Source organism: Medicago sativa, chromosome 4, assembly GCF_051527215.1.
Source record: "Medicago sativa cultivar Bolivia chromosome 4, Bolivia_mono, whole genome shotgun sequence".
Classification (NCBI taxonomy): Eukaryota; Viridiplantae; Streptophyta; class Magnoliopsida; order Fabales; family Fabaceae; genus Medicago; species Medicago sativa.
This window is the reverse complement of record NC_140752.1, coordinates 51346780-51452296: the sequence shown is the minus strand read 5'-3', so window position 1 is coordinate 51452296 and position 105517 is coordinate 51346780. Positions and strand designations below refer to the sequence as shown.

Sequence of the window (105517 nt, the reverse complement as noted above, 5' to 3'; positions counted from 1 at the left end):
TTACCATCACTTGTGACCTTTGGGCATTAGTCCCATCCTATTGGATGTGTTTAGGACTTTCTTTTTAGTAATTCCTTTCGTCAAAGGATTAACTAATTCTTTATCAGTACGTACATGATCTACTTTAACCGTTCCTCTTGAGAGTAGATAGCTCTCTATTTCTCTATGTGTTCGTGCCTTAATAATCGCCTCTTACCATTGTGGTAACGATTCTCAATTTTGTAATAGCTGCAGACTATCACAATAAATTAACACTTCTGGAAACGGTTTTATCCACTAAGGGATTTCAACTAGCAAGTATCTTATCAACTTGCTTCTTCACTAGTTTTCTCTAGTGTTCTCATCTCAGATTCATTCCATAGTGGACTGAGTCAATATCATTTGTTTCAACAAATAACTCCTCTAGTGATGCTCAATATGCAAACACTAGTCGCTTTAATACTCATCTGAAGATGTTCTTTACAGTGATGCTCAATGTGCACTCACTGGTCGCTTTAATACTCATCTGAAGATGTTCTTATATCTTGTACCATTTAAGTACAATAGGTTACTCCTCATGAAGTAATCCTAGAGTCATAGTCTTCTTAAGGCACCTCATGACTCTTTCTATAGCATGGCAATGATTCTCATCCGTCTACTAGTAAACTTGCACAAGAGTTTTACGACATCGGTAATACATTCAGTGGCTTACCTAAGGACTGCCAATGATGCTCGCATGTTTTATTTGTTTAACTCCATCTCAAGTGTCCTTACACTTGGATCATAATATATGATTGCAAGTTTACGGTGAAATAATAATATTTCCTTAAGAACTTCTCAACTTTGTGAGATTTATCAAAAAAGTTCTTTTTTTCGATCTAGTAATCTTGAAACCAAAAATTACTTCAACTTTGTCTAGGTCTTTCTTGTCAATGTTATTGATAAACAATGATTTCACATAATTCATAACATGAATCTTTAAATCAAAATATGAGCAAGTCGTCTTTGTAGAGACATATGATCATGCAAATATTATTTGTCACTTTCATTCACTTTATACTCATTCGATAGCATTAGAATGTCAAATTTTTCATGTCATTCCTTAAGAGTTTATTTTAGACCATACAAATAATTATCTAACTTACAGACCTTGTTTTCTTGTCCATGAATCGCAAAACTTTCAGGTTGTTTCATATAGATTTCTTCTTCTAGTTCACCAAAAAAAGAGGCAACTTTCACATCCATTTGGAGTACTATCGAGTTATGAACGGCGGCTAAAGGGACTAGTACTCTTATGGATATGATTTTCGTGACTGGTGAATGAATGTCGAAGAAGTCTATATTTTTCTCTGTCTAAAACCTTTGACTACAAGGAGAACCTTGTATTCATCAACCGTCCCGTGAGGTTTTAGTTTCCTTTTCCAAATCCAAATACAACCGATTGGTTTTGCAACTATGAGACAAGTCAACCAAGTGTCATGTTTTGTTAGACTCTAGATAATCCATTTCATCGTTTATTGCTTCTTGCCATAATTCAGCTTCCAATGAGGATATAGCTTCTTTAAGGCTTAATGAATCTTCTTCCAATGTATAAACCAAGTTCATACTCTTAAGCACTTTTAGCTTTCTTACCTCCTTGAGGTTCTATAACATCTCGTATGATGTTTTCATAACTATTTCTAATTACATGAATGTGATTAGATATAGTGCCCCCACTAGTTCTTAATTTTTAGAAGGGAATTTAGTTTACCCCCACTAGTGCCCCCACTATTCTTTAATTTACAGGGGTACTTACTTCATAGAAATAAGCATCTTTTAATTCTATGATCACTTTAACATTTAGGTCCTAAAACCTATATGCTTCGTTATTTATAACATACCTAATGAATACACATTCATAGGCTCTACTAGTGAGTTTAACTCTCTTGGGGTCCTGAAGCCAAATATAGTCCGGACAATCCCAAGTTCAAAAAATAAGACAAGTTGGATTGTCTTTTCTTCAAAAATTTCTTAATTAGAATTTTTGTTCTTAGACTTGGGTACTCTATAAATTTCAATTTTCGTTATAAAAATTGAACATTCAAGCACATCAATTTTATTTTCCAAAATTCACAGTCATCAATAAATATGATAAAAATATCATTTTATCATTTCTAATTTATGTGTCATCAAATTAACACATATCATAATTTACTAATTTATGTGTCATCAAATTAACACATATCATAATTTATTATGTTTAGAGATTCAATTCTCTAAATTCTGATTTATATGAACTTTTGGTTCATATATCTTGACTGCAATAAATAAAATTGTCTAATTATATAACGTTGGAATTAAGTCCAAGTTACTCAAGTTTAAAATTAAACACTTGTTCATGATCAATTTTGATATGTCAAATATTAAAATCACACAACTAATGAAATAGAAGGAGAATTTAATTTTTAACATATCATCAAAGTGCAATCTTTTTCCACAAGAGTGCATGGTACACAAGTCTCTCTTTAAGTCTGAGTCAACTCAGTCTTATTCAGTAGAAATCTGAAATTTAGATTCTTTCTAATATTTGTTTCAAACATTTTGGACAAATTTCTCATATAAATTCTTATGCATCAAAAAACCTTTTCAATTTGATTTTTCAATGTTCATATTTAGTACATGGTACAGGTACCATTTAGATGGTAAAATTGTCCTGTTTGTTCCACGACACATTCCAATTGTTCAATAGCTTTTAGACAATTTGTTTCTTATCATGAGAATTATATGAAAAAACTAAGCATAAGCATTTCATATGGTGATGATTTGAAAGGCATCAAATACACGCAATTTAAGTTTCATCCAAAAAGCCTTAGTTCATCAAATAATAACCTCTCATGATTTCTTTTCCGATCCAAACCCCTTTTTGTTTTATAACAAACTTGTCAATTTTTTTTTATCATTATTAATGATAATCACGTACAATTGGAGTTTTTATTCACAACAAGTTTAAAACATATTTAGACCTGTGTATGTGAATTTCTTTCTTAGTGTTGTTTGTTATAACAACAAACACTTCTTAGTTTCAGTCGAAAGATGTATTTCTTATAGCTTGATTTATCCTTATTGTATTTAGGGACAATTGAACCTCAATAAGTAACTTCTTCGGTAGACATAGCATATCGAAACGTCTTAAAATTGTTGTTTTTGGATTTCCAAACTGTTGTAATTGGATTTCCAAATTCTATTATCTACCGAAGTTGTTACTAGGTTGAGTCACGACCAGGTCGCTCTCTTTAAGACGTTTCGTGGCACTACCCAAAGTTGTGCAAGGTAGACTATCAACCACGCCGCCTCCAGGATAAAACAAGCCCAGCTACAACTGTGCGGTTAACTACTGCACTGTAGAAAACCGTTCGAGAATTACACCTTCAAATATGGTACTAAGACCACTCTTTAATACTGAAACCACTTTAATATGGTATTATTACCATTCTATTATGGTGCTAAGACCACTCAAATATGGTGTTTCCACCATTCTAACCCTTAAGTTCTCCAAACTATCAATATGGTACTATGACCACTCAAATATGGTGTTACCACCATTTCTCCTCAAATAGAAAAATATTGTTATAATATTTATATACCGTTAAGATCATTCTTGATTCCGACGGGACATTATTATTCCAAATAGGGACTATGATCTTAAAAGTACTCTTTATTCCGAAGGGACATATATTACCGAAAGGGACTATGAACTTAAGACCATTCTTAATTCCGAAGGGACATTAAACCGAAAAGGGACTATGGTCTTAAGAACACTCTTAATTCCGAAGGGACAGAAAGGAGTAGAAAAAGGAGAAGGACTTGTCAAACAAGTCGAAGGAGGGAGAAGAGATGAAAGACTCGTCAACACAAGTCAAAAAAGGGAGAAGAGAGAAAGAGTTCCCGACAACTCAATGAAACTCTTTGGTGTGTAGAATGTACTGTGTGAGCTCTCTATTTATAGAAAAAATTCACAACTAATAAGTGAGAAACTTTGGGAACAAGTAATACATTACTTTGTCATTAAGTAATTCACATATTAGATCTAGTACAAAAATATCTCAATTGAGTACCAAAATATATTATATTTAGTACAAAAATATTTTAGCAAAACTTGGGGATTAAGAAAGCACTTTCTAATAATGATTAAATTAATTATTTAATTTATCATTTCCAAATAATAAAATATATATCAATATATATTTTCTCTAGTGCTTATGTACCTCCATTAATTAGAGGTACACCCCCACTATATAAACACTACTAATGTGTGTGTTCCATCCGATGTGGGACTTCCACTTTTTTCAATTCACACAACACTAGTTCTACCCAACATGGGAATTTGTGTTTATAGTCTTTTTACTCAATTTCCACACATGTTCCAACAATACATCTAAAACATTTGCAGCTCCTACCGACTGAAATGATGTTAGTTGTTACTTTAACTGCGCCTTCAGAACTTAATGCGGTTAGGCGTCCAGAAGATATTGTGGAGAAGATCGCAGAACCAAACATTGTTTTGAGAACAATCCCGGAGCCTTCCTCACAGTTGGTAAAGCCACTACAGTTCAGTACCGTGTGTTAAGATAAACCACAAAATCCTTATTAAGTTGATTTTTTAATGACAAGAAACTTATTTGAGCTAAAGAGGTCAATATGATTATGATTCATGTTAAATTCTAACAAGTTTCAAAATGAGATCAGAAGCATCTCATGGACACTACATAATTGAAAAACAAGATTAACCAAGAAATATGAGATAAGAAGTTAATCCTTGTCAATCATATAAACAAAATTCTCCAATAAAAAAGAACTTCGTAGGTATAAGTGAGTCAAAGAAAGTTGATGTATTTAGACCAAATTTTGAGCCAAATACATCAATTTTGTTCGACTCACTTTTACTTATATTTTGTGATAGAAGGAGTAGTTCACTCGAGCGAAGTAGAATTTTTCATAATTTTATATAAAATAATGAATTCCTTAGTTTTTGTTTTTGCTTTTTAAACGTTGAAATTGTTAAGAAGGAAATGAAATCGACGAACTGATCAACCGCAACTCGACCCTCCACTGCTCAAGAGTCACGCCCTGCGATTCAAGTTCTCCAAGATCGTTCGATTCTGGTCTTGAAACCAGTGGCTCAAGAAGGAAATGTAAATGACGAACCAATCAACGAGCATCCTTCGATATTCATCATTCAAATCGATATCATTCAGCATCACTGAAACGTAAAGGATGAATAGCTTACAACGATAAAATGTCTGCAAATAATATGATAAAATCAAAGTGATCGAAAACCCATGCCACTAAATTTGCAACAGTGACGCTCAAATCATTGATCAAATAGTTGATCTTTCAATATGAACAAAATGAACACCCAACAAGGCACGAAATCAAAAAACCTCACACAAGATGGCAAACAATATAGCGCCGCACTTTTTTTTTGAACAAATCAAAATGAAATATATTGCTCAAACGGAAGAATAATTCATCCTGCACAAGGTGTGCTAAAATGATGAATCATCCAAATCTGTTACAAACCAGAGCACCTATGAATAGGTTGCCACCATAAAAACAAGAAAGAATTACACAACACCCATACAACAAAGTGGGTGTCTCCACCAGTCATGAAAACCAAAAGCAATAGAAACAAAGTGCGAAGACAACCAAAGAAATGAGTTCATCTTCACATTTTCAAGAATACAGTGTATATTGATTACCGCATTTTTGAAGACACGGTTGTTTCTATCTTTCCAAATTGCCCAACCACACGCATGCCAAATAATTTTAAGGTAGGAATGAGTAACTCTCGGAAGCACCGCTAATTGAGTAAACTACAAATAGTGCTCCTTGATACTTCCTGGAAAAACCAAATAGATGCCAAGCCATTGAGAAACTAAATTCCAGACATTCCCAAATAATGCACAACCAATAAAAAGATGATCTGTAGTCTCAGTGAAACCACATCCTCCAACACATATATTATCATTAGGTTGCAAGATATGTCTTCTCACTAAATTTGATTTTGTCGGAATTCTATCTTGAAGAAGACGCCAAGCAAAGAGAGAGATTTTAGAAGGAATCAATCTATGCCAAACAGTAGATATTACGTTTTCAGTTGCCGGTTCAGCTTGAGAAGTTAAAAATTGATAAGTCCCACGCACCGAATATCCATGAATGGGATCAAGTATCCACCTCCAATAGTCCTGAATATTATCCTGCAAAACAACGTTATTTACCATAACAATACACTCCCTCATACTATCCTCCTCCCAAGCCCACAAACGTCTCCTCCAACTCCACGCATTCCCTCCTTCCTCCCAACCCAATCTAGCCATCTCCTCCACCGTACACTCCTTATGAACTGATAACTCATAAAGACGAATGAATTGGAGTTTTAGTGGAACTCCATCCAACCATTTATCAGTCCAAAATAAAGTGTTCTTCCCATCACCTACCACCCTCTCGACATTGTCCTCAAACCAGTTTCCTACTCCCGACCCTAACCCCTCCCTCACGCCTCCCATCATCCTCCACCAAGCTGAGGCATTTTGGTCCCCTTCCTGAATACGACCACCAACCTCCCCATACCTGGCCTTCAACACACGGTACCACAAACTATCTTTCTCAACTAACAACCTCCAACACCACTTTCCTAACAAAGATAAATTAAATTCCCTAAACCTCCTGACCCCCAAACCACCATTATCAATAGATAAACAAATAGAGTCCCAATTTATCCAAGAAATTTTTTTAGAGACCTCACGACCCCCCCCCCCCCCCCCCCCCCCCCCCAAAAAAAAAAAAATTTTAAAAAGAGATTCAATAGAGGAAATTATACCTGTAGGGGCCTTGAAAAAAGAAAGAAAATAAACCGGTAGAGAGGACAGGACAGACTTCAGAAGAACCAAGCGACCACCAAAAGATAAAAACTTGTTGTTCCAGGACGATAACCGGGAAGTAATACGCTCAACCACAGGTTTCCAAAAACTGAGTTTCCTACTATCACCCCCAATAGGCAATCCCAAATACAAAAACAGAATTGTGCCAGTTCTACAATTTAACACTGAAGCAGCTTCTACTAACCAAGTTGAAGAAATGTTAACCCCTGTAAGCATGCTTTTATTAAAGTTGACCTTCAGACCCGATATCTCCTGAAGTAATAGCAACACCGCGCGGATGGAACGCACATTCAATCAACATTTTGTGCCAAGAATAAGAGTGTCGTCAGCGAATTGAAGATGTGATAGCTTGACACCCCCTTGTCTTCCAATCCCATATGCCTGAAACAAATTATTAGATGCCAAAGCCTTCATCAACACATCAAAGCCTTCAGCCGCCAATAAGAATAAAAAAGGAGAAAGAGGATCCCCTTGTCTGAGACCCCTCTCTAAAGAAAACTCTTCCGTCAGACTCCCATTCACAAGAACTGAAGCCGTAGCGGTTCCAACACATTCCATTATCCACTTTCGCCATAAAGTTGGGAAATTCATGCTTTTCATAACCGAGTTCAAATAATTTAAATCCACCGAATCGTAAGCCTTCTCAAAATTTACCTTAAATAACAACAGCTCCTTTTTCATGCGTCGAGCTTCGTCAACGACCTCATTAGCAACAAGGATACCATCAAGAATCTGTTTACCACGGATAAAAGCTGACTGAGAATCCGACACAACAAACTCCATAACAGACCTTAACCTATTCGCGAGGACTTTTGGCAACACCTTATACAAGCAACCAACCAGCGCAATAGGTCGGAAGTCAGCCAAACATTGAGGGCTATCCACCTTTGGAATCAAAGCAATAAACGTCGAATTTACACCCTTTGTCAGCTTCCCGTTCCGGTGAAATTCCATTAAAAATCTCATGAAATTATCCTTCAATTCATGCCAAAAAATTTTAATAAAGCCAAAATTAATTCCATCTGGGCCCGGACTTTTAAAGCTCTCACAGTCCCAAACAGCCTGTTTTACCTCTTCCAAAGTAAACGGACGCACCAAACTACCTGCTTGTGGATTTGACAATTTTCGGAAATTCATCCCTTCCACCCCTGGCCGAACCATCTCCGAGGCACTATAATGACTAGAAAAATGATTACGAACAGGCATTCGAATATTTTGAACTCCTTCAACAGGTACTCCATCCACATGAATTAAGTGAATAGAATTTCTTCTCCGTCTGTTTGACATTATATTATGAAAGAATTTTGAATTAGCATCACCTTCCTTAACCCAATTCATTCTCGCCTTTTGCCAATTCATACTAGTATGTACCCGAGATAAAGAATTCAAATTAGCCGACAAATCACGCAGTTCTTGAATTTCCTCCTCATGAAGTTCGGTTTCTTCTGCTTTAGAATCAAGGGAAGAAAGTCGATCCTTCACATCCGAAATCTTGCTATCGATATTCTTGGTGTGTTGTTGATGCCATTCCTTCAAGCTGAGTTTAATCATTTTTAACTTCATTTTCAAGACGTGTCCGCCCCACCCATCCTGTTTAAACGAAAGTAATTTATCACGAACAAATTTTGCATAACCATTGTAGTCCGCCCAACACTTCATCAAACGCAACGGTCGGGGACCCCAATTAACATCTTCAATAAACAACACCAAAGGAACATGATCAGATAAGCCCCGCTGGTGTGCCACCTGAATACAATTTGGCCAAGCCTCACACCATTTTACGGACACCAAGAAACGATCCAACCTACTCATAGACACACCGTCACCACGATACCAACTAAAGAGCCTCCCACAAATTGGAAAATCTACCAAGGAGCTGCCATCGATGAAGTTATTAAAGTTGTCCGCATCTAATTGTCTGAAAACCGTGCTGCTACCTCTTCTCTCTTCCTCTGATCTAACAGAATTGAAGTCTCCACATATACAGATATTCTCATCCCCATTATTAAGAATAAAATGAGTCAAGCGGTCCCAAAGAATCTGTTTCGCCGCCGTATCACAGGGAGCATAAACATTTGCAATAGTAAAGTCTTGTCCTGTCAGAATCACTCTTCCCTTAATAATTAAAACATGTCTGAAATTCATAGTGCACCATACCTCCACCACCGAGGAATCCCAAAGAGTTATCAACCCTCCGGACGCCCCAACTGAAGCTTGATAAGAATACCCACATTGAGAATTCCCCCATAAAGATTTAACTAAAAAATCATCAATCACATGTAACTTTGACTCTTGCAAGCATACCACAAAAGGACTTTTGTCTTGAATAAAACGCCGGACCTCAGCTCTTTTCTCAAACCCCCAAGACCTCTAACATTATAGGAAACCACCTTCATCTCCACTCCCCTCCACCCTCACACCCACCACCAACACCAGCCCCTAGTTCCCGTCACCACCAACCCCACCATCCGCCCTACCCCCTTCTTCCACTACACTCCCTCTCCCTGCCCTCAATTCCCTTCTCCTCTCCCTAGACATCACTTAGACGACGAAATCACGAATAAAAACTAAGCTAGATCTATGTGATCACTTATTTAGATTTAAATGGAGATAAAAAAAATGAAGATGAGTTATTTCAAGTCAAAAATTGACCCAAAGCCACCCATTCAATGAAGAAAATGGAAGAGTGAACTAGAGAGAAAAATAAGGTCCGCTTGTTGAAGAGGAAGGAGCTTTTTTTAAAATAACCATTTCTTTTTTGGAGGGGTTGAATAGTTTTTTTTTTTTTTTTTTAAAATAGGAGGGGTTGAATAGATATTAGGCGTATTAATGTTTGATTAAAAAATTTAGCGGATAATTATTGACTATTGGATTAGTGTACTAGTGATTTGCTACAAAATAAACGCAAATCAAAAAAGATAAAACCAAAATGATTTGCCAATGGAGATAAATGTTAATATTCATTAGCTTAACTTAGTTGGTATGGACAATACTATGCAAGATCCGGGGTTTGGTATGGACAATACTATACAAGGTCCGGGTTCAAGCCCCGGCCACAAAAAAAAAAATGTTAATATTCATTCATGAGCAATAATATTCTCAATTAAATAACAAATTAGTCTATGGCAGAAAAATTTATTTTCCTAAGTCGAATAACTTAACAACTTCTAACCAAACCTAAACTGGACGGAACAAATTGCTACTTAAAAACATAATCAATAAATTGAATTTATGGTGAAATTGCAATCAAGATAATTGCAATTTTTTTATGTGATTGAGCAAAACAGTTAAGTCAAAATTGTTAAGAATTTTTTTTTTTGTTATAGATCAATAACATTAACAATTTCTACGATTAAACCTATGCATAATCATCATGTGTTGGATTTGAACCTTTAAGAAAATTGTCCAATCATATCTCTTCAATACTAAGATGCTCCTTCAAATTTCGTCGGATTTGAACCTTTAAGAAAATTCTCCCAAATCCTTGAATTAAAAATTTCCTTACAATATCCTATTGTATCATCCCTCTAAACAACATTCAATTCTAAGAAAAGAGTTTTTAAAAAAGTGTTTTCAAAAGATAATTTGAGATAGAATTAAAAATTTCCTTACAATATCCTATTGTATCATCCCTCTAAACAACATTCAATTCTAAGAAAAGAGTTTTTAAAAAAGTGTTTTCAAAAGATAATTTGAGATAGAATTGAGAGATAAAATGAAATCTAATTTTAATGAATGAAAAAATAATGACTGGGTTGCGTTTGCAGTTAAAGTGGTTCAGAACAAATAAAAGATGAAAAACAATATAAAAAACATCCATGAATCGATTCAATATAAGTCATGAATCAATTAATAAGTTCAAAAATTAATGATGGGTTCACATGAAGATTGAATCTATTTATTATTAGGAATATATGATCCTTATGAAAAATGAATCGATTCATAATTCAATTTAGCGTGTGTTTGGAATCACGGCAAAAGCACCAATTGCGTGTTCCGAGACAATTCCCACCGTGAATCCAAGAAGCTTGCTTTCCTAGCTTTTGCTTTAACGTGGTTTTCCACCGGCGTTTTGGAAAAAGTAAAGCCATACCAAACACACACTTAGAGATTTTATGATTCAATTAGTACAAAACAGAGGGTAAGGTTTTTAAAATAATATGATTTTAATCGATTCATGGTATATGATTCGATTCATTTGTTCAAAAACTTCATAAAATGTGAAAAAGTCTATTTAATTCATATTTTCATAGAAATGTCTTTTCAACAAAGAGTTGTTCATAATCATTTTTGAAACTAGATTTTATGTAAAATTAAGTTTTAAACCTTTATGCAAAAGAGATTGAACCATAGGTAGAGGAACACATAGAAAAACCAAATTAGAACCCAAGACATCACTTAAAACTAACCTAAGACATAGTTCTAGACAAGAACACAAGTACAACACTGTGAGTGAAAGGACCCTCTTCGTGTGGACTGAATAGAGGTGTTGACTTTTGTGTGAAGCTCATGATCAACCATCCTGATTCTTACTACAACAGTATTGCTCTGTAATTTGATCGCAGATCCATGATTATACATAATTATCCATCCATGATTATACAAAATTTTCCACAAGCAAATTTGAAAATGCCTTATACTATTTCTACTTCTTTAGTTTTTATCATATGAAAGTCGAAAGTCAGATTGGTTTATGCTCGTTGAGTGGTCAACCAAATTGGAGTTTATTCTGAAGGTGAGAAAAACACAAGAAGGGGGGTTGAATTGTGTTTTGAAAAATTCTTCAATTCTCCTAAAAACTGAACACACTGATCAGAAGCTAAGTGAGACAGCTTCTGAAGTGATGATCAAAATCTAAATGCAGCGGAATAAAAACAGAGAGAGAGAAGAAGAACGACACAAAGCAATTATACTGGTTCCTTCCACAATCCGGAAGTAGTCCAGTCCCCCTTGCACTTCCAAGGAGATTTCACTAAGAGTAATATCTGATTACAATTGCTCAAGCACACAAGCAAGAGACTTCCTTTGCTCAAGCACACAAGCTAGCGACTTCCTTTGCTCAAGAACACAATCAAGAGACTTCCTGCTCAAGCACAATTGCAAGAGACTTCCTAACTAAACAAAATTACACAGAAAATTGTTTAAGGTTGAACACTTGATATACAATCAGAGGTGCTCACAATATAAATCAGATACAGACTCAATGGACTTAAGAATTTCTAAGATATGACTTTGAGACACAGAAATTCTAAGTGAATGCAGAACAATTTCAGCAGAGGTTTGGCACTTGTAAAAAGTTGTGAGTCTTTCGTTCAGCGTTCTTGCATTGCCAAAACTCTAAGTCTTCACTCCTTTATATAGAGGTGTGAAAGAGACGTTGTGAAATTGCCAGCACTCCAAAGAGTCGTTGTTGAAGCCTGATCTTTCACCAATGATATTTTGCCTGATTTGGTTGTTGTCCTATGAAGAACAAATTTGAAATCCATTCCTTATCCAAAGGAACATATATGCAGGCGAAGCCGTATTCTGGTGCTGTTTTCTTGTCTTGTAGCGTGGACACAAAACAGAGTAGTGGAGAAGGTGGTTGTACAGTTCGTACAATAGTACAATGTCAACGCTTTCGTCCAAATTGCAAGCACATGCCTTAAAACACCTTTGAAATGACCGTTGCAATGTTCCACTAATTTTCTGCTGTGTTTTCGAATCCAATAGACAGCTTTTGCAATGTAGATTCTTCAATCTTTAAATCTTCTGCAAATCCAGTTGATCTTCAGCTTCTGGTGAAATGACTTCTGATGAGGCAGCTTCTGATGATGCAGCTTCTGATGAAGCAGCTTCTGCAGCTTCTGATGATGCAGCTTCTGATAATGTGGCTTCTGGACCTCTTGTCTTCAGGAGCACTATTTCTTCAGGAGCGCGTTTACTATCTTCAGGAGCAGCTTGACTTCAGGAGCGCTTTCCACTTTCAGGAGCGTATTGCCTTCAGAATCGTCTAAGCTTCATTTTCTTTTGCTCTTTATTTGCTCATTCAGAACCAATTAATGATGTAACTTTTTAACTGTGGTCCTGTACACTTGAACAAATATTAGCTAGTCCAATTTACAATTTTTATTACCTTGTTATCATCAAAACTCTTTGAGGTTCATTGTTAAACACATTTTGTTCCAACAATCTCCCCCTTTTTGATGATGACAAACAATAGTATTTAAAATTGGTCAATTGTTGTTAATCTAATTAATGAGTTGACTTTGGGGTTTCTGAGGTTTGTAAGCTCAGAGTCTGAGGTTTGTAAGCTCTAACTCCCCCTGAGTCTGATAGTCTTTAAGGTGAGGTTTGTAAGCTCCCCCTAAGTTCTATCCAGGTTAATTAAATTCATTTTTCGCACAATAATATCTGAGCTTAAAAAAAAAATTGAGAGAATTGACTTATAGATAAGAAGAATGGTTCAATTAATTTTTATTTGAAATTTGATACTCCCCCTTTTTGATACACCGTTTTAAGGTAAAACAAAAAGATAGAAATTTTTCAAAATTATCAAATATTATTAATGGGGCTCAGAGCCTTTAAATACTATCACATATACTCCCCCTTTTGTCATTAGCAAAAAGACATAAACAAAAAGAAGAGATGAGAAAAACATAAGATTAAAGGTTCAGAGCATAATTCAAATTATTTTAAAGCATATTAACCATCTTCAAAGATTAAATAAACAAGCATAGCAAGCATTATTATCAAAGCAAATAATAACACACAAGGTATAAACAGTTAAAGATTTTCAGAAGCAGGAAGAATTCAGAAGCTTATAATATCAGAAGCGAAAAGAACTAAATCAGAAGCAGAGATGATCAAAGAATATTAAAAGCCTAAAGAGATAAAAAAAAATAAGCTAAAAGTGTGCAACTATGGGTTTGGCTTATTTCTCTAAAATCTTCTTCAGAAGCTCTTGAACATCAGCATACTTCTTGTCCATATCTTTTCTGTAGTTGTATTCTCTGATCTTGGCTTCTTGCATATCAGCTTCCAACTTTGATATCTTCAGCTTCTGCTCTAGTAGCTCTGTTTCAAGCCTATCATTTTCTTCTTTGAGCACCTTGTTCTCCTGAGCTAGAGCCAGGTTAGGTGCATCAATCTTCTCCAGGATCTCAGAAGGAATAATCAGATGCAGCTCCTTAGGCAGGAATTCATCAGGTTCTTTGCCTCTGATACTGAGTGGATTCTTCACCCAAGTACCAAGAACTTCAACATCTCCAGTATTCTCTTCTATTCCATTCAACCAATCTTCCAGCTTCTGCTTGGCTTGCTCTTGAGCCTCAATGCAGGAATCATGCAAAGCTGAAATCAGGTTGATGACCCTTTCTTTTATCCTTCTCCATTGCTTCTGATAGCTTATCGTATGACCCAAGTCATTTCTACCTGCTATCAGTCTGAGAACTTCAGAAGCAATATCTTCCCACACATCTTTTAGTACTTGAGAATCCAGGTAAATGGTGAGAGGTGAAGGTTGTTTAGAGGGTTTTGGAGGGGCTAAGTGTATAATGGGTAGGTTTGATGATGATTGGTCATTGCTAGTTGAGGATTGGCTAGTTGATGGTTGGTCAGGAGTGGGGTCAACTACCATATCAGAGGCATGATCATTTTGATCATCCTCAGAGTCTGTGTCCATATCACATACACCAGTATGATGGGTGATCTTGATAACTTGTACTGGTGAAGGAGTTATGGAAGCATGGGTTGCCTCAGGAACAATGTGTTCAGGAGCGGTAGTTTCAGGTTCAGGTTCAGGAATGGGTTTAGCAACTGGTTGTTCAGGAACAATATGTTCAGGAACGGTCTTTTGAGGAGTGACTTGTTCAGGAACAGATGGTTCAGGAACAGTTGGGGGTGATGAAGTTGTAGGGGGTGAAAAGGCTTTTTCTGGTGAAGGTTTTTGTTGAGGGGGGTCTTCTGAAACAACTTTATCAGAAGTAGCTGCTTCTGGAGTTGTCTCAGAGGCTTTTTCTGAGGTTGAGTCAACATATTCTGGTACAATCATGTTGAGAGGTTGAATGTTAAGAGGTTGAGGGTTAAGACGAAAGATATTATTAATGACTCTATCTCTCTGCACAGCCAATTCAGTCAACTTCTCATTGATTATATGACCAACTGGTTCATAAATGCTTGACTGAGATGGCTTTGTGTTGGTATTGGTTGATGTTGACTGGCGTTTTACTGGTTTTCGAAAAAGTTGAGCTATGGGTATATCATCATCAGAATCTGAAGATGATGATGAGGATTTTGAAGAAGGTGGAGGAGAGTCACTGGATATCTCATGTACTACTGGTTCTGATTGTGTGAAGATATTACCTGTTGTAGAAGGTTCTGAACAATCAGCTGACTTTAATTGAACATCTTCAGCAATGCCAGAAGTTTTAAGAAGTTGTGATGCTTCTGTCATTACCCTCTCTTGAAGTTCAGAAGCAATCTCCATAGCTTTTCCAATAGCTTCTGACACATTAGTAGCAGCTTCAGCCTTCTTGGACACATGAGGAAAGTCCTTGGTCCTCCTTACTGCTGGCTTCCTCTTCTTCTTTGGTACTACAGGTTGATTACCAGTAATGCCAACATCCATGATCAACCTCGAATCCATGTCTTCAATAGCTTCTTCAATTGTTGGTACAGATGAACCACCAATCTTGAGCTTGTCAGCAGCAACTCTTGCCTTCTTAACGGTCTTTTCAACCTCCAGATAATCTTCTGCAGTCATTTTCCTTTTTGACTTTCTGCCTCTGGCTCGTGGCAGAGCACCACCATACATTTCCTCTGGTACATCTTCCAATCTGATTCTCTCATTGGTTGCCTCAAAGTGTTCCTTGATATAGTACATCTGCACTTCAAGGGGATCCTTCTTGCAGATGGGTGGAAAGTCCTTCATAAGATCCGACTTAACAAGTGATTCACTCAAATCTGTTTGGAGCTTGGTGACAACAGTGATCAACTTCATATTCTTGAGGGTTTGAGCATTTATGAACTTTCCAGTTTTAGTATCAAGCAGCTCATCTGTGAAGGCTTCAGCACTGCTTAGCTTGTCCAAGACTCCTCCTTGATAGAATATTTCTGACAAGAGTCTTCCATAAGGTACCCAGGTTCTATTCTGCAGCTGACTCTGTTTTAGACACTCTATCAAGTACTTGAACATATATTTTGGCACGTTCACTTTCTCCTTCTTAATGAAGTGTTGGAGAAAGACCTTCTGTGCCAAATTGGGTTTCTCACTTCCACCACATGGAAGTAAGTCCTCATTCTGAATCTTCAGAAGCAGCTTCTTATCCATGCTCAGATCAGCATACTTTCCTGCTTGCATGGAGTTGTACAGAGCCAAGTTTACTTTCTCTTTCCAGAAGCGTTCTTCAGCTGTGCTTGAGAGATCAATTCCAGAGTATTTTCCAGAGGCCTCTCTACGGAGTACAGCTTCTATCTGCCATTCTGCAATTCTTACTGGAATACCACAAATACTTGACCTGATTTCAACACCTGTAAATGGCTCAAGTCCCATTACTTCTCTGGTCTTCCCTTCCAGTTCGGGATAAATCAACACCATTTGATTTTCTTCAGCTATAGACGCAGCTTTGTCATAAACCTTAGCTCTCACCCAGAAGTGTCTGACCAATGCTTCGTATGTTGGTCCATTTAACATCTTGAAGTAATGCATAAGTTCCTGCTTTTCATAGTAGCTTCTGATCCAACACTCATGGAAGGCGAGTGATTGAAAATCCACCGGATTTTCTATTTGAACCTGTAGTTCCCATTCTTCTAGTTTCATACTTCTTCCTTTGTAGTCATATTCAGGAACCATTCGTGCAGAAGAGTCTAAAACTTCCTGTTGCGAACTTGATGATGCCATTTGACGATGATTGAAGAAGATTTAGAGAATTTAGGGTTCAAAGGTTTTTGCGCTTACTTCGCAAGAGGTTTGAGAGCAAAAGTGTTTGTTGTGAGTGAGTAGTGTGTGAATTGACAAAGTGTTAAAAGTAAAAACGATTGCAATTCAAAAGAGACAAACAAACATAACATTAATGACAAAATTGGGGGCGCGTGAAAAGTACTTTCAAAGCTATTAAATCATCATTGCCCTTTTAGTTATACACCAACACATACAGGCCACGTAAGAAGTTCACAGAGTAACTACCAAGTTAGTGGGCCAGAAGTTACTTTTAAAAAGTAACTCTCAACGTTTCCACTAATTCAACTATTCGAAAGCAATAAATCCAGCTTCTGGACTTCAGATGCTGACGTCATCATTATCAGAAGCGAGTTTTCCTCAGAACCTCAATAAAGAGCTTCTGATGGACTACTGCTTCTGAACTAACTTCAGAACCTAAAATCCTATTCAGGAGCAAGCAAGCATTTAATCAGATACAAAGTGCATGTTCAAATTTTTCTTTATAAAATCAAATCTTTCAACAGTTAAAGGCTTAGTAAATATATCAGCCCATTGATTTTCAGTATCAATGAATTGTATATCTAAAATTCCTTTTTGAACATAATCTCTGATAAAATGGTGTTTGATTTCAATGTGCTTAGCTCTTGAATGCAAAATTGGATTTTTAGACAAACAAATAGTAGCAGTATTATCACAATAAATTGGAATACTGTTAGCAATTATCTGATAGTCTTCCAACTGATGTTTCATCCAAAGTAGTTGTGTACAACAACTTGCAGCTGAAATGTATTCTGCTTCTGCTGTAGACATAGCAATAGTTGTTTGTCTTTTCCTAGCCCAGGATATAAGATTATCACCTAGAAATTGACAATTGCCACTGGTTGACTTTCTTTCAATCCTATCACCAACATAATCAGCATCACAAAATCCAATTAGCTTATAATCTAAGGATTTCCTATAAAGGAGTCCAAGATTAGTTGTTCCTTTCAAATACCTGAAGATTCTCTTGACAGCAGTCATATGAGATTCTCTAGGATCTGATTGGAATCTTGCACACAAGAATACACTGAATAAAATATCTGGCCTAGATGCAGTGAGGTATAACAAAGAACCAATCATACCTCTATACAGCTTCTGATCTACTTTAGCTCCTTCATCTTCTTTGCTTAAGGTGCACGTAGGGTGCATTGGAGTGTTCATCACTTTACAATCTTCAAGTTTGAACTTCTTCAGAAGCTCCTTTGTGTACTTTGATTGATGAACATAGACTCCATCTTTGCATTGATTGATTTGAATGCCAAGGAAGAACTTCAGCTCTCCCATCATGCTCATTTTAAATTCATCCTGCATCAACTTAGAGAATTCCTTGCAAAGAGATGCATTAGTAGAACCAAATATTATATCATCAACATATATTTGCACAACAAGAATATCTTTCCCAAGGGTCCTTCTGAAGAGTGTTGTATCAACCTGTCCTCTTTTAAAATCATTCTTGATTAAGAAATTACTTAGTCTATCATACCAAGCTCTGGGAGCTTGTTTCAAGCCATATAGTGATTTCTTCAGTTTAAAAACATGGTCAGGACATTTAATATCCTCAAATCCAGGAGGTTGCTTGACATACACTTCTTCTTCTATGACACCATTTAGAAATGCACTCTTGACATCCATCTGATATAATATTATGCCATGATTAACTGCATAGGAAAGAAGTAACCTGATTGCTTCCAATCTTGCAACTGGAGCAAATGTTTCAGTGTAATCAATGCCTTCTTGTTGACTAAACCCTTGTGCAACAAGCCTGGCTTTGTTTCTTGTTACTTCACCTTGCTCATTCAGCTTGTTTCTGAATACCCATTTTGTTCCAATAATGTTCTTGTGCTGAGGTTTGGGTACCAGATCCCACACATCATTTCTTTGAAATTGATTCAACTCTTCTTGCATAGCTAGGATCCATCCATCATCTGAAAGTGCTTCATCAACTGTTGTAGGTTCAATCATTGAGATTAGTCCAATCATTGACTCAACTTGTCTGAAATGTGATCTTGTTCTTCTTGGACTGTCTTTGTTTCCAATGATTAGCTCCTCAGGATGTGAAGACTTGTGTTTGAATGTGTTTCTGGGAGGATCTGCTTGATGTGAGCCATCTTGTGCTTCATCAGAAGCAGTTTCATCTTGCGCTTCTGATGTGGGTTCAGCTTCTGGACTATCTTCAGATTCAGCTATCTGATCAGGTTCTGGAGTAACTTCAGGAACCTGTATCTCTGCAAAACTTTCATCTTGCTTTGAAGTTTTATCTTCAAGCTCTTTGTCATCAAATCTGACGTGCATAGATTCTTCAACACAGAGTGTCTCTGAATTATACACTCTGTATGCCTTTGACCTTTCAGAGTAACCTAAAAAGATTCCTCTTTGGGCCTTGGCATCAAATTTCTTTAGGTAGAACTTGTTGTTCAGAATGTAACATGTACATCCAAATTGATGAAAGTAAGAGATATTTGGTTTTCTTCCTTTAAAGATTTCATATGCAGTTTTCTCCAAAATAGGTCTAATATAGATCCTGTTTTGAACATAACATGCTGTATTCACTGCTTCTGCCCAAAAATGTTTAGCCAAATTGTTTTCATGGATCATGGTTCTGGCCATTTCTTGTAACGTTCTATTCTTTCTCTCTACAACCCCATTTTGTTGTGGAGTTCTAGGAGAAGAGAATTCATGGATGATTCCATGTTTTTCACAAAAAGCTTCAAATGGCTCATTTTCAAATTCTCCACCATGATCACTTTTGATTTTCAAAATTTTTGACTCTTTTTCAGTTTGAATTTGTGTGCAGAAGTTACTGAATACCTCATATGCATAATCCTTACTTTTCAGGAATTTCACCCAAGTCCATCTGCTGTAATCATCAACAATGACTAATCCATATTTACTTCCATATAAGGATGCAGTACTCACTGGTCCAAATAAATCAATATGGAGTAATTCTAAAGGTCTTGAGGTTGAAACAATGTCTTTGGTTTTAAAAGATGATTTCACAATTTTCCCTCTCTGACATGCACCACAGAGTGCATCTGAATGATAGTCAATGTCTGGTAGCCCTTTCACAAGTTGTAACTTACTAAGCTTAGAGATTAACCTCCAGTTAGCATGTCCCAACCTTCTGTGCCACATCCATTTCTTATCATTCACTGATAGTAGGCAAATCACCTTCTGATCAGCCAGTTCAGAAAAATTGATTTTATAGACATTGTCAACTCTCTTTCCCTTGAACACAATGGATTTGTCTTCCTTGTTGATTACTGTACAGTTGGGTTTTTCAAAAAGCACATCATAACCATTATCACAAAATTGACTAATGGTCAAAAGGTTATGTTCAAGACCATCTACCAACCATACATTATTAATTGAGGTAGAGGAATTACCAATAGTTCCTGTACCTATGATCTTGCCTGTCTGGTTTCCTCCAAACTTCACATTTCCTCCCTCTTTCATTGTTAGGCTGAGGAACATGGACTTGTCTCCTGTCATGTGTCTTGAGCAACCGCTGTCTAGGTACCATGATCTTTGCTTTGGCACTGCTCTTAGACATACCTGCATCATTGACATTTTTAGATTTAGGTACCCATTGTCCTATGGGTCCTGGAAGGTTAGTACTTAAGGCTTTACTCTTCACTTCTTGTACCTTGTGCTGTGAGTTGGGTTGCTTCTGATTAACCATCACTTTAGGTTTTGGTACTTTAGAAGCAGTAACTGTCTTCTTCTGAAACTTAGACTTCAGAACCCCAGATTTTGGTTTCACCAGACTCTGAGGAATAGGTTCTGATCTTTTCAGGATCCTAACCTTTGAAGTCTTGGAATCAGATTTGATCATAGCCTTTGACTTAGAGTTCTTTGGCTTTGAAGTAATCTTAGCCTTAGAACTAGAAGCTTCAGGTTCTGATTGAACAACAGTTTCCAACTCAACCCCTTCTGGTACAAAGAAGGTTTTCAGACCTTCCTTGATGCATTCACAACAAGATTTTAGATTGGTTTTCTCAAGTTTCACTTCTGGAAAACCAATTCCTCTGCCATTGTTCTTGTAAATGCTATAAATCATAGAAGCTACTTTGCTTCTGTCAATGCCAGATATAATAAAATCTTCAAGAGCAATTTCATGGTTACTTAAAGGTTTTTCATTACACTTTTCTTGTAGCTTCTGACATAAGAACCTGAGTTGATCTTCATATGTTTTACACATGAAGTCAAAGCCCCTAAGTCCTTGTTCAGAAGCTTTCAGATCCAATAGAGTTGATTTTTGCTGTTGTACCAAATCAGCATATTTTTCTTTTAAATCCTTCAACTCATTGGTTCTTACTTCAAAATGTGTAAGAAGTTCTTTAAGTGACTCAACAAGTTCATCTCTGGGAATTTTGGAATATACCTCGTTTTCTTCTTCTGAGTCTGAATCTGATCCAGCTTCTGAAGTTGCTGTTGCTACCAACCCAACAGCTACCTTTGCATCTTCATTAGCTTCCTCTTTATCAGATCCAGATTCACTACCCAAATCATCCCAGGTTGCCATTAAACTCTGCTTAATCTGCTTCTTGAATTTGCTTGGTTTGAATGTAGACCTCTTTGACTTGTCCTTTGACTTTTCTCTTTGAAGATCAGGGCATTCAGCAATGAAGTGTCCCGGCTTCTTACAGTTGAAGCATCCCTTCTGATCTTCTTTCCTTGAGCTTCTGGAGTTACCCCTTCTGGCGAGAAACTTTCTGTTCTTCTTGGCCAGATATTGAAGTTTGTTTGAGAGCATGGCCATTTCAGCAGCATCTGGTTCAGAATCTGAACTTGACTGTTCTTCCTCTTCAGATTCAACCACTTTGAGAGCTTTTGATGACTTGCCTTTGGATGGAAGAGCTATTGATTTACTCTTCTTAGTAGACTCATGTTCATTAAGACTTAACTCATGAACTTTGAGAGAACTAACAAGATCTTCGACACTTAAAGTGTTTAAATCTTTAGCTTCCTCAATGGCAGTCACCTTTGGTCTCCATCTGGCAGGTAAGCTTCTGAGTATCTTGCTTACATGATCAGAAGCAACATAGCTCTTCTTTAGAATCTGTAGCCCAGAAACTAAGGTTTGAAACCTTGAGTACATCTCCTCAATAGTTTCATCATCCTTCATCTTGAATAACTCATACTGATGTACAAGCAGGAGAGCCTTTGCTTCTTTGACCTTCTCGCTCCCTTCATAATTTGAACAGAGAGAAGCAAACGTAGCTTTAGCAGTGGATTTGTCACTCATCTTCATGTATTCTGCTTTGGGTATGGCAGTGACAAGGGCTCCTCTGATAATATGATGCTTCTTGTAAAGTTTCCTCAGTTCTGGAGTATGTTTCTTTCTATCCACAGCAGCTCCTTCTTCATCAAGGACTAAATCACCAACACCATCTTCCAGAATATCCCATAATTCTTCATCTAGGCTCATGATGTAACTGTAAAAGTTGGTCTTCCACCAAGAGAATTCTTCAGCATCTCCATTGAATTTTGGAATCTTTCCAACACTGGATTTCTTACTATCACTATAATCATGTGAGACATTTTTATAGCTAGTATCACCAGAACTAGTAGGAGGAGGAGTAGACATGTTTTTCTCAGATCTTTCACCAATGATATTTTGCCTGATTTGGTTGTTGTCCTATGAAGAACAAATTTGAAATCCATTCCTTATCCAAAGGAACATCTATGCAGGCGAAGCCGTATTCTGGTGCTGTTTTCTTGTCTTGTAGCGTGGACACAAAACAGAGTAGTGGAGAAGGTGGTTGTACAGTTCGTACAATAGTACAATGTCAACGCTTTCGTCCAAATTGCAAGCACATGCCTTAAAACACCTTTGAAATGACCGTTGCAATGTTCCACTAATTTTCTGCTGTGTTTTCGAATCCAATAGACAGCTTTTGCAATGTAGATTCTTCAATCTTTGAATCTTCTGCAAATCCAGTTGATCTTCAGCTTCTGGTGAAATGACTTCTGATGAGGCAGCTTCTGATGATGCAGCTTCTGATGAAGCAGCTTCTGCAGCTTCTGATAATGTGGCTTCTGGACCTCTTGTCTTCAGGAGCACTATTTCTTCAGGAGCGCGTTTACTATCTTCAGGAGCAGCTTGACTTCAGGAGCGCTTTCCACTTTCAGGAGCGTATTGCCTTCAGAATCGTCTAAGCTTCATTTTCTTTTGCTCTTTATTTGCTCATTCAGAACCAATTAATGATGTAACTTTTTAACTGTGGTCCTGTACACTTGAACAAATATTAGCTAGTCCAATTTACAATTTTTAATACCTTGTTATCATCAAAACTCTTTGAGGTTCATTGTTAAACACATTTTGTTCCAACATATTCAACTTGTTTGACTCCAATGTTCCTCCGATTTTTAAGAACCATTTCTTCAAGATGGGTTGCGTCCATGGCGAGCTTTTCTTGTTGTATACTTCTTTTGGTGAGCTCAAATTTCCTTTCTACTTAGTCCCGAACTATGTATACATAGGGTAATGAGGAGGGATTGATGCTTGCAACAACCCAATGCATCATTGTGTTTTTCGCCTCGGTGTATATTATGTATCCGAGCTACTATCGATTTTTTATGTGTGCATGTATTCTTGTAGATAAAATGGATCCCAAGTTGAAGAGAGCGAAGGGACTTTGATAATGATTCATATCGTTCATCTTTCTTGAAGAAAATTCATATTCTTATACATATAGGATTTTTTTTTTTGGTTGAATACTTTGGATCGGCTCAATTTCTTTAAGATCCATTGCGAAAGTGAGATATTGAACGAGAATGAAAATCATTTTTCATAGACGGCGCCAATGTTCTGATCACGAACATAAATTTATTGGATAAGATAGAAAACTCACAATGAAGATAGATCGATTGAAGAAATGCTCTGTTGATTGAGGTTTTGATGGAAATCCTTCCGGTAAAAAAGGGTCTTGTTAACTTGTGCCCTCACAAGATAAGAAACTAAATGTAGAAATTTAATCTTGAAAATTGTGCATTTATAACCTTAAAAACTTCAAAACTTATATTTTCAATGCAATATTTATTTTTAATTTCTATTTTAAGATCCTTATCTTGTGCCCTAAGGGCACAAGTTAACATTTTCCTAAATTCAAATATTATCTTTGCAATGCTTATATACAAACCGTGTAAGTAGAGTAAATGTATTTTAATTTATTTTGATATATGGCGTAAAAAACAGTGAACTTACATAAATTTATTTTAATTTTGCTTTGTTGTAACATGTTTTGTGTTCTGCGAGTTTTGTTGGCTTTAAACTTTTGCCTCAATTAAGCTTCGATTTTAGCTATCACATAAGGTATACGGTTCTTTATGAGAATGAACCCGACTTTCAATATACTGTATTTGGCTTTTATCAACTGGTTATTGTCCAGTGCGACAAAGTGAACAAATGCAATGTTAAGAGTCCCACATCGGTTAAGAGTTGGCCTGACAATTTGTTTATAAGTGGGGGCAATCCTCACCTCACAAGTCGGTTTTGTGGGGTTGTGTTAGGCCCAACCACGATTTCTAATATGCAAGACTAATTATAGTCATAAGCAGTCATAATGCATGCAAGACTTAATTATAGTCATAAGCAGTCATAATGCATGCAAGACTAATTATAGTCATAATGCGCATGATGAAACCAAAATAATGATTTGTAACCGGATAGAAACAAAACACCTATGGATTCTCAAATTTTCGGATAGAAACAAAACACCTTTTTCTGTCATATTATTAGGAGAAATGATATTTTGACAATTTCTGTCATATTATTAGGAGAAATGATATTTTGACAACCATTTTTTGATAACTTTTGAACAACTTTCTCTCTCATACTCACATGATTTTGTTATCTTCTCTTTTCCTTTTTCTCTCTCCATTGTTTTTGACCAATAAAAAGTGAGAAAAACAAGGTTGTCAATAAAGTTGTCATCAAATGGATGTCAAAATATCATTACTAGTGGATGGAGAATGTTGATGGATGGATTGTTAGGTGATGTAATTTGGTTTAATTTCTCATTTCTATATGCGTAGTTTATGTGCATAGACATTTCTCTAGTATTGTCTATTCAAAATGGTTGGGAATGCCCCTTCAATATCAACACTAGCTCTTTGTAATATTCTCAACTTTAAGAAATGTTAAGCTATTGTTTATTGTAAAGAAAAAAAGTTTCAAGGCATAATAATCGTCTAGCTCTCTGCTAGGTATCATTTGATTTTAAAGAAAAATGCATTTATGAAAGAGTATTAACATACTTCCTCCTGTCACTATTATAAACAAGGAAAATGTTAACGAGTGCCCTCGGGGCACTGGTTAAGGAAGCTAAAAGAAGAAAATGAAAATAAAAAAAAAGACACTTTTTAATATTTTAATGCATTGATTATACAGCTTTCAAGGCAAATATTACTATATTTGCTTCCTTAACCGGTGCCCCGGGGGCACTGGTTAACAAGACTCTATAAACAAAAATCAATTTCCTAGGTTCATTCATTAAATGATGTATTTAGTCTATATTATTGACCAAATACATCATTTAATGAATGAACCTAAAAAGTTGATTTTTGCTTATAATAGTGACCAGAGGGAGTATAAAACTATTGATACATTGCACTCAAACTTTGACGACAAAATTATTGATCAAACAGATAAACATAAATTATGAAATTAGGTTAAATAACTTTTGTAATTTACTAACGGTATAACTCAGTTGACAGGAATATACATTGTTATATAAAGAGGTCGGGATTCGAACCCTAGACAGACACCCCACTTATTCACCTTTAAAAAGGTGAATTCGTGACTATTTCACAAACAAATAAATAAATAAATAAATGCAATTATATCGACTTCTTTATCCATCAACGGACGGATAGTTAAAATATGTGTCTATTTTATCCCCAAATACCTATTAAGCTATCATCTCGTGTCCGTAACGAATTTTATCAACGGGATATATACAATTTTTTTGTCATCCCTAATCAAGTTTCACAGATTATTTCTTCTAATTTCATGAACAACAGCCACCATGATTCTACCATATGTACATTAAATTAAATGATCCCATGAAGCGTCTATGTGTCATTTGAATTTTTTTTTTGAAGTCAATCCAATAAATAACATGGTTCAGCTCTCCATTAACCATATTCGTATGAACTTGTCAGACTTTAACGTATTTAAGCAAGTTATGTTGGTCGTGCCACATTATTGATCACTCCGTAACACTAGCCATAATTCTCTCTCTTTTTGTAGTTTTGACTTTTAATTTTAAAATGCTATTTTAATTATAATGCTGTCTTAAGATTTCAGCAATGCATAAATAAAATCTACACCCTCCGGTCACTATTATAAGCAAAAATCTACATTTTAGATTCATTCATTTAATGATGCACATAGTCTTTATTATAGACTACATACATCATCAAATGAATATACCTAAAATGTAGATTTTTTCTTATATTAATGACCGGAGGGTGTATACTATATATAAAAAATGAGGGATTTTAAATTGGTTTTTTTCATTATTTTAATTATTTTCTTGAACAAATTTTTCTATAACAATATTATATTGATGGTGTCACTAAAAAATATAAGAATTTATATTATATTTGTTATATCGTTGATGTCATTGAGAATCATAAACATCGTTTGTTGAGTTTGTTATACTTCGAAATTCTTAAACATTTTTAATCAAAATCAAAATTTCATCAAAAACATCCTTCATAATTACAAAGGTTAACACAACAAACACATAAAAGACAGACGATGAGTGTCCGTCTTTCTACTAATATATAATACTTTTTCCAGTCATTTTTCTACACCGAAGAGCAAAAGTAAACCAATTTTCATTAGTATTAATTCACTCTAATTGTATTTACAAAATAATACTTTTTCCAGTCATTTTTCTACACCGAAGAGCAAAAGTAAACCAATTTTCATTAGTATTAATTCACTCTAATTGTATTTACAAAATTACTTCCCGGGCAAATTTGTCTTTGCCTCTGTCATCAACGACTAATTTAAGTGTTAATTATCATAATGATTAAGATCATACAACTGTTCCTCACCTACTCAATAATTCATGTACCATGATCCCTTTTTTTTTTTCTTTTCCTTATAAACAATTTGTACATAGTTTGTAATTTAATTTGAACAAGAGGTGACGGCTCATGTGTGTGACAGAAAGATTAAAGCCATCAAACCTCATCGAAACAGTTAAGTCAACTTTTAATTCTTAAATTTATCTTTAAAACTAGTTTCTTAAAAAAATCAATTTGCTGTTAAGAGATACACATCAATTTCTTGTACATATATTTTCATATATGTTGACTACTACCGCAAGAAATGCATGCTAAATCGTTAAAATTAATTTTATAAAATCTTAGAATAATTCGAAGCTCAAGTCCAAAGTGGATGAGACATAAGATAACACTTGGCCTGTAAAGGTATCATGAAGCAATCATAAACTGTGTATTGTTTGGAAACTACCAACAATTAACATATAATTACAAACCTAACTAACCAATACCCAGTAGAACTGTGAGATAGTTCAGATCTCTTTCAACTTAGAGGTTTTGACTTCAATTTTTAGAATGCAACAATGTTTATATTTTTAGGATGTAATTTGCCAATTGTACCAATTTTACCTGACTCGAGGGATTAATTTTAGTAGTTCGTTAGAGGATACTCGGTTAAAATAACGCACATAACTAACCAATTTAAATACGCTTGGATTTCACTCCCAAAAGAATGTTCATACCAATAAGGTGCCCAACAACGTATATAAATTCAACAATTCAGGATCCTTGACAATATGAAACTTCAATCAACTTTAATGTCTACCATCACGTCTAGTGTACGTCCTTGGTCTAATTCCCACATTGTCACCCGTAACCATGCTTTGATACCATGTTAAATGGATTTGGATCTTATTAATAAAAGCTAGCTCGAACAGTAAGTTGCCCAAACAAATATATATCCAACAACATAAAAATCATGCCAATATGAGACTCTTATACACTTAAATCAGGGAAAACGATAATTTTAATCACTGAATGTGTGAGACGTTTTCACTATTATCTCTAAATGTATTGAAATTGTAAACATATCACAGGTGTGTCTTTCATTAGTAATTTATGAACTAAATTGATTAAAAAAACAGATTTGAAAACTAAACTAACAACTTAAAAATATATTCGTGGAAAGAAATTTATGAAGATAAAAAATGTCTCTTTCAAAGAACAAAATGATGGTTTGCCATTAGTAAAAAAATATTATGATGGTTTGCCCAACTTAAATCACCCTCACTCCTAGCGTAACAAATATTTTATAGACAATTGACATTATTACGCAAAAAGTATATGATAAAAAAATTCACAAGAACTATTGCGAGTACCTTACACCACGTGTTAGTGTGCTGCATGGACCATCTCTATAATTTTCCCCCTTCATTGTAACACAAACTTAGGACTATAAATAACAGGTCCTTGTTTGTTAGGGAAACAGCAAAGTAAATGAAATAGCTTCTTACAAAGAAGTGTCTAAGCTTTTTCATATCCATTATAATTTTGGCAATTAATATTTAAGATCTCTTCCAATTACATGAAAATGGGAAGCCAGAGTTACTTCAAGGTTTTAATTATTTGTCTTATAGCAATAATTGGATCAACTCATGCTCAATTGCAGCAAGGTTTCTATGCTAAAAGCTGCCCCAAAGCTGAACAAATTGTTTTGAAGTATGTTCATGAACACATTCCCAGTGTACCATCACTAGCAGCTGCACTCATCAGACTACATTTCCATGATTGCTTTGTCAAGGTATACTTTTTTTTTTCATACTTGATTTTATCTATTCAAGCACTAACACGAATATCAGACACGACACCCACATCAATATGTCGATGCTAGCAAAACTTTAAAAAATAAATTAATTGAGTGGAATCACGTGTGTTGGTGACGTGTTCCATGTCATACAGCAGACACGTCTTTCATCAGAAGTGTCGGTGCTACAAAGTTCAAACATATGAAATTATTATTTTGTTGTGAATGTGGAACTCACATCTCGCATTTCAGGGATGTGATGCATCGGTACTTCTTAACTCAACACAAACCAATCAAGCTGAAAAGGATGCTATTCCAAATCTTACACTTCGAGGCTATGAATTCATTGACACAATAAAGAGCCTTGTTGAAAAAGAATGCCCTGGTGTTGTCTCTTGTGCTGATATTTTGACTTTGACTGCTAGAGATTCTATTCATGCTATTGTAAGTATTCATTTGTTTCATTCTTTTAGTATCTCATTTCTATAGACGATTAAACTTTTGACTCCTTTTCTCACCCTATAAAAACCTCCAAAACACTTTAAAATATTTTGGATTTTTGAATCTGGGTTGGGCGTGCGAGAAATTCATAGGGTGAGAAAAGTAATAGTCTAAATTTTTTCTGATATGCTATATATATTTGGGTTGTCTACTACTTTTTTTATTTTTGAACTTTTGAATCAATTAGATAAATAATGTTATTTGGTTATGCATGGCAACTCATTTATGTATTATGTTCTATTTGTTTTATGTCTTGTAACTTTTAAAAACATGTTGTGTAGTATTCATGACTAGTTTAGTATGTATAATTATTTGGTTTTATAGGAGAATTATAAATGACCATTTGTTTGTTCTGCCATGATTGACATGGATTTGCAGGGTGGGCCTTATTGGAAGGTTCCAACAGGTAGAAGGGATGGAGTCATATCTAAAGCAGCAGATACTTTTACTAGCCTTCCTGCTCCATTTCACAACCTCACTGTCCTCCTAACACTCTTTGGCAATGTTGGACTTGATGCAAATGACCTAGTCTTGCTTTCCGGTATGCCAAATTCTACACACAAACTAAATTCCATTATCATTACTAGCGTACATACAAACACTTGTGCCCATCTGACTGCTTTTTTTATTGCGCTAACATATGTATTTCGGCTTTAAAAAAAAGCACCGTCACGGTCATCAAATACAACATTAACATTCACATGTAGATGCCAATATTAATTTAAGAAAATAAAAGTAGGTTAATGTAACTACATGTGTTACCGAGTTTTTAAAAAAAAAGTAACTTCATATGTCAATGTGTCAATATTTAAAACTGACGTGGTACGTTCTACATGTCTTCTATCTGAAGTGTCGGTGATACAATTGTTTCTAATCACCAAAACTATCATTATTTCAGGTGCACACACAATTGGTGTTTCCCATTGCTCATCAATTTCAACAAGGCTATATAATTTTACTGGCAAGGGTGATCAAGACCCAGATCTAGACGGTGAATATGCTAAAAATTTGAAAACATTTAAATGTAAGAATATCAATGATCAAACCACACTTATTGAAATGGACCCTGGAAGTCGTAATACATTTGATCTTGGCTATTTCAAGCAAGTAGTTAAGAGAAGGGGTTTGTTCCAATCAGATGCTGCATTGCTTAAAAGCTCTACGACAAGATCTATTCTTGCACAACATCTTCAATCAAATGAAAAATTCTTTAATGAATTTGGCAAGTCCATGGAAAAAATGGGGAGAATTAATGTCAAGATTGGGACTGAGGGAGAGATCAGAAAGCATTGTGCATTTATAAATTAATAATTGAATATCTTTGTCAATTTTTTATAATTTTTTTTGGTGGGTTTGTTATTTATTTCATGTCAATGTTGTGGTGTCTTAATATTGGAGGTGTGCTATGATTTGTTTGTTTTTTAAATGATATGGGAATAATTGGTTAAGTGATTCCAAAGTTTGATGGGAAATCATGTTTTTTTTTTCTTTCATTCTGGTGACAATAAGCAGAATTGAGTGGGGGAGAAAATTTCTTGTGAGACACACAACACAATAAAATAAGGGGAAAAGGTTGTCTTCCCTTCATAGGTTCAAAATGTATTATTCTTATGATTAAAATAAATGATTATTTATTTATTATTGGATATAAGTTTTTTAGCACCCTATGTTTCTTTCTACGAAATTGAAGGATGAAAATTGTTCCCAACTACTTCCTCCATTTCTAAATATAAGCAAAATTCATTTTTTAAATTCATTCATTTAATGATGTACGGACCACATACATCCTTAAATAAATAAACCTAAAAAATCAATTTTACTTATATTTAGAAACGGAGGGTGTATGTCAAAGCTCAATCATAGACTCAACGGTCCAATCCCGAAGTAAAAGGTCCAACGAGACACATAGGTCTAAATACAAACCACCTATGCCAGCAAAGAGTTGCACCACACGAAATAAGCTGCTTAGACCTAATCAAGGATTGAACGGTCGCCTGGTCTACATGGCATGCACAACAATCTATAAATAGATCAACTTACTGCAAAAACCGATACACATTCTTATTTGGAAAAAATACCTCAAAACTTCTTGAACTCATTGACTTGCGTGTATGCATGTATTTGCAGGTACATCATCCTGTTTCGATCAAGATGAACTGCACCTCAGCAAAGATCAACTGCATTTTGTTGTGTCGCACCTACTTGGTTCATCACTTCTGTTTGCATGCAGATAAAAAATTAATTGAAACTATAAGTCAGGCATTTGTATAAATGCACTAAAAAGGCAAAAGAAAAAAAAATACAACTAATCTATCTAATTAATTTAAAATATCGACAATTTTGCATTAACGTATTCTCGTCTAAAATCTGACCCCAATTTTTTAGTGAGAGAAACTCCACCTTCTCTAAGTTCGTTTTCTCTTTCACGCATCGATGATGGGTGGTTTTAGGTCATTTTTGACTTAGAATCACCCATCTGCATCTTTTTTCCACTTTCTTTCAATCTAAATAAGTGATTTCCACACACACACACACATAAGTTTTTCTTGTATTTTTCGTGATTTCGTCATCTGAGTGTGACATTGTGTTGTTCATTGTCATGTGCAGCGTTGTTTGATTTCGCATCTTGTTGTGTGGTGTTCGTTTGGTTCTTATTGAAAGATCAACTTCAGACAATCACATATTCAATTATTGATTTGGGCGTCAACGTTCCTGATCCAGAAGCATGAGTATTATGGTGATTTAGATTTTATCATATTATCTGTAGGCAGTGGCGGAGCCAGACAAAAAAGTTTGGGGACCGCCATCAAAATAAACTAAAATATATAAATCATATTGCATGCAACAAATTTAAGTTGTAATAAATTTCGACCTTCCTCTTGAAAAACGAATCGATTTTTCGACTCTTTATCTTAACTTTTATGTTGCAAAGAAACAAATTTATCAATTTCAATCGGTTTCACTTTCAATTTAACAATGTGTAATGGACAAGAATGGTTAAAATTGGCAAAAGAAGCAATATAGTAATTTCCAAGGTATTAAAAAAAATTATTTATTTTTAAATGGGGTTGCCAAGGCTCCCTCTTGCACCCCTTGTCTCCACCACTGTCTGCAGGGATTTTGTCGTCCTATGCTATTAACTTGGATGTTGTGAGTTTGTTCGCAGATTCACCCTTTACGTTTTTAGCGATATTGATCATGTTATTATCTCTTATATGTTCTATTAATTTGAATGAATGAATATCGTTTTGCTTTTATGAAAGATTTTTTTTTTGCATTAACTGTGTAAAAAAGTTAAACATGTTTAATCATATTACATTGTGGTCACTACATAAAAACACTGACAATTTTATTGGTTATTATTGCTTTGCATTTTATATAAATACATGTTTATGTTTCATCAACAATTTACCTTACCTTTTATTTTATTCTGATTATTTTCTATTCCAACTACTTCTATCCAGTGAAAGATGTCTGAAGATAAGAAAATTGAAGCTCATGTCTGATACTCCGCTTTCAAGAGGATCATTAAGATTTTTTTAATCCCCCACCAACAAGTTGAAGAGTTGAAGACACAACTTAACAAATACTTTGTCCATACTGTGTGTGTGGAAATCACTTATTTAGATTGAAAGAAAGTGGAAAAAAGATGCAGATGAGTGATTCTAAGTCAAAAATGACCTAAAACCACCCATCATCGATGCGTGAAAGAGAAAGCGAACTTAGAGAAGGTGGAGTTTCTCTCACTAAAAAATTGGGGTCAGATTTTAGACGAGAATACGTTAATGCAAAATTGTCGATATTTTAAATTAATTAGATAGATTAGTTGTATTTTTTTTTCTTTTGCCTTTTTAGTGCATTTATACAAATGCCTGACTTATAGTTTCAATTAATTTTTTATCTGCATGCAAACAGAAGTGATGATCCAAGTAGGTGCGACACAACAAAATGCAGTTGATCTTTGCTGAGGTGCAGTTCATCTTGATCTTCGGGGTTTTGGTTCGAGCCACGTTTATTTATGGCAACCGATTTCCCCTTGTATATATTTTTTTCCCACCCGAGCTTATTAGTGCATCTTGCACGGGCTCGTTGGTTAATAATATTTGCCATTTCAAAAAAAAAAAAAAACACTACATCTTATGCATTTGTACGGGTATCATGTGTAGATCTAGGGGAGGATAAAGATGAAGACATGTGGAAAATCGTTTGTTTTCGTTGATGATTGAAAATAAAAAGTTATATCTTTGTGTTTGTTTCAACTACGGCTACCCATATTGTCAGTAGAGATTTGGTGTCGTTTTATTGACTCTTAGGTTCTTTTATGTAAATATTATGTAATATATGTTGTCAAAAACTCGTAATGTTGCACTTTGAGTTTAGTTGCCGTTGAGGGTAAAACCATATTTTTGTAATGTGGAAGAGCAACCATATTTTTGTAATGTGGAAGAGCAATTTTTAAAGTGGAAAGAGCAATTTTTTAGAAGTAGTGATATGGGCCTGCAATTTGAGGCTTAAGATCCAAGCCCACATTAAACTACCAAAACCCAGCGGTTCCGCCCACTCATTAGAAAACCCTAATTTGAGCGTTGCCCTTCACTCCACTGCCTATATATTCTAACCTCCTGCCTCTACACCAAAACAATGACTTCTCCTTCATCCCGTTCATCGTTTCTCTTTCTCACATGTTCTGTTTTGTATTTTTTTTTTGTTCTGATTATAAAATTCTGAATGTTAATTTCAAATTAGTTTTTTTATTACTTATGATTTTTATGATGAATATTGTTGTGCGGTGATGATACTTATGTGGACTAGAGTTTCTGATCTGGGAATCTTCACCCAGAATCTGATTACAACCCCTTGGCTGTCTGAGCACATATCATGAAAATTAGATCTTGATTCTTCTCTGTTAATTTTTTATTCTTAGATTTCAATAGTTTTACTTGGTTATTTTGTCTATTAGTTAGTTTTGAAAGCTTATATGGCTTATGATGATAATATACCTTATCTTAGCGGATTTCAGTGAGATTTTATATCAATGATCTGAATGTTACACACGCTGAAGCCATTCTTTTTACATAATTTTTGTTTCATAGTTTGTCTCCTATAATTTTATTGCTTTGATTAATTGGTTTTTTGTTCTGATTTAATTTATATGTTGTTAATTGGTGCTATGATGAGATTAAAACACCAAGGAAGTGTTTATGGGCAGTGGACAAAATCGTAAAGGTTTTGCCGTGAGCTTATTTTTAAAACGACTTCTCCTTCCACTGAGCACTCTAGAAATTGTAATATTTGTTGGTTCATCAGCATTGTAGATTGTTTAATATGATTTAATAGGATGCAAATTATTCAGGATAACAATGCTACTAAATTAAAATTAGTTATGAATGATTTTTTATTTTATTTTTATGATTAGTATGTATTACACGTTCTGGATTGAATATCTCATCTAATTTTAACATGGATTTTTTTATGCAAAATTCATTCTTTGCACTAAAGAGTCCATGCTTATAATCTATGTTGTTTTGAAACCAGATTGTATAATACACTCATCATAAAATTATCATTAAAAAAAATCATATGGGTAAAACCTTCAATAATTTAAATTACTGGTCCAGTTCTTAGAGAACAATTTGCACAGATTTACCAATGATGTAACAAAAATCATTTTATTTTGGAATAATAATCGTAACTTTTCCTTAGTACAATCTTGTTGTATGTAATGTATTGCGTCCATTTACCAATTCTGAAGGATAAATTGTTCCTTTTAGTGTAATGGCTCGGACGCCAAATTGATTGTGTGGTGATCCTGATTGATGGGTTTTATTCAATACCATTTGGTCTTGGAAACGCCTCATACATTCTTTCTTGCATCTTAACTATATCATTTTAATATGTTATTATTTTTGGAAAAGTTTAGAAATGATTCCAGAAAAGAGAATTTCAGTACCTGCTGAGTAATATTAGGAAAGGGATTAATACATTAATATTAGGAAAGGGATACATTATAAGGGATTAATATTTTGTACAAGATCATCTCAAATGGTGAATTCCATTTGAGACCTGATTCACATTTTGAATTAAGTGTGTACTAATATTGTATTTGTTCGTAACTCTCTTCTTAAATGGAGTTTCTGTTTCCCAAAGGAATATACAGGGAGATTCTATAATATTGTGATGAAGTCTAAATCAGTTTCCATTCGGTTTCATGTACCTCACTCTTCATTCGTTCAAAAAAAAAAAAATGTACCTCACTCTTATGCTATGATATATCTTGTCTTTGTAACTCTTTGTTACTCTTCTGAGGATATGTTTTTTGAAAGTTAATTGATTTTTGTAATTTAATGTAGATTAAAGTTTATTTATAAGCACTTTTCTTATTGATAAATATTATTGATCATTGCTATGATATATCTTGTCTTTGTAACTCTTTGTTACTCTTCTGAGGATATATTTTTTGAAAGTTAATTGATTTTTGTAATTTAATGTAGATTAAAGTTTATTTATAAGCACTTTTCTTATTGATAAATATTATTGATCACGAGTGAACAATCACAAGATGTGCTAAGTGGCTCCAAATCATATTTACACCTACGATGATACAATTACCCAACCAAAAGAACAAGAAATAAACTAACATACTCAGTGCACTCCTTAAACCAATAGATAAACATTTGAAGAACAAATTAATCTCATAATCATGAAAATATCATAATGTAAATATCAACATAATTCCGAGACTCCACATCAACAGAGTTGAACTTAATTGTTCTCTCATCATGCCCTACACCATAGAATGCGCAAGAATTCTGCTCTTTACCTAAAAATTCTCAAGTGAAATGATCAAAATGCCCCTGCGTGAGTTAACCCGTCACGTTAATGTAAATCACTCACGCAAATTTAACACAAGTGTGAGTTAACATGTGTAGGGGCATTTTGGTCATTTCACTTGGGAATGAGCCTAATGGGTAAAGAGCAGAATTCAATGCATAATTGATACTGGGGTTAATTATGTTTTTGGTCCTTACAAAATTGCGACCTTGTAAGTTTAGTCCTTACTTAATTTTAATAGCATTTTTAATCCCTACAAAAAAATTTTGCACTCAATATTAGTCCTTACTCAATCCAAATTTGTTTAATTTATGCTTAAACTCTTAAGTTTTTCAACAATTTTTTACAGGCGTGTTAAGAACGTTATTAAAAGGTCCTCCAAAAAAAATATCGCAAATATTTGATTTCTACGTCCATATTTTTGTTACTTATATCTTAAACTTTTGTCGTTTTCAAAAATTCATATTTAATTTATTTCATGTTAAAAAATTATAGATTTTAGTAAATGAACCTTTCATAGTGTTCTAAACTTGTATAAAAAGAATCGTTAAAAAATTTAAGAGTTTAAGGATAATTAAACAAAATTTATTTTAGCAAGGACTAAAATTATAAGTAAATTTTTTTTTGTAGGGATTAAAAATGCTATTAAAATTAAGTAAGGACTAAACTTACAAGGTCGCAATTTTGTAGGGACCAAAAACATAATTAACCCTTGATACTTTCGAATCACGAAGTGCATTCTCAATAATACTTGGCTAAGAAAGTTATTTTTTTGTAAAAACATTTCTCAATCAACAATGACACAGTAGACGGTGCACACAATGATTTTGCAGCAGGCTCATGAATGAATGTGAAGAGCACCTTGATATGGTCGTTAATAAAGATCTAGGATTTGAATCTGTATTATTGATCAGCTTTGGTCAAGCTTCTGTTACATTATGAAGATCTATCCTCTCCTGTTTCCTTTTGTACATTTGGTTACTATTGGAATTGGAGTTGTTTTTATATGATTTCCCTCATTTGAATTTTGTGTGATTTTTTCAAGAGTTGTTTTTATTTGATTTCCTTATGAGAATTTTGTGTGATTTTTCCAACCTTTTCCCTGATGAGAAATTTGGGTGATTCTTCCTACTATAAGGGTTATTCTAACTTCACTTGTTGTTTAGTTAACCTCTCATAATGATGTTTAACTTGCATTCCATTAATAAATGTTAACTATTTCTTCCACTAAACATACTTTCTTCAAGTTTCTCTTTAGAATACTTCCACTAGAAGTATCAATACTACTTCTGATATATTTTGTCATGACGAGGAAACTTTGATCATGTCCTAGAATCCCTCTGAGGGCTCATATCACAACTCTTGTTCAAGCAGAGTAAAGTTGGCGATCCTAGCTCGAAGTTTGGAAGACTTGGATAGAGGAAATTGCTTTTATAGAACCTTTTGGTTCCAAGTAGTAATGGATCCAACATGTAGGGATGATAATCAAGTAGCAAACTTGTCAGTCGAAGATCACAGAAAAAGACTCAATTTTAGGGCTAAAGTAGAAACATGTAATACTTTAATGTGTATATCATCCTCATGAACGTTGGGGGTCCTTGGTTCGTAGCCTCTTGAATAGTGCATAAGTTTGAATCATAAATCTTAAGCTATATCCACCGTGGGGGTGAAACAGTCCTTCATCGGCCTCATCACTTTCACTAATGGCTCTTCTATTGCCTTTTTTCTTGCAAGATGTTCTTTCAATTTTTGAATCCAAAAGTGATCCTCGTCGGACTTGAGATTTGTGGTTTGAGTGGTGAAAAACCTTCGAGTATGAGGGCCTTCGATTAATAGATGCCTTCTTCGAAGGAGGATAGTGTATCTGCTAACACTCTGACATCAAGTTAGTAAGTATCGTAGATGAGGTATCTAGGGTAAAGAGTGAGTGTATATGGATGAATGCAATGAATTAACATTTAGAGTGAAAGTTTAGGGTTTTTGGCACTTGAGTTGTTAATCGGGCAGTTGTCCCTTGAGGACACTTGTGAGCAGATTATTTGTCATTAAATCCGGACGGAACGGTCCAGATCCCTCTACACAACCTTGATTTAGTGCTTTTTAGGGAAAATCCATGGTGTAGTCCGTTCATACGCTTGCTGTGAGGAGACCATGACCCGTGTAGGGAACAAAAAGCAAAACATACTCCTTTGGAGCGTGAGAGCACACACAAGCAAAATAAATTTAAATAAAAATTCAAATTAAGGAGAATATTCTTCACTAAATTATTGTTTAATAAATCTTACAAATTATGTCAAATGAATTAAGTAGTGTCAATGAAGCGTGCGCTTGCACCAAGCAAAAATAGCAAAGCATTCTCTTTTTTGTTTGGTGTAACAATCCTACCCACGAACCAAAATGAACTCCTTTTTTGATCAAGTAAAATGAACTCTAATTATACTAGTTGGAATGCATTCACGTAAAGCTTGTATTAAACTAAAATCCTCTTGTGATGCTTATTGTTTGTTGCGTTCAAAGTGAGAACTTTATATTAAACTTCCAGAGAAATCATTACAAAGATTCTGCAAAGTTCTCGTATCTCCCAAAGGACACATTATTGTGTTTATTTGGAGGATTGCAAGAGCATTTCAGATTGATCAGGAGGCTCTTGCAAGAGTTGTTGTAATGGTGGGCAAGATAGACTATGGGATTCTTACATTTGGTCATTACTCTCATCTTCGCGTATGGATAGCCACGATTATGATTGTTGCACTTATATTTCGGCCGCCATGGCATCTGGCATTGGAGACCATTCTGATTCTGCACCTTGGTCTTTCCCTCGCAACCAGAAAATATGAAGCATAAACTAAACAATTTTTTTTATAGTATTGTAAATCCATCAATTTGCTGACATGGTTTACATTAAGGGGGATGTATTGGATTAGGATTCTATGGGATTTTAAAAGACTTTTTAATTATGAAAAAGTCTTGTGGTATTCAATCAAGACTTTTTGCAACTTAAAAAAAGTCTTGTGGTATTCAATCAAGACTCTTTGTCATTTTAAAAAAGTCTTGAGGTATTCAATCAAGACTTTTCATCACTTAAAAAAAGTCTCATGGTATTCAAAATCATTCAAATTTCGAAGGATTGTTTAATAAATTGGATTTTGATGGATTTTGTGGGATTTTGTAGTGTAATTTTAACAAGAAAAAGTCTTTCATGAAAAGATGAGATTTCTTGGGATTGTTTTTCATTTAAAAGTTACTATCTCTTTCTTCTCCCTTCTCTCTCTCTCTCCCCTCCCCCCTCCCCCCTCTCTCCTTTCTCTCTTCATCTCTCTATCTCTCCATTCTCTCTCTCTCTCTCTCTCTCTCTCTCTCTCTCTCTCTCTCCCTCCCTCCCTCCCTCTCTCCTCTCTTCTCTCTCTCTCTCTCTCTCTCTCTCTCTCTCACCTCTCTTAGAAAAACTCGAACGACTTCTCTAATTTCAAACACAAAATGAGGGCTGACACAATATTTTTTTTTGAAAGATTTGTAAGGGCTGTCATAATTTTAAATATGTACAATTGAATTTTGTGGGAATAACATTTTTAACAAATAAAAAATGTGTATGGAGAATAATGTGTTAAGAGTGTTTTTTAGTCCCTTAAAATCTTATAAAATCCATAAAATCCTTAAAATTTTAAAATCAATAGTAAAAGAATTTTTTATTGGTTTTATTTTTCTTTATTCAAACGCTAGAATTTATTTGTTCATTATTTTTATCATTCACACTTGTAAGTTTGTTCTTTGTTCCCCTAAAATTCATTGAATCCTTTAAAATTTTAAAATCCCATAAAATCCTTTGAAATCCTTAAAAGTCAGTGTGATAAATCCATTAAAATCTTGAGTGTATAAAGTCTTTTACATAAAAAGTGTTTTAAAATCTCACAGAATCAATACAATCTCACACAGTCTTTTAAAATCTTAAAGACTTAAAATAGTCTTTTAAAATCCTAATCCAATACACCCCCCTAAGATTCAGATGAACAATATTTAACTACTTTTCCAGATATAAAATCAACTCATCTGAACAAAGGTTATTCAAATTATCTTCCACTTAGCAGTACAAATTAATATTTGCAAAATTCTCTATCCCCATCTAACTCCTCCACAAACTGTGTCAGTATAGAAAATGAAACCAATGTTCTACTTGATTCCAGTTTATACTTTTTTTTTGTGGAGTTAAAAATCACTTTTGTTACCACGTCTTATTCTATTTTGTTTTCAATATGCAATACATATTGCATACTACCAAATATTATGTTCAATCCGATTTTAATATGTAAATGTAAACGCTACCAATGTGATTGTGTATGATTTGACAGGGGTTAGGGGGTGAGAGATGACAATGCTTGATCCAAAAAAAAAAAAAAAACATTAAATTAAATGGCTTATGCACCAACTTTGTTGATGATGGTATAACTTGACTCAACATGTATACATTTCAATTCATATACCAAACGTTCCTGAAGATGACAATTATGACGTCTCTACCTAAAGAAGTTATTTCTTGCATGAAAGATAGATGCCAGATATTATGGCAACCCCAGCCACGCCGACACCTACAGATGTAAAGACTCTCATTGCAGAGATAGCTGGTTTGGGAGATGGAACTGTCATAAGATCCTTCATCTGTTAACAATAAGGTACATCGCAGTAAGAAAATCTGTCAATGACTAATATAATAAGAATGATACTACAATTTTGAAAGACAGAAACAACAAAGCATGTGTGTGTTAGAATGAGTAAAAAGTATTTGCTTTGAAGTGCACCCATGATAGACTAGCATTTATTATGATTATATAACAGAATAACTGAATGTTCACATACCATGACAGATTGCTTCCAATTCTTCTTTATTCCTTGTAGATGTCCCTTTCCAACAACAGCCACAACTGATCTGCTCTCACTTGCCACTTTTAATAATGTGGCGGACATGTACCTGGATAGACGCAACATAAGATAAGTCATACATAATATAAGACACAACATAAACACATAATTTTCTTTGTACACATTCCAGACAAAACAGAGATCTGTTGTACTAATCTAGTCACCTTCACTGACATACTATTAATTGCACCTACAAAGAAACTGCTTCGTCTAAACTCCAGGAGGCTAGTGCACTAATTAAAAGGCATGACCGCCAAAATAACTCTACAGTATGGTCAATTCAAAAGTATTTATGTATCCTATGCTCTGAAACAAAAGAGGCACTTGGTAAAAAGTCCAAGCCTCCAAGGTATTTGAATTCAGACTTTCGGGTTTTGCTAGGATATGCTGAAGATGCCAATACCAAAACCATGTCTAGGATGCTCTCCAAGGAACTCGTACTAAAGAAGAAAGGAAGCAGGTGACACGAGACAGACACCATAAATGAAACTTTTAACTAAGTGCAATAGAACTTACTGATCTCGTTCATGGACAAGGGTCTCCATTAAAGTTGGAAACTCTTTACTCATTTCTTGAATAACAAGAGTCAGCATGTCACTGTCATCCATCTCCTTCATCTGAAGAAGCAAAGCAATTCCATGTTAGGGTATATACACAAGAACTTTGCACAAAAATGATAAATTCACGCTTATCACTAAAGATCATGACATATACCATGTTATTAAGATCATCAGAGCTGGGTAAAAAAACTGCTTGGAAAAGTAAAGTGTACACCAATTTTGTCTTGTACCAAAGTGGCATCTTACTCCATGTTCTCTTCAATGTAATCTGTCTCAATCCAAATCAAAACCGATTAATACAATAATAAGAAACTTCTAAACCATAATCATACAATTAAACCAAGTTGAAAGCACTTTGATAAAACTGCAAATATTGAAAAGAAATAAATGAATAAAACTTCTACGATAAAACACAAATATTTTGTTTTCAGTTTTCTCCTTTCATTCACTATGCACTACCAAAGTACATATCAATATTTCTCCAATAGCTATAGAAATATTTTCTGATAAACATTTTATTTAGATTCATAAGTTGAGGAAAAAGACAGATTTATGTTGTAGGGTTCAAGTGTTACAGAGTAGGTCTTTTTATGCAATAGTGAGAAAACTAACAAAACAGTAGGCTATGTGACATGGCGGTCATGAGTTCTAGTCACTATAACAGCCTTTTTGCTTACAGCAGTGATGAGACACCATACACAGTGGATCTACTGTCTCCAAATCCCATAATGGTGTGAGCATAATACATTATGCTACTTATTTAATATGAAGTGTATACTACTACAGAAATAGCACAAAGGAGACATGGGAAATTCTTACAGCAGAGAGCAAACAAAAATAAGTGATGCATGTATACTACTGCTACTAGTAGCCTAACTAATGATTCAAGAAAACATCAAAAACTGAAAACATGCTAAGAATGGATAATACACGACATTATGCATATGTAATCAGTGGCTTTTTCTAAATAAAAAAATGTATCCAACCTGTACAGGGCGGTCACCGAGTATCACCCTGCCACCATACTTGATTGCTTCTTCATATGCCACACGAAACTCAGACCCAGGAAAGACCTCAAGCTTACTGGCAATCTGTCAGGTATTCAAGGGAAGAAAAAAGCATCGTACATGAGAAATACACTACATCATTCTTGAATAAGAAGGAGTGAACGATTAATAGTTGAAAATGTAATAGGGATGATAAATATGAGTGTCAAACATAGAAACATGCCTTGGCAAGGAACCAGCCATAAAGTACTTCAAACATGTTACGGTTTTTCTTCAACAATTCAATCATTTCTCTCATAGTAGGTACCTGAATGAAAATAAATAAAACTGAATGAGAACCAACATAGTGATGAATTTATAGTTGAACAATATTTTATAGACCGCTAAAACGATTACAATTATAATTTTATTACTAAAAGAAAAGATGATTTTTGGCCTTCTTTATTATACAGAAAGAAGAATAAAATACAATTTAAGAAAAGAAAAAAGAATAAAATACTCATAAGTTGCAAGCTTAAAAGTTTAAAAAATAAAGGTAAATGAGTAAATGCATATTATAAAAAATCAAATATGTAAAATAATATGACGATGAAGATCATCTTTTAGTGAGTACAACACCAGTAAGCAATAGAGATATTCAGCAATCATATACTTAACCCTTCAACCCTGCACTCATCTACTGAAGCATGTTGATATTCAACATCAGTGACATATATTGAATTGTTTTTACTTCCAAAACTGATATTATTGGGATTTGATGATGCTTTTTACTTCAAACGTAATTTTAGCCTTAAATTTAATGTTAAACTCATTTTTACGTGAACGTATGAAACAAAAATTACTTGTTTGGTTAGAGGGGAGGGGAGCAAAATCCCTGCAGAGCCAATTTTATACCCTCCAAATGTGAGGAGTTTGGAGGGAAGAAATATTGATTTACAATTTAGTCTCAAATATCTTTTTATTTAACATGACCTTAAATATTACATAGGTGGAAAATGTAATTTTACACTTCCCCTCCCCACGTCGAACCGAACAGACCCTCTCCTGCCCCTCCATAAACCTTTCCCCCTGTTGATCCAATTAGACCCTTAACGTTCAATTAGGTATTAACCAAAATCAATATCCGTCGTCAAAGAACCAAACACAGGTCCTGTTTTTTAGTGGGACCCACGAAAATTTGCGCTATAAATAGTGTACCAAATAGTGCATAGCCAACCTTGCTCATTGTAAAATACTAAGTTTAAAAGTAGAGACCTTAAGATTTTGAAGGGTAAGCACTTGCACACGACTTGAGCACAATTCAAGGAAGACAGCCTGCAGCAAACAAAAGCCAACCATACGCTTTCATCATTAAAAATGTACAAGGATAAGAAAGGGAAACAGCATGAAATCAAAATCAGGAAGCTCAGCCTGGAGTTGAAAGGGAAAAACACCTCTGGTTTCAGTAAATTGACAATAGCTTGAACTTCTTTGCTTGATTCCTGCAACATAGTTCAACAAAAATAGTAAAATTTAACTTTATCAGTTCACCACCATTTCAACGGTAGTGAATTCAATTGGGACCACAACCACAGCGACAAAAGTAAATGCCTACATTTTGCAGTAGTATCAAGGTTTACAACCGCAATTTAGAACCATGCATTTTACATAACAAAACAAAAGGCAATTCCAATTGAAATGAATAAAAACACAAGAATATAATTAAAAGAAGTCAGCCATTTATTTTTGCAAAGAAATAACACAATAGAATTCCAATTGTTATCGGCAGCGAGAAGTGATCATGGAGACATTTAATCAGAGTGATGCTAATCAAATCCTATCCATGCCAATTTATAGTGAAGTACTCGAGGATGAATGTGTTTGGAAATTCACTCAATACGGCGAATAGTGTCAAATAGGCTTACTAGCTTGTGGATAACGGAGATCTCCAAGTGAATGTAATTGGACGAAATTGTGGGGACTAAGAATACCACAGATATCCATGCCAATTTATAGTGAAGTACTTGAGGATGAATGTGTTTGGAAATTCACTCAATACGGCGAATATAGTGTCAAATCGGCTTACTATTTCATAACAGAGCAGCTTGTGGATAACAGAGATCTCCAAGTGAATGGTAATTGGGCGAAATCGTGGGGACTAAGAATACCACAGAAGGTGAAAGTGTTTCTATGGTGTGCGGTTAGGGGCTGTCTTCCTACGCGACAACAACTACAATCACGGGGAGTAAACTGCTTGGGTAGCTCACTGTGAGAGTTACTAAGAAAACAATTGGCATGTTTTTTTCGGTTGTAACAAGGTACAGGAAGTGTGGGCTGAACCAGGTTTACGATCTTTTATTCAATGATGGCTAGACATTCCGGATGGTTTCGTATCGTTATTTTTTCACCTGCTGGCCGTGTTGCGTCAGCACCACATGCAGCAGTTTGTGATGGCCTTGTGGTGCTATATGGAAACAAAGGAACAAGAAATTGTGGAACAATGTGGAGTTATGCCCGTCTGTGTCATACAGATCGCACGTGACAGTCCGCGGCAGTGGCAGCAGGTTCGGGAATATGCAGGGAGGGGGCTGGTCCCATCAGTGGTAATTCAGGACTGAAATGGGAAAAACCAGCAATATGACAAGTCCAGTGTCACATAGATGCGGAAATCTTACCAACGATGATTTGGAGCAGGAATGTGTTTAAGTGGCGATAAGTGTGAATTTATATAAGCGAAAATATCTTGGTTCCACGAGTTGTCACCTCCACATAAAGCGGAAGCTTGGGGTCTAAAGGAAGCTATACATTGCCCTAGTGCACTGGGTATTACAACGGTGTCAATTGAAATAGGTATTACATCCAATCCCTCTGTCCCTAACTGTAAGCTCCGTCCTTAATTATAAGCACCCATTAAGAGATAATATTTGTCGCTAAATATAATCTCTTTCTCAAGTTTATTTTACTCCCTCCATTTCAAAATGAGTGTCGTTTTAGCCAATTGCACACAAATTAAGGAATGGAATGAAATAATCATTAGACATAACACTTTTACTAAAATGCCCAAGAAAAAGATAAACTTAAAGTTGCATTGAAAATTGTGCGAGAGAAAAGTTGGAGTATTTATTGAGGGTAAAGTTGGGAGAAAAAAATTAAAGTTGACATTCATTTTGAAACAAATTTTTTTGGTTAAAGTGACACTCATTATGAAACGGAGGGAGTATTTTTTTTGAAACATAACCCTAGTTAATACTACTACTTTGCTTTGGAATATGAAAAGTCAACAGTAAATACATTTATTCACACAAAGGGTAATTTAGTAACAGCCATTCCCAAAATGTACACATTAACTACACTACCAACCTCCTGGAGCTACAATAAGAATAGAAAATTACACATAAATGAAAGGCAAGCGGATAACAAGTTGCGCGGCAAACCCTTTACAGACGGCAAAACCAATCCTCTTAAGTACATGATACATCCCTAGGGAGTCAACAGTTGCTCATACAAAAGGACCGAGGGAGTAGTTCCCAAGTTTTTAATTATATTCCATCTTTTATTAAAACAATCATTATAAATGAAATCAGTTGAGTTGGTTTTTGTATTGCAAGTAAAACCCTAATTCATTGTTATGAATGTAGACAATGAAAACACACAATGCAACTAACACCGTGGATACTCACATGTCAACGCTGATAATAACTTGAGAAAATGACATAAATAGTAATTATATGTGTCGGTGGTGTCGGTGTCAGATACTGCACCAGGACACACCTAATCGAACCTAATCCGATAAGTATCCGTGCTTCATAAAACTAAAAAAAAAAAAAAAACAGCAAAATCAGAATCAGAATCAAAACGAATAAAAAAAATTACCTCAGAAACATGAGCAGTTCCAACCAAATAAACATCACAAACACCACCTTCAGCAGAAGATTCACAAGACAACACAATAACATTCCTCGATAACTCCTCAGGAAGCGTAACTTTCTGTCGATCTGAATCCACCGCTGCGACGACGGCGTCGTCTGCTCCTGCATCAGGAGGAGCAGACGAAGCTGCTGCATCGACGGAATCCGAAGAATGATCATCGATCCGAACCATGCTATCTGATAAGCTCTCCATTTTGAGATCGTGGATGTGAATGAAGTCTTCGGCGGCGGCGGCGGGGGTGGTGGAGGAGGAATCTGGTGGATGCGCGTCCATTGGAGGTAAGGTGTGGGTGCGGCGGAGGGTGGTTGAGAAGAATTGGGGGATGATGACAGTTTTTTTGCGATGGTGATGAATGAAAGGCGCGAGTTGGGGGAGTTGAGTGCGAGTGAGGTGGTGAGTCATAAGCTAAATGAAATGAAAATTCATGAATATTATCATCATTTCTTGCTTTCTCACTCAATGTGGTCAAATAAAATATAAGTGTGTTATAATTGGAGTTATTCTTTCTTTTTGCTCTTTTTTTTTTTTTTATACCAAATTCTTTGCTTTTTTGTTGGTAAATACTTGGAGTGATTCTAAAATAAATTCTAAAATAATGTATCTAAAGTCACTCGTGAAATGGTAAATTATAATTTCAGCTATCTCGTGATAAGTGATAACTTAAGTTGTTAGAAATATTACTCCCTCCGACTCTAAATAACAGTCGTTTAAGGTTTGTGCACGGTTATTAAGGAAATGATTAATTGTGTTGATTTCAATGGTAAAATTAGTGTCATTTACTAAAATACCCTTATTAATTGTAGTTAGTGGAATAGTTAAGTTGGATGAAATTCAATTAATAAGGGTATAATAATGGAAAAAAATAATAAATGTTGCATTGATATTCTAAAGTGACAATTATTTTGAGAAAAAGAAAAAGTGCTAAAGAGACGATTATTATGAGACGGAGGGAGTACAATAAACGAAGATTGATGTTCGAATTCAGTCGTTGCTTAGTTTCAATTTAACGAAAGGTACCGTTTCATGCAATGTTATATCATGTTGAAGAAGAGTTTTTATCATTGATTATAGTTCGATCAAGTTTGAGGGATTAATTTGTGCAATATATGTTGATAATATCTTATTTATAATATAAAAAATCTAAAATAATAAGTCGGAGTTCGAATCACGACACCTCACTTATTTTTAGTCACCTAGGTTATTTGAAAAAGAAAAAAAGAAAAAAAAAAAGACAATTAGGCTTGCCTAATGGGGTTAGCCGACCCTAAAGGGATAGGAAGGCCAAAATTATTGAAGTTTCTATTAATAGTCCAGAATTAATGAAGTTAAATATATATCATCAAATATAAAGAGTGATTTACTTTAGTCTCTTGTGGCTTAAAATGGCTTAGTTTTTTTGGTCTTGTTAACGAGTGTCCCGGACACTCTGTAAGGATCATAAATTTAACAATTATTCTTTTAAAAAATCAACTATTACACAACCTTTCATAAAAACTTATTATTTTTCTTTTTGGTGGTGGCCGGGGTTTGAACCTCGGACCTTGCATATATTATACATTGTTCATACCAACTAAGTTAAGCTCATGAGGACTATTATTTAAAGTGCTTAAAGTGTTCGGGAGACACTCGTTAACATTTTCTTTTCTTTATATATAGAGAGATTACAACAAATAATAATAATTGTCGATGAAAATTTTAAGAAACAAAAATAATTGGACAATTAATAGAAAGATATGCATGAATTAATATGAATATATGAATTCTTTGAAAAATATTAAAGCACAAAAAATACTCTTGATTTACTTCAAGAAATAAATAGTTGTTATTTTCTTTTGGGTTTTCCACAAAGTTTTTATGTTAGAGGTAATCATATTCGATATACTAGTATTTATTTTTTGTTTTTTATATGTTTTTTTCATCTGCGGCATTTCTATTCAAGGCAAGTTGGACATGTTTTTACCAGAAAAAAAGTTGCACGTGTAATATGAGCATCCCTATACTTCGGTTCGTCATGTTAAGAGAGTCTTACCTCTCTTGCTACTCACAGTGGATTGTAGATGTTAGTATTTTAACACTCCATCCGTTTCATTTATTGTCACATTTACATTTGTTCTTTATCTTAAAATAATTATCGTTTTACAATACTAATGCAACATTTAATTATTATTTCCACTGATATACTTTTATTTATTAAATTTTACCTCACTTAAGCAAGAAAGGGAGGCAACCTAGAAAACAGGATGTAAAATTTACAATAGAATATTACTTATTCAATTTCATGCACGATAAATTAAGTTTATGCTCGTCAAAAAGATGCTTTTAAAAAAAAATGTTTGGCTAACATATGAATTTATTTCCTCCTCCTTTAATTGGGAATAAAATAATGGAAACATGTAAATTATTTGTTTCGAGAATTATTTTCCACCCAAGAATAAAATTATATAACCTTAGTAACAAAGACAGGGATACAAATTCCCATCCAAATATTATCAGAAATCTAAAGAGATAACTTGCAAGTTACAACAAACACTAAACTAGTAAAAGTAACTTGTCATTTTCAGCTTATTTCAACTTATGAATAAAAAACATAATACATATTGAGTTCTTAAAAACCCAAAAAAATGACATAGGCATGTGAGGATTATATAGTGCAATCATTCAGTACATCCATGCAAAGACAAGTACAGAATACATCAGTACATCCATGCAAAGACAACTAGACAAGTACTAAAGTAATTTGTTTCTTGTTCAACTATTTTGCATCCTATCCATCCTATTAGAAAATCCTTCTTCAACATAATGCTTTAAATATACAACCTCTGAACCCCCAAAACAAAAAGCTAGAAACCACAAATACTAGTTAAACCGTGTCCACATGGGCTGCTGCTGCTGCCTCTTCATCAAGACCATCCACATCCACATTCTCGTTTTTACCCTCATACTGCACATTAAGTTAAAGTGCTATTACAAATGCTTGCTACAAGTGTCTAGCTTATAAGGCAGTAAACAAAATGTACCTCAAAGAAGAACTAACCTGTGAATAATTGCTGCGGGGAATCAAATCTGGGGTAAGCATGAGAGATATGCCCTTCACCTGTAATGCCATTCCATTATCATTTTCTGTCCTTGAAGTTTCATTAGTATCAGTTCCGTTATCATGCTCAATATCAACTTCCTCATCGACAACATGAGCTGCCATGCTGGTTGACGGCACTTCAATCCTGGATTCCTTCGGCTGTATGTTCATGGTTATGAATGGAAAAATGTCATTGATAATGACCACGGTAACCATTTGAAAATCTTATGTAGTGCAAGATATAAAACTAGCTGTTTAATGTATGACTGTAACAAAAGAAACCGGCATCCCAAAAAGAATGCAACATATAAAAACAAGCTTCGTTTTCTCAAGAGCCAGCAAAGGCAGAGCTGCCATGGAATTAATTGAATTAGTACCTTTTCTGAATGAATGTTGTTAGAGGAATTCCATATTCCTTTCTTGTGTTTTCCTTCAAGGTCTTGGTGCCTAGATACTTCAATTCCATTGTCAGGGGCCTCTTCACAACTCTTGTCAATCGATTGAGCAGACAAACTCAATCGAGACCGCTTCCCACTTCTTGCTGTTTCAACCGAATGCCCTGCATGCACGTTTGGGAGACGTCAACAAAATATCAAAAGTGCATTTCCAATAACCATATGCCCAGTGGCAAGATTAAAGGAAAAATTTAAGCATATTATTTGCACTGCAAAGAACAACATTAAAAATGTCAAAAGAACTGAGAGCAAATGTGATTATGCCCAAATAAAATTATTGGTATATGTAAGCAAGCTAACAATCAAATATTATCCAAATTCAATTACCAGACCAACTGGCTTAAAACGACGATCAAAATTTGTAATAAAATTGTGAATATGTGTCTTTGGCAATCAGCACTGTATGAAGCAATCTTCCATATACTCTAGTGCAAAGGTCGGGAAAAATTAAATATTTACTTCCATATACACAGACCTTTATGTTCTTTTTCAATATGAAATGAAACGAGAATATGAGGATTGTGTTAAATTTTCCGTTTATGATTAACAACTATTAACATCTAAATTTTTTAAAAACTAGAAGTCCAGAACCATACAGGTTACAAAACATAAGCCCTCAACAGCCAAATCTACATTATTCACAATATACAAAAAGTCAGATAATAACTTCAATTATAAGTTGTCTGAATATATCCATCCCCCACACAGATGAAAGACATTTTCAGTTTTGCACTACCCAATGTTTTGCTTAGCAAAGGTCACATTATTTCTGAAAATCCAAAATAACTATATTTACCAAACTACTACCTTGTTGTAACTCTTCCACAGAATCTCGTTCTGCATGCAGCCTTTTTCTGCAAGGAGATCCGCTGTTCTGTTCCAAATTATGTTTGGTGATTGGAGGAAGACCAGTATTCTCACCATTGCTTACAATATCAACGCTTAAATCTTCCTCATCAGCACCAATTCTAGAAATGTCTGAGAAAAGCTGATCTCCGAACCTTTGAAGTCGGACCTGTGATCTGCATACAGAACAAACAAATTAAAAACAAATATCACTCCCAAAAAAGTAAAGAAAGAATGTATTTGAGAAAACAAAGCGCCTCAAATCATATGAATTGATTGAATTCATACAAATATCATAACTTGCCTCTTCAGTTCATCTTGCAACTCCAATTTCTGATTGTGCATTCGAACAAACTTCCTTATTTTTGAAGTAATTCTGGATTTTACATAAAAAAAAAAAGAATAAATAAAAATCAGGAAAGAGAATAGCATTATCAAGAATTGTCAAAATAATGGAGATGGACAATAGAAGATATATCAACATATACACTCTGAAACATTCCAGTACCTTTTATACTCCCCATCCTCTTTGTTTAACTGAGCCTCAAGTTCCTGAATTCTAGAATTAAGGCTATCCACTTCTTGAACACTCTCATCCAGGCAGACCTTCAAAAATATACATTTGTACATTGCAAGTCAAAAACTCTGCTTGAATTTAATCCAACCTTAAAGGGCAACCCGGTGCACTAGAGCTCCCGCATATGCAGGGTCCGGGAAGGGGTCCCATCATTTGGTGTATTGTACGCAGCCTTACCCTGTTTTACACAGGAGGCTGTTTCCAGGACTTGAACCCGTGACCTTTCAGTCACATGACAACAACTTTACCAGTTGCGCCAAGGTTACCCCTCAAAGTGGATAAATATTTTAACTGAAAAAACGAAGGATTTTCTTTTCACATTTTTTCAGGGAAATGGATAGCAAGTTCAATTTCATTAATATTCTCAAGACGGTAAATGAAACAACTCCCAAAATCAGTATCAGATTTAAGCCTCAAAACAAAGACTTGAAATCACAATTGAATAACCTTATAAGATGATTTTGCCCTCCAATTTTTCCTCTCTGAACAAGGATGCAACTGACAAAGTGAGTACTCAGCCAATCTATTTAAAAAAAAGGCATGATTAAGGAGTGCACACGTGTGCCTTGTAGATTCAGCTTGGCAGAAGCAAATTTCTTTAAAGTATTTTATGAGTGTAAATATATTCCGTTACACTGTTACTATTTCCTATCTATTAGGCTTTCATAGTTGCCTTAGGCAGAATGACTTGATTTTCTAAGTCTAACACTATGGGATCATGCTTCTCTTTGTTCTCTTGTATGTACTTGTAAATCCCTTGTGACTTATCCATATTTATGTTGGAACTAGAGATGTCTCTGGTTTGATCTCTAATTTTGGTCTCCCGTTTCACTCGTTTTTTGTTAGGGTTTTGGCTGCTGTGAGCATCAAACCTTTGTCTAGTAATTTGTGGAGCCTTTATGGACTTCGGGTGAATTTTTTCAAAGTTAAACTATTCGATATAAACCTGGAAATCAGTCAGTTAGGAACCCATCCACTGCCCATTTTAAAGGTCGGACCAATTGTTAGGAACCCAAGAATTGGATTCTTTAGAAAGAGCACTTATACTAAGAAATATGATAGAATAGGAGAGAAATCTCTCCTCCAAGGGTTTCCCCTTCACAATAGAGTTACTACTCTTAACAATGTTTATAATATTCAATAATGATCAACTCTACATTGTATTCCCCTAGTTATACAAATAGACTTATAACAACCCCAACTAACTAACTGACTTCTATAACAACTCTTAACTACTTTAACTACACTAATTGGCCATTACAATATATCCTAACAAATATCAAAAGAAAGCTTCAATTCTTCATTTGAATTAAATTTTTTGCATTGAACTTTGTTTAACAGAATCATTATGTTTTGTTTAATGTCAAAAAATACTTGTAAGTTTATATAACATTTTAGATGGTGTGAGAGAATTAAACCAAATGACACAAGAAAACAATATGGTCAATTCTGTTTGGGATTTTCGCTAGCATCGAGAGTGTGAAAAAAAAAAATGCAACTACAAGAGACAAAACTAACCGATAGTTGGGATTTTCGGTTCTCAAGAGTTTTGATATCAGAGTGTACTTTCTTCAGCTGTTAACATTTCCAAGAATAAAAATAAACATGTGATTCACAGGAAAAACAAGAGAATGTATTGGATATATTTGTGAAAGAAAGATTAAACAATTTCTAACCTGATCCTCAAGAGTATTTCTAGAACCAGAGGAAATCATTTTTTCTTCTTTAACTGGATCATTAATTCTCTCAGAGACTTTTAAACTTTCAGAAATATCACTTTGGCCACTGATATCCTGTTTTCTCCTATGTCTTCTGTCACTGCACCAGGAGTTGCTAATGTTTATACTAAATCATAGACGAGGATGTGAAACAAAAAGAAATATTTGATGTGCAAATTAAAGGTTGGCCCTGACGGAGATATTACATTCATAAAGTAATTTTGCATGCTGTCAGCAAGGATTATAATGGAATGGAATGAAATTAAATGGTTCTATTTTGTACTATTTGGTTCTGCGCCTTTAGTTGAATCAAAATAACCACATTCTTATATCAAATCATGCTATGCTCTGTTTTCAAATGTACCAAACATAGAATAGAATTCCATGTTTTGACATGTCTCATCTGAACACATCTAGCAAATGCCAAGTGTATTGAGAGTAAGAATATATTTCAATTATACAAACTCCCTGAACAAGTCCTAGGTATCAAACCCCGTAACTAAAATTACAAAAAAACACTTAAACAATAAGCCCATCATCCCACAGCAAATAAGTTTCATGAAGTATAAGTTGACAATTAATATCAAAAACCAATGAACATAATACCATCGACTAACAATTACAAATGATATATAATACAAGGACACCGGACACTGGCACGGACACATCAACACGGGTAAAATTTTTGAAAAAATAAATCAATTGAACGTAATAACACGAGGCATTAATTCATTGCGACAAAGTATATATTTGTCACATCTGGCATGTTTCGCATGTTTATACTGAATTCATTCATTTCTTATTTATCATTCATGAGGCATTAATTTTTTATTTTTTAAAAGTCCCCCCATCCTTCTCTAATCTCCTCCCCCCTTTCAAAGTTTGTCTCTCTCAAGTATGTCAAAAGTAGTAGAATAATTTAATATGAATATTCAACAAGAACAAAAGTAGTAGACAACATTGGCAACAGAAATGAAAGGAGAAAAACAACAGTGTCAAAAGTATTCATGTTAATTTACCTTCTTTTCTCTGGAGACCTCAGTGGACTATATTCTGCAATTTCAATTCATGGAACATTAGGAAAGAGAAAAGGGTATCATTAAATAAAATAGCATGTGCAATCTTTGTGAGTATGCGCGAGTGAGAGTAGCTCTCATTTATGTCAGCTATAACTTCAGAAGGAAGCAAGGAACACTCTACTTTGCTACCATGATCCACGACAAGTTAGGGTGAAATAGGACACGTCGCAGACAATATCTTGCTTAAATATCTCTTAAAAATGGTAATATCAGATACATTCAAGATTTAGAAGAAATCAGTCTCACAAAATATAAAATGTAAAATTGCTATCATGGATAAAAAAACTTTTTCAAGTGACTTTGAACCTTCCTCTCCGTGGTATGACTAAACTAAAAAATGATACTAAAAACAACGAGAACAAGCAGAAATAAGGATCTTGTGTCTAACCGCGAATGGTCTGCCGACCTCTTGCCTCTCGAGCCGGTGAATATCTTGGAGGTGATAAATACCTTCTGTCAAGTTTATCCCTCAAGTCATTATTACCTAAATAGTCTCTCTTTCCTGCAATAAGAAAATAAGCTTTATCCCTCAAAAAAAAAAAAAAAAAAAAAGCTTTAGTAATGCAGACTAAAATCAAAAGCAACAGATATTTCAGAAGCTAAAAACAGAGCACATAAACTGATTATGAATACCAAGCTTACCAATATCAGGAATAATAAGAGAAATATAATAATGAATAGTATAAGTGCCTCCCACGTAAGAGCAAAAAGTAGATGCTTAAGTAATCAAGGTAGCAATGGAATATTAACAACAGTTCACATCTTCGTCTTGTTGAGAAGTATGAAATAATATATAACCTCAAATGGAAAGTCATATCCAAGATGCTTAAGTAATAAAGATCCATCCGAAGGCTATGAGATTTGATATCTACTGATATCATCTTTGTTAATAATTCCATTTTGCCTATGTCCATGTAGCCATGAAGTAACAGCCAAAAGGAATATCATATATCATAAGAGCCAAAACGAAGTAACAGCCCAAAGGAATATCATAAGATCCACTCTTAAGTAGTGGAATTCATATATGAAATGATTGGGAAATTCGTTGAACTCTTCTGATCGAAATAAGAAGCTAGCAGATAGCCAGATACATCCATGTAAGCCTGATTAAGATCCTTCAGGAAACACTTGTTCTGTATATTTATGGAATGAAGCATATAAAACATTGCCAAGAAAATACTATGTTAAACAACACCAGCATTGCCTCTAAGATAAACCAATCAGCAGAATTCATTGCGAAGAATGTCTCATTTAAATGAAATATCCGCACTGCTGGAAATGCAACAGTCTGCAAGATAAAGTGGACAGACGTCCTACTGTTGAAATTGAGCATATTAATTCGACATTAATCCCACATGCCATGTGTTATTGCATATGTATGTTTCGATATCTCCTTTCACAGAATCAATGGACGTATGGACCATATTATTAGATAAGCATCCAGATTCTCTGTTTTAAGAGTATTGAATTCAGATAAATAAATGGCATAACAGTGTGCTGACTAAACAAGCTGGAGATGTGAATTAATTAGATTACAGGAGATGCCGATAATGTGTCACCACTATATAATTTATTTCCTCAAATTTTCTTCATGCAATGCTTCATTTTCTAATCATTAGTCAATTTTCCCCATGCAAGTTAAGTATGTTATCACAAATATGAGATGTAACTCAGACTCTCCATAGATTAAACTTATATCATGAATAGTAATAGACCAGCTTGTGTAGAATTCACAGTACAAACACAGACGGACACAGGACTAGTGGACAACAAAATAGTTCAAGGACATATTTACAGCCATCTACGTCTGCAAGAAGACACATGAAGAGCTCTTCAAAATGTTTGTAAGTTCTTCATTCAGGAATATTCTTCTGAACTCAGCAATCCAGAAAAGAAATATAGTTTGTCAGGTTCAAGAACCGAGATATAAAACAGGTACAATACTTACACTGAAGTATACCAAAATCCAAAAAATAATTGAAGTGCAAATTGATCACTGAATTATAGTCATAATGTAAGTCCGTTGTGGATCGCAGAGAATAGCGGTTTGTTCAAATTCTGTTACGCTACAACACTATATCCACAATAGCCGCTATTTGATAACACTTTGTACTAAATATTGTACCGCAAAACAATAGTGATTAGTTCAAATTCCGCTACGCTATGCTACTTATTTGACAACACTAGATTTAGTAATCGAAGTTCTATATTTAGGCCCATTTTGGACAAACAACACTTAACCTGCAACTTATATCATAAGCATTTATCATGATAAGTGTTTTTATATAAGCTATTTCTATTACAAAAGATAAAATAAAAAATTGTTTTTTTTTATAAGCTATAAGTTGTTTTCATAAGCTATCTTGGAGAGCTTATAAAAATAAGTTAGAAAACTTATAACATGTCACAAGCCCTTTTTGTAAGTTCTCGCAAAGAACCTCAATTCACTTGTGCTTAGGCCAGTAGATAAACTCAAATAGTCAATCCAAACAGGCCCTTAGGAGTACAACTAATAAAAAAAGGGCCTCCAGGTGTACTAAAGCTCCCGCATACGCAGGGTCCATGAAGGGGTCCCACCATTTGGGGTATTGTACGCAGCTTTACCCTGGTTTTTACACAAGAGGCTGTTTCCAAGACTTGAAACCACGAACTCTCAGTCACATGACAACAACTTTACCGTAGTGCCAAAGCTCCCCCTTAGGGGTACAAGTAATAATTACCACAATTTACATCCACCAAATATCCCTCAACTAACAATCAAACCACTAAGTTCACCCCAACATTGTAGGGCTCTCTCAAATAGCATTAACCGACTAATTCACTCACCCAAACAAATCCAAACCTATCTCAACAAAAAACAAAACAAAAATATAAATAAAAACATGCTATAAAGATTGAAAATTCACCATTATAGTTGGAAGAAAATCGTCGAAGCTCGGTATTCCCATGTGCAAAAGAACAGTTCTGGCGATTACAACGACCATTCTGATAAAGCGCACATAACTTCGTCTTGAACTGCTTTCGTTGATCAAACATCTTCAACTTTGAACAATTCGATCGGAGATTTTCCAAGTTGCGACGAGCGTGTTGTTGCTGAGAAAAAGGGAATGAAGTAAATTCTTAAAAGTAGAATTGAATAAGAAAAAAAAAAAGGTTCGATGGGAGAATGAAAGTTACCTTGAAGTTGAAGAAGAAAAGAAAGAGTGGAGAAGTAACGCTGAACACTGGTAGAGCTACTCGTGGACTTGACTCTTTGCATTTGGGGTAGACAAGTGGTTAAATACCATACCCATATGTTTTTTTTTTTTTTTAATACAAAGGGGCAAACGACCCTAAAGAAAAAAAAAACTTACGATCTAAGCGGAAAACACACTGTTAAAGTAAGCAAATTATGTTTTGTAGATTCATTTAATTAATGATGTATGTGGTTCATAATATGAACCACATACATCATTAATTGAATGAACCTAAAAAATCAAATTTGTTTATGATTAGTAACGGAGGAAGTAAGTGATAATGGAGTTAAACATAAAAATCAAGAAAATTAGAGAGATATTTTAATGAAAGATCGAACTTTGCTAAACTATTAGCAGTCTGGTTGGCCTTCATAAGCACACGAGATCAAGTTAAGATGCATCTCAATTTATAATCCAAAATACTCTTAATTAGAGGACATGAGTGATATGAAGCGCATTCGTTACCCAACATATCCACTGCAATTTGAGAATGTGATTCAACAATTATTTTTTTCGACTTTGCTCTCTGAAGCTAATATGACACCCAAGAAAACTGGGCAAACCTCAATCATGTGTAATAAAGGATAAACCTAAATTGAAGGCAAAAACATAGATAATTCTACCAGAATTGTCATGAACCACACCTCCACGATTTGCTCTGCTTGATTGTTGCACGACGATACCATCACAGTTTAACTTGTAGTGGTCGAGAGGCTGTGTAATCCAAGATATACCCAAATGCTTTTTTCACCATTGATTTATTAGTTTTAAATTCAATTGCTTTGATGTATGAAAATGAAAATCAATATTGTGGTCGGTGGTCCACAATATTTACAATGTGGGTCGGGAAGTTGAGTGTATCAACTAGTTTGAGCTAAGGATAAAAGAGTTAGAGGTCAAGACTATCTAAGATAAAAAAAAAAAAAAATTAACATAACAATTAACATACTAACATTTATCATTCAAAGAAAAAAATTACAATGTGAGTCTAAAAAAGAATTATATCTATATATCTATATATTTATAAAATTATAATGATTTTTTTATAAAAAAATATAATTAAATCAAATAATGATCTAAATAATATAATTTCAATAATTTTTTAAGGAAAAATTTAAATAATTTAACGAATTGACATTAAGTTGTTGTCATTTTTTTTAGGAAAAAAGGGTGCATAGATCGTCTGCAGCAAAACGATCCAGTATAAAAAAAACAAAGTAAAGCAAAACAACATAAAGGGTACAAAAGAGCCAAATTCAAAATAGAGGGAACAACTACATGTCACATACACAATCCAGCACACCCGTGCACGAGCACAAAACCGAATTGCAAAAAAAAAAAAGAAAAGAAAAGTGGTGTGTGAACTTTTGAGCACGAAACTCAGGTCATAATCAGCAAATAGGCTTGTCTTCACACAATGTAACAAACCCACGTACCACAACTCTCTGCCTCAAAACACCTAAAAACAGAAGGCAACACAGACCCTTTCGAGCCAAAATAATCGAACGACAAAACTAAATCAACAAAGATTTCTGAGAATCCAGAAAGATAAACATGCGAACACGAGTACCTCCGATGATAAACACAACGGTAACCACCTTCGAGGTAGCTGGCAGCGGCTTCAAACAATAATTCCATGAACAGACTAGATGATTGATACAGCTATTGGACCAAGTGATGGGCTTGTGACAAAAAGGAAGAGGACTGCTCCAATATGGATGAATGACTACTATCCACATTAAGGTTTTAGAATAATTATTTGATAATTCTGTTAACACTTTTAAAGGGATGTAAGACACTTGTCATGATCTGTACTATGCACTAATCAAGCCTATTATCTATAAAGGCATGTACTGAGTACTTGGAGGTTTATGAAATGAATTAAGTACCATTTATCTAGATTCTTAGATAGCTTTTTTTATCATTTTCCTCTCTCTTGTTAGTACTGTTAACAGTATTGTAACAAATTGGTGCTTTCATTTTCACTCACCATGCCTCCCAAAACTGAAAAATTGCTCTCTGAAGAACAAATGCAACAGTTGCGTGAGATGATGGAATCCCTAGTCACCACTCGACTAGATTCATTTCGTGATCAAATCACCATGGCTAATTTAGCTGCTTCCAAACCCACTTCATCTGTTCATCCACCGTACCAACCACTACAACCCAAACCTCCCAAAATAACCCTTCGTCCCTTTGATGGTTCTGAACCCCTCGATTGGATCTTCCAGGCAGAATAGTACTTTGATCTATCTCAAACCCCACATCACCAAAGGCTCACATACATTCCATTTTTCATGACTGGTTCAGCCTTAGCTTGGTTTAAGTGAATCTATGCGAATCACCCTCCGACGACCTGGGATAAATTTATCAAAGCTCTTGAGCTTCGATTCGGTCCATCGAGCTACGAAAATCACCAAATCGCGTTGTTCAACTTACGATAAACTGGATATGTGGTGGCGTATCAGTCGCAATTCGAGCATCTCTCAAATCGTACACATGGTATTCCTCCTTTAGTGTTGCTCAATTGCTTCCTCTCTGGGTTGCGTGTTGAAATCCAACGCGAATTGCAGGTTATTAAACCCTACTCCCTCCATGATGCAATTGGTCTGGCTAAGTTAATTGAGGCTAAACTTGCTGATTCTCGTTACTCTAGTCATTGCTCGGCACGATCGGTTCCACCGCCTCCACCGGCGACTACCGGAGCTACGCCAGCTATAGCTGTCAAAAGGGGTGGCCCGACCCGTTTAAGCCCGGCCCGATCGGGAAACGAGCTTTTTAGGGTCGGGCTAAAAAGCCCGGTTTAAATATGGGCTTGAATAATTAAGCCTGAGCCCGGCCCTATACGGGCTCCCGGGCTCCCGGGCTAACGGGCCAGCCCGGCCCGCATGTATCTATTTTTTTTCATTCTTTAACACCAACATATATGCAGAGGAAACATCAATTCCACCAGAAAACCACAACATGCAGCACGAGCATAAGCTATTCGTCCTAAATATGATAATGTCTTTCAAAATTCAAATAATAATGAGTTTGTATCAAATGAAATACGTGGAATTAAATCACTAGATATGCAAACTGTAAAGAAAAAAAGAAAAGAGAATGAAAGACAAAGATGAAGATGCTTCAGATTAGCATATAGGCACATTCTTCAAAGCTGTAACAACCCATGTCATTTTCACGGTGCTCAGATTGTTGTTGTAGTTTATGCCAATAATACTTTCGTCATCAGCTACATATGAACTCAACCAAATTCAATTCATTCTTCAATTAAAACACCCAAAAAAATAAAAACTACTCGATCAAAACCCAAAAGTAACGAATGTGAAAAATAGCTTCAAAGACAAAAAAAATTGTATTTTTTGGCAGGCTGGCGGGCAGCCCGGAGCCCGAACGGGCCGGCCCTAACGGGCTGCGGGCTTTTTCGGGCCGGGCTAAAAAGCCCTGAAAAAATTCGGCTGCAATTTTTCGACCCAGGCCCTACATTTTATTCGGGCTTTCGGGCTGGAACGTACGGTCCGGCCCATTTTGACAGCTCTAACGCCAGCGCAATCATCCATTCCAATCAAGAGGCTCGCTGCAGAGGCGATGCAGGAGCGTAGGTCACGAGGACTTTGCTTCAACTGTGATGACCCATGGGTAACAGGTCATCGTTGCAAATCACGCCAGTTTATGATTTTGTTGGTTGACGATGATCACACCACTCCGGTTGAGACAGAGGAAACCCCACCAGAGCCAGAGGACACAGAAGCATCAGACGTTGTAGAACCTGCTCCCATGATCTTGTCTGAACACTTTCATCTTTCACGGGCTGCTTTACTCGGTTCCCCATCAACACACACCTTGCGTGTCGCCGAGCGTATTCAAGAGATGGAGGTGTCTATCCTTATCGACTTTGGAAGTTCACATAACATCCTTCAGCCTCGAGTTGCCTCATTCCTTCAATTGAATGTCGAATCTATCAACCCTTTTGATGTGTTCGTCGGCAATGGGTAGACCATCAAATGTTCAGGTAGCTGTAACAACATTCCGATTCACATTAATGATGCCATATTTCAAGTTCCTTTTATGATTTTACCCATCCATGGTGCTGATGTTGTGTTGGGCGTACAGCGGCTAAGTACTCTAGGTCCATTCCTATCTGATTATAGCATTCCTTGCATTCAATTTTTCCACAATAATAAACCAGTCACTATATCAGGAGCCAGTTCACCCACACCTACACATGCTTCATTTTCACAATTTACCCGTTACTTACACACCGACACAATTGCATCCATACATTTAATTGATGTTACTCCCATCCAGCCATCTCACCATACTGATGCTATCCCGCCGGGATCTAGAGACCCTTCAATCCAAAACCTTCTCAACAAATTTTCGACGATTTTTTCCCAACCAAAATCACTTCCCCCCCATCGTAGCCAAGACCACCACATACACCTTTTACTCGGCTCTGTCCCTGTTAATGTGAAACCGTACTTATACCCTCACTGCCACAAGGAAACTATGACCAAAATGATTAAAGAAATGCTTGAAAATGGTACTATACGACCCAATACTAGTCCCTTTTCATCACCTGTTTTATTGGTTCGAAAGAAGGATGGGTCTTGGCGCTTTTGCGTAGATTACCATGCCTTGAATGCTATAACGGTAGAGATCGTTTTCCTATACCAACTGTGGATGAGTTGCTTGATGAGCTCCATGGTGTAACCCACTTCTCCAGACTGGACTTACGATCTGGTTATCATCAGATCCTTCTTGCGTCGGAAGACACATTCAAAACGACATTTCGCACGGTGGATGGCCATTTTGAATTTTTGGTGATGCCCTTTGGCCTATCCAATGCTCCTTCTACGTTTCAAGCTACAATGAATGAGGTGTTCCGTGAATATTTGAGGCGATTTATATTGGTGTTTTTTGATGATATTTTGGTTTATAGCCCCAACTTAGAAGCTCATTTGATACACCTCCAAACTACCTTGGAAATTTTACAACAACATCAATTTTTTGCTTGGGGTCAGTAAAGTGGAATATTTGGGTCATATTGTATCTGCCGAAGGGGTAGCGGTTGATCCTTCCAAAATCACCGCAATTTTAGAATGGCCATGTCCCAATTCTGTCACGGCCTTGAGAGGTTTTTTGGGGCTGACAGGCTATTACCAGAAGTTCGTACGCCATTATGCAACAATTGCAGCGCCATTAACAGAATTGCTTAAAACTAATAATTTCTCTTGGTCAGATGTTGCTCAGAAGTCCTTTCAGTAGCTTAAGGATGCTATGGTTAACCTTCCGGTATTGCGACTTCCAAACTTCAATGAATTATTTAAGGTTACAACGGACGCATCCGACATTGCAATTGGGGCGGTTTTATCACAACAAGCACACCCAATTGCATTTTTCAGCAGGAAATTAAGTCCTCGAATGCAAGTTGCATCAGCTTATGACCGTGAGATGTTTGCTATTACAGAAGCGGTAAAAAATGGCGGCAGTACTTGTTGGGGCGTCATTTCAACATCTTTACTGATCAAAAGAGTTTAAAAGGGCTTCTCAATCAAGTCATTCAAAATCCATCTCAACAACGGTGGTTGACCAAACTCCTCGGATATGATTATGAAATATTCTACACTCCGGGAAAGGACAATCGAGTGGCTGATGCCTTGTCACGCATCCAACCTGTGGAGTCCATTGATATGGCCCTATCAACTTTCCAACCTATGTTAATATCAACATTGCAGCGCTTCTACACCAAACATCAAACAGGTGTGGCTTTGATGACGAAGTTCGGCAATTCTGCCACAACCACATAGCCCTTTTCCATCCAGCAAGGTATATTGTATTACTGAAACAGAATCTTTATTCCATTGGAGTGTGAATTGCACAGAGAACTCTTGAAGGAATTTCATGACTCACCCACGGGAGGCCACTCTGGCATCAAGGGTACAATTGCTCGACTAGCTACTGTTTTTGCTTGGCCTAACATGGCTATGGATGTGAGGACGTACATTAGGGAATGTTTACTGCAACCTCTTCCCATTCCGACTCAAGTGTGGCAAGATATATCGATGGATTTTATCACTCATTTACCAATGGTTCATGGTAAATCTGTCATATGGGTTATAGTGGACATGCTCACCAAATATGGTCAATTCACAGCCTTACCACTCATATTGCTTTCATTTATATGACCGAGATTTACAAACTCCATGGAATTCCCAAATCTATTGTTAGTGATCGAGACAGGGTGTTTATAAGCAAGTTTTGGAAGGAGCTCTTCAGACTTAGTGGTACCCAATTGGCATTTTCTAGTGCTTATCACCCCCAATCGGATGGCCAAATGGAAGTTACGAACCGTACACTTGAAACTTACTTAAGATGCTATGTAACTGATACACCCCAAAACTGGCTTCAGTACTTACATCTAGCAGAATATTGGTACAGTACCACTTATCACTCGGCCATCAAAATGACTCCTTTCCAAGATTTGTATGGCAGACTGCCTCCCAACTTAACAATATACAGTCCGGGCTCCACTCCTATTGCCACACTTGACGAAACCTTGTCTTAACGTCAAGCTCAGCTGCAACTACTTAAGCAGAATCTCACCTATGCTCAACAAAGGATGCGGTCTCAAGCTAATTCGCATAGGGTGGACCTCACTTTCAAGGTGGGTGATTGGGTTATGCTACGACTCCAACCTTACCGGCAACATTCTGTCTGAAACCGTCAGAGTCCTAAACTTTCACGCCGCTTCTATGGGCCTTTTAAGGTGCTGAAGGTGATCAGGAATGTAGCATATGAGTTACAACTGCCAACCACTACGCGTATTCACCCGGTTTTCCACATCTCTAAACTCAAGGCCTTCCATGGCACACCTCCTGCCACAATTCCAGAATTGGCAGCAGAGATCGTTGGCACTCGCATTGAACTACGCCCTGCAAAATTATTGGGTTCTCGAACTCTAAAGACTGATCACGGGTTTCACAGACAGGTCCTCATACAATGGCAGGATGCTCCGGAAAATGAAGCAACATGGGAGGACAAAGAGGAGTTTCAGACCTCTTTCCCATCTTTTGACCTTGAGGACAAGGTCCTTCTAGATGGGGTAGGCAATGATACAGCTATTGAACCAAGTGATGGGCTTGTGACAGAAAGGAAGAGGACTGCTCTAATATGGATGAATGACTACTATCCACATTAAGGTTTTAGAATAATTATTTGATAATTCTGTTAACACTTTAAAAGGGATGTAAGACACTTGTCATGATCTGTACTATGCACTAATCAAGCCTATTATCTATAAAGGCATGTACTGAGTACTTGGAGGTTTATGAAATGAATTAAGTACCATTTATCTAGATTCTTAGATAGCTTTTGTATGATTTTCCTCTCTCTTGTTAGTACTGTTAACAGTATTGTAACAAATTGGTGCTTTCATTTTCACTCACCATGCCTCCCAAAACTGAAAAATTGCTCTCTGAAAAACAAATGCAACAGTTGCGTGAGATGATGGAATCCCTAGTCACCACTCGACTAGATTCATTTCGTGATCAAATCACCATGGCTAATTTAGCTGCTTCCAAACCCACTTCATCTGTTCACCCACCGTACCAACCACTACAACCCAAACCTCCTAAAATAACCCTTCGTCCCTTTGATGGTTCTGAACCCCTCGATTGGATCTTCCAGGCAGAATAGTACTTTGATCTATCTCAAACCCCACATCACCAAAGGCTCACATACATTCCATTTTTCATGACTGGTTCAGCCTTAGCTTGGTTTAAGTGAATCTATGCGAATCACCCTCCGACGACCTGGGATAAATTTATCAAAGCTCTTGAGCTTCGATTCGGTCCATCGAGCTACGAAAATCACCAAATCGCGTTGTTCAACTTACGGCAAACTGGATCTGTGGTGGCGTATCAGTCGCAATTCGAGCATCTCTCGAATCGTACACGTGGTATTCCTCCTTTAGTGTTGCTCAATTGGTTCCTCTCTGGGTTGCGTGTTGAAATCCAACGCGAATTGCAGGTTCTTAAACCCTACTCCCTCCATGATGCAATTGGTCTGGCTAAGTTAATTGAGGCTAAACTTGCTGATTCTCGTTACTCTAGTCATTGCTCGGCACGATCGGTTCCACCGCCTCCACCGGCGACAACCAGAGATACGCCACCAGCGCAATCATCCATTCCAATCAAGAGGCTCACTGCAGAGGCGATGCAGGAGCGTAGGTCACGAGGACTTTACTTCAACTGTGATGACCCATGGGTAACAGGTCATCGTTGCAAATCACGCCAGTTTATGATTTTGTTGGTTGACGATGATCACACCACTCCGGTTGAGACAGAGGAAACCCCACCAGAGCCAGAGGACACAGAAGCATCAGACATTGTAGAACCTGCTCCCATGATCTTGTCTGAACACTTTCATCTTTCACGAGCTGCTTTACTCGGTTCCCCATCAACACGCACCTTGCGTGTCACCGGGCGTATTCAAGAGATGGAGGTGTCTATCCTTATCGACTCTGGAAGTTCACATAACATCCTTCAGCCTCGAGTTGCCTCATTCCTTCAATTGAATGTCGAATCTATCAACCCTTTTGATGTGTTCGTCGGCAATGGGGAGACCATCAAATGTTCAGGTAGCTGTAACAACATTCCGATTCACATTAATGATGCCATATTTCAAGTTCCTTTTATGATTTTACCCATCCATGGTGCTGATGTTGTGTTGGGCGTACAACGGCTAAGTACTCTAGGTCCATTCCTATCTGATTATAGCATTCCTTGCATTCAATTTTTCCACAATAATAAACCAGTCACTATATCAGGAGCCAATTCACCCACACCTACACATGCTTCATTTTCACAACTTACCCGTTACCTACACACCGACACAATTGCATCCATACATTCAATTGATGTTACTCCCATCCAGCCATCTCACCATACTGATGCTATCCCGCCGGGATCTAGAGACCCTTCAATCCAAAACCTTCTCAACAAATTTTCAACGATTTTTTCCCAACCAAAATCACTTCCCCAAGACCACCACATACACCTTTTACTAGGCTCTGTCCCTGTTAATGTGAAACCGTACTTATACCCTCACTACCACAAGGAAACTATGACCAAAATGATTAAAGAAATGCTTGAAAATGGTACTATACGACCCAGTACTAGTCCCTTTTCATCACCTGTTTTATTGGTTCGAAAGAAGGATGGGTCTTGGCGCTTTTACGTAGATTACCATGCCTTGAATGCTATAACGGTAAAGATCGTTTTCCTATACCAACTGTGGATGAGTTGCTTGATGAGCTCCATGGTGTAACCCACTTCTCCAAACTGGACTTACGATCTGGTTATCATCAGATCCTTCTTGCATCGGAAGACACATTCAAAACGACATTTCGCACGGTGGATGGCCATTTTGAATTTTTGGTGATGCCCTTTGGCCTATCCAATGCTCCTTCTACGTTTCAAGCTACATTGAATGAGGTGTTCCGTGAATATTTGAGGCGATTTATATTGGTGTTTTTTGATGATATTTTGGTTTATAGCCCCAACTTAGAAGCTCATTTGATACACCTCCAAACTACCTTGGAAATTTTACAACAACATCAATTTTTTGCTTGGGGTCAGTAAAGTGGAATATTTGGGTCATATTGTATCTGCCGAAGGGGTAACGGTTAATCCTTCCAAAATCACCGCAATTTTGGAATGGCCTTGTCCCAATTCTGTCACGGCCTTGAGAGGTTTTTTGGGGCTGACAGGTTATTACCAGAAGTTCGTACGCCAATATGCAACAATTGCAGCGCCATTAACATAATTGCTTAAAACTAATAATTTCTCTTGGTCAGATGTTGCTCAGAAGTCCTTTCAGAAGCTTAAGGATGCTATGGTTAACCTTCCGTTATTGCGACTTCCAAACTTCAATGAATTATTTAAGGTTACAACGGACGCATCCGGCATTGTAATTGGGGCGGTTTTATCACAACAAGCACACCCAATTGCATTTTTCAGCAGGAAATTAAGTCCTCGAATGCAAATTGCATTAGCTTATGACCGTGAGATGTTTGCTATTACAGAAGCGGTAAAAAAATGGCGGCAGTACTTGTTGGGGCGTCATTTCAACATCTTTACTGATCAAAAGAGTTTAAAAGGGCTTCTCAATCAAGTCATTCAAACTCCATCTCAACAACGGTGGTTGACCAAACTCCTCGGATATGATTATGAAATATTCTACACTCCGGGAAAGGACAATCGAGTGGCTGATGCCTTGTCACGCATCCAACCTGTGGAGTCCATTGATATGGCCCTATCAACTTTCCAACCTATGTTAATAGCAACATTGCAGCGCTTCTACACCAAACATCAAACAGGTGTGGCTTTGATGACGAAGTTCGGCAATTCTGCCACAACCACATAGCCCTTTTCCATCCAGCAAGGTATATTGTATTACTGAAACAGAATCTTTATTCCATTGGAGTGTGAATTGCGCAGAGAACTCTTGAAGGAATTTCATGACTCACCCACGGGAGGCCACTCTGGCATCAAGGGTACAATTGCTCGACTAGCTGCTGTTTTTGCTTGGCCTAACATGGCTATGGATGTCTTCCCATTCCGACTCAAGTGTGGCAAGATATATCGATGGATTTTATCACTCATTTACCAAGTCAAAAGAATTGACCTAAAAGCAACAGACTACGACAACGACATAGATGTCACAAACACCAACCTTTGCGGTAGACTCACACGACAATTTTATCACATCTTTCAAAAACTCCTTTGGTAGCTCCACTCGATGCCATTCTTTTTCCGGTGATTGTTCTCTTCCGCATTTAGTGGCGGTGTTTGTTTAGAACTGAAAGATGGAACAAGGGATCGTTGTTTTTCTGAGTGAACATTTGGGAAGAAAAAACAAAAGAAAAATTACTAGAGACAAGACGGAGTAAAAGGTTTCATTCGTTTTTGGTTACACGAGTAAAAGGTTTCATTTGTACCTTTCTTTCTACCTTAACACTACTAATTAAAAGTGTAAAAATCTAGAGAGCAGGACTCCCACTTCCTGTAAAGTAGGAATAACGTGACAAGGTCTCTCTATAACGAACATTTTTTGTGTGGTGGCCATGTGTGGAATTCTTCTATGCGCTAAGATCGCTCTCAATAATGTATTTTGCGTGGTAAAAATTAACCAAGAGCAATGTGTTATGATCTCAGTTAAAGATGTGCTCATCAATAATGGGCAACACACTCAAGATCTCTACACAAACCTTCCTCCAGCAATTGCCGATACCGTCAATAATACTCACCTCTCTTTTAACGCCTCCATTGAAGATGCTTTTATCTGGCCGAATAATAAGAATGGAATTTACTCTACCAAGAGTGCCTATAGCTGGCTCCTCTCTCTTTCTCTCAAATCCAGTAGTTAATAATGATGATATTATTTCGTGGTCTTGGATTTGGAGGCTCGAAGTGCCGGAAAAATATAGTTTTTCATTTGGCTAGCTTGTCACAATGCTGTCCCCACCTACTCTTTGCTAAATCATAGGAATATAGCAAACTCTTCAGTTTGTTCTCGGTGTGGAGAACAAGATGAATCTTTCCTCCACTATGTCCGTGATTGCAGGTTCTCTAAAATTATCTGGCGCAAAATTGGCTTCTCATAGCCCTGGCTTCTTCTCAACCATTTCTGCGCATGGTACTGGATCAAAGAGGGAGCAAATTGCGCTCGCTCCATTATGTTCCTTGCTGGATTGTGGTGGACGTGGAGGCATCGAAACTTGATGTGCTTCAATAATGAAACTTGGTCTATAACTCGCCTTTGCATCAACATTAATAACTCAGCTGGTCTCATTAGTTCCTGCTTGCAAACTTCTACTTCTTCTACTCCTTCTGACCGGTCAGTGAGATGGAACAACAACGGTAATATTTGCTCTATTCTAAATGTTGATGGTAGCTGTATCGGGAACCCCACCCGTGCGGGCTTTGGTGGTATTATCCGCAACAATTTAGGCAACTATTTGTCAGGCTTCTCGGGTTTCATCTACAACTCCAAAGATATTTTGTTGGCTGAACTTTCTGCAATTCACCTGGGACTCAAGTTGGCTGTAAACATGGGAATTGAAGAATTGGTGTGCTACTCAGACTCCCTCCTCTCCATAAACCTCATCTCTGGTGTTACATTGCAGTTCCACATCTATGCTGTTCTTATTCAGGATATTAAGGACCTTCTGGCTACTCGAAGTTTCTCTATTCAACATACCCTTAGAGAAGGCAATCAATGTGCGGATTTCATGGCTAAATTAGGAGCTTCAACAAATGCTGAGTTTACAATCGATACTTCTCCTCCAGAGGATTTACTCCCTCTTCTCAGGATGGACGCAATGGGAACCCCTCTTCATGAGGCGTTAGTTTCTTTGTTTTTCTTTTTTCTTCTGTCTTTTCTTTTTGTCTTTGTCTCTGTTTCGCTTTGTAACCAAAAAAAAAAAAAAATTACACATAGGTGCCAATAACTAAAATTGAGGAATTTAAGGGACACATAACATCAGGATGGTCCAAATATTTTTGGTGCTCTGGGCGAAACAATAAAATTAAGCCCTTTTAATTATTTCAATAATTTTCTTCTTACATTTTCTGTTGCAAAAGATTCATTTATAATCAAAGTTTTCTAAAAATATATTCTCAATATAATTAATCAAACCGAATTAAAAAAATATATATCCATATAGTACTAACTACGAAGTAAAAATAATAATTTTGGTGCCCCTAAAATAATGGTGCCCTGAGCTGCCGCCCCTCCCGCCCATCCTCAGGGCCACCCCTGCATGACACGTGATCCACAAATGGAGTAGTTGATGAGAGGAAATGCTATCAGAAAATATGTAAAGATTGACAAAGCAAATGATTGACAAATGTGTAAAGAAAATTGATGAATCTCTTATCTCTCTCTCCCTTTTGACAATCTCTTGTATCTTTCCCTTTAATGTTTCAGTTTATGTATTAAGGAACACAAACTCTTGTAAAACAATGCAATTGTCCATCTATAACATTCCCGAAGCAAGAAAACATAATCAAACAAAGAAGTTGAACAAAGTAGCATATACCCTACACCCCCTGCCATAAAAGTTGATCAAAGTAAGCATAACCTTCTAAAACTATAATTAATGAAGCATCAAACAAAGAAGTGAATATTGTACAACAAAGAAAAGTATTTTCCAAAGCAGAAATCTACAATATAACTCTTTGAAGCATCAAGTTGTTATAGCACAATCAACCAAAACTAAGATAATATAAAGATTCTTATGGAGATGAAAAAAAAGTGAAAACAAAGATTATACTTGCTCTAGCTATTGGACAAAAAGAACAGGATGATTCACAAATATATACCAAGATTCAATTTTGCTCATTTCAGTTGAAGTTTGCAGAAAGAATCAACAAAACTGATACTAAAGCATTTTCAACCTATTGAAAAAATATATACTATTATTTTCTGTTCGTGTGGATACTATAGAGGCCTTTTTTTGTTTCTCTGCCTGTGGTCGAATTCGTTTCTGCACTTCAAGGTGTTACAACACTTTCACTGATTCATGTCAAATTCGTAATGATTCAAGGGAAAACCAAAATTTTAAATTTTCGCTGCCTATTCTAATATTTGTATATGAGGCTCATTAAGCAATCCCATTAGGTTTAGATTTATCTCTATTTAACAAGTTAAATTTCAGAATTGTAATTTTTACAACTATGAAATAATATTTAAAAATATAGTCCTCTCTGCACCTTTTTCTCCGGTGTCCTGTGTCTTTTCAGTTGTGGGACTGGCTTCTGAAAGGGATTGAATTGTTTCTGGATCTATCTACCATTACCTCTCTATTCCTGAGCATCCTTGCTTTCCCTAGTAAGTTGGTGCGATCTGTTATGAGCTCTGCGGCTATGCACATCATTTGGTGCATCTGGCTTGAGAGAAATGGCAGGCGTTTCTCCAACAAAGTCACCCCCATGAGTATTCTTTTTAATAATGTGATTGCTGAAGTTAGACTTAGTTTTGTGCTTAATATTATTAAGGGCTCTTTTGGTATGGTTAATTTCAAAGTGGCCCGTCTCTTTGGTATTTACAAGCTAAAAGAGTTTCTCATATTCAAGATGTTGTTTGGGTTGCTGCTTCACCCAGCTGCACTAAAATCAACTGTGATGGCTCAGCTTTCGGGAGTCCCGCATCTGGTGCCATTGGTGTGATTTTTCATGATTACCCCTGCAGTTTCCTTGGTGCCTTTTCGCAAAATATTGGTATTGCACCCCCCATTGAAGCTGAATTTGGAGCTTGTCTTTTTGCTATGGAAAAGGCTGCGGATCTTCATCTTTGTGATATTTGGATTGAAACAGGTTCTATTAGTGTGGTCAATGCTTTCCATAAACAAGGGAGTGTGCATGCAAACTAGATGGCATAACTGCCTTCATTTTTGTTCTCAGATTCGTTGTCGTTGCACTCATGTACATAGAAAGGGAAATTTGGTGGCTGATGCATTAGCCAAGAATGGTCAAAGTCTTGCCCTTCATTCTTCTCAATGGTGGGCGATGCCACCTGCTTTTACTTTACATTTACTGTATAGGGATGCTTTAAGATTACCAAACTCCAGGGTCTCTATAACCTAAATTTTTGTATGTGGTTCAGGCTGCTCCTGATTTCTTTTTAATGCATTTCTAGCTTTATAAAAAAAAATAAAAATATTTCAAGGGGTAATTTTTCACAATTCTACGGTAAATAACCAAATTAGAATTTAGTTGTTTTGCCTTCTTCAAAAAAAGAAGGCTTAAATATGAAAAAGGTCCCTGTAAGTTGGCGCATTTTTGGTTTTCGTCCCTGTAAGTTTTTTTGTTGCGAAACAAACCCTGTATTTTGCTAACCTTTTGGAAAAGGTCCTTGCCGTCAGCTTCCGTCAACAAAAACGCCATGGTGGCTAACGGAGCACACGTGGCAGTTCATGAGTTGGCAAAGTTGATGAATGAGAGATGATAAGTTGTTAAAATATAGGGACTGAAATCAAAAACGTAAATTGACACAGGGATGAAATTAAAAAAAATGTTAAATCTTCTTCTTCCTCTCAAATTTCAGTCTTCTTCTTCCTCTCAGACTTTCCCCAATCTATGCCATACCTTGCGCCCTTGAACCATAACCCATATCCTTCAAGAATACATCTTTTTCATCCCTCTTTTTTTCCACAATTCCCTCTTATTCTTCCAGATTGCTACCAATTACCATACATAAATAACCAGATCCCATTTCATCTTTTCTCACTCACATTCAAATTCAAACCCTAATTTCTCAAATTTCATATGTTGAAAACGCCAGGTTGTGAAAAGGGGCATTTCAACACACACATACTTGAAAAGGGGCATTTCAACATACACATACTTGAAGCCTATGAAAAGAGGCTTGAGATAACTTTTTTTGAAAACAGTGTTTTCTCTGACCCAAAATTATTATCAAAACCTGCGGGACTACAAAATTGCTTCTGTCTATCCCTGCAATTCTTAAGCTTGCAGATGGTCTCAACATTGCTGTGAAATCGGAGATACACTCGCGGAAGCTTCATCTTTCTTGGAGCTCAATCCTTTCCTCATCGAAGCTTTTCCGAGAAGTTGCTATTCTTGACAGCTATTTTGGCAAACTAGGTTCTGGTAGCCAAGCTTACATGATGGGCGATGCTGATAAGTCACAAATTTGGCACATTTACTCTGCTAGTGCTAAGCTAGAAGCTTCACCGGAAGCTGTCTATGGCCTTGAAATGTGCATGACTGGTTTAGATAAAGAAAAGGCATCAGTGTTTATGTTTACTGTTATCAGGGTTGTTACCTGAATAAATTTAAGCTTTCGTTGTGAAAGCGAGTCAATAAACTTGTTGTGTTATGTTGTTTGTTACTTTTCTATGTGAGTCTTGTACCTGGATTATGTTTCTAAATAAATTATGGTTCTAAATAAATTTGAACATGTGTTTGAATTGTGTAATTTTATGTTTTTATGTAATTGATGAAGAGAGTTTGTGTTGTTTTAATGTGTTGATGAAGAGTGGGTCTTGTTGTTGTTGAATGATGATTATTAGTTTTGTTTTAAAAAAATCTGTTTGTTTTTTCTTTCTATTCCTGGGTTTGGCGTTGATGATTTATGAATATGGTGATTAAGATAAAGAAGACAATGAGGGAAGAAGAAGAATAAGATCTTGATTTTAAATCTGAAATTTTGATTTTTCGTTTTTGATTTTAGTCCCTGTGGTAATTTACATTTTTGATTTTAGTCCCTGTCTTTACACAACTAATCATCTCTCATGCCATCTCATCAAATGTGCCAACTCATGACCTGCCACCTGTGCTCCGTTAGCCACAGTGGCGTTTTTGTTGACAGAAGCTGACGGCAAGGACCATTTTCAAAAGGTTAAGAAGATACAGGGTTTGTTTCGCAACAAAAAAACTTACAGGGACGAAAATCAAAAATGCGCCAACTTACAAGGACCTTTTTCATATTTAAGCCAAAAAAGAATTTAGTTGTTTTGCATAAATTGTCTCTTCAACTTGTTCTGTATCCACATATTGCATTTTTTGTTATTGTTTCTACGTTGCATAACCCAAATCTGCTACACTACAACATAGAATTCGTTTCTGGTTCGTAATTGCATTATTCTACTGAGTGCATTTAAGTTAATTTAGTGCACGAGTTATTGGTTTATCTGGTTTTCTTTGTTTGCTGTTCTATTTTTAGTGCATTTCTGTTTTCTTCCGGACAACAATTAGTCTTCCAAACATTGAATAATCAATTTTCTTCCAAACAAAAATTTAATATAATACACATGCAAATTAAAATATTTAATACATTGAATCAGAATTTGCTAAAGCTGAACAGTAACAAAGATAACAATGACAAGGAAAATTACAAATCGACATTGAGATCGATATTAATTGGCTGTGAATTCGGTCAATAGTGGTTTGAGTTGCAGAGATCTCAGTGGTCATCGTACTATCATCTATCTGGTGACCATAACCTTTGTTGATGTTTATCCTATTGCAACAATGCTTTAACTATCATCTATTAGATATCTTAGCAAATCGGCGTTTAAGCTTTAAGTACACTCCAACAAAGATGTCAAACACCATGGCTAACATAAATGAACCAAAAAGGATGATTAAAATCATGGAGTTGACATGTGTAGGAGATATCCTCCACAAAGATAATAAATAACTAGCGGCAAACCAACCCATCGGAGAACCAACTAGAGAGCCTAGTATTCCAACTGGTATCATAACATATATCGCTAAAATTGATACAAAAAAGGAATACATATTTATAAATAAAAACAAAAAGAATTCATATCCTGACAAAACTGATTTCCCAGCATTTTCTAGGGTAGAAATAGTAGAATTGGCGGAAGTGTTGTTCACGCCATTGTCATCACTGGCACTAACCTGATAAATTCCACCAGGGGGACTCAATCCGGATTGATAGATCGCAGTTGCAACAAGAGTTGAAACTATCAACCAAGTGTTGCGTTGCTCCTCTGTTATATTACTTCTAATGCGATTTACATAAGTTGACATAATAGTTCTTTTTGAGGTCTTTGACCTGAGCCTTTGTGCCCGTGTGCGAGAATCAGTGACTTCTAAGCTCGGTTTTGCTCCAACACTTAATAATATACTCTTGATCTCTGGAGTGCTTGCTATGTCTAATGCGGTTTTGTTCTCCTCATTCTTTGCGTCCAAATTTATACCAGTACTTACCAACAATAGAAGTGCCTGTGCTACCAAGAAATTAATTAACAAATAACAATACAAGAAATCAAGAAAGATATAAAGGAGACATGTGATTTTAGTTATTGAATAAGATTACCTGCGGCTCACTATTTAGTGCCGAAATATGCAAAATGGTGTTGCCTGCTTTATCCCTCTGGTTTAATATTCCATTTTCCAACTTTTGAGCACCTCTTCGATTATTTCGTTTGAGCCAGCTAACAAGTATTTGAAGGGCCTCATATTGTTGATTCTTAACAGCAATATGCAGTGCAGTCTCGCACCTCACAGTCAAGTATTCAAGGGAATCCGGACAAAGAAAGAGAAATTCCGCTAAAAATTCAACCTCGCCATTTTGACTTGCAAAATGAAGAGGAGTTAAGCCCTCTCTTCCTTTAACTCTAACAAGGTCTTTATTGTTGTGCACAAAGAAAGACACTATATATTTTTGGTCGTTTTGCATAGCGAGATGAATGGGACTGAATCCCTGCGGATTTAGCTTCCAAGCAAATGAAGGTTTTAAATTCATAATTTCAATGGTAAACGAGATATGACCCATAGATGCAGCAATATGTAACGGAGTTTCAACAAATGGTATCAAATTTATATGCTCCAGAATGAATGGATCATCTCCGATTACTGCATAGAGGAGATCTATATCACCTTCCTGAGCTGCAGCTTTCAGCTGCTCACAAATATTTGTGTTCATGTTTGAAACGGTAATTATTTAGCAATGTGCGAAAGATAAGTTCTCAGCTGCTATTGCTATTAAAACAATTTCTCACCGTACCTCTTGGTAATTCAATATATTATTTCATTAACCCATGCACAGTGTATTTTTTTAAATGTTTTGTTTATTACATTCATTGACTTGTGTGAGTTTCACATGTATGCAATGTCTCAGATTCCGAAACCTTTTGTTTTATCTTTCGTAAAACAACTACCCGGGTGTTAAAATAATACCCACTCTATTCTATAACAATTACTCCATCCGTTATAAAATACATGTCGCAATCAATTACTGCACACATGCCAATACACATTTTTGACTATTAATATCTTTAAGGCTTAATTACACATTTGGTCCCTTAATTAATTTTCAGATTTCGTTTTGGTCCCTTAATTAATAAAAGTTTCGTTTTGGTCCCTTAAATGTGCTTCTGTTAGTCAATCTAGTCCCTCTCGTTAATTTTAAAAAGATGACCGTTGGATCATCCTTTTCTTCTTCTTCTTCCTCCTCCTCTCTTCTTCATCATCTTCATAGACCTTCATCAAAGCATACCATTGATACACAGTGTTATTGTTAGATTTAGATTTGGGCGGAGCTTTCAAGTGAGCATAGTCATAGTCATAGGTAATCTTTTTACTTCAATTTTTTTTTTTGGAATAAGACTTCAATGCTTTGGTCAAAGGAAAAAAAAAGAAAAAAAAAAGTTTTTCACTTAATTTAGTTAGCTACAACCTGGTTTACTTGGTTAGAAAGAAATAACATTAGATTTAAGGTGAAGCTGACAAATGTGAAGGAGGTGGTAGATAACATAAAAATGTTATCTTGGTTTTGATTCATCAACTAAAATCTTATTCCTCCACAAATTTATTTATCCTATCATTGTCTTCATAAGATAAATTTCTCCAACTCGACATGATATTAATTATTTAATTGTCAGTATAGATGAATCAATGGATATAACAAGTGTACAGGATCAGTTTCATTATAACTAAAGAATAACAAGAACGTTTTCAAATGATAAAAGTGAGTATAAATAATCAAGTAGTGTAGGTTACTAGCTTACTCGATCGATATTTTAGATAGATGTAGATTGTTAATGTACTCTTTTTAGATGAGTGTAAAAGAGTCCCATGTATATGTCTTGTCTTTAAACAAAACTTACTATTTTTATAACTTTCTTAATTATATAATATTACATACGATAGATAAACCCTTGTTTTTTTTTTAAAGAAGATAAACCCTTGTTATAAAGCGACAAAAATATAAATAATAATTTAAATTGGTGCATATAAAATATTATTAATTAAGGAAGACAATTGAAAACATACACTCCTTTTAAAACAATTTTTTATGAAAATATTATAATTGTTACAGGATAGAGAGGGTATAATTTTTTAATACCCGGGTCGTTGTTTTACGAAAGATAAAACAAAAGGTTTTGGAATCAGAGTCACAACATGTGAACAAGTCGCCCTCCTCATTGAAATACAAAAGAAAAACCCATTTACTTACGCGGGTCACTCTTTTAAAATGGAGAGAGGATTGAAACCTTGACAGTCAAATACTATAGCAAGAATAAATTTTCCATTCCTTTCTTTTAAAGGATTCAAAGAGGTACAACACAAGACTTTTCAAGAGGCATCCATCCTAGTAATACTCTCGTCCGTGTAGTTACTCCTTAGTTATAGGTTTTGATGATGTTTTGTTTTAGATGTTGTATGCATTTTATGTTTAACTAGCTCTATTGTGAAAGCACCCAAGTCAATCCATGATCCTACCAGGGGCGGACCTGGACTTGCAATATCACTGTGGCAAAAAAAAATTCCGTCGAATAATTAAATTATATTAAATTTAATAAATTTTAGTAACCAACCTAAAACTAAAATCAATTTCAATTTCAGTACTGCTATCACTCTCATTATCTTGATTCAATTTCAATTTTCTAATTCAATTACTCTCACTACTACTATCAATTTCAATATAGTAATTTCAAAACTGACCTGAAAGAGGAGAGGAGATGAAATGGGCTCAGAGAGGAGAGGAGAGGAGAGAGAAGGGGGGAGAGAGAGAGAGAGTAACGGTTCATGGTTGGTTGGTGGTGTTGATGTGAGAAATCAGAAGGAAAACAGGTGGTGTGGTTAGAAAAGAAGAAGGAAAGGAAACGTGGGCCTGATAGAAATCAGAAAAGGAAAGTGATGGGCTGGGTTCTAAAAGAAATTAGAATTATGCTCTTTACCCAAACAGTTCTGCTCATTCCCAAAGTAAAAGTCCAAAATGCCCCTACGGATGTTAACATGCGTTAGTGTATTATGAGCGTATGTTAAGTCACGCTACGTGACTTAACATGCGTTAGTGTAGTATGAATGTGACTTAAGTTACGTACCACTTAGCACTAGCGCAAGTTAACTCACGCTAGTTGGCCGGTAAAGAACAAACGTTTTTCCAACTTTGGTAAGTTTTTCAACATTCAATGTACACGTTTTTTACCACTTTCACACGTTTTTTTTGACCACATTTATGTTAGATACAACCTATGTTTACATGTCTACCTATAAATACCCTCACATACTTCCCATATTCCTCACATTATCTCCTCCCACTCTCTCACTCTAATTCTCTTCTTTCTTTGTTTTTTTTTTCAATATTCTCTTTGGGGGTAAAAAGTGATCAAAATTCGTCGGGGTAAAATAGTGAGTAGCCGACTTGGGGAAGTGATCGACCCTTGGGATAATTTTAAATCTGCTTTTTTAACCGCAGAAACTTTTTACCGTGGGTAAAAAGAACTTCTTGTGGTAAAAAAAAACCAGATTTAAATTTAGCCCAAGGGTTGATGATGTATTTTCCCCAAGAAGGCTGCTCACTATTTTACCCCAGGAAGATTGATTACTTTTTACCCCAAAAAGGATAAAATAAGTAGATTTAGTGAATTAGTTCAAAAGTATTGTATGAATAATTGTAATGAATAATTATAATGTATGAATTATCAATGAAATGAGATGTTGTTATATTTACTTTTATTTATATTTAGTCCATTTGCTTTTATTTATATTTAGTCCATTTGCTTTTATTAATTTAGTCCATTTACTTTTATTTATATTTGTATTTATTTAAAGAATAATATCGAATCAATAATTTAGAATAATGTTAACAAAATAATTTCGGAATAATGTTAATAAAATAATTTAGAATAAAGTTAAGAAAATAATTTAGATTAATGTAAACAAAATAATTTAGAATAAATTTAAAAAATTAATTTAGAATAATGTTAAGAAAATAATTTAGATTAATGTAAACAAAATAATTTCAGAATAATGTTAATAAAATAATTTAGAATAAAGTTAAGAAAATAATTTAGATTAATGTAAAAAAAAATTATAATAAAGTTAATAAATTAATTTAGAATAAATATAACAAAAAAAAGGCCTAATTGAAAATTATTTAGTGCATAGTTTTTATATGCACTAAATGCAGTCAAAAAACAGTAAAAAAAAATGTGTAAAAATCAATAAAACCGTGGTTGAATAACCGACCAAAGTCCAACAAACGTGTTCTTGAGTTGTGACCACCGGCCTAACTAGCGTGCGTTAACTCACGTTAGTGTTAACCTGTGCGTGAGTTAACCCACGCTAGTGTTAATCCTTGGCGTGAGTTAACTCACGCTAGTGTTAATCCTTGGCGTGAGTTAACTCACGCTAGTGTTAATCCTGGGCTCAAGAACACGTTTTTTTTGACTTTGTTCAATGCATTTTAATTGATTTTACACGTTTTTGTTAAGTTTTTACACGTTTTTTGACCCTATTTATGGTAGATATAACCTATGTTACAATCTCCCCCTATATATACACCTCTAAACTTCCCCATTTCCTCACACCATCTCCCATTCTCACTCTCTCCCCCTATGAATCTTCTTCCTTTCCTTCTCTTTTTCCTTCTTTTTTTTGGTGTAAAAAAAGAAAGGATGATAAGTAGTGGGAATGCTGGGGAAAAGATAAGTAGTGAGCAGCTTTCTTGGGAAAAGAACCACATTGGGTAAAACTAAATGTGCATATTTAGTTTTACCCCAGGAAGGTTGGCTTTCTTGTGATTTATTTTTAGTTTTGCCCCACAAAGATAGGTTTTCTGGTGGTTTTTATTTTTTCGCAGATTTAGTTTTACCCCATTGTAAATGTAATAAGAATTATATTAATAAAATGATATTTTATATCCATTATTTTGTTTCTTTATTTTTGTTAATTGTTGCATTTATTTTACGATTGCGTATTGAAGAATTAGAATAAATTCAGCGTGAATTCGAATAAAAAATGCGATAGCGTGAATTCGAATAAAATAAAAAGTAAGATAGCGTGAATTTGAATACAAATTGCGATAGCGTGAATTCGAATAAAATAAAAAGTACGATAGCGTGAATTCGAATAAAAATTGCGATAGCGTGAATTCGAATAAAAATTGAGATAGCGTGAATTCGAATAAAAATTGCGATAGCGTGAATTCGAATAAAAATTGCTATAGCGTGAATTCGAATAAAATAAAAAGTACGATAGCGTGAATTCGAATAAAAATTGTGATAGCGTGAATTCAAATAAAAATTGCGATAGAGGTATCGTTACATTACATAAACGACATGTATGTCAACAATTACATTACATTCCAGAATGTACCTTCCAAGTGCAACAATTATCTTACCACTGAATGGGGCAAATTCAAACTTGCTAAGCAGCAGGACTCCAACATTCGATGAGCATCTTGAACGATGGTATTCAAGTGCCAACGAAATGAGGTCCATTCCTTGACACTTGAATACCATCGTTCAAGATGCTCATCGAATGTAGGAGTCCTGCCAATTAACAAGTTTGAATTGCCCCATCCAGTGTAAGACAATTGTTGCAGTTAGAATGTGCAATCCAACTACAACAATCATCTTACCTCTGAAATGGGGTAAATTCAAACTTGCCAAACAACATGGACTCAAGCATTTCGCTCGACATTCATGCTTTCCTTTGAAAAGAATAAATTTTTGTTAGGCTTGATTTAGATTAAGGTATTCAAGTGCCATCGAAATGAGGTCCATTCCTTGACACCTAATACCTTCATCTAAACCAGCCTAACAAGAATTTAATCTTTTCAAAGGAAAAACATGAATGCCAAGCGAAATGCTTGAGTCCTCGCCGTTTGGCAAATTTGAATTACCCCATTTCAGAGGTAAGACAATTGTTGTAGTTGGAATGCACCTTACCCTAACTAACGACGATCTTCTGGCGGAATCAAGTTGTTGATGATATCTTCAGTTGATCTCAGCAACGTCACCCGCATATCGATCCATTGGAACTTGGTGTGCTCCCAAAACATGCTCGTTTTCGTCGTTCTTTAACTCCACCCAAGTGAATGATACTCTCCCCTCGTCGAGCTTTGGATGTTTATACAGAATATTTTGCACCCTCCTTGTGTCTCTAGGGTTGACTCCTTGGTAAAATTCATTCAGTTGATCCTTGAGACCTCTTAACGTTACATCAAGGCACCAAACCTTCAACCTCTGAGTTTCTCCGCCGTTGAATTTTGCATGAACGTCGATCCACCCGGCCATTGCTTCAAATCTACACAATTACAAATTAAACACAATCAATGAAAAACTCATTCAAACATTTCATCAAACACTTGGAGTGAAAATTATACATAAACCCTAAAAATGATAACTACAACATAAACATGCAAAGATCAAAATAATTAAGCAATATTACTCATTTGCATGTAACATTGTATCATATATTGCAAAAAACAAAATAACCAAAAATTAAACAAACCCTAAATCTAAAAAAAAAATCTAATCTAAGTGTAAAAAATCTAACATAATCATGCAAACATCTAAACATCATAAGAATTAAACACTATAAGTCATTTGCATGTAGCATTCTATAATTTCTTGCAAAAAAATTTAAAATTTTAACAAAACAATAAACCTAAAAAATTCTAGATTAAGTGAAATTTTTTATCATAACAACATAGTTTAAGTGAAAGCTTACTTGTTCTTGTTGTTGTAGTGTTGTTTGATTTGAAGTTGATGGAATTTTAGAGTTGGGTAATTTGAGAGAAAATTGAGATTTGTGTGTGTTGTTTGATGAAAATGAGGCAGAATGAGGTTTTGCCTGGGCTAATAACATCACGCAACGCAACTTAAGTCACGCAGCGTGACGTAAGTTGCGTTAACATTACAACTAGCGTAAGTTAACTTACGTAACACATGTTAACATGCGTAGGGGTATATTTGTATTTTACTTTGGGAGTGAGCAAAACTGTTTGGGTAAAGAGCAGGATTCAAGAAATTAAAAACAATTGGACCTGAGCTGGTGTGGCTATTGCCACACCCTGCCCTGCTCAGGTCCGCCCCTGGATCCTACGTTCTCTACACTTGTGTCTTATTTTAAATTTGTGTATAGGAGCTTTCTTGTGAGTCAAGTTTTTGTTTAAACTATTTTTGAGTCATGTTAATTCGATTCAGAATTAATTTGAATCATATCAACCATGCTCTCTCGTTTCTTTTCTTAGTTGTTCATGACATATGAATCGAATTAAGTATATCATGATTTGTATCACTTTGATACGATTCAAAGAATTTTTCTAATCCTTTGATTCGATTCATTAGAGCCCTTTGTCGATGTGTTTAGGTTGTTTGATACGTATCAATGTTCTTTGAATCATATCAGTCTTCATCTAGGATTTAATGATTTGATTCAAACTATTGCCTATGGAAGTTTGAATCGATTCAATCTTAATATAGAACTTGTTTGAATCGTATCAATGTTCCCATGAATCGATTTAATCTTCATGTTTTCCAGAATTCCTTTTTTAGACTATTGAATTGTATCACACCTTAGGTGAATCGATTCAAACTCGTATTTTTTTTACTATGATTAGCTCTTTTCACTCACACCTATATATAGTGTTGTTCATGTCACACATTTTCTAAATAATGATTCAATTTGCAAATAGACTCTGAAATCTTCAAACCCTCTCTCTCTACTTTTTCTTTAGATTAAACATTTTCTCTAAGATCTTTGTAGAGTGTGAGGTCTAGGCTGTTGGGGTTGTTATAGGAGTTGTAAGATTTGTTTCTTTCAAGGGTCGGACTTGGTTGTGAATCAAGGATCTAAGAAAAGAAGGAACTTTTCACCTCCAAAGGGCTCTGTGGGGGTTGTTTCTCATCTACACAAAGATTCAAGGGGGTCAGAGCTTCGGACATACCAAAGACGAATTCTCGGAGTAGAAGTTCAAGGGATTGAATGGAAGCTTGAGATTCGAAGATCTTGTGGGTGTCCAATTTCAAGAGGTCTTGAAGAATGGGTCTTGTGTGATTGCTTAGCATAGAAGATTAGAGAATCGAAGGAATCTTTGTAATGATACTTTGTAAACATTTTTCATCATAGTGCAAGACCGTGATAGAGACGTTTTATACCACGAAGAGAGGATGTACCCTGAAGCGAGGTCAAAAGGGGGAACCTCTATAAATCTCAGCGTTCTTCTTTTCCTATCCTTTTAATTTCAAAATTATAATTATGTATATGAATCCATTGAGATTTTCTCAATTCAACTTTCTGACAATCAAAATTGAAAGTGAACGTCAAGCAATTGCTTCATATACCTTATGTTCATTAGTTGTTAGCGTGATTTTTTGTTCATAAGATTCAACCTTGAACACATAAATTTACATTTGAATCATGTATACAGTCATTGCCTTACTTTTAATCATCATTATCAAGCACGATTCCATAGTCATAAACATTTTTAATTCTACTAGTTCCTAAATTCTTTGAACTGGCTCCAGAGTGAAAGGTAGTACCTCATAACAATGGTTGTGACAAAAATTGTGAATGAAGTTACAGGTTTAGATGACAGTTTTTCAAAGTATTTCAAATCGGGAATCCATAGGAACTAACTCCAAAGTGTTTGTTACCTACTTCCCCAAATGTATCTCACCTTAACCTCAACCACGTTATAACCTTGAAATGACCTGTGTGTGTGTGTGTGCGCGCAAGATGCTTATGCGGCGATGATGTGTACCGAAACAAAAAATTCCATAAATAATAATAATAATTAAATGTAAAGGCGTGCAAGATGCTTACGAGGTGATGACGTGTACCGAAACAAAAAATTCCACAAATAATAATAATAATTAAATGTAAGGTTTCGGGTTATTAAGACGTAATACATCACATATTCCAAGCCCAACAAAACGGCAACGTTGTCGCGCGAGTTGCGGTCATGTTGAGTACGACATCACCCGTCTACCAAAAGTCCACAAATAATAATAATAAGAGCAGTGCTATTGAGCACGACTCAATAACCCCACGACAATACACGACTTTGTAATAAGCGGCTGTCATACAATACATGGGGGGAGAGAGAATAAAAGAAATCTTTTACACTATTCATCCAATGGCTTTAACTGTGCCGTGCGTATTCGTGCCTTGATTTTGTCGTGCTAACAAGCAATTTCCTAATAATAATAATTAAGTGTAAGCTTTCAGGTTATTAAGAAGCTTTCAGGTTATTAAGAAATAATACATTACATATCCCAAGCCCCAAGCATCCCAAGCCCAACAAGACGGCGACATTGTCGTGTGTGTTGTGGTCATATTGAGTGCGACATCACCCGTTTACCGAAATTGTGTACTTTCAACGGCACACTCTTGAAAGTCCTATCTCCACTACATAAACACTAGTGTTGTGTGTAAACTGCCCAAAGTGGGACATAGAAATCTTTTCAATTCACACACTAACACAAAAAGTGTTCAAATAGCTTATCTCCGACTAAACCCAACACATGAGTTTTCAAAATAAGACGCAAAAGTACGCTTACATTTTGACAGCAAATAACCAAACTCTGTAATTTCATCCGCTCCCTTATTGAAAGAGTCAACCACTTTTTTCTAGTGAAGGACAAAATCAAATTAGTTGTTAACAATATTTCTTGTTATAAAATAGTTTATCCCAAATTTTTAAATTGGAGATCATAAATCAATTGAATATTGTTGTCAAAAATCATTACTATACTATCTATTTAATACAAATGCACCCATGAATTGTTGATATGTCAAAATATTAAGTTTAGTTATGAAATTTTGCAAGTTATGTATTTACTTAGATAGATAGTAGAAGTAGATAGATATGTACATATTAAGTCATCAATATTTTTCTTCATGCACAGAGAAATTCCCTTGCCCATTGGATGGAGCGCTCAGTTGGAGCAATACCTACTCAAATCTACGTATGTATGGATGAAGGTTGAAAGCTCTATTCTTGTTTAAATATGCAACTCTACCATGACTAAAATTAAATGACTTGAACACTAAGCAAAAACTATATGTCAAAGTTTAACCACTTGAAAGAAACACAAATCAAGTATGAGTGCTTAAGCATTCAAGCATAAGCAATAAAGTAAGCTTAACCACTTGAATCTATTGAGACAAAATAAGCATAACATCTTAATCACCAAAGAGGTAACATCAACAATGGAAACAATAATGAACAATTGGTGTGAGCTTGAACAAATGTCAATGTATCCTTATCAAATGAAAGAACCAACAAGCACCAAAATGTATCCTCAAAATCATAAAGCAACTCTTTTGCACAAATTGTTATCGATCAAGAGACGCTTTATGAGGTAATTGTAATCTACAGTCGGTGGAGCATCCGTCCAGAACATCTCTACTTCCGGAAGAAGCTTGATATTATGGCCACCACAAGCACGACAACACCGGCAGTTGTAATCGGATTGGGAGGTGGAATTGTCAACAAATCCTCAATATCCTGAACCTGATAATAGTAAGGTAAATTGGGGTCAAAAACTCTTTCAATGACTGATAAAATATGAGTAGTTTTTTCATTTACAAGAAAAATAGAACTATCTGAACAATTCTTTAGGAGTACTTACAAGTTTTGGTGTATATCTACCAAAAAAGATCTAAACACTTTAGGAGTAGATTCTTGAATTTATTATGATTATATAACATAAAAAAATAACATAATGTTCACCAACCTTAACAGGTTTCTTCCAATTGTTCTTTATTCCTTCTAGATGCCCTCTTCCAACAACAGCAACAACTGTTCGGCTCTCACTTGCCACTTTTAATAATGTGTAGGACATGTACCTAGATAGACACAATATAAATTTTATCATACATAGTATGAGACACAATATAAATATATAATTTATTGCAAACAATTTCTATACAAAGGCTTTGTTTGGATCACCTTGTTTGTGTTTATTAATGATATAAGCACTTGTGAGTCTGTTCGAGAGAGTTTATTGTTGTAAATTCGATGAAAAATCACACCAATAATAAACTTGATGTGTGGAGCAAGTGATAGTGAAGCAACCAAAACAAAGTGTATGGAAGTTATAATCACAAACAAAAGTAGAAAACAGCGAGAGAAAGAAAGAGAGAACACAAGTTCGGTCCAAATTGACCTAGTCTGTGGGAGAGAGTAGCCCTCCGTTTCACTATAATGATGAGTAACTTTACAAAATAGATATCACTGGGTTACAAGAATAAATATCCCGCCTAATTCTACCCAAAGCCCCAATCTCTTCCCGTGACCAAGAGACTCAATCCTAATAGTGTGAATCAACCCCAACCCTAGTTTGTTGCCAAGAGCAAACTCTATACAAACCCTAGTTTTGTTAACTTCTAAACCCTTGTTTCAGCCCCTCTATCTCAAGGTTTACTCTGATACAAGGTCTATATTTCTAGTAAAAGTATCGCTTAAAATTTGGAACAAATCTGCACTGAAAAATACATTTATGTTTTTCGTCGCCAGTGCACCATCGCCACGTTGCGACCCGATCGTGCCACGATTTTTCCAGTGACTTGCTTCAGAACTGAAACATCCAATCGTGCCACGATTTCTCCAGAATCCTAATTTTAAGTTATCTCTCACATTTATAAAGCTTATAAATAGTCCATAAGTTGTTTTTAGCTTATTTCGATAGGATTTCGTACGATTTTAAATTGAAGTAAGTGCACTATAAGAGAACTTACTTATCTCTTTCATGCGTAAGGGTCTCCCGTACAGTTGGCAACCTCTTACTCATATGTAATTCATACTGAGGAGACAAAGTAAAAGTAAAACCATTAGATTAAGAAGTTAAGAATTAGATAATGATTATTTCACATTAGATAATGAAATATATACATATTTTTGATAATTATCATAGATGGATAAAGAAGTTGAGAAACTGCTTGGAAAAACAGGTATGGGCGCTCTTAAGATGTGCCAGAGTGGCAGCATCCTCCGCATTCTCTTGTTTGTAATCTGTCCCAATCAAAATTAAGATCGATCAATACAGTAACAAAGCTGTAAAACAAGCTAAATGAACATTTGATAAAGTTGTGGACATTGTGTTGAAATTGAAGGCATAATTCAACCTTAAAAAACCGGCTTGCAAGGTGAGGATTGCTTTCTCTATATAAACTCTTATCAAGAGTTTTATCTATCCGATGTGAGACTTGGGTTTTTCCCAATACAACCCCTCACGCCCATCACTCTTTGGGCTTGGTGTGTGAATCGGTAAGTGGCCCTTTAATTCGACAATCTCTGATACCATGTTAAAATTGGAGGCCTAACTCAACCTTACAAAACCGACTTGTAAGATTATTGGGAAAAGCCCAACTCCCACATCGGATAGATAAGATTCTTGATAAGAGTTTATATAGAGGATTGCCAATTAAGAGTCGTATTTATCTGATGTAGGATTTGGGTTTTTCCCAATACATTGAAAAAAAATACTCAAAAATACTCTTATGATGGACGGAGCTTATTTTAAAAACATTAATAGTATTTTAAAACATTAATAGAATATAATAATAAAAAGCTATTCGTTTGTGTTTCTTCTTAACCCTCCAGTTCCTTGGCGAGAGTCGAGGGGTATGTAGCATTTTCGAGCCACAAAATATTACTACTAGCCTAAAAATTATCGAGAATTGAAAACTTGCTAAAGAATTAGTCTAACCTCTATAGGGCGATCACCAAGTACCACTTTGCCACCATATTTGTTTGCTTCTCTATATGACGTACGAAACTCACAATTTTCTAGCTGTAAGAAGATATTCAAGGGAAGAAAAAAATGGTACACATATTTTCTTAAAAAAATCAATACAACATTCTTGAATAAAAATGGAATGAAAAACTAATAGTTATCTCTATTATATATATTTGCACTATTTTATTTTGATAGTACACATGGCATCCTTATATTGAAAGGTGCATTTAATGTATTGTGTAATTGGTACATATTATGTGATTTGTGCAAGACTTTTGTAATTAACATGATTATGCAAGTTGACTAAAAGACTTATAATGACAAAAAAATAAATGGAATATTTTATTCAAATTATTTTTGCTATTTAATGTGTTACTAATTTCATTACTAAATTAATAGCATAATTGATGTGAATTACTTGCTTCTTTTTTCCTATAAATATTGTTTGTCCGTCTCAAACATCTTCACATCATTTAGAATTCATACTAAAATTTTAAAATTATTCTCAAAATCTCTCTTTTATAATATCATTTATTTGAAATGCAAATATTTCTACCTCCTGACCAATTCAATTTTATTGATTTCATTATTATCAAATTGATTTAGGCACCTTTTTTTTTCCTTCCGAATTTTGATTCCCTTTTATAGGTTTAGCTGTCGGCTCTATTAATTTTAGGGTTTTCATCCCCATATATATTTACACCTTTTGAAAAAGTTTGCTTCACGTTTTAATGAATTTCATTATTTTTCTATTAATTTGAAGCGACGTAATTGAAAGACGTTTTGAATCAGATTTCTTCATTCCAAAACAATTTTTTTGCCACTATTAATAATGAGAGATATGTGAAAGGCATGTCAATGTTTTGTTCTTCCAACGTTGAAGTTGTGCATATAAAAGAGAATTCTTCCTTATAAAAAAAACAGAGAATTCTCAAGTATTTTTGGGTAACATATTAGTTGATAGTTCTCAAGATATTATATTTTTATCTTACATTTTTGTGGTGCAAACTATTCATGTATGTTGTAGAACAAGACCGACCCCTGCGAAAATGTAGAAAATTTATTTTAGTTATTTTTTTTCAATGAATTTTATCTAAACCTCACTATTTTCTTTATTATTTTCATTTACTCCTATTCAAAAGAACTGGTTTAATTTACTAAGTTTTTTCGTTTCTATTGTCAATCACTCATTTTCACTAAACATGGCGTTGATATATATTATTTCACATAAATTATTTTAACATCAAATCTCATCCATTCATTTCATTTGATAAATTAGTTCACATGCATCAAATACTTTTTATCACCTAATCAAGCATTCCATTTTTATCTCCCTATAATTATTTATTTCTGCCATCAACACATACTCAAACTTCTTTGTTAATTTTTTTACAAATTGCATGATAAAACACATATTTATGGTTGTTTGAGTCACTCATCAACATCGATAATATTTATTTGCCTTTATTTCATACCCATATTTTTTTTTAAATTATATTAAAAGAAAAGACAACAATCTCGGCTAAACTATCAATATCTCTATCCGAATCCTTATCTACATCTACATCTACAATATAAACAAGTGAAACCATTTTCAGTCAAAAGTACATGTGGCATGTTATAGTCTCATTTTAATTAATGTCAGGCTAATTAATGCTAGAAAAATTCAAATTTCCATTACATGGTATATGCTTAGCACCTGGTATTTCAGTCTCAACACATACTTCCATATACTGCCTCTATTTTAAGAAATCATTCGATTTATTATTATGATCAAAATGATATCTAGAAATTTAATTGCCTGATATCAAATCAAACAAGAAACTGCCCATAAAAAAATCAAACAAGAAACTATCAACTGCCAATTAATGAAATTAAATTCAAATTATTCAACACTTATAACAGTCCTAAAAAAGAATGTTGACAATTGGTCTAATTCAAGACTATCGTTGAATTGTTTCTCACCTATTAACATCAAATTAAAACCAAAATAAAATAGTGAAAGGTAATGATTCTTTTTGTCACAAAAAGGAAATAAAATAGCTCAGATCTTTATCTCCCATCCTATTCTCATCACTATTACTATTTTTTCAAAAATGGTTTTGAGAACGGTAAGAAGATCAAGAACACTTTTAGTTCCTACAATTTCATCAAATTTTATTGTTGATTGCATCAGACCATTCCCCTTCATCATGGTTTGTGACCATGGTTTAGGATTTTATTGCTAATAGTTGGATTTTTAGCTGTACATGAGAAAATAAGAGGGAGAATGTTAGTTATCAAATAATTTGTTGAGAAATTGATTTTGAAGCTGAAGAAAGGAATAAACGAAAGGGATCTTGAATCTTCTCTCATGATTTATATTTTGTTCCAATTCTCTCATGATTTATATTTTGTTCCAAATAATTGTCTACTATATATCATTTTTGAAAATGCGTCATTTGAGACATTATTTTCATCATATAACGATATGATCTTATTCATTAAATTTCTTTTGCTATTAATGTAACATATTTATTTTCCCATATATTTGTTTGCGGATGACCATATTGCTACTCAATGTTCCTCAAATTTACAAAGAACTTATCGGATTTATAACTAAAGTATATCTCAGTTTAATCGACTTTAATTCCTTCCAGTTTGGTTGTGTTTCTTCTAATTGAAAGGAAACTCAACATTATTGAAATTTCTTTTATCGGTTTTGTTTACAATGTGTTCATTATTTTGCGGAGACCTTTATAATATTGAGAACAAAGTAGTTTCCTATCTATATATTCATTTCAAGGTCGCGCATCCTATATTAACTGTCAGGGCCAAACTTTAGTTTTTTTGGTAATTTGTCATTTACTCATTTTATACCACGAATCATATGTAATAAGTGTGTATTTTAGTCTTTTTAAGGCTTTTGTTTATTTTTCTTCTTTGTGTTGTTTGGATTAGTGTTACATTATAAGAATTTTGAATTAGGATTTCATTTTTCTTTGTTGCAGCTTCTCTTCTAGATTCTTAAGTTTCTTTTTTGACATATTCTAGATTCTTACGTTGCAAAAGTTTTTCTGAATTTTATTACTATGATTATTTCTGAATTTTGCTAAAAAAAAATCTAAATTTTTATTGCAACTTTATTTATGAATTATGTGTTCTCACGGAATTTCATATATTTTATTTTTAGTATTAAATAAATACTAACATTTGAAGAAAAAAAATTCCTCTTTTATTTTTTTTTGAGGGAATTCCTCTTTTATTTAAATGCAGTTTTGGTCGAACCAAACCGTACACCATCGATTCAGTTTGGTTCGTTTTCACTTTTAAAAAATGATAAAACCCAAACCTCATTTGACTTTGAAGAGCATGTAAATGGTAATTTAAAAAAATCATTATAACAATCAATATTTTGAATAAAACACGTTTACTCAATAATATAAGTATTGTACTACCTCTCATACAAACAAAGTTGGAAAGAGTGTATATACACATTAATCAAAATATATCTATTTTAAAAGGGGCACTAGCCAACAAATGTGTATTTTTTTTTATGTTAATTTTAAACCGAACCTCCACTAGATAGAACTAGAAAATTAGGTGTACAACATATACAGTGGCTAGACCTATGGGTTTTTAGATGCAATATTGCACATGTTAAAGCAACTGAAAGTAATAACTTCTTATTGAAAACAACTATTATTTATAAAAAACTACACATTTAATATAAAATGCACAACAATTATTTATTAATAAGACCCATTTAATATTTTTTGAAGTGTTGAGTTTGAGAGATTTTTTATTTTTTTAGTTAAATGGGGTTCAATTATGAACCAGCTGCATCACTATATAAATGCATAAATAAAAGGAAATAAGAACAAAAGGAGTTGGGGGATGGACCAAAACCTTCTCAATAAAGCTAAGCAAAAAGCTGAGGGGCAAACACCAAACCAAGAAAAAAGTAAATAACAAGAAAATAAAAAGTAAAGAAAATAAAAAGTAAAGAAAACCAAAAGAAAAATAAAAGGAACGAACTAAGAGAAAGTCCTTGGGTTATTCTGGTAACATATATACTCCTAGAGTTTGAAAGATTAAATCTTATTAAGTATTAATTATAAGAGCAAGTGACATGTACATAGAGACTCATTTAAGCAACCCAAAAGGAGAGGCCCATTGTGGATGCTCTAACAATCGATTAACTTATTGATGAAAATTTTTGGTCGAAAATAATACAAAATAAATGCTTGCTGAAATTATCAATTTTTAAATATTATTGTTATTATTATTATATTATTATTAATAATAATAATAAATATTGATTTTTAATGTTTATTAGATATACTAATTAAATGTATCAATTAAGTTTGGTAACTAATTTTATATTTGATATTTTTTTTCGAGTTATCATGAAATTGGTATAAAGCTTACATCACCGCTTAGCAGTGACTAATTTTAGTTGGAAAACCTGTGGGATACATAAGACGAGTTCTCTCATCTCAGCCGAATATTTTCCATACACATGAGGCAGAAATTGAACTGCTATCCACATACTTACGAGGCTCTAATCTATTATCAATTTGACCATTTTTTCCTAGGGTCATAGCTTACATGTTAATTCCAGGTGTTCGTAGAACCGGTTCATCCTTCAATATTCCATTGAAAATCAATGAAGCATTGATACATGGATTTGAAAAGAAAATACGAGACCTTAAAATTGATATGAAGGCAGCAGAGAGAATCAAACACGAGACCTTAAAAGTAGTCCCAGGCCAAAACAAGTGGGTTAGATCAAACTTATTCATTGTGTTCCCTTATTGACTTTGTTTATCCAAATAATTTGGAAAATATATAGATCTCCAAAAAAATCAAGAGCGAGGGATACTTGCTCAAACTTTGGACCCATTTGAGCACTTTAACAATATTATTCTATCGTTGTTTCCAGAAAACGAGAAGAAAAATATTAGCTTTGATTTGGTTTGTCAATCTGACCAAAATAAAAAGCTACAAAGCAAATGGTATTCAATTGAGTTCTTGAATGATATTAACAGTTGCATATTTCAAACCACAAATTAAGATTTAAAGTTGGATGTCCAATAATATTGATGAGGAACATATACCAAGGTATTGTGTTTCAAAATGAGAAACCCCACATCTTCATCCAAAACCTTAAGACAATATGTATATTACTCATCTCATTTATATGTTCATAAATATCAAATCTTGCTGGCAATATAGAATTTTTACTCACACATGACAAATTAGCATTTCTCCCTTAAACGTGAGACTCTCTATGTCTATGATATGATGAAATAGTCAAATAAGGCCAGAGGCACAACATGGTAAAAAAGGTGGCTTGGTGGTGGTTTCATAGAGATGTGTTTTTTTTTCTCATTTATTTTATGAGAAGAGAGAAATTAAATTAGAAAAATTATTCGAACTAGAAAGAAATGACAAGGAAAACGAGTGAGTTGTGGGTAGTTTTATGAGTTTGTTGAAGGAGTTGGATATTACTGAGTAATTATTCTACCAAAAATATTAGACTCATTAAAAATGTCACATCAATTTAAAATGTACAATAAACATGTATTTTTCAACTCAGCATAACACATAAACGTTTTTCCTTTGTCATATCCCACTAAAGACTAAAAGTGAAGGAACTTAAAATAATAGAGGTTAAATAAAAAAAGTTATCGCCTTGACAAATAAAAATTGCATGAAAGCGAACGACTTCCAAAATATAATATTTAACATAAAAAAATTAAACAAATGACATTCAAAAGCTAACAAAACAAATCATCATAATTTCGGGACTGCAAGTGTAACCTACATTGGGTTGTATCTTTGCATTAGGCTAAAAGAAACTAGACAAATGATATCAACACCACAATTTCTCTCAAATTATTTAGGCACACGTTTGTGAGTCATCTCACTTATATCTTATTCAATATCTACTATTCCTTTCATTGTAGAACTTTAACTCTTATTTTACACGATAACATATCTCCCTCAAGTGTGACATTCTTTGTGTCCGTAATTACGTGACATAGCCAAATAAGATCAAACCGATGTACAACATGATCAAAAAGGTAGATTAATGGTAATTTACTAAAAGTGTGTTTTTGTTCCTTTATTTCATGAGAAGAGATCAAAGAAATTAGAAGATGAAAAATAAATTTGAGATTGAGAGAACTGATACCGGTTAAAAAAAATAAGAATTGTGTATTTTGTCCATGAGGTTATAAAGAACGAAGTAAGTTGCAAGTGATTTTATGAAATTGTTGAAGGAGTTGAAGATTTTTGTGTAATTAATTTACCAAAAAGTTAGATTGCGTTAAAAAAACTAATTTACCAAAAAGTTAGATTCGGGTAAAAAAACGCAACAACATATAAAGAATTTACTAAGCACATATTTTGTTAACTCAGCGTAACACTTAAGTGTTTATCTATGGTTAAATTCCACCAAAGATCAAAGGATAAGGAATTCAATATCTTAGAGATTGATTAAAAAATATTGCACGAAAGTGAACAACACCCAAAAACATAAATTTGATATAAAAATTAAATAATTGGCATCCCAAAACTAACGAAACCGTTTATCGTAATGTTGAGAGTTCTAAGGGTGTCTTCAGTAGGTTGGACTATCACATTAGGCTAAGTGAAACCACACAATTGTGATTGACATCACATCATTATCCAAAACCTTAAGGCATTAGGTGTATTGGTCATCTTACTTATATGTTTCTCAACGTCTACTTTGGCATCCAATAATGTGGAACTTTAAGTCACAATTTACACATGAACATATATCTCTAAAGTGTGAGACTCAATGCGTCTGTAATTTGTTGATAGTCAAATAAGGTTAGGCGAAGGCACACCATGGTTAAAAAAAATGGATTAATGGTGTTTTTGCAGAGGGAAGTTTGTGTTCCCATCTTTCATGAAACGAGAGAAATAAATTTAGCAACAATAAAATTAAATTAGAATATGAAAAGAAATTTGAACATGAAAGAAATGATAAGGGAAAAAAATAGTGTGTGTTTTGTCCATGGAAGTATCGGAAATATAGCGACTTACTGACAATTTTATGGGTCAGTTAAAAAGTGTTGGAAATTTAAGAGTAAATATTTCACCAAAAAATAGACTCGGTTAAAAAAACGCCACATCTTTATAAAATGTTTAATAATCATGTACTTTTTCAATTCAGCATAACACTTTTGTATTTTTCCATTCGCATGTTCGTTCACCCAAAGACCAAATATGGAGGTATTTGATATAATATTGATTGGATAAAAAAATTGCATGAAAGCAAATGACATCCAAAAACTTATACTTGATATAAAAAGTTAAACAAATGAATTCAAAAACTAAAAAAAAAAAAAATTTAATGCTTAGAGTTCTGAGGGAGTCTACAATGGGTTGGACCATCACATTTGACTATGAGAAACTCCACAAGTGATATTGACAGCACATCTTCGCGTAAAATCTTAAGACATTAGGTATATTGTTCTTCTCGCTTATACGTTGCTCAATGTATATTATTGCACACAAGTGTAACTCACTATAATGTTTAGAGTTCTGAGGGAGTCTACAATGGGTTGGACCATCACATTTGACTATGAGAAACTCCACAAGTGAGATTGACATCACATCTTTGCTTAAAATCTTAAGACATTAGGTATATTGTTCTTCTTGCTTATATGCTACTCAATGTATATTATTGCACACAAGTTTAACTCACATATGAAACATAAACATCTCTCCCTTAAGTGTGAGACTATTATGTATGTGATCTGGTGAGATATCACATAAGGTCAGAGACACGACGGCTCTGTTTGGTAAAAATAGCGGATAGCTTATAAGCTAGCTGATAAGCTAGCTGATAGCTTTTAGCTGATAAGCTAGCTGATAGCTTTTAGCTGATAGCTTATAGTTGATAAGCTAATTAAAGTGTTTGGTAAAAATAGCGGTTGAACTAGCTGATAAATGTAAAATTACATAAAAGGACATTATTAATTCATATAAAATTTATACTACTATAAATTAATATTTAAGATATTTGATAATTTAAATATTTTAAATTTAATAAATGTTTATATATTATTAAATTATTGTTTTTCGGTAAAAATTTATTTTCAATTTATTTCGATTCAGTTTCCAGTTATTATACATTAATAAAAAAAACTAAAGTTTACAAATTTATTTTAAGAATAAAATAAAAAATAATCAATTCATATGATTAAAAAAATTTGTTAAAAAGAACGAAGGATAAAACAAAAAAAAAACGTATAAATGGAAATAGGATAAAAAAAACATGGGTAAAAAGCTATAAGCGAAGCTATAAGCATGGGTTTAAATTAAACGAAGCTATAAAGGAAGCATGGGTAAAACACGTATAAACGAAGGATAAAAAAAATTTGTTTTAAATTATAATAAATTAATTATTAAGGGTAAACATGGGTTTTAGTTAAAGTGGTAAGGGTATAAATGGAATAAAACATGAAAAGCTATAAGCTATAAGCTCGAACGCTACTTGAAGTAGCTTCTGAAAAATAGCTTATAAGCTCGTGGAAATTCGTGAAATAAGCTATAAGCTCGTGGTAAAAGATCGTTACCAAACAGAGCTTTTTTTGTCAAACGAGCTTATAAGCTATAAGCTCATTTGGTGGCTTACCAAACAGAGCCGACATGGTAAAAAAAAGTGGGTTGGCGGCAGTTTCATAGAGGGGTGTTTGTTTCTTTCTTTCATGAGAAGAGATAAAGTAAATTATAAAAGAAGAGAAGATTAAAAATGAATTTGAACTTGATAGAAATGAAAAGAGAAAAAAAATAAGGAGTGTGCGTTTTATTCGTGAGAGCATAGGAAACATAATGAATTGCTGGTGATTTTATGGATTTGTTGAAGAAGTTGAACATTACTGGGCAATTATGCTACCAAAATATTAGATTTATTGAAAATATGTACATCTATTTAAAATGTCTAACGAATATGTATTTTGTCAACTCATCATACATATACATTTTTCGATTGCAAGATCCCATGAAATACCATAAGTGAAGGAATTTGAAATGACAAAGGTTTTTTTTTTTTTTTGTGCATGAAAGCTAATCACATTCAAAAACTAAAATTTAAGATGAAAAATTAAACAAATGGCACTCAAAAAATAACGAAACAAATCATCACATTAGGCTAGGATCCTACAATGGATTGTATTATCACATTAAGCTAAGATCAATCACAGAAGTGAGATTCACATCCTATCTTCTTTCAAAGTCTTAAGGCATTATGTATATGAGTCATTTCACTTATATGTTTCTCGCATCTACTCTTGCATACAATACGGAATTTTAACTCACACTTGAGACATTAACATCTCTCTATTAAGTGTTAGGATCTTTGTGTCTGTAGTCCACCACCAAGAACAACTCTCGATCCCCCACAACGTCGAACCCGGATGTGATACCACCGTTGGGCTTTCTGTGGGAGCCTACATTGATGTAGATCGACAATTTGGATAAAGAGAAACCACACAAGTGATAATGATACAACCAAAACTCCATCTAAAATTTTAAGTAACACCTGATACATCACAATATTCCCTCCATCAAATATAACGACATTCTAGCCCGTGCTTGGCACGGGTGTCCATGCTAGTAAAATGTAATAGGAATAGAAATATGATTGTCAGACAGTGAAACATGCCTTAGCATTTAACCACCTACGAAAGATGCTTTGATTTTGCTTCATATCTTCATCAGTGGGTATCTGAAATAAATTAAGAAATTAATTATACTATGATGATGTGACAAAAACGTAAGAATTTGTTAGTAGATGGCAATCTGAGTAAATATAAATCAAATTCAAATATTTATACGGTACTAATGTTTAATATTTAAATTTAAACAAGTAAATATATAACGGTATTTTTTATAGGTACGATTAACGATTCTCTCCTAGGGTTAGCACCGCTGACTTCTCGTAGTGAGTGTATTGATGTCGTTCGGTAAGTTTTGCTTTCCTGAACGTTTGTGTTTTTGCTTTCCATAAAGCCTTGATGTCTTTGTGTTCTTTTTCATGCCTTTGTCGTGCGATTATGCTTCTGCCTTTGATTTCATAAAGCCATCATTGATTTCCATATATCCAAATTCAAACGCTTCTGCCTTTGATTTCATAAAGCCATCATTGATTTCCATATATCCAAATTCACACTTTTGTCTTTTATGATATGTTCCAAGGGTTTCTTGATTCCATGGTTTCATTCACTGTTGCAACCGTTGTGATTTTCTCACTATTCTAAAAACCTTATAGTTTTGGTCGGTTGGTAATCTAGTAATAAACAATATTCATCTTGTTCCCGTACATACCAAATTCATTCAATCTTTTGTGGTCTACTCCGTTTTAGGGATTAAGGTTCCTGTTTCTAGGGTTGTCAAATGAGTGTCATTAGTTGGAATTGTCGGGGTTTAGGTAGCCCGAGCACAGTTCCTAATTTAAAGTACCTAGTTCAGACCTATAAATCGGATGCATTAATCCTGTCTGAAACAATGACAACATCTAATAAAATTGAAGAATTGAAATATATGTTGGCTTTTGATTACTGTTTTTCTGTTGATCATATTGGTAGAGGAGGTGGTTTGGCATGTTTATGGAAAAAGAACTTTAATTGTACTATCACGAATTTCTCCCAAAATTATATTGATATGGAGGTTAATGACTCTTTGAGGGGAAGATGGAGGCTAACTGGATTCTATGGTATGCCAGAAGGAGGAAGGAGAAGAGAGTCTTGGAATTTACTTTGGCAATTATCCAATCTTTGTCAACTTCCTTGGTGTATTATTGGTGATTTTAATGATATTCTATCAGCTGATGAAAAGAAGGGAAGGTCTGATCGTCAACCGTGGCTTATTCAAGGATTCCGGCAAGCTGTTTTAGATGCTGGACTTGCTGATATTCATATGGATGGTTATGCTTTCACTTGGTTCAAAAGTCTCGGAACCGTTCGCGCTGTGGAGGAGAAATTGGATAGAGCTATGGCAAATGATAGTTGGTTTGATAAATTTCAGAATGCTAAGCTTGAGTGTATTACTACCACATCCTCGGACCACTATCCCCTTTTGCTAGATTGTGCGCCGCAGCCTGCGCTTAGTTCTGGTCAACGTCGCTTTCGCTTTGAGAATGTGTGGCTTGTTGAACCCGAGTTTGGGCCTTTTGTTTCTCAAAGATGGCAAGGTTATGGTGATCGTCCTCTTGTGAATAAACTTAAACAATGTGCCGTGGATCTATCTAAATGGAGCATGAATACTAACTAAAACACTAGACAAGAGATTCGCAAGACTCAACGTAAGCTTGAAGCTATCCGTTCACATGTGGATGCCTCTAATGTGAGTTATTTCAACATGTTAAGGCAGAGGTTGGATAAATTGTTGATCAAAGATGATATGTTTTGGAAACAACGTGCTAAGACATTTTGGTATCATGATGGGGACCTTAATACGAAGTTTTTCCATGCGGCAGCCAGCACTAGAAGAAAGTTGAATAGAATTGAGCATCTTAAAGATGAGCATGGTTTTGAATGCCGGTCTGAAGATGGTCTGAAGCATATTGCGTGTGATTATTTCATGCATCTCTTTCAAAAATCACAGAGCTCGCGTGCAAGTGTCATTAATTTGGTTCCAACTTCAATCACCGGAGATGATAATGATATGTTGACTGCAAATTTCACTTTAGAGGAGTTCAAACAGGCAACTTTCTCCATGCAAGCAGATAAATGTCCAGGGCCGGATGGCTTTAACCCAAGTTTCTATCAACATTTTTGGAACATTTGTGGTCATGAAGTTTATCAGGCAGGTTGTCATTGGCTAGCAAGTGGTGCTTTCCCACCACATGTCAATTCTACTAATATTACTCTTATTCCAAAAGGTGATTCTCAGACTTCAATGAAGGATTGACGGCCTATTTCTCTCTGTAATGTTGTGTATAAAATTGTAGCCAAGGTGCTTGCTAATAGGCTCAAACAGGTGCTCGATAAATGTATCTCTATTAATCAGTCAACTTTTGTCCCAGGTCGATCTATCTTAGATATTGCAATGGTGGCTATTGAAATTGTTCACTATATGAAGGCAAAGGCAAAAGGAAAGAGTGGAGATGATACACTTAGGTTGGATATTAGTAAATCATATGATAGATTAGATTGGGATTACCTACGAGATATCATGATTCAAACGGGTTTCTCATCTCGATGGGTTAGCTGGATTATGCTTTGTGTTGAGACGATTGATTACTCGGTCTTGGTTAATGGAGCTTCGGTGGGTCCTATTGTTCCAGTACGCGGCCTTTGTCAGGGGGACCCTCTCTCACCTTATTTGTTCATCATTTGTGCTGAAGGCCTTTCCTCCCTTATTCGTGAAGCTGAACGTTGCAATAATATTAGAGGTACTTTGATATGCACAAATGCACCAGTTATTTCTCACCTTCTCTTTGCAGACGATTGTTTTCTTTTCTTTAGAGCTTGTGAACGTGAGGCTGTTTGTATGAAAAATATTTTGACTACTTATGAAGAAGCTTCGAAGTAAGCCATTAATCTCCAGAAGTCAGAATTATTTTGTAGTCGCAATACTCCAGATGATTTAAAGAATCTCATTGTTACTACTCTCGGTGTTCGTCAAGTGTTGGGTACAGGTAAATATCTTGGGTTACCATCTATGATTGGCCGTAGCAAACATACAACTTTTAAATTTATTAAGGATCGTATCTGGAATAAAATAAACTCCTGGAGTAGTAGATGTCTCTCGCAGGTAGGAAGGGAGACTCTCATTAAGTCTGTTTTGCAATCTATTCCTTCCTATCTGATGAGTATTTTCCTTCTTCTGGGATCTCTCATTAATGAGATAGAAAAAATGTTAAACTCCTTTTGGTGGGGTCATAATTCAGCAAATTCACGAGGATTGCACTGGCTACCTTGGGAACGTCTTTCAGTTCCAAAGGTGTTTGGAGGTATGGGAGTTAAGGACCTTAAAGCGTTTAATATGGCTATGGTTGGTAAACAGGCTTGGAAGTTGGTTTCTTCTCCAGAGTCTCTAATCACTCGTTTACTCAAAGCTAAATATTTTCCTCGAAGTGACTATTTTGGAGCTAGTATAGGCCATAATCCTAGTTATGTTTGGCGTAGTATTTGGAGTGCTAAAGATGTGATTCAATGCGGTTTTCAGTGGAGTATAGGTACAAGTGAACACATACCAGTTTGGGATCATCCTTGGATCAGTAATCTTGCACAAATTTTACCATCAACTAATCATCACTTGGAGTGGCCAGCTATCACTGTTTCTGACTTGTTGGTTACACCCGAAAAATATTGTAATATGGAGCTAATTAATGCTTTTTTTTTGACAATGTTACTGGTAGAAATATTTTTAATACTCCGTTACTTCCTTCGGTAACTCATGATGTACCTGTTTGGAAGTTCAAGAGGGATGGTACTTATTCAGTTAAAAGTGCTTATAAGGATATTCTGAATCATGACGTGGCAGTTGTACAACACCGTGTGCTGGGTAACTGGAATTGTATCTGGAGTTTAAAATTGCCCCCGAAAGTTAAGAATTTCCTTTGGCGAGCTTGTCGTAATTGCTTGCCCACAAGAATCCGGTTGCAATCAAAAGGAGTTCAGTGTACTGATAGGTGTGCAATGTGTGATGATTTTGGTGAGGATAGTACTCATCTGTTCTTTCTGTGTAGTAAAAGTATGCTTTGTTGGCAACGTATTGGCTTATGGAGCCCTTTGATGGCTGTTTTTGATATTGATGTCAGCTTTCCAACCAATGTGTTTGTTATCCTACAACACCTGGATCAGCAACAAAAACAAATTTTCAGTGTGACCCTCTGGAGTATATGGAAGCATCGAAACAGTAAGGCATGGAACAATATTACTGAAACAGCTCAAGCTATTTGTGCTTGTGCAGGTTCACTTCTTACTAGCTGGAGGAATGCTCAGACTACTCGGCATCCTATCCCTCAAAATCCTGATAGCCCGAATGATTTTAAGTGGATTAAACCAAGTCCTGGCAGGTTTACTTGTAATGTTGATGCGTCCTTCTCTCAGGCTCGGAATCGGGTCAGTATTGGTGTTTGCATTCGAGATGATGAAGGTCGCTTTGTTTTAGCCAAGACTGAATGGATGACTCCGCTCCTTGATGTGGATTTGGGTGAGGCTTTGGGTTTATTATCAGCAATGTACTGGGTTCGCGATCTGCAACTAGGTATTGTGAACTTTGAGCTTGACTCCAAAACTGTGGTAGACAGTCTTTATGGCAGTAAAAGTGGCGTCTCTAATTTTAGCGCAGTAATTAATGATCGTAAATGTCTGTTAGCTTCTAATTTAGTAACCTCTGATGTTAGGTTCATTCATAGACGAGCCAACAAAGTCGCTCATAGCTTTGCTAGAGCGGCTTTGCGTCATGCTAGTTTCCATATTCATATTAGGATTTCATCTTGTATCTCTACTATTATTATGAATGAAATGCAATAAGTTTCTTCTTGTCAAATTTTTTTTTAACAAATCATAAATACTACCAATGTCACTTTTTTAAAAATTTTTTTTTGTAGAGGAATCATTATGTTTTATTGACATCTTAACTATGTTAACACCTTGGTAAAACAACAATCATTTGGAGCACCCCCAGGCCCCAACAATCATTTGTCCTAAACATGCATGGAAACAATCATTAAAAAATTAAATTTCTAAATCGAATTTTTTGTCTTCGCTTATATTAGATGGTAAAAAATAATAAGAATCTCAAATTACATTGTCAGGATATGTGTTTTTTATTTTACAATATCATTTTTTAGACTTCGTGTATACTATAAGGTCAATTTCAACAATTAACCCTAAAAAAAGTAACATAAGCAACGAAGACTCAGATGCTTATCAAAGAAAGCTTCCCTAACACAATGAGGTAACTTATTCCACCAAGTAAAATTAGATAAAGAAAGCATGATTTGCCCTTTGATTTGGACATTAATCAGATAAAGAAACACATTTTTAACTCACTATGATTTGGCCGTTCATTTGCACAAGATAAAGAAAGTTTCCTTTCTTAATTCGTTAGATGCATAGAACAAGATTAAAGGCATAAAACGATGGAGCTTCATTTCTAGAAAAAAGGATGCTCAAAAAGACAAAGAATATGAAAAATGGAAAGACGATAACTGTGTGATCAAATCTTAGGTTTTGGATGCCATGACCAAAGATGTAAGATCTTTGTCCATACTAAGGAGATACCGGAAACCGCCTAGAAAACATACTTCGTAAGTCAAGATGCATCTAAGGAATATCAATTATACTTCGAGATATATTATGTTCATTGCCTCTTTTCATAAACTTCAAAAGCTTTGTCAGGAATTTGATGTTATTGAGAATCGTACGATGTAGTTCTTGAAAGATGTCAAGTTATACAAGATGAAGATGAATTCGTATGTTTTCCTGGATGGACTCTATTCTCATCTTGATGGAGTTTCTGGACGAATTCCTTGTTAAGAGTCCCACATTGGATAGGTGATCGCCTGACAATGTGTTTATAAGTGAGGGCAATCCTCACCTCACAAGCCGGTTTTGTGGGGTTGTGTTAGGGCCATCCACAATTTCTAAGATTCTTGACACTATCCCTAGCAACTAGTAAGGGAGGGGACTGTGTTTTGAATCTAAAGGGAAGGATAGTATAATACTTACTCATTTATGGGAAGGTGAGTGTATTTTACTCGATATAACTCTATATATCCCTATGATAACTAGTAAGGGAGGGGACTGTGTTTTGAATCTAAAGGGAAGGATAGTATAATACTTACTCATTTGTGGGAAGGTGAGTGTATTTTACTCGATATAACTCTATATATCCCTATGATATATATTAACTCGATATAGGGAAGGTGAGTGTATTTTACTCGATATAACTCTATATATCCCTATGATATATATTAACTCGATATAACTCTATATATCCCTATGATATATATCAAGATGATGATGATATATATTATATCCATATCCCTATGATATATATTAAGATGATGATGATATATATTAAGATGATGATTACTCATTTGTGGGAAGGTGAGTGTATTTTACTCGATATAACTCTATATATCCCTATGATATATATTAACTCGATATAACTCTATATATCCCTATGATATATATTAAGATGATGATGATATATATATATTAAGATGATGATTATTCTTACAATTATTGATATCATAAGAGAGATAATAATAATGATATAATGAATAATAATAATGATATAATGATTGCATAATCTTAAATATGAATTCAAGAGTAAAAACCTCATAGGCAAAAAGGACTTTCGCCCGATTTTCACACAATTCCATGAAAACAGTCTGCAATGATCAAAAGCCAACCATAAGGTTTCATCATTGATAAAATGAAAATGTACAAAGGAAAATAAGGAAGGGAAAACTTGAATTTCAAAAAGAAAAACCCACGTCTGGTTTCAACAATTTGACGATAGATTCAACTTGTATTCTTGATTCCTGCAATATAGTTCAAAACAAGATCTCCTTTAATAATAATATTTTTTAAATCACATGTTAGTAATAAAAAGAACAAAAAATAGGAATTTACCTTTGTGCAATGACCGACGCCAACGAGGTAGATGTCACAAACACCACCCTTTGCGGTAGACTCACATGACAATTCCATCACATATTTCGAAAGCTCCTTTGGTAGCTCCACTCGCCGCCGCTCTGTTGCCGGTGACTGTTCTCCAACGTAGTTGGCGGTTTTTGATACGATTGTGGGGATAACAATTGACGTCTCAGGCACTTCCTTTCCCGTTGCCGGTGACTGTTCTCTGCCACAGCTGAAGGCAGAGTTTGGTGAGAACTGGAGGAGTGAACAAGTTAAAGGAACGAGTTGGGCGAGTTTAGTACGATGGGTCATCATGACCAAATGGAAGAAAAAAATAATGAGTAAAAGGTTTGGTTATGTTGCTTTCTTTCTTCCTTAATAACGTGAAAGTGTCGTAGGAATTGGTCTACTGTTAGCTAAGTCATGCGCTAAGAATCATACTATCATTTTGCTGTAAAATAGGAATCGGGGTTGCTTTCTTTTTGTCCCTCTTCTCTCTCTTCCTTATTTTGTTTTCGGGGAATTAGCCACTTTAGTCCCTGAATGGGGAACGATTCGTCAATTTAGTCCCTGAATGCAGATAAATTGCAAAATAGTCCCTGAATGTAGACTTTGTTAGTCAATTTAGTCCCTGAATGCAGACTCCGTTAGTCAATTTAGTCCCTGAATGTAGACTTCGTTAGTCACTTTAGTCCCTTAAATTGACCATGCAGGGACTGTTTTGCATATTATCTGCATTCAGGGACTAAATTGAATCGTTCCCCATTCAAGGACTAAAGTGACTAATTCCCCTTTTGTTTTCCAATCCTTTATTTTTGTTTTTCGTTTCCTCCTATCTCTTCCTTTTTTTATATGTTTACGTGTGATAATCATTTATCAGTGAGTGCATGTCTATTCTAGGTTTAGAATTGGTTTAATTTTGAATTGCGTCAAAACAATGTTTATATTAAGTATGATCAGTATATAAGCTTCT

General features: G+C 35.1%; 7 protein-coding genes, 1 long non-coding RNA gene, 4 other non-coding genes and 1 pseudogene across 14 annotated transcripts; 7 read left to right on the top strand and 6 right to left on the bottom strand.

Annotated features, from left to right (window-relative positions):
• Positions 1-28361: 28361 nt before the first annotated feature.
• Positions 28362-30817, top strand: LOC146929692 (peroxidase 3-like). Its single transcript, XM_085701479.1, has 4 exons — positions 28362-28675; positions 28931-29122; positions 29558-29720; positions 30078-30817. Exons 1-4 carry the CDS (start codon positions 28460-28462, stop codon positions 30485-30487), a joined length of 981 nt encoding a protein of 326 aa, XP_085557605.1. The 5' UTR covers positions 28362-28459; the 3' UTR covers positions 30488-30817.
• Positions 30818-33937: 3120 nt separating this feature from the next.
• Positions 33938-35731, bottom strand: LOC146929687 (uncharacterized). Its single transcript, XR_015006106.1, has 2 exons — positions 35430-35731; positions 33938-35393 (listed from the first exon to the last, which is right to left on the bottom strand). It is a non-coding gene; the product is annotated as an uncharacterized LOC146929687 (long non-coding RNA).
• LOC146929691 (small nucleolar RNA Z157/R69/R10) lies at positions 33960-34056 on the top strand. The gene has a single exon (XR_015009250.1). It is a non-coding gene; the product is annotated as a small nucleolar RNA Z157/R69/R10 (small nucleolar RNA).
• On the top strand, positions 34159-34244 carry LOC146929690 (small nucleolar RNA R11/Z151). The gene has a single exon (XR_015009274.1). It is a non-coding gene; the product is annotated as a small nucleolar RNA R11/Z151 (small nucleolar RNA).
• Positions 34344-34455, top strand: LOC146929689 (small nucleolar RNA Z152/R70/R12). The gene has a single exon (XR_015009257.1). It is a non-coding gene; the product is annotated as a small nucleolar RNA Z152/R70/R12 (small nucleolar RNA).
• LOC146929688 (small nucleolar RNA snoR80) lies at positions 34919-35043 on the top strand. Its single transcript, XR_015009239.1, has one exon. It is a non-coding gene; the product is annotated as a small nucleolar RNA snoR80 (small nucleolar RNA).
• Positions 35732-40383: 4652 nt separating the features above from the next.
• Positions 40384-46846, bottom strand: LOC146929686 (uncharacterized). The gene is made up of 9 exons (XM_085701478.1): positions 46344-46846; positions 43925-43972; positions 43746-43805; positions 42715-42798; positions 42471-42575; positions 41639-41752; positions 41441-41541; positions 40862-40973; positions 40384-40663 (listed from the first exon to the last, which is right to left on the bottom strand). Exons 1-9 carry the CDS (start codon positions 46800-46802, stop codon positions 40535-40537), a joined length of 1212 nt encoding a protein of 403 aa, XP_085557604.1. The 5' UTR covers positions 46803-46846; the 3' UTR covers positions 40384-40534.
• A 2090-nt stretch (positions 46847-48936) lies between these two features.
• LOC146929685 (Zinc finger C-x8-C-x5-C-x3-H type family protein) lies at positions 48937-57398 on the bottom strand. Of its 2 annotated transcripts, none has more exons than XM_085701476.1 (12): positions 57329-57398; positions 57058-57244; positions 54540-54653; positions 54092-54125; positions 53031-53172; positions 52873-52929; positions 51286-51383; positions 51082-51153; positions 50739-50953; positions 49854-50035; positions 49435-49635; positions 48937-49341 (listed from the first exon to the last, which is right to left on the bottom strand). In XM_085701476.1, the coding sequence occupies exons 2-12, from the start codon at positions 57185-57187 to the stop codon at positions 49261-49263; spliced, it is 1326 nt and encodes a 441-aa protein (XP_085557602.1). In that variant the 5' UTR covers positions 57188-57244; positions 57329-57398; the 3' UTR covers positions 48937-49260. The 2 variants fall into 2 exon arrangements, with proteins under 2 accessions (XP_085557602.1, XP_085557603.1); XM_085701477.1 differs by having other exon boundaries at positions 53031-53166.
• A 7438-nt stretch (positions 57399-64836) lies between these two features.
• On the top strand, positions 64837-68818 carry LOC146929684 (uncharacterized). The gene is made up of 7 exons (XM_085707386.1): positions 64837-65076; positions 65314-66657; positions 66759-66904; positions 67029-67159; positions 67247-67787; positions 67890-68131; positions 68607-68818. The coding sequence occupies exons 1-7, from the start codon at positions 64837-64839 to the stop codon at positions 68816-68818; spliced, it is 2856 nt and encodes a 951-aa protein (XP_085563512.1).
• Positions 68819-68929: 111 nt separating this feature from the next.
• On the top strand, positions 68930-73243 carry LOC146929683 (uncharacterized). The gene is made up of 4 exons (XM_085707385.1): positions 68930-69891; positions 71644-71782; positions 71856-72023; positions 72923-73243. Exons 1-4 carry the CDS (start codon positions 69128-69130, stop codon positions 73241-73243), a joined length of 1392 nt encoding a protein of 463 aa, XP_085563511.1. The 5' UTR covers positions 68930-69127.
• A 985-nt stretch (positions 73244-74228) lies between these two features.
• On the bottom strand, positions 74229-75942 carry LOC146929682 (ankyrin repeat-containing protein BDA1-like; annotated as a pseudogene). Its single transcript, XR_015008285.1, has 2 exons — positions 75262-75942; positions 74229-75167 (listed from the first exon to the last, which is right to left on the bottom strand). The product of XR_015008285.1 is annotated as an ankyrin repeat-containing protein BDA1-like (transcript).
• Positions 75943-85316: 9374 nt separating this feature from the next.
• LOC146929681 (uncharacterized) lies at positions 85317-88024 on the bottom strand. Its single transcript, XM_085701475.1, has 5 exons — positions 87896-88024; positions 87079-87198; positions 86925-86989; positions 85922-86033; positions 85317-85698 (listed from the first exon to the last, which is right to left on the bottom strand). Exons 2-5 carry the CDS (start codon positions 87181-87183, stop codon positions 85591-85593), a joined length of 390 nt encoding a protein of 129 aa, XP_085557601.1. The 5' UTR covers positions 87184-87198; positions 87896-88024; the 3' UTR covers positions 85317-85590.
• A 9476-nt stretch (positions 88025-97500) lies between these two features.
• On the bottom strand, positions 97501-105045 carry LOC146929680 (uncharacterized). Its single transcript, XM_085701474.1, has 4 exons — positions 104539-105045; positions 104400-104447; positions 104241-104294; positions 97501-97670 (listed from the first exon to the last, which is right to left on the bottom strand). The coding sequence occupies exons 1-4, from the start codon at positions 104857-104859 to the stop codon at positions 97590-97592; spliced, it is 504 nt and encodes a 167-aa protein (XP_085557600.1). The 5' UTR covers positions 104860-105045; the 3' UTR covers positions 97501-97589.
• Positions 105046-105517: the final 472 nt, after the last annotated feature.

Coding starts and splice junctions, on each gene's coding strand:
- LOC146929680 (XM_085701474.1), bottom strand. CDS start 104,859: ATGATGACCCATCGTACTAAACTCGCCCAACTCGTTCCTTTAACTTGT. Junction 104,295..104,399: donor TCAAATTGTTGAAACCAGAC/GTGGGTTTTTCT, acceptor TGATCATTGCAG/ACTGTTTTCATGGAATTGTG. Junction 97,671..104,240: donor AAGTCCTTTTTGCCTATGAG/GTTTTTACTCTT, acceptor AATTTATTTCAG/ATACCCACTGATGAAGATAT.
- LOC146929685 (XM_085701476.1), bottom strand. CDS start 57,187: ATGTTTGATCAACGAAAGCAGTTCAAGACGAAGTTATGTGCGCTTTAT. Junction 54,654..57,057: donor ATTTTCTTCCAACTATAATG/GTGAATTTTCAA, acceptor TTCTTATTGCAG/GAAAGAGAGACTATTTAGGT. Junction 54,126..54,539: donor AGGTCGGCAGACCATTCGCG/GTTAGACACAAG, acceptor TTGAAATTGCAG/AATATAGTCCACTGAGGTCT.
- LOC146929683 (XM_085707385.1), top strand. CDS start 69,128: ATGTTCCTTGCTGGATTGTGGTGGACGTGGAGGCATCGAAACTTGATG. Junction 69,892..71,643: donor AAAAAAAAAATTACACATAG/GTGCCAATAACT, acceptor TTACCCCTGCAG/TTTCCTTGGTGCCTTTTCGC. Junction 71,783..71,855: donor AAACAGGTTCTATTAGTGTG/GTCAATGCTTTC, acceptor TTTTGTTCTCAG/ATTCGTTGTCGTTGCACTCA.
- LOC146929692 (XM_085701479.1), top strand. CDS start 28,460: ATGAAAATGGGAAGCCAGAGTTACTTCAAGGTTTTAATTATTTGTCTT. Junction 28,676..28,930: donor TCCATGATTGCTTTGTCAAG/GTATACTTTTTT, acceptor CTCGCATTTCAG/GGATGTGATGCATCGGTACT. Junction 29,123..29,557: donor GAGATTCTATTCATGCTATT/GTAAGTATTCAT, acceptor ATGGATTTGCAG/GGTGGGCCTTATTGGAAGGT.
- LOC146929686 (XM_085701478.1), bottom strand. CDS start 46,802: ATGACTCACCACCTCACTCGCACTCAACTCCCCCAACTCGCGCCTTTC. Junction 42,799..43,745: donor TTACCCTTCAAAATCTTAAG/GTCTCTACTTTT, acceptor ATTTTCATTCAG/GTACCTACTATGAGAGAAAT. Junction 40,664..40,861: donor ATTGGAAGCAATCTGTCATG/GTATGTGAACAT, acceptor TATTGTTAACAG/ATGAAGGATCTTATGACAGT.
- LOC146929681 (XM_085701475.1), bottom strand. CDS start 87,183: ATGCGGAGGATGCTGCCACTCTGGCACATCTTAAGAGCGCCCATACCT. Junction 86,990..87,078: donor ATGATAATTATCAAAAATAT/GTATATATTTCA, acceptor TTGTCTCCTCAG/TATGAATTACATATGAGTAA. Junction 85,699..85,921: donor ATTGGAAGAAACCTGTTAAG/GTTGGTGAACAT, acceptor TACTATTATCAG/GTTCAGGATATTGAGGATTT.
- LOC146929684 (XM_085707386.1), top strand. CDS start 64,837: ATGCCTCCCAAAACTGAAAAATTGCTCTCTGAAAAACAAATGCAACAG. Junction 66,658..66,758: donor ATGCCTTGAATGCTATAACG/GTAAAGATCGTT, acceptor GGTTATCATCAG/ATCCTTCTTGCATCGGAAGA. Junction 66,905..67,028: donor GTGTTCCGTGAATATTTGAG/GCGATTTATATT, acceptor GCTTGGGGTCAG/TAAAGTGGAATATTTGGGTC.